We start from the raw sequence: 137379 nt of genomic DNA on the forward strand, positions 1-137379 counted from the left end.
GGGGAGATATCATGAGCTCAGTTTTTAAAAGGTTGAGTTTTAAGAAGTGTTGTAACATCCAGACTGGTATGTCAGTTAGCTTATTAGTGACAGGCAAGGACACTGAGGTGGTGAGTTGTGGAGTAGAAAGATATATTTGAGTGTAGTCCGCATAGAGATGGTATGGGAAACCATGTGAGGTTATTAACTGACCGAGAGAGAGGAGGAAGATAGTGAAGAGGAGGGGTCCAAGGACTGAGCCTTGGGGGACCCCTACAGGAAGAGGAGGGGAGGAGTTGATTTGTAGGTGACAACTAACGGATCGCTAAAGGTCCCCACACACCTTACAATAATCGTACGATAATCGCGGGAAATCCCGCGATCGTACGATTATCGTAAGGTGTGTGGAAGCCGTGCGACCTCTACTAGATGGTTGTAAGGTGTGTGCCCAGCCTTAGATAGGTAGGAGGAGAACCATGAGAGAGCAGAGACTTGTAGGCCAGTATGTCAAAGGTTAAGGCTGTATGATCATCTCCAAGCAGCTTGATCTCCTCAGACAAGTCTCTCCTTTGCTTTCTCTGGTCCATGTTAAGTGTAGTGCACACGATGATACCAAACAGCAGAGTAACTAATTTTCTCCATTTAAAGAAAAACTTCACGTAAAAAAAAAAGACAAAATTGTACAGAAATCTAGCATATACAGTATTATTACTACACAAGCCATTTAGCAGGTATTTAAATGTCAGTAAAAATTAATTTCCATTTAAAACTGCAGCCGCTGTAACCAGGGCCGGCCTTAGGGGTGTGCGAGCAGTGCGGCCGCACAGGGTGCCATGGCAACAAGGGCGCCGTGCGGCCGACACAGCTCGTCCTGGGGGCGGCTTCTCTCCCCCTCACCGCTGGCCATAGGTTACTGGGGGGTGTGGCCACTAAAGGGTGTGGCCACGGAGGGGTGTGGTCACTGAGGGGCGCTGTAAAGCTTTCTCGCACAGGGCGCCTAAAGGTCTAAGGCCGGCCCTGGCTGTAACGTTCTAAAACTTTCAAATAATTCAATGCAATATGGTGACCTGGAGGTGTTCTGTACACAGTTGGTGTCCTGAACGCTCCCAGAAATGCCATTTCCTGCTTCTGTGATTGGCTGTCTGATTTTGCAGACGTTTGCACTAAGATCAAAAAGTTTAGGCGTGGTTCACACTGAGCTTTCTATAGCCTTTTTCTACCCTAAAAAAAAGCTCAAAAAATATGCCCCCCCCAAAATAATCCCATTTATTTCTATGGCCCTGTTCACATCTGAGTGTTTTGTCGCAATAAGCAAAATGTCTGTTGCTGGAAAAAGTACATTAACTTTTTTTTTGGGCACATTACAGCTCGGTTTGGCCCTATAGACTCAATAGGAAACACTTGAAAACACGTTTGCTGTGTTTTTGAGCATGTTTTAGCTCAGTAACATTAATGTGCTACAATCTGCTCATAAAAATGCGTGACTTAATTAATTAAAAACGTGCAAAAAGTGCACAATAATTTGCCTATAAACGCGCAAAAACAATGTAGCCTAGATGTGAACGGGGGGCTAAAACTGGCCATGAACCTATAAACTATCTGCAGATTTTCTATGGTCAGATGGAAAAAGTGCACCAGATTTCTCCATCTACACTAAACTGTGTTGATGGAGGAATCTCCCACTGTGCCAAGCTTCAGTATCTTGCTAGTCGGCCCCGCTGGCTCTCAAATACCTGAACAATATCTGCATCCAATCCCTGGCATAGCAATTTAATTTTTGGTGACAATGGTGAGATACTCCCTCATGGTTAATTACTACTAGTGGGATGCAAACACTGCACCTTTCCTCATTAGAACACAGTCCACTAGCAGACTACAGGTGAAACTCGAATAATTAGAATATCGTGCAAAAGTAATTGCAGTAAGTGCTGCAAAAGGGGCCCAAACCAAGTACTGAGTACATATGCATGGTTGTACTTTTCAGAGGTCCGATATTGTTCTATGTACAATCCTTGTTTTATTGATTGCATGTAATAATCTACTTTTTTGAGGTTGTGGATTTGGGGTTCTTGGGGTTTTCATGAGCTGTAAGCCATAATCATCACAATTATGACAAATCACGGCTTGAATTATCTTGCTTTGCATGTAATGAGTCTATCTCATATTTTAGTTTCACCTTTTAAGTTGCATTAGTGAAATAAATGAACTTTGCACGATATTCTAATTATTCGAGTTTCACCTGTATAATGAACCCAGCCCCTACATTCAGGGATCAGTCTGGAATGGACATGGTGAGACAAACCACTAATTCAGAATATAACAGGTAGGAATCTGCAACAAAGTTTGTTAAAATCGTTACAATGTACATTGATCATCCAAAGGGGTGATTCGTTTTTTCTAAACAAAAGTGGACTAAAGGTGCCCATACACTGCACGATTCTCGTTCGAGAATCAAAGACATTCAGGTGTAGATGGCTCAGGAGGAATGAAGCATTGTTTCAATGAGCTGTAAGTGTACAAACACATTTGTCCATGACTTTAGGAAAGAACACATCACTGGCCTCTCTTTAGATGTACCTGCAACCAGTCAACCATTCAGCAGCTAAAGTCTGCAGCACCCAGTGGCCAGGTGGGAGAAGCAGACGCATCTAAAGGGATCCCGAGGATTTGTTCTTTCATCTAATACTTATGAACATGGTCCAAGGCAGAAAACTGTGACGTTTACACGAGCCCGCTTGTCCTTAGCCACCAAATTATTTTGTCTTGCGATGGTCGTAAGCTTATTGAAAGCTCGTACGATCTGTCCATCTTGGCAGATCGTACTTGCGATCATCGAAAGCCCGTCCCGCTGAGGGGCGGGCTTCCGATGACCGCAGTGAGGGGCGGGCTTCCGATCACTGCAAACGGGGAGTGTGCGTGTGCGCACACTGGCCCGTTCGGCAGTTGTCGAACAAGCAGGCCACTAACTTGCCGAGAATCGTACGATTCTCGGTGGGTTTTCAAGCCTGCTTGTTCGACGGAAGACGTGCGACCGTACATTAGAAAGAAATCGTACAGTGTATGGGCACCTTAAGATGCATTTCCTTTTTTGCAAATTGTTTGTGTTTTTAAAAAATAGGCAAGAGATGGAAATATGAACTGTATATTGCCACAGATTCTGTATTTTCTTCACAGATACCTCAAAAATGTAAATTTTTAGCGTGAGGCAGAACATTTAAAATGAATCCATCACAATGTACATTTTAATGGACATACATCATTTTTTTTTACAATACAACGCATGCAGGTGTTGTAAACACGAGCGTGTTGTGCTGTGATGCCTAGGTGCATTGGGGTGCCATTTAAATTGAATGCCCCTCACTGTGTTATGGTGCATGCTAAAAAAAAAAGTGTGTTTAACCACAGTGCATTAGTATGCCACCGTCACTTGTCCAATCAGACAACATCTTGTATTCATTGATAAAAATACTAGGTGACATCATCATCTCGCTTACTGATCCATTACAATCTTCAACAGCTGTACAAAAAGTTATTGGTGAATTTAATCGTGTCTCCTTTTACAAGATTAACTTTGCTAAATTCCAGATGCTGGGGATTAACGTTCACCCTCCTTTACGGCGCCAAATAACTGCTGCTGCCCCTTTCTCGTGGGCCCCCTCTAATGCCTAAAAGCAACACTTCTTTTTTTCAGATCTTCAGAGAGTTCTTTGCCATGAGGTGCCATGTTGAACTTCCAGTGACCAGTATGAGAGAGTGAGAGCGATAACACCTAACTTAACACACCTGCTCCCCATTCACACCTGAGACCTTGTAACACTAACGAGTCACATGACACCAGGGAGGGAAAATGGCTAATTGGGCCCAATTTGTACATTTTCAGTTAGGGGTGTACTCACTTTTGTTGCCAGCGGTTTAGACATTAATGGCTGTGTGTTGAGTTATTTTGAGGGGACAGCAAATGTACACTGATATACAAGCTGTACACTCACTACTTTACATTGTAGCAAAGTGTAATTTCTTCTGTTCGTCACATGAAATGATATAATAAAATATTTACAAAAATGTGAGGGGTGTACTCACTTTTGTTAGATACTGTATGCACTTTTTGAATTCAGGGCCCACTTTAAATAAATCCAAAGAAAAAATATTTACCAATCACTATTCAAACTGAACCATTTTATTTAGTCAAAGCAACATATATAACATAGCTACATATAGAAGTGACCACAGCTAATGGTAATAGCAGGCATGAAGGACCAGATGGTCTATCACTATACTGCCCGTACTTAAGCTGCTCCTTCACAACATGAACTTGTCGACATGTGAAAACTGAAACTTATAAAGTGTGTAGTCTTCACTACGATAACCATTGCTGTATATTTTCAGCAGGAAATGGTCTTATCTTGACTTTGGAAAATCTTCTCTTACAAGACTGCAGGAATGAAAGACCATTGTGTAACATTAGCCAGTGTATCCACATTAATACCTATGTGCAATACATTACGCTGGTCCTGCAGTCATTTACATACAATTCATAACATCTAACATTTCCAATTTTTAGCAGAAACAGGTTTTGTATTTTTTCCTATAATAGAACTCTTTTTTCCCCCTGTAAAACTGGAATAATGATCAGCACAAAGCGGCCTGCAAGAAAAAAAAACACAAAAAATAGTGTAAGGGAGGGGGGAGCTATTAACTAATTTCAGCAGCCATGCCAATTACTGTAAAATCACTGAAGTATGTAGACAGTTCATTATAGGATTATATAAAAACACTTAGTATCGAACAGACTCATATCATTTCATCTCACAGTTAACTCTTAGCTTTTAAGTGCAGAACTCTATTCATGTATGGCCCGTGTGAATCAATAGTTCTACCCAGAACATTTGCTGTAGAAGTACACTTGTATTTCTTTCTTATGCATTTATATACTCTGCATGTATAAAATATTAGGCACCTCTTCCGTGTCTTTTGTGGAACTACTGTAGGTACAATTGCGCATTGAGCCCACAATGCAGGATAAGGCCTGTTGTTACAGCACTACTTACACCCACCGTAGGTAGCTGGGGTTGCTGCATGTTAGCCTTGTGTGCAGATGGGCTTTCAATAACCCCTTTTTGCTACATTTTAGCACACAGGAGGAGTGTGTGAAGGCCTCCATTTCAGAGAATAAGTGACATTGTGTGTCACCATACCCAGCTAAATCTATTGTCATGTGATGCAGTAGATCCAAAGTCTTTTTTCTTCTGGACTACAAAGTAGGAGAGACCTCCTTTCCGTGTTGTCATCACTGCCTGGTGACTTGGACTCTTCCAATGGGCTGTCCATTGTTGGGGTCCACATAAGTCCTGCAAGTTCAGTAGCGGCATGATGATGTAATGGCAATCCTGTATCATCATTCTTCACTATTGAAAGACAAAACAGGTCTCTGTAGGGCTTTTCTTTTATTATATGAGTGGAGGGGGGGAGGGCTTCATTAGGGGGCTGGCTGTAAGAACCAGGAAGAGACAGCCCTGTACCAATGATGAAGAAAAGTAAGAAAATGAAGATGGCGGCACTGGATAGTATGTGTAGCATAAGAATGACAGCGGAAAGGATAACACATAATTCTCTGGGCTTGTGAGTATGTTTATCTTGGGTGCTCTTTAATACCCTCCCAACAATTAAAATTAACCTGCTAGACCCTTATAATATTCTTAGCATGCAAACTTTACCCCTTACCCCTGACCTTGACTCTAACACAAACCAAGCCTCTAAACTAATCTCTAATACTAAAGTAACCTCTGCATGACTGGTACTAAAGCCCAACAGTCTCTCAACAAAAACTTACAGAGCTAAAATGCCCGTTGACCTGATCTGCTAATAAGAATAAGAATTTGTGTGCGCCTTGTTTCTTCTTGTAGAAATACCTGTAGATTTCATGTACACAGGCTTTTGTTTGTGTCTGAGCTACTTTTCTTCCCAAGTCAATGTTAAAGCGGAAGGAAAGTGAAGTAAAAAAACTATGACAGCATATGAGCACATTATGGCAGACTTAGCTGCCAAAGCTTCCATCTTCATTCTGGTCTTCTTCTGGGTTCCGATTCCTCGCCCGCTTAACTGGCCAGGCCCCAAAGATGTAGCTCCCATGCAAGTTGGGAAGCTGTGTAGGGAAGGATTAAAATCCCTGCCAGTTTATTTTTTTACTGTCTGGAGATGCAGCAGAAAGTGAGAGACAATCTCTAGAGTGAGGTGAATTCCCCTCTTAGACAGTTGTCAGCAGGTATCCTCATTGGAAGATGTACCTTCACCTGTTCTGATGACAGCTTTAACATTTTGGATTTCCCATCACTTCCTCTCAGCGACAATAGTCATCAGGACAAATAGAGAGGAAGAAACTACATAGTGGGGACACAATAAAAACTTGACAGGGGTTCTAACTTTTCTCCACTTTATCCAAAACTAAAAAAATGGAAAAAGTTTTGGTATACAATTTTGTGCTAAGGCAACTAGAAGCTGCTTGATGTTCACAAGAAGCTTGAAGCCACTTCTTGAGCAACTGGAATGCAAATCCCAGAAACTCAGACATGGAATTTAAAGCGTTCGAGAAGCACCTGAACGCACACTGCATTTGACTTACTTCTTAGTCAGCAGCCCGTCTACACAAGCTTACTGAAGTTAAACCCAATTTACATTTTGCTGCGCTGTTGTGTTGTCTCTGGGCCACTGACATCAGGAAGTCAATGTATCATAAGCTATCTTCTATATTGATGTGCTACTTGCTCACATCATTTTCTGTCTTTCCTATCTTGCTGTATGCAACTGAAGCATCAGAAATACTTATAACTGAAATTCCCTTAAAGTAAATTATATAAAAAATCTTTATCATTATTCTTATTATTATTCATAAATATCTGGTAAATATGTGTAGCTCTTCTTTTTTATTAAACCCTTGGTGCCCACTATCTGTTTAATAATGTTCCCAAACATGATGTCGCATGCCAATTATATATTTAAGAAGAACTTCAGGCGAAACTTTTATTAACCCTTGCAGTGGGGCTACGCCCGCACTGCAAGGGTTAATTTCTTGCTTTTGTCTAGGTGCTGAAAAAAAAGAAAAGGGTTACGCTCACTCGAATCCCTGCTTCTCCGGTCACTGAAGCCTCTCTCCTCTTATGCTGCAGCAATGGACTGTTCCTCACGTCTATACACTGTGTACAGACAAAAACGAGCAGTTAACCCTTGCAGTGCGGGGTAGCCTCACTGCAAGGGTTAATAAAAGTTTTGCCTGTAGTCCTTCTTTAATAAACATCCTCCCTCCTAGGAGCAAGCAGCTGCCCGCTCCCAATCCTGGCTGGCCTAATCAGATTGGTTCCCGATCGTGTTACCAATATGTCAGCTCTGACAAAGTAATCACATGGAGGCTGGATGCTTCATTGACAAAAAAAATAATGAAAGTCTACAGCCTTCAGATGAACACCGCCACCTCCAGGCTGCAGTGTTCGTATGCAGCGCCATCTTCTAACAGTGTCAGGCTTACTTGAACTATTGGAAAAAATATGAATTAAAATATCTAGGCATCAATGACCCCTGGCCAGGAAACGGCTATAGAGCTTAACAGGACTACACATATTTTTGTGAACTATAAGAGGACCCCGTACCTATTTAAAAATGTATGAAAACTCTCCATAAACATTGCAAATATCCAACAAAATGAGCAGATGCTGATTTTTACCAAATAAAAAGAGCAATCTCTAACATACTGCATATGTTATAATAAAACGATTTCAATCATTTTAAATTAATTTCTTTTACTATACCATAACCCCGATTCCCAAAAAGTTGGGATGCTGTGTAAAATCTTCATAAAAATAGAATGCAATGATTTGCAAATCTCATAAACCCGTATTTTATTCACAATATAAAAAAGAAAATATATCAAATGTTTAAACTGAGAACATTTATGTATTTTAGGAGAAAAATAAGGCCCTTTTGAAATTGACCTCTCAAAAAAGTTGGGACAGGGACATGTTTACCACGGTGTAGCCTCCCCTCTTCTTTTAACAACACTCTGTTAACGTCTGGGAACTGAGGAGACCAGTTGCTGGAGTCAGGGCCGGCCTTAGGCCTTTAGGCGCCCTGTGCGAGAAAGCTTTACAGCGCCCCTCAGTGGCCACACCCTTTAGTGGCCACGCCCCCGTATTAAGGCCGGCCCTGGCTGGAGTTTTGGGAGAGGAATGTTGTCTCATTCTTGCCGATACAGGATTCTAACTGCTTAACATTCCTGGGTCTTCTTTGTCATATTTTTCCTTTCAAGATGCACCAAACATTTGGAATTGGTGAAAGGTCTGGACTGCAGGCAGGCCAGTACAGCACCTGGACTCTTCTACTATGAAGCCATGCTGTTGTCATAGATGCAGTATGCGGTATAGCATTGTCCTGCTGAAATATACAAGGCCTTCCCTGAAAAAGATGTGTCTGGATGGGAGCATATGCTGCTCTATAAAACCTGGATAGATCTTTAGGCATTGATGGTGCCTTTCCAGATGTGCAAGCTGCCCATTCCATACGCACTAATGCACCCCCATACCATCAAAGATACAGGCTTTAGAACTGAACACTGATAACAAGGATAAAAAGCAGGAAGCTCTCTAACCCTCTTTAGTCCGGAGGACACGGCACCCATGGTTGCCAAAAAGAAGGTCAAATTTCGATTCGTCTGACCCCAGAACAGTTTTCCACTTTGTGACAGACCATTTTAAATGAGCTTTGGCCCAGAGAAGACAGTGGCGTTTCTGGATCATGTTCAGATATGGATTCTTCTTTGCATGATAGAGCTTTAACTTGCATTTTTGGATGGCACGCCGAACTGTGTTTACAGTCAGGGATTTTTGGAAGTATTCCTAAAGCCCATGCAGCGATGTCCATCACAGAATCATGCCTGTTTTTAATGAAGTGACGTCTGAGGGCCCGAAGATCACGGGTATACAGTATTGCTTTTTGATCTTGTCCCTTGCGCACAGAGATTTCTCCAAATTCTCTGAATCTTTATATTTACAGTCTTTGCAATTTTACATTGAGGAACATTATTCTTATTCTTATTGTTTGACAATTTTTAGATGCAGCTTTTCACAGATTGGTGAACCTCTGTTCATCTTTACTTCTGAGACACTCTGACTCACTAAGATGCTCTTTTTATCAGATTTGCAAATCATTGTGTCCTGTTTTTATGTAGATTTTACACATCGTTCCAACGTTTTTGGAATTGAGGTTGTAGAACTTACTTTTAAACAGAAGGCTGTATTAACAGTTGAAAGTATTATGGAGATCCTGAAACAGATACATTTGATGGGGTTGTTAAGTTACTTCACTGCAAGCCATAATTACTTTCTGAAGAGCAAAGATTGCTTTAGGAAGCTGTAACAGTGTCCTCCGGGGTGGTTTTGGTAGAACGGAAGCGCACAATGGCAAGAACGGACAATAGAGCCTGAATGAAAAAAAATAAAACTGAAACAGCAGCTTATTTAGAGAACAACTATTGTAGTCCCGAAAACATTAGTATGGAAGGGTTCAAATAAAAGGGGGGGGGGGGGGATCTCAGAGAAAAGAACATACAAAATAAAATAAACCTACTTTTAAATCAGTAGTCTATAAATAATAATAAAAAAAATCTAAGAATTACAAGACAGTACATAAAAGACATAATATGGACATTGTGGTCTATGTCTTTTTAATACTTTTTTAATATATTACTGATTAAAAACTAGGTTTATTGTATTTATGTATTGTGCTTCAAGATCTACCCTTTTTTTCTATATCTCCATAGTGAGTTTTGAGTTAGCTCCCAGTTTCCTTCCTTCTTTTTGTAGTAGCTGGTTTATGTAGTAAACTATTCATCAAGGGATAAATGTATGTCAGGAAATATACCTACATATAACAACACCTATCTTCATTCCATATCTTTCCACATTTCCACTTATTGTCCTTCCTGCATATGGGTTCTTGCACCACCTGCTTCTTTGTGCTGGCCAATCAATGATGTCTGTGCCAAATCACATGCATGCACTGTACGAGATCTGATGCTGTTTATAAATCTGTATATGTTGCTATGGTTGCAAAAAAAACCAAAACAGATTTTTCCAAGATTTTATGAGAGTATGTGAAATCTAGCGAGATCTCGTAATTTGCCTAGAGATTTCCCTAGATTGCACTGGTGACATAGCCTATCCAGGGGGCATCTCTGAGGCCAGAGCTTTGTCACCAGTGCTTTGAGAAACTAGGAAGTGGATTTTTTTTGTTTTTCATAAACAAAATCCTATATTATTTTTTGATGCCTGTATCTCATTGGGGAGATTTCCCTGTCCTAGATGAGAGGAAGTTTCACCAATGTAAGGGAAATTCCCTTAGACAGTTGTTACCTGAAGAAATGTCCCCACTGGGACCTCACTCTCTCTCTGGGTCTTGAAGTTGGTGAAAATGGTCACCAAGACAAATAGTTATGGTGAATCTATCCAGTGGGGACATGGACAGCAATTCAAACTTGACGGAGGCTCTAATCCTTCCCTACTCTCTCTAAAACAATAAAAAAACCAAAAAAATATATTATATATATTTACCCTTCAAGGGACACTGTGGTTTTGGGTCAATTTTACTTTATTACTTCTATGCTTCTACATTTTAAACTATGTTTTTATATTTGTTATTTGTTATTTATTATGTATACAATCTGTGTAAACATTTAATACATTATTATACAGGATTTATATAGCGCCAATAGTTTGCACAGCGCTTTAAAATATAATACATGACAAAGAATTCTCAGAGCCCTATCATACAAGCAGGCCATACATGACAACCTGAATACATGACGGCTTCCTAAACTAGGAAAATCTTGTAGGTTGAAGCCTGAACATTTTGCCATCATGCTAAGCTTAGAAATATCCTGCAGTGGGGTTGAACATAACTCACCCAGCACAGAGTGGAGAAGAAGGAGGCAGTTATGCTAGTGATGGCGCTTTCAGATCCCATTAGATAAATATAACGTGTAGTTATAGACCACTGATGAGTCATAAAGCAGAATCCAAAAAACCACAGGATGGTACAAAGAACTGGTAACAGAAAAATGATTAGTCCGCATACAAATATCTTTCATTCAAACTATGAAGTACAATGTTCCAAGCAGAAAGAAAATCTAATTAAGATCTAATTTCATTAACAGCTTGATTACCATCTAAAATCCATTACCTTATAAATTACGTATGCTAGTATAACACAAATGATCAAACATATTTGCATGATGAAAATGTTCTAAAAAACACTTTGAGATCAACAAGACAAGTGTGCATGGAAAATGACGCAGACAGCTAGGAACTTTGGGTAGTTTATCTAAAAGTACAAAGAGTTATTCTTCAATGAAAAGTATAGTGTGTTTTCAGTAACACCATGACATAGTAAGTCAGCGCTCTCAGATCAATTATCTAACAATTCTGAATTATTATTTCAGAACTGTGAGATATTTTAGAGGAATTAAAAGGTATTGCCTGGTGTAATGATGCGGACTAGTTGTCTTTGTTTATAGCTACACATTCCATAAAGAAAGCCTAAATATGAAAAAGTGAACGGGCCCAGTTTTCCTATGGCTACTAAAATACACAATCACTTGTATGTGGAAATCCTGCAGTTCCAGAGACAAGCTTTTAGAGATATGCCTTTTTAAGGTCAGGTGCAGCTTAACTCGTGCGGCTTAACCCAGGGCCGTAGCCAGCTCCTTTTTCGCCCGAGGCAAGAACAGAAAATTGTCCCTTCCCCAACAGGTGTGTGACGTCGTGGCATCATGTGATGTCATGCACCCCACCTCCAGGATGGCGGCATGCATGAGCAGAATGTGCAGGTGGCCGAATCCGAAATAGCTTAAAAATTTGTTGTGTTTGACGAAACTAATGAAAACATTTTTTGTTTCCATTCATTTCGTCCAAAACAAATGTTTAGTCTTTGCACATGTCCAATAATATTTGTGTGTGTATGTGTGTGGTGTTGTGTTTTTTTTTCTTTTATTATTTCTTTATCATTATTGTTGTTTTTTTACTGTTGGAGGGCTTTGGGGAAATATCGGACCCCTGTCATTTCCCTTTTAAAATAGAAAAAGTGTCCTCAATCTCTTTTTCTGCAGCCTCAGCACTGTATGAATCTCTCCATCCTGACCCGATCGACCAAGCACAGAGCTGCACAGGAGAAATGGATCGCTGGCAAAGCGGCTCTCTCTCTCCTCAGCACAAGGCAATTCTGGATGACAGCTCCCCCCTCTTCCCCCACGCTGGCAGCAACACTCCATTTCTCCTCGGATTCCCGCTGCCTCTGCCCTGACAGGTGGGAGAGAGCATCGGAGATCCGAGGAGAAGCTGCAGGCTGTGTTGCCCCTCTACTCCCTGCTGCACCGAGACTGAGCTGTGTTGGCCACCTGGCCCCCCTTTGCCATGGTGTCTTGTGCAAGCACACCCCAAAGGCTGGCCCTGGTTTGCCTCACTCGTCTCAACCTTCGTACGGCACTGGTTTACCCTTTACAGTTATCCTTTACAGAAAACCATCAAAGCAAAGAACAATGATTTGGGACTGCAAACCTGGAGGTGCCATAGCAATGACCATAAAAGCCGGCCACTCTATGCACATTACAGCACCCCACCATTTAGGGAATATGGTGCACCTGGAGGTGTCTGCAAAAGAAAATAAAAAATGACCTTGTGCTACTTGTTTGCTTTATGAGAATAGAATGTTTGTCCTAAAAAATAAGCCAATGCAAAAAAGCAGAATACTGCAAGTCTTAACATTTTGAATTTTGTTGTAGCTTTAGTGTAAATGATTATTATTTTAAAAGTGATATACAGCAGCTTACCACAGCAGATGATGTCAGAAATAAGGATGATCTTTTGCATCAAGTCACAGCAGATGGCCAGCCCAAGGACTTCAAGCAGGAGAAACAGTACACAAATCAAACAAGCCATAATGCCAATTGCAATTCCATATCTACAAGCCACAATGTTGTCATTCAGAATGCAGGTCAGTTTAGAGCAAGTAGGAACATTTTTAAATCCTCCAGAAAAAAGGGACGTAAAAGTGACAATAGAGAGGACCTATAAACCAGAAGATAAAAAGCGTAGAAATTCAGTTGCTGCGTGGAAGATACATATATGCACATATAGGAGAACAATGTTCATAAATAAACAATAGCCACTACACAGAAGGAAATCACTCCAAACCTGACAGTTCAGTATATATCACTTTGCAAATGCATTTTTTTACTAATCAAACTTGCAATATTCTAGCCACTTAACACCTGGACACTACATAAAGGGTCAGACTGGCCCATTGGAGAACCCAATTTATATCTGAGTCTCTTGTCCCATGCCTTTTTAGTGACACTCGCCGATGTGCATGCCATCCTGGACAGAATGATCTTCTGCCCAAGGGTGCCTGCATAGTTTTAGCTCTGATATCATTCTCACTCTCATTGATAACAAGTCTGGCATATTCTTACTCCCACTGACCACCAATGGTGCAACATTTTTATTTCCACTGACCATCGGTGCTGGGGCAATATTCCTCCAAATGTCCACCAACGTAATAGGCATTCCTCCCACTGACCAACAGTGTAAGTGGGCATTTTTTTCTCTGATCACGAGTGTAAGAAGCCATGCATTGCCTACTCCTGTAGTTTATAACTGTGTGATGTATATTACATACTTCAAATTGCTGCACCTCAAACACAATGTTGTATGTTACATACTCCTGACCACTGCACTCTATACACTATGTTGTATGTTACATAGGGGTCTATTCACGAAGCTGCCGAAGGATCTGGCCGTAGCTTCGGCCGATCCTTCGGCTAGCTTCGGCCCCAGGACCCCTTTGGTTCAGTAGAACCGAAGGGGTGCTGTACGGGCTATTCACAATAGCCCGTACAGCTCCCGATCATGGCCGAGCGGCTCAGCCGAGCCGAACTCATATGCATCGGCTCGGCCTGCTTCTGACAGCTGGGCGGAGCCAGCCGTGATCTTATGGCTGGCTCCGGCCACTTGCAGTGAGATCAGCGTCCCTGGTTACCTGCTAACCAGGGACACTGATCTCCAAACAGCAAACTCTCCCTAGCGCCCCGGGAGTCTCCCGCTCCCGGCCGCTAAGGAGAGAAACACTGCTGTGTCTTTTTTTCTTTATTCTGACACGAGCATGTCAGAATAGAAAAAAAAAAAGATTTTTCCCATTGAAAAGCATTGGGACATTACTATTGGCTATTTCAATTTGCAATAGCCAATAGTAAACTAGCATTGTACCCGCCCTCTGCTGCAGTTCCCCATCAGGTCCATCAGCAGAGGGCGGGAACAATGCTAGTTTACTATTGGCTATTGCAAATTGAAATAGCCAATAGTAATGTCCCAATGCTTTTCAATGGGAATTTTCTTTTTTTCTATTCTGACATCGCTCGTGTTACAATAAGCTGAGCATGTTCGGCCGACCCGAAGCCACACGAAGAAAGCCGATGTACGGCTGATTTCAGCCGATGTACGGCTGAAATTAGCAGTACCAGCCTGAAGTGAATAGCCGAACAGTGTTCGGCTCACTTCACTTCAGATCGGTCATTCACTCGGCTGCCCTCGGCAGCTTCGTGAATAGACCCCATAGTGTTCACTGCTGCACTGCCTAAGCTGCTCTGCATTGATGTATTCCTGACAACTCCACTCTGTAAGCTGTGCTATACCATACATACCCCTGACCAAAATGTTCATTACCTTCCTAGTTGCTAAGCATTCCCCAACTAATGATATTAACGTTTTTTAAGGCAGGCTCAAAATGTTAACGCTATGCTTATATACTGTGTGAAAAAAATGTATATGTAATGGAAGAGTTTCACTTATGCTCCATTAATGCGCCATTCACTGTTTGCCATTACCCACTAATGGAGCATTTTTTGGTAAGTTTTTAGAGAGTCATTAATCACAAAGGAAAATGAAGGAGGTAAGTGTAATGAGCACATTGCACTTACCTCCTGTTGCCCTTTTCACATACACTAAGTGGCCAGATTATTATGACCACCCCATCAGTACTTCGTTGGGCCACAAGATGACTCCACGAGAAGACTTTGTTGGGCCGCCTTATGACTCCACAAGATGTTGAAAGGTGATGCGAGGAATCTGACACTGCACTGTTGCCCTTCGGTTGTCTTGTACCAGTCTTGCCACTCTCCGTTCTGCCCTAACATTGACTAGTCGCTGACGGCCACAATTCGCACGTTCAGACCCAGATTTTCGGCTGACAGTCCAGTCTTAAAACACTTTCACAACAGCTTCTCTTGAACATTTAACTAATTCTGCTGTTTTGCTGATACTCACTCCATGGCTCCGAGCACCAACAATCATCCCATGTTCAAAGGCTGTTAAATCGCGCTGTTTACCCATATCTTCAGAAGAAAATCACTTCTACTGTCGTGGTAAATAACCTGCTTCCCTATTTATAATGGTCTGGCCCTCTAGCAACTTCAGCGCGAAATTATAGCTAATTATAGCTAATTTGCCTACAAACGTCAGGTGGTCATAATAATCTGACCACTCAGTGTATAATTCCTGGAGATTTCCTTTAAGCATTAGAAAATAACTAATACAAATATTATTTGTCTTTTCTGTAGTTCTTGAATGGAAGTTCAGATTGCTTACCCAAGCAATTATCCGTATTATAATGCGTGGTTTTAATATAGCGATTACTATCGGGTGGCTCTTGAGCTGATGCAAGGAAGGGAAACCCATCACTATTCAAGCCTTTTCTTTTCTGTGGAATCATGAAATAAAGTTAAAAAAAAAGGAAATGTGAAGGGAATATGCTTCTGTGATCACTTTTTAAAAAAAGAGGACCCTGGATAGTGTCTTACAGGAATAATACAGCAAAAAAAATAATATGAGCCTATGCTATGTATGATCTTTTTACTAATGTTTATTAGTAATGCTGCGTTCAGTATACATTCCATTTTTAATGCATATTTTTCTAGTTGCTTTTTTCTGGTCAACATAGACAACTAAATAAGAACTTAAAGCTCCACTAAAGTATCACACCTTTTTATTTATCTATTTAAAGTCCTGTACCCCACCATGTTATAATCTGGGAATACTTTTTGCTAGGAAAGCCTTAAAATAACTCTTTCGGTCAGTTAAAATGCTGCTTCTTCCCCTCACACTCCAATGTGCTAAGCTGGCAGAGCTGAGTAACAGCCACACCCCTCTGCCCAAGTGTCACAAGTGTCACTCACATGGATTTTAGTTGCAGAGATGAAGATAAGGGGTGTGTCAGATCGATTATGTTATTAAGCTAATTACTAGGAGCACTGGTTTTAACTCTGGTGACTATTGGACTGACTTATCTTATTTTGGCATTCTGCACAACTGTTGGCACAGTCTAGGTAGGACATTATAAATGGAAGCTGTTAATACAACGTCTCTTTGGCTGCATATGGCATCTATTCTGAGACTTTAAATGAGCTTTAGGAATATGTGCAATTTTAGACAAAGTACACTAATTCTTTTTGCCTCCCTCCCCTGACCTAAACAATCCTACCCTAACCCTCCGCATGTCTATACTTATCAAGTTCCAAGGGATGCTGGTCCACTCTTTGTTTACATCTAGCACTGCTTGTGTCTATATTCTGGCCGTGTCTGTCTACCGGCTGGGAGACGGTCCCATAGAATTCTATGGGGCTGTAATGTGCAGTTGCTGCCAGCAAAGGGAATATTTTAGTGCTGGATGTAAACAAGAAAAAAAAAAAAACCTGTCCCTGTTGGATTCTGATTAGTATGAATCTGCAGAGGGGGAGGGTGGGATTGTTTATGCTAGGGGTGGGGGCAAAAAGGATAAGTGCACTTTGCTTTAAAATGCACTTATCCTTTGACGGTAGACCCTGTGTTTTCCATGTTAAAAAAAAGCAGCACTTTTTTTTACTGGGGGCAAAAGATAAAACTGCAATATGTGGTTTTAAAAATAGAAGAAAATAGAAAAAAAAGATACAGTGGAGATAAGGTAAAGTCAGCTCAGTGCACGGAGGCCAATATACTCAATGAATGTCTTTTTTTGTGAGTGCAATAGGTTGTGGAGAGACGGGCTGCTTGAGAGGTCTGCGGGTATTAATATTATTATTATTATTATTGTTAAGAATTTTTTTATAGTGCCAACAGTTTGCACAGTGCTTAACATTATTAAGAGAGACAGTACATTTACCATTCAATTCGCGATAAGAGGCTTAGGAAGGCCCTGCTCGTGAGGGCTTACAAAAGAAAGGCAAGTGATACAAAAGGTAATAATTTTGTGGGAATGAGTTGATGAAGAAAGTAAAGGTTCAGTTGGAGGACAGAGTGAGAGACAGGTAGAGAGATTGCAGCCAGAAGCAGTTCTGCAGGCAAGCATTGGAGGAGGTGATGAGGGAGGTCTAGCAGGAGCAAAATGGACATTAGGGTGATATTGTGAGATGAGGTTGGTGATGTGGTTCGGAGCAAAGTTGTGATTGACTTTGTATGTAATTTTTAGTGTTTTAGTTTATTCCTTGGTCTACAGAAAGCCAGTGAAGGGATTGGCAGAGAGGGGGGACAGACACTAAGAGGATAGTTTGGTGGATGGGTTTGGCAGCAGCATTCATAATAAACTGAAGGGAAGGGGGGGGGGGTTAGGAGATAGCTGGAAAGATTGGGGTAGGGAGTTTCAGAGAATGGAAGGGGATCTGGAGAAGTCTTGGAGGTGAGCATGGGATGGGAGGTGATAAAGGAGCTAGTGAGCAGTATCTATAGTTTGTAGGAGGAGCAGAATAATATGGGGTCTTTTTTTGTGAAAGTATGGTTATACTTTATTAGAATTCATTTATTACTAAAATAAAATGGAATAGTCACAGCACAATGATTCAAACTGCACAATGAATGTAATGTCAAAGGCAGTGTTTCATTGCAGCACTATATCGCAAAATGAATCAAAAGGCTATAATGAAAATAAGATAATAAGGTCATCAATTTAAAGATTTAATTCTTTCTACGACAATACAAAATCCACTGATGAATGTTTACTAATCAATTAGCAAGAAAGTATTAATTGGTTACTTTAACCTAAGCTTATATTTCAGTGATGGGTAGAGGCTTATGGATACTTTACATCTTTTTAAAGTGCAATTCCAGCCAAAACAGTGGGGAAGGATTAGAACATCCATCAGATTTTGATTGCTGCCTGTGTACCCACTGAAATATTCCTGTTCCTGTTATTGGGTTAGTAAATGAAGGGATACAGTAATAAAAACACAATTTAGCAGAGTGGAGAAAACGAAAATAGCCGAACCATCTATAATTTTATGTCTGTGTTCTGCTTGATGAGATTTCCGTTCACTTTCTATTCCAGATAGTACTGAAGTACAACTTCCCCAACAATAACACACAAGCAAAACAAAAAACAGCAGAGGTTGTAACCCTCCCCAGTATACCCCCCAAAAATAAAAATAAACAGTTTTCCAATATTTGAACATAGTACTGAGTTCCACTTTGCAAAAGCCAGGTTTTAATGGGAAAAAGCTCTAAAGAAAACCAAAGATAGGGGGACTCTGTCAGGAAGTAAACCACTGGCCCTGCAGATTTGCTGGGGGATGGGTAATGTTAACAAACCTTTCTTGTAAAATAAAAATGTCGGTAAGCTCTAAGGTGTTAGCTGGTTGGAAACAAAACAAAAACGAAGGCATGGAAATGGTTAGGATATTTGCGTTTGGTTAGAAAGCTTGAATACACGGAGTTTAAACAGAAATGTAATCCATAAAAAACTAAAGCTGCAGGACAAAATATAAGGCTGGAGTAACAGTTTTTCAAGAAGTGAGGTGGTGAGACAAAGGAGAGTTCCAAACTTGTGATTATAGCATACCGTACAGTTGTGGTAAAGCAAGGGATTTGTAACAAGCTTCCAGCTGTATAACAAACAGAAGCAGGCTGTGTTGGCCTAAATGTATTGCGGTTAAAAGGACGAATAAAGAATATTACTATTATTAGCAGTCATACACCTACCGAGGAGCATAGGGAGTAGGTATAGGACAATTTTTTTCAACCAGTTGGAAGCTGTGTATTTAAGAAGGCCGTATTGTGATATTAAAATAGTGGTAGGGAGCCGGAAAGCAAAGATAAGAAAAAATGGAACACAGACCAACAATAGAGAATTATAGCTTGCATGAAGAATTAAAAATTATGGTGAGAAAATGATTTCACAATGAAGATGGGATAGATAATCAGAAACACATATTTACCAGGGAAAGATATACATAAGAAATGGCTAGTAAGGAATTAGATGGATCACATGGTGATAGACAGTGGATAAAAGTCAACAATCTAGGATGTGCATAGCTGAAAGGGAGCAGATTGCAATTCTGATCATCACATTACACAAGTGCTGACTTAAATAGCAGTAATTACATATACAAAAAAAGAGAGGAGACTAAAATATGAGGTAGGAAAATTAAAAAAAAGATAATATAAGTGACAGTCGAAAAAGAAATAGAGGAGCAATTAAAAGGAGATGGAGCAATATATAAAAGGAACAAAGAAGAGGAAGATTGGAGTAGTAAAAGTTCAGTAGTAAGGAGTGCAAGAGAGATTGGGATGTGTAAAGGACAAAGGAAATAAATATAGTGGGCAGAAGAATGTAAGAAAGCAGTAGATAAAAGAAACAGATAAGGATGAGGATAATAGAACAACTAGATCAACAATTTTCAGACAGCTATATTATGTTTTGAAAGTAACCATTGGTGTCAGTATCAACATGTTTAATGGAGCAATGTATCTTAGGTAAAGCTATAGCAGAACATCTACCTCTATGTCCTCCACCCCCACTCCTCCCAGATCTGCCATCTCTCCATAAATGCCAACTTACAATAAGTCAGTGCAGTATGTAGACAAGTCAGAAGACAAAGATAATAGGTCTACCGGGGAATTGCAGAAACTTTGTGAATGGGACAGTAAATTCTTCAGGTTATCAGTCTGCAACCCAGTGAATGCACAAGGCTGACTTACTATATGTTGGTGTTTATAGAAAGAAGGCAATATTGGAAGGACAAAACCACATGTGAGGAAGCTGGAAACCACCTTTATAAAGTAAGTTACATGCAGGGCCGGATTTTCCACAAGGCCAAACGGCCTCGGGGTGACAGGGATTCATATCACCCAACACCCGGGACATGAAGTTCCGGGTGCCTGGCAGGTAGTTGTTTTCTACATGCTGCATGTTAGGAACTTAAAGTGAACCTATCAGCCACATTATACTTAAAGTAATAACTTGCCTTAGAGAAGGCTCACACATTGTTTGGAATAGTTTTGGTAATGTCAGAAAACCCTCTACTGTATACTCTACTAAGGGTCAAACAGTCTGAACCTTAGAGCTAAGTTCTGCCTACTTAGCTAAACCCCACCTACATGCTTTGTATGGCCTTTCCAATTAGAACATCCTTATTGTCACAGTTCAGCTGCAGACTAGCAGCTAAGCTGTTACTTATAGTTCTACAAGTATATGCATATCTCTTACCCCTGGTTCTGCAGGCATGCAGGGCTGTGCTGGTGGTTGTAGTCCTTCAGGCATGTGCTCTAAACCTGACTCACACTTTCACCTGTCTGCAAGCTTTAGGCGTCGGCCGACCTCTCCTGCTGTTTCTGATGCAGCTTCTCGGCCAATCAGTGCAGTCCGCTTGTGGCCAATCCTGTGGATCCTCCCTCTTCCTGTCTCTATTTAAACCCAGGTCAGCAAACGGCATGCTGCCCGAGCAACGCTTTCCTAAGCTAGTTGCCGAGTCCCCCAGTTGTGATTTACCCAGAATTCCTGGAAGTTTTCCCGTGTACCAAACCTTTTGGCTTGTCCTTGGAAATCCCTGTCTAATGGCTGTCCCTAACCTTTGATTCGTACCCTGTACCTGTTAGGCCCCGTTCACATTGAGCGGTTCGCAAATTGCGCGTTTGTTGCGCGATTTGCATTTTGCGTGATTTGTCGCGCGATATTGCGCAAATGCTTGCATTGAGCAAGCGAGAATCGTGGCAAAATCCGCTCCAAAAAGGGTCCTGCTGTAGCGACACACGACCCGCGACAGCAGGACCCTTTGCCCCATTGAGATGCATTGAAGAACGATATCGCACGGTAAATAGCCGCGATATCACGGGGAATTACCGCCCGATAAATCGCTCAATGTGAACGGGGCCTTAGGTGAGTTGGGTGGACCTAGGGATTGTGACCTGGGGTCAACACGCAGGCAAGCCCATCTCCACCATCAGGAGCACTGGCGAATAGCGGCTGGCTCCTAGACTCCACATACTGGGGGACCCCATGACACCTACTCAGCATCCCATGCCACCTACTCCACATTGCAGCACCCTGCCTTGTATTTGAACTTCCAGCTTTAGCTGACTTCCACTACCTCATTCAGTTCCCCTGCTCTGTTCCCCTGCTTATACTCCAGCTCTGGGAGTCGTCAGCCTACACTGCTTGGACCCTTTTCTTTGAGTGTCTTTGCCAGTGTAGTGGAAAGGGTCCACACAGGGGCGTAACTAGAAATCACAGGGCCCCATAGCAAAATTTTGTATGGGGCCCTGTGATTTCTGGTTACACCCCTTGAAGAGCCCACATAGCTCTGGAAGAAACAAAACACAGAGAGCGCCTCCATCGCGTAAAAACATTTTAATAAAGTGGATTTAAACAAATAAAAACATACCCACAAAGGTAGAGTTTTACAGGCATGAAATAGTAAAAACGTGAAATGCTTAGCCCACCGGCTACTCTTCCGACCTGAGGTTAACGTTTCCGAGGTCACGCCTCCTTCGTCAGATTGATGGAGGCGCTCTCTGTGTTTTGTTTCTTCCAGAGTTGAGGCTTCCCTAGAGCCTGTTCGGGAGCCTGCCCCATCTGCGGTTCACATTGAGATCACTGCAGATATTCTCCTTGTTTGGATACAAGCATATCATGAACAGGACATAGTTATAAGGACAGACTTAGCCACCAAAATCATATAGGCCGAAACAATAAAGGATTTTTTATTTTATTTTAGTATAGTGAGCCATGGAAATAACTAATTGTTTCCCCTGGCATAGATGCCAACTGTCCCGGACATGCCAGGACAGTCCTGCATGTTTGCCCTCTGTTCTGGTGATGCTGTGTGTGGCAGACTGATCAACTGGAGTAGCAACCGGTAGCGGACACACAGAACAATGCTGGTACTTATCAGCACCATCATAAACCCTTACTAAACCATGCACAGTTTAGACACACATTGTCAGCTCACATCTACTGGCAATGATCTAAAAATTTAGCTCATGCAGATGAACAGGCATGCCCATGGAGAAGTTCTAGCTTCTCTATATAAAAACTCTGCACTAGACTGCACGCAGCTCAGTTACTGATGTTACATTTTACTTCTGACAGCTGTGTATAGAAATAACAGTGAGAATGTTATTTCATCAGTCTGAGGATGCCCAGGGATGCTGGGATATTGACAAGACTGAGACAGGAAGGTGATTGTCCTACATAGACTTTTTTACAGAGGTGCATGCAGAGTGTCTGTCCTCTATAAGTGGATAGAAGCAAATGGTACCTCTCATTTCTCTACTTATTTTTATGACGCATATGAGAAAAGCACATGACATATAATGACAACTAAGACACCTCAGATTACCTATTGTAATCACAGCTCCCATTATCTGTGAAGGTTTTCATTTGTCCAGGTCAAAGTATACCTAGTAATAGTTACAAGGATGCATATTGGTTTAGACAGTGCCACATCCTAATATCAATGGATAAGAAAGAACAGAAAAAAATGACTTTTTAGGCACCACCATAACCACTTCAATCTATATATCAAAAATATATTTTATTGTGTACATTGTTAAAAATATATAGCAAGTTTAAAATCATCAGTACATATAGTCTTATTTACAAAACTGTGAAATTGTATGCCTATCATAATCCTGCACCTCCTCAACTGGTATACAATAAATAGTTAACCCAGTCATTTCCATGCGATATGATTAGTATGTAAACATGATAATTATAGATATTTTTCGAGGTGCTCAACTCTTGCTCTACGCGTTTCGTGGTACCGGCGCTTCTTCAGACATCTTCAGAAACGCGTAGAGAAAGAGTTGAGCACCTCCCCATGGAAAAATACCTATAATTATCATGGTTACATACTGCTGTCGCCAGTTTTAAACGATGCTTGCGTTCCAGGCACGAAAACTTTCCTTTAAATATATTCATCAATAGGATATAAATCAACCCACTTATTACCTTGCAAAAATATTGGTGGCATAATCACTGGGTTGCATATAGCCTGTGCAGAGAGCGGAGCTGTGGGAGGGGCCCAGTAGGCCCACACACTATGTGCTGCTTGCAATAAACTACAAGTCCAGTCACCCTGCACAAGCAGAAAGAATAGCAGTGACCGGTCTTAATACAGGCAGTTTCTGCAGAGAGGCAAAGTGTCACAGTGGATTACTGCACACATATGGCTTTTTATATTTAGACAATACTTTCTTTTTCTGAAGTTCTGCTTTAAGTTCACCTCACATTAATGTCTGGTTCTGCTTTCTCATTGGTTGATAAAGCTAGTAGGCACCTTACAGTTCATTCTATTGGGCAACGCATTGAAAAGTTTAAAATGGCCGTCAGGTTTGATTTACATGCAGAGATCACACAGCTACATTCTGCACGATATGTAAGCAACACGTGAATGATTCCAGCTGCCAGCATCTACCCAAAACTGAAATATCAATTTCAGGTGGCCTGACCCTTTAATTTTTTTCCTGAAGGATATGCGAGGGATAAAGGCTCAGTCTTGTATATTTGGTGGTAGGGCTTGTACTAAAGTATGCAGTGATTGATTCTGTTTTAAAACTTCACATTAGCACATAGCTCTCAGCAACTTCATTGAATAAACAAATCAATGTGATTTCTAGAGCCCAACACGCATTGATCTTGCCCATTTTCCTGGAGCAAAGTAAATATTTCATAATTCATTACCAAGCACCATATTGAAGAAAGCTACTGAAAAATAAATAAGGAAATAAGTCACATCAAATGGCAAAAGAAAAAAAATGACTTCCAAGATCAGAATGGTATTTCTAGTAAGACTCTTAATATGTTAGCGTTGTGCAGCTCTGGCCTAAATATGATCAGCACTTTATCACCCCTTACCCCCAGGTTTTTTGTCAAATTTTACCTATTAAACTCATACCCCTGCTGCAAAAGTATTATCCTCTAAAATGTCATGTTTACCATAATACTAGAATGGTACCACTGAGTGTACGTTTTATCGCATTTGGTCATATATTTAGGATATGTAAACCCTATATACTGTCTTTGCTTCCTGTTACTAGTGGAAAGCAACTCTGAATATGATGGCTGCTTGTGAAGGCAAACTTTAAGCTATGTCACAAAATGAAAACAAATACATTAAAATGTCATTATTAAGATGTGGTCTAAGTTTTTTCTTTCCAATTTTCACCATTTGTGCAATAAGGACCTCTGCCAGGACAACATTGGAATTTCCCAAACAATGGTAAGGGCTGCCATTTACGTACTCCTGCACCACAACATACGGTAAATATGTATTGTCATTCATTCTAAATGGCACCTCAATACACATACACATTGTATGGAAACAAACCTCCCTTCTGTGCAGATCTTAATATGCTGTGTGTTGTGGTGCACTGCATTGGATACAATTAGCGTAGGTAAGTCTTTTGTGTGTTGAGGCTCATTTAAGGGTCATTGCAAGTGAATTAGCTGCCAATGCACAAAAAACACCATAAGGCATGCATACAGTGAGGAAAATAATGATTTGATCCCCTGCAGATGTTGTAAGTTTGCCCACTTACAAAGAAATGAAAGGTCTATAATTTATCCTAGGTGTATTTTAAATTATAGAGACAGAATATCAACCAAAAATCCAGAAAAAAACACATGATACAAATGTTATAATTTTAGTTGCAGTTCAGTGAGTAAAATAAGTATTTGATCCCCAAGCAAAACATGACTTAGTACTTGGTGGAGAATCCCTTGTTGGCAAGCACATAGGTAAGACGTTTCTTGTAGTTGGTTACCAAGTTTGCACACATCTCAGGAGATATTTTGGTCCACTCTTCTTTACAGATCTTCTCTAAATCCTTAAGGTTTCTTGGCTGTTGCTTGGGAACTCGAAGTGTCAGCTCCGTCCATAAATATTCTATAGGGTGAAGGTCTGGAGACTGGCTAGGCCACTCCATGACCTTAATGTGCTTCTTCTTGAGCCACTGCTTTGTTGCCTTGGCGGTATGTTTCTGGTAATAGTCATGCTAAAACACCCATCCACGACCCATCTTCAGTGTTCCAAGATTTTACAATACATGGCCCTGTCCATTGGCCCCTCAATACGGCAAAGTCGGCCTGTACCTTTAGCAGAGAAACAGCCCCAAAGCATAATGTTTCCACCTCCGTGCTTGACTGCAGGGGGTGGTGTTCTTAGGTTCATAGTCAGCATTATTCTTCCTCCAAACACGGCAAGTCCAGTTAATGCCAAAGAGCTACATTTTGGTTTCATCTGACCGCAGCACTTTCTCCCAATCCTTTTTTGAATCATTTAGATGTTCATTGGCAAACTTCAGACGGGCCTGTACATGTGCCTTCTTGAGAAGGAGGACCTTGCGGGCGCTGCAGGATCTCAGTCCATGGCAGTGTATAGTGTTAAAAAACAAGTAGTTAACCCTTGCAGTGTGGGGGTACTGTAGTTGTTCTTTAACCATTCTGCTGATGCTTGTGCAACACCCCACATCTCTCATAACAATTATCTGAGCGTTTTAAAATTTGCATTGCATAACTAAGGAGGAGATCCAGCTTTGAGTCAAAATTTACATATTAAGAACTCCAGGTTCTGAGTTTCCTAAAACCATGTTAATGCCTGCTCTTCACCCTGTAGGTTAGCTTTTGCAATGTTCCCTAGGTATAGCTATACTTCAGATTTACACCTGGTAACACTGTCATCATTTAAACTGAGCATCACATGAAAAGTTACACTTGGTAAAAATCACTTGTCAAATGATCAGTAGATCTAGAGTTATAGGTAACAGACATTTTTTTTAAACTTCAACTTTTATGCAAAAATCAAGTTTGGCTCCATGCTCTCCTTGCTCCCAATAGGTAAGGGAAACAATCCATTACATTAAAGGACCAAGGAAGGAAGATTCAGATAGCAGGAAAGAGAAGGACCAGTGAACATGTACAGGAATAGCTTTGCTTTGACTTTCCTAAAGATGGCCATACACCATACATCCATTGTCCAATTTATTTTGTCCCGACGTCACACCCTCGTTCAATTTTCGTTCAAATAGCCCATCATGGACAGACCAATGCAGATTTCCATTATCGTTTGTCAGCAATACTAACTGGCTGAATTTCTTCAATTGACAGAACAGATTTTTTTGCATGTGCAGTGTTCATCTTGCAATTTTTACTGTTCCAAAATGCACCAAATCTATAAATTTTCGTTAGTTTCTAAAAGACTTTTCTAGCCGATAGACAAAACTCAGCCAGTTGTACAGTAATTGTGGTTGTGTACTTCCCATCAACTGGCCAATTATCGGAGGAAAGCGTGATTGGGGACGAGAATCGAACGATAATTGTAAGGTATATGGGCACCTTTAGTCTCAGGAGCTAATAATTTTTTTGATATGTGATTGTCACTGATAGCTTTACTTTAGGGGCTATTTACAAACAAAAGCAAAAAATAAAACTTGCATCACCATAAAAATAAAACCAGACAGCCATAAGACATTTTACATAGAAACACTAGAAATACATTATATGAGAAGTTAAAGAACACCATAATAAAAAGGGTGGTTAAGCACAACATGGTGTGTAAAGTAATTCCTCCCCCAGTCATGTACCCCTCCATTAATTTTATACCTCCGGGTCTGTCTTTAATGCAGCAGCGTTTAGTGGCGCAGGCAGTGGGACAGGTTAGTGTTAACTGCTTGCTTGCTTTGCCTGTTTTCCCTTTTAAAATATTAAAATAGTGAATCTGTACTTTCCCTATGCTGGGCAAAACAACAGGTTCACTTGAATCCCCCCCCCCCTCGGCACCACATACTCTCCTGTATGACCAAGTCACAGGTTTGCTTTAATATGAAAATATCAACCGCCATTGTAGGTTAACATGGCAATATACATTAGTTATTTATCAACTTTACTGGAGTTTGAAAATCATTTCAACATAAGGTTACCATTAGTCCCCATTTTGAGTGGCCTGTCCTGGGGAAAATAAATGTCCCCAGAGGTGTCTCCGGCGGCAGTGAACTGCAGTCATATACAACCAGTTTTCTACATGCTGTGATGACTGCCTCTAGGAATCTGCGTCACTTACTACTGACCCCTAAACACTGCATTATTACCTACTGACCCCTGAACTCTGCGTCACTACTGCACCCTGCGTTCCTTGCTACTGTCGCCTACTGATGACCTCTGTATTCCATGCATTACCTCCTGATGTTCCCTGTACTTCATGCAGTACCTATTGAGGTTTGCTTTTTATTTTTAGGTTTAAAGGAGAACTATGGGGTTAGGGCCTTTCCCCATAGTTCTCCGAAGGGTAACGGGAGGACACAAACTTGCGTCCTCCCGTTACCCAAAGCTCAATTATTTTTTTATTGTGGATAGAGTATGAAAGGATCTTTTGCTAGATTTTGTTGTATCTGTGTTCCCTTTGGGGAAATTTCACCAGACTTCCTATCCTGATAACACCTTAGACATTGCTGTGTTTATTTCATTTTAGCCTCTCTGAGGTGCATTATGATATTGCTATTATAATAATATTTATACAAATATTATTCAGATTATATATACACATGATATATGTTGCACTATATTGTAGCTTTACTGTGTTACATATTATGATTATATATACACATTGGGGGGAATTTATCAAAATCAGAGCAGAAAGAATCTGGAGCAGTTGCCCATAGTAACCAATCAGCTTCCCTCTTCAGTGTTAAGTTTTGAAAATGAAAGAGAGAAGCTGATTGGTTGCCATGGTCAACTGATCCAGTTTTGATAAATTCCCCCTATATATACTATATTATAATTCATATGTTTATTTGATTCATTATAATTATAAATTACAAATAATTATATACACAGGCTATCCCCCCTTCAGTCTATCATGAATGCAGCTGCTAGGCTCATCCACCTAACTAACACTGGTACAATACAGCTACTATACTGTCCTCCTTATTGTCCTGTGGAAGTCCTTTATAATACCCGTTGCTGCATTATTTGTTTTGTGTGGAGCACCAAGAAATTTAGGCCTGGTGCACACCTAAGGCCCCGTTCACATTGAGCGGTTCGCAAATCGCGCGTTTGTCGGCCGATTTGCATTTTGCGCGATATCACGCAAATGCTTGCATTGAGCAAAGCGCTTTTAAATGCCCAACACAAGAAACCTCATGATTCTCAATGGCCCGGGTTCACACCTGACTTTGCACTGTGAAGTTGGTATTGTTGACATTTCTCGCTTGCTAATATTTGAGTATTTTTAGGTTAGGTGCTCACAGGTGGGATATTAGTCCAGGGGTGGGCAACCTCGGCACTAGGGTTGCCATCTTTTCTTCAAGTGAAACCCGAACACTCTAGCGACACACGGACATTTTTTTCTGGAGAATGAATTAGTCATATGTAAATAGCACCAGCCATTCATATGTAAATATCACAGTTTAAACTATTTTTAGTGGGGGGCTATCTTAATGTTGGTTGCTCTTGTCTGCCTGACGTCTTGTGTCCGGGTTTCTGCTGCCATTGAAACCCGGACACACCATTCAAAACCCGGACTGTCCAGGTGAATCTTGGACAGGTGGTATCCCTATTCCGCACTCCAGCTGTGGTACAACTACCAATCCCATCGTCCATCTGCCTCTGGGAGTCATGCCTGTGGCTGTCAAGAGTCTTGCAATGTCTCATTGGGACTTGTAGTTCCACTACAGCTGGAGTGTCAAGGTTGCCTACCCCTGCATTAGACAATAAAGAGACTGTCAGTTTGCAGATTCCCCTGCTGTATATAGGCCTGTGATGTGATGATGGCGGGACAAGCCGACCTCTCTCTACAGGTCTCCTTACACAATTCCTGCCCACCCACCTCCATTGACTGAGATTCGGCTGTAACCCCTGTGCCCCCCTCATGTACCTCCTCAGCTCTTCTGTCCAGCACAGTTCTCTGAAGCCTCTCCTGTTACTAGGTTACCACTTCAAGCAGTTGCCCATGGCAACCAATCAGCTTCTATCTTTCATTTTCAAATCTTAACTGAACAAACTGAAGAGAGAAGCTGATTGGTTACTATGGGCAGCTGCTCCAGATTCTGTCTGCTCCAGTTTTGATAAATAGCTAAATACCCTATATATACATATTGTGGAGAGTCAAGGGCTGAGAGCAAAGAAGGGTATAACTTGGGAGGGCAGGTACTTCCCCTACAGCCCTTCATGTTTAAAAGGTAACACAGGTGAGAGAGGAGTGGGGAAGCTGAGAGTCAGACAGAAAGCTCTGTGTGTGGGGCTGCTCAGAAGCAAGTGGACTCTATAGGTAGCCATACACTTTACAACCATCGCAAGACCTTAGTCTAAGTGCTGCATTGATCTTACGATCATGCTAAAAACCAGCCGAAAATCGTACGATTCTCGGCTGGTTTTCTAGCATGCTCCTTAGACAAAAGACGTGCGACCGTACAGTAGAAACGGTCGCACGTCTTGATTCACACTGCACGATTCTCGTACGATCACGGGATTTCCCGCGATTCTCGTACGAGAATCGTGCAGTGTATGGGCACCTTATCTTGGTGAGATCACCTAAACGCACTACGCAGTGCAATCTTATTGAAATACTTTTTCTTTATGTTTGATGTTTCCCTGGGAAACCTTTTACTTTACCGTTTTGCTGAAGAAAGCTGTTTGTTCTGTTACTGCCTACTTACTGGATGAAATAAAAACTGCTTATTTATATCGGACTGTGTTGAAGACGCATGTGTTCCCCACAATATATATACTTTATATATGTAGTAGGTATTGTATATACATATTAGTGGGCAGACTCATTATATAATAACGTGTTAACTGCCCCTGTGCTTTAACCCTTTCACTGCTGAGCCCTACGCTCCATTTTTTACCTCAAGTGGCCAGTCCCCGGTGGCAAGTTTTCACTTTGTAATCATTTTTCACCCGCATGTTTTCAAAGTTTGCAAAAGTGCCCCCGAACCGTACCTCTTCTGAAATCACGTGGCCAGTAGAATATAAAATGGTGCTACTTATTTTGCAGGTCCCGTGATAGTTGTGTAAATGTTTATTAAATTGATATTGTCCATATAAATACAATAAAATAATTTTTTAGTGTGCACACAAACATAACTTACACAATTCCTACTAAATCTAATAATCCCTGCAGGGAGCCGTGAGTGACAGTCACGGCTCTCTGCAGGGATAGGATCGAGAAGTTAACGAGCGATAGTATGTGTTCGCTCACTTCCCGATCTGTTGAGCCAATGTGTGACAGTCTCATTGTCAAACGTCGGCACGAACTATCAGGTTGAGTGAAAACCACTCACCTCATAGTTCTCCTTTAATGCTGGACTCATTAGTAGTGGGTTGGGGGGCTCACAATCCACCCTCCTGAGTGAGCAAGCAGCGGAGAGCACGGAGGAGGAGGAGGGTGCATTGCAGGGTAGCAGTAGGGTTGCCACCTGTCCAGGATTCACCCGGACATTCCAGGTTTTGAATGCTGTGTCCACATTTCATGGCAGCAGAAACCCGGGCACAAGATGTCAGGCAGGCAAGGGCAACCAAAATTAATAGTCTCAACTGTGACATTTACATTTGAATGGGTGGCGCTATTTACATATGAATAAGCCGCAACTCATTCTCCCCCAAAAATGTAATTGCGTCGCTAGAGTGTTCGGGTTTCGCTTGAAAGAAAGGTGACGGTCACACTTTTTATGGATGGCTGGAATCACTGGCTTCTCAGCCGCTGATCGCAGCTATTTATCAAGTAATAGACTCTATGGGACCCTTCTCTAATAAGTGCATAGCTGCTTTATCAAACATGAGCATATAGCAGAAGGGAATGCAGCCGATGTAAAGATTACTGAACGTCCAGCTGTGAAAGGGTTAACGCTGCACCGGTGACCTCTACATGTACAAAGCCTTGGTGCATTGAGAATCACGCAGCTGTTCTCCTGTCTCTGCTTTACCACTTGGGTACCGGCCTGTAAATACTCCTTCATTTCCAGGCCATTAAATAGTTTGACTGACAATTGCTCGGTCTTGCAACTCTTTAATCAAATGATTTTAAGTACCTTTTTTTTTTTAGACAGAGCTTTTTTGTGTGTGTTTTTTAATAACCACTGGGGTTTTTAGTTTTATTTTTGCACAAGATCAAGTTAAAAGGAAACAATTTAAAGGTTAAACATGATTATGACTCCCTATTGTATTTGCAGAGGCCCCAAAATGCCAGGACAGTACAAACTACACCAAAATTGTTTTGTTTAGGTGAGGACATAGCGTATACAGTGCAGAAGGGGTCAGGACTTTTTAATACACAGACCAACATGCAGATTTCAGTGGTGGTTCCTGGTAAGTGTCCCTTTTAAATGTTAATGTTCAGTGGTAGGGATGTTGAGATACCAAGTACTGTACGCACACACTGCCCGTTCAGCATTGCAGTCATCGGAAGCCCGCCCCTCAGGGGGGCGGGCTTGCGATGATCAAGAGTACGATGTGCCTGTCCAAGATGGGCAGATCGTACATTTTTTTTATCACTTTACAACCATCGCAAGACTAAGGTCTTGCGCTGGTTGTACAGTGTATGGCCACCTTTATCAATGAAAGTGAAAAAAGACTTGTGCAGTTCACTTTCCATCGCAGCTGAGCTTAGCATTCTGTGAGTGAGAGCAAACTGCCCATGTATGGTTAACCCTAGCCAAGTTCTCCTAGTTGAGCACTCGTTCATGAGGGCCTGGGGCCACACATCCACAAAGAAGCTGAGCCCAGAGGAGCAGCATTATTAAATGTAAGCATCAGTTTTCAAAACGGAAGGCAGTATTTTATTATATATTTTATGCCTAATGTAATGTTAATGGCTAAAAAATAAAAGCGAACTAACCCTTTAAGGACACAGATACAGGGATGAAAAGGGTTAATAGTCAGGTATTTATGGGCGTCATTAGTCAGGAGAATTCTGATGAGGTTGAAAAACGAAATCATTGCGCTTTACTGCAGTGTACATTAGATTTATTGTACGTTCTATTCATGAACACAAGACTTTGCTCATTGTACATAAATATTCAGCATGACTTGTGCATTCCACTGCAGACCGGGCACAGAGGCGCTAACACGTACCGCACAACGTGCCCTTTTCTTTCCTCTTCCGCCGTCTGACGTAAGCACGCAGCAGACCCAGTGTCGGAGGTGCCGTACTGCGCATGCTCGGGATCTCAATGTCAGCTCTGTTCTCCCAGAGGTTAGCGTTTTGCTGTTCTGTCTGGGGAGGGGGGATTGTTACTATGGCAGCTGACAGCCTTGTGTGACGTATGGACAGGCGTCCGGGCTGTGGAATCAGTAGCCTGGGAGGGTGGCTTTATTTCCGTGTGTGTAAATGGGCATGGCTAAGAACCTACGAGATGAGATAGTCCCGGCTCAGCGGCCACTGATCTCTCTTTGGGAACTATAGGAGCTGGATATGCGAGGCAGCAGGACTGCAGACACTTGTAGTGCTGTAAGCAGAAAGGATTATCTTCCCTTTTGCTGGCCTCCCAATGCAAATGGCTGTAAAAAGCCAATTGTAAACAAACTGATCGCCCTGGCCTATGACGCTGGGCGAGGGATGGGTGATGTCACTGTAGAGCTGGACAATCCAACTCCCTGTAGAATACACTCCAGACCATTCATTGGAAGAGTGCGTTCTCATGGGACGTCCAGCCATCCCACGGTGAAATCACCCATGCCTTCCGCAAGGACCAAAGTGAAGCCGGGTATACTCGGGTCTATTTTCTTTATTCAACCTGCAGGCTGAACAAAGACAATATAACAGATTCCTCCATCACCGCTGTACAAATATGTCCCTGCTGTTCTGCATTGTATTCTGGCCACTGGCGGAATATCCAAAGGGAGCTTGGAGCTGATTGGCTGTAAGCTCCATTCGGCCGGGAATTTTCCAACCTGTTATTTTGATTAGCTGGTCGAGGGATGCCGACAGAAGGGTGCCCACAGGGACACCCACTGTGCAAATTATGTTGGGTTCATCAAGAACTGGTTGAAATTCACCCCATGTTTAGGCTACTTAAGTCATTTTTTCTTGGTGACAAAGATTTTTAAACCCATTTGTGTTGGGGGTATGAGCTTGCAAAATGCAGACTTTGTCATGGAAGGTTTCCTTTAAAGACTCTTCAGAAAAAAATCAATCCCCTTGCGGTGGGGCTACCCCGGCACTACAAGGATGAGCTGCATGTAATGTCTGGGGTACCTGTGTGAAGGTTTTTCACTTACCTGCAGAGTATTTTTGTCAATGAACCGCCCTCATGCATGCACAGTTGAGTTTACAATCCCAGAATCTGGTGGGTGCCTATTTGCATTAACTGCCATACAGGTGAGAATGTTAAAGGAGAATTATGAGGTGAGTGAAAATCACTCACCCTCATAGTTCGAGCCGACGTGTGACAATGAAACTGTCACACGTCGGCTCAATAGATCAGGAAGTGAGCGAACACATACCGTCACTCGCTCACTTCTCGATCATGTCCCTGCAGAGAGCCGTCCGTCACGGCTCCCTGAAAGGATTCCCCGCTCCGATCCTCCAGTGCTGACTGGCGGAAAGGACTGGGGAGGGGGCGGGTACAGCTAGCTCTACCTCTAGATAGGCAGAGCAGAGCCAGCTGTCACTCACACAGCTGGGTGGATCTGGACAGTAATGTCTGGATCCGTCCCGGCTGCGGTGGTCTCAGTATACCACGAGCTGTAGCTTGCGATATATTGAGCTTTGGGTCACGGGAGGACGCTAGTTTATGTCCTCCCGTAACCCTAAAGAGAACCATGGGGAAAAACACTGACCGCATACTTCCCCTTTACATAATTGTAGATCTGACCAGTCTCAATTATGGTCACTTTCAAGACCATAGGCAGCAATAACATACAATCCTCAGCTAAACTCATTGTTATCGCTGTATTTAACATGTACGCTACACTGAAGTAGATTTAGGGCTTTTGTGTTGTTTAAAGACAACAAGGTATAAATGTGATTTAAAAAAAAATAAAAAATATATATATATATATGTATGTGTATATACAGTTGTTGAAGGCCTGGTGCAGCATTGCATGGGTTCTGTAGTGCTAAAGGATAGGTGTAACACTAACATATAAATAAACCATGCTCCCTGCAGGCTTTCCTTATCAAATCAAAGTGGAAGTAACCAGATCCCAGATGCCGAGACCTCACACTGCCTTGGCTGGGCAGCAGTGGGGTATTTCTACTTTTAGATATAAGAAGGGCCTGTGGGGAACATGGTTTATGTCAATGCATGCTGTAATCAGATTCTGGTAATATAGATTTCTATGGCTTGTTTACCTTTTGTGAGATGTGTAAGAAGTGTACCTGCTTTGTTATAAACAGTCTCACACTTCCCATCCCATCCACACGTGCTAGACTGATATAAACGTCAACTCCAGGATAAGAAAAAATATTGTCTAAATACAAGAGGCATGTGTATTCTTACTTGAATCCTGGTTAGCGTTTTGTATTTCTTCCACATCTGTACAGGAGCTTCCTGTAATACAGACCAGTCACTGCTGCTCTCTCCTTGTGCAGGTTGACTGGTCTTGTATCCACACCTACTGTAGTTTTTTTGCAAGCAACATAATTTTACTGCAGAACCAGCAAAAAGAAACAAAAGTAAGTTATGTATGTCATCTGCGGGAGCTCTATAATACAGTTTATGCAGGAAATACAAGGTTTATATGCTTTGCTAGTGGCAGTGGCAACTCTGGTATATATTTCTAATAAGATACAATAGTGTAATATTTACATATACTGGGTTTTATGTGACTATAAAAAAGGTTTTCTTTTTAAAACAAACAGCAGAACCTTCAATTTCTCTGACTGCCTCCATTTTTGTGTTATTGATTTTCTTCAGTTTACAGGCTCTTGGATGTGATACATTCTTCAGTGTATAATTTGTTCATTAGTGTCTGTGTTTTTCTTTCTTACCCAGGGACATTGCTGGCCTTCAACATGCTGCTAACTGCCTTGGGGGCTCTCCGCACAGGGATTGGGATAGGCCATTCATTAACCCGCAATATGGGCTCACTTGCGACAAAAATGTCCGAATATAGAAAGATGTGGAAACCCAGTAAGCCCAAAGATTGGGGTGCACAATATCAGGAAAGATATATTCCCTTTTCTAAGAGTCAGCTAGTGGACTATTTGGTTCAGGTGAGTGGGAAGTCGTTGACTTGTAATCCTATACAGAGTCACTGTTATTGCTTTCATTCTCTGAACGTTTCAATTGTTTAATTTTAAAGTTGAGCACATCATAAAAAAAAACTAATAATATTGCATATAATTCCCCCAATATTGGAATCTTCTAAAAATGTATTGGATGATCCTATGGCAAATAAGACATGCATGTTAAAACCTGTTCTACATATCCCAGAGACCATAGTAAAATGGGGGCCGCTCAGACTATATATCCCAGAAACCATAGCTGTTTTGGCACAAGTGTGCATGAGTAAAATGTGGGTTGTTTAGACTATATATCCATAAGGACATAGATCCTTGGCTTAAGTGCGCATTAGTGGAATGTGGGCCACTCTGAATACATATCCCGACACCATAGTTTCTTGTCAGTAGGCATGAGTGAAATGTGGGCCGTTCAGACTACATATCCCAGCGACCATAGCTCCTTGGAACACATACACATGAGTGAGATGTGGGCATAAATGGCCAATCCTTCTGTCCCTCCTCTCACAGTTTTCCTTGTGGAGGATCTTCTCATACACAAGCAAGTAAGCACCTATAATGCTGTCATGCTGGTCACATGTGTGTTGGCACACTAAGTTGTTTACAAGCCGGGACAAGCAACCCCGGCTAACAAACATGCTCCTGTTAAACAGCTGGTGTCACCAAGGGACTATTGATGGGCCTTAGTATTGAAGAAGAACTCTGGGCATAATTATTTTTAGCCCTTGCGGTGAGGCTACCCCTTCACTCCAAGGGTTAAGTGCTTGTTTTTGTCTAGGGATGAAAATAAATGTTATACTCTCTTAACCTCAGAGCTGCCTGGCTACTACTCCGGACCATGCCGCTTGTCTCTTCCTCCACTCCAGCAATAGAATGCTCCCCTGCATCCTTGCATCGTATACACTGTATTGGACGTGATGACTTTACCTCGCTGGAGTGGATGGGGAGAGAGGTGGCAGGGACCGGTCTAACAGCCAGCTGTCTCAGAGGTTCAGGTGAGTACAACCTTTTTTTATTTTGGTCCCTAGATGAAAATGAGCACTTATCCCTTGCAGTGCAGGGGTTGCCCCACTGCAAGGGTATGGGATTATTATGCCCAGAGTTCTTCTTTAAGCCGGGATTTGAACTGAGCAGACAATTTTTACTGAAAGGGCGCATAAAAAAAAACAGCAACTGCAGCGAAACAAAAATAGCCGTTACATGCACTTTAAGGCAAGCAGATAAATACACAGGTTAACAAGTCCTGTGTCAACTAGCTTTAGGCTTGTGCTGATGGCATCAGTTTGAGATGCATGTGAGATCATTCAGAATTCATTGACAGATGACCTCCGTTTGACCTGCTCCAAGCAGGTTTTGCATTTCCATAAACTTGTATAAAGGTGCCCATACACTCTATAACCCTCGCAAGACTTTTGTCTTGCAAGGTCTGTAAAGTACTTTAAAAAAAACATACGATCTGCACATTCCTGACAGGTAGGTCGTACTTGCAATCATCGCAAGCCCGCCCCCTGAGGGGCGGGCTTGCGATGACTGCAATGAGTGGTGGGCTTCCAATGACTGCAAACTGGCAGTGTGCGCATGCGCACACCGGCCTGTTCGGCAGTTGTCGAACAAGCAGGCCACTAACTTGCCGAGAATCGTACGATTCCCGACGGGCTTTCCAGCCTGCTTGGTCGACGAAAGACGTGCGACCGTACAGTAGAAACGGTCACACAGCTTCCATACACTGCACGATTATCTACGATCGCGGGATTTCACGCGATTCTCGTACGAATCGTGCAGTGTCTGGGCACCTTTTAGACTGTAAAAGCCCATCAGCACAAGCCTGTGCTTATTTTGGGAACTGTTTAGCTTGTCATGGGATTTATAACTTTCAGTCAGTCTTGGGGCAGACAGCACAGCAAAGCCTTCATTACAGCCTCTGCTCAGCTTGGTTGGGAACACACTCCCAGTCTGCTAAATTGACAGTGAAGGAGCTGTACACTAACGAGTCATCACCCTTCTTTCTCATGTAAGCTTGTTCACTGCAGCAGGTAAGTTTGTATCTGATTGTTGGCTGTAATGAAGTGACTCATTTGAACCTGACATATGAACACTTTAGGTTTTCTGGATGTGAGGGAATGAGGAGCTTACTGTGGGAGTGTTTAGGAATACCTTTCTGGCATTACATTCAGGTAAGCAAAATAAGTCACTAAATTGCTGACCTAAGGGAGATTCGTGCACTTCATTTGTACCTGGAAATTTGCAAGGCTTGAGCTGGTAGACAGTGTTCCCTGTATGCATTCCAATTCTAAAAGTACATATCTAAATTAAATATGTCTGTATTGGGACATCCTAAAACATTTAATGTGAAAATGGCTTAAAAGAGAACTACGGGGTAAGTGTTTTTCCCCATAGTTCTCTTAGGGGTCACGGGGGGACATATAGTAACCTCCTCCCAAAGCTCAGTACATAGTGAGCTACAGCTCGCTGTATACTGAGACCACCGCAGCCGGGACGGATCCCGACAATGCTGTCGAGATCCACCCAGCTACGTGAATGACAGCTGGCTCTGCCCATGTAGAGGCAGAGCCAGCTGTACCCTCCCCCGTCTGTTCCTCCACTCAGTGCTGGAGGGTGGGAGTCCCTGCAGATGATGATCGAGAAGTGAGCGAGCGACGGTTTGTGTTTGCTCACTTCCCGATTTATATTGAGCCGATGTGTGATAGTTTCATTGTCGCATAACGGCTTGAACTTGATTTTCACTCACCTCATAGTTTTCCTTTTTAATGTGTGGAAAAACTGCCTAAAACTGGTCAACATCTAAGTTCTTTTTTGTATATTAAACTCCCTAAAACACAAACTTAATGTCACTCATTTGCCTTGTGGGAAACTGAAATCTGTGAAACTTCCAGAATAGGTTTGGGCAGTTGAAAGCTTAGGTTGTGGAAAGGCTCAAGGCAATTGATTGAGGTTTAGGCACTTTTGTACCCATTAAGCTATCTTAAGCCATTTTCACATTATATGTTTTAGGATGTCCCCTTTGTGTCACAGACCCAGAGCAAGCATGCAAAGAATGAAAGTCTGAGAAAGTCAGAGTTGGTGATTTGAAATATTGAAACCAGAGAATTGGCAATGTAGACCCTCTCCAATAGTTTTTTGGGTTGGCTACAGTACTTCTATATCACTTGACCTCAACACGCATACGACTGTTGAACTAAGAATTCCTGATCTACCTACCTATGGTCTGTGATGCAAAAAGTTTTGAAGCCACTGGATTATAAGAACCAGGAAAGTGTCATTTTCTAAAGGTTTACAATGGCAGCCTTCGTCTTTAATCGGTACATGATTCTTTAATCAAATGTATTCTTTAAAGCTGAACTTCAGACAGATGGAGAAAACATAAACTAGTGCATTTTTGTAATCAGTAACACAACATTGTATTTTTTTTTTTAAATTTAAAGCATGCAGTGTAAATACCTGAATTAAACTTGGTACCTGTACTGCCCAGCTCAGACTGGCTGAGGGAGAATTGGCAAATGGAAGATAATCAAGTGTGTTGCAGTGCAGAGAACATGCTAAAAGACTAGAGAAGAGTGACAGGAAAATGATGTCAGTGTTCTGCTTCTACTTTCACTGTCCAGTCACAGGGTGGGGAGGTGAAGTTCTGTAGTGCTTGATCTCAGAATTTAATAATCAGATCTTGAAGGGATCTACAGTAGCCTGGCACTGTAATCCTAAAATCATTTGCAATGACCCAGAGGAAACTGATTGATTATATATGCAATTAAGTCTCTTGACATAGTACTAGTGAAAAAACACACACACACGCACAATTCAAAAAAACAAAACATTTACTTAACATTAACTGATAATAGATGACAGGTTAAGGCTGTTTATGGTTGTTCGCCATCCAGATCAGTGGCCACTGAACCTGTACACATAAATGCCATGGAACGAATACCCACTTAGGGACAGATGAGCGTTCCTGGACGTAAACTGTCTACATACAGGGCCACTCATCTGTCCCTAGCCGCATGCAATCCTTGAGTGGTTACATGTGAACAGCCACGGACAGTGTCAGACTGTCATTGATTTGTACAGGCTTCCTGTGTTCAGCTAATCAAATGCCTCTGGACATATCTGCTGCAGATATACGCTGATGTGGGAAATGAATGGCCATGTGAAGGAGGTCTTACAGAAGTCTCAGGTCTCATTCTCAGTTTCTGTTCAATTGAGCAAGGGAGACCCATCTTGCAGATATCACTGCAAGCCTGCCGAGTTTCAGTAGTCATGTTGGCAGTTTTCCCATCATAATCGCCATGACCATGCAGGGTGTGAATTGGTTAAATGCTACAAAAGCTGACGACTCAACTCAAATTTGGGAGACAGTCCAGGAGCCTAATATAACAATGAACTGATTGGTCAGAGCGACTACTACTAATTTTGTTGCTCTGTAATAAGCGACACGGACGATTGATAGAATTAATTCTATTCCTAGCTTTAGTGTAATCCAAGATAATAACTTTATATGAAAATGATATATTAATCAAGCAATACAGGAGGAGACCTGTAAGAAAAAGGACATTGCAGTAGAGAAAGATCAGATCCCCTTCCCTGCCAGACAGGGCTGTGTGGGAGGACTGTGTAGAGGACTGCATGGACAGGTAAAACACCCTTGTATATGTTTTCATAATTATATTTGGCTGTTTGCCTGGAGTACAGCTTTAATTGGGAAGATCAGATAATTCCTCTGATAAACAGCATTCTTTTAATAAAGAAGCCCATCACATGTTTTATCCATTCACCAGCAAATTGTATTTCTTGTTATATAGAGCACAGATACTCAGGTCTGGCAGGAAATCCATTAATGAACAGTGACCTTTCTGTTTTTCAGAATAGCCAGCTGGTTATTGCACTCTCTCTCTGGAAATACCCCCTGAGATGGCACTATAAACTATGGCCAGGAGCACTTGTCATATTTTGCTGGTTTACCTCTTGATCAGCCGGGCTTGGTGAAAGCCATTACTGCTGAGCTCATTAATTAATAGGAATCTCCTGCCTTAGAGCAGTTCTTCCCCAACATGCAGGTTAAAGGCCAGATAGTCAGTTGTGTTAAATCCCTCAGGTCCATTTATTTATCTATATTAATTCCTGAGATAGCTACGTGTCCATCCACATCATTATTAATGATGTGAAGACCCATGATGGATTGTTTACAAAATGCATCTTTTTAGATTTGTTCACAGGTGTGTTTGGTGTGTGTGTGTGTATATGTATGTGTTTTGTATATGTTTGTGTGTGTATATATGTATATATATAATTACTGGTTTTAATTGCCTTTTTACTGTTCTCGAAAAATTATTGACTAGAAGATGCCGGTGGTCCATTCACTAGCTACAATGTGATTACTTGTCATTTTCTTCAGGTGACGTGAAAAAATAACAAAACCTCTGCAGGGAACAAACTTCTGGCTAAATTAAATTAAAGAACTACATTTAACGTACATTTAACGGTAGGTAGCTGGTGGCCTACGAATTAATTAAGCGACCCTGTTTCTTAAATCAGCAACTTCCTGAAAAAGATGTTACATTTCTCGCACTGATCAAATAGCTTGTTCCCTGCTGTGCGTTGCGGTTTCTCCCACTGGCTGTTACGTCAATACAGAACAGAGTAGTGATGTAGCAGCTGGCGGTTGAAACCACAGCACAAAAGAAGGGACATGCTATTTGACAAACACTGGAGTGTCGGAGAGCAGTGGGGCCAACAGCTCTGCTAGAGAGCGAAGAATGAACTTGCTGCTTGCCCAAAAGATAAGTATTCAGCATTATTATCAATGTGTACAAAGATAGGTCTGTCATGCAGAAAAAGGCAGATGAATGCATTGGCTTGGGGAGTAGTGAGAGAGATGATAAACACCTGCATACATGCACTAGAATGAAAAAAATAAATAAACCTAGTGTATGCAGGCATAGTCCATGCCCACTAGGGAGCATGGAGCCAGCTTCCCAGTCAATCAGGAGCCGGGCGGCGTGTAATTACTCGCTGCTTGGCTTCCTGATACTGTAAGTTCCAGTATCGGGAGCATTTGGCCGAGTGCGAGTACTTGCCCAAATACTCGGTATCGGCACCAACACTAGTATCGGTATCCGTGCATGCCTTATGATTATTATTATAGCTATTTATACGCTATACACAACACTTTACATACTGCACATTCAGTTCAGTCCCTGCCCTCAAGGATCTTATAATCTAAGGTCCCTATCTCACATGAAGACATACAGGACTGATTTAGGCAGAAGCCAATTAACCTTCCAGCATGTCTTTGGAGTGTGGGAGGAAACCGAAGTACCCAGGGGAAACCCACGCATGCACAGGGAGAACATGCAAATTCCTTGCCCAGGTCCCCAGATTTGAACCAGGGACCGAGCCACTGTGCTGCCCTTCCCCTGCACCACATACTCACCTTTTTTCACTCCCCTGCTAAGAGTGAGGAAAGGGAGAGCATTAGAATGCATCCAATCAAAATTAAAAACATTTTTGTGTATATTTTTTAAATCCTGTCAAAGTAAGTTGCTTTTGTACATATTCTGGTGTATTTGTACAGTGATATACTTTTTGTGTTAAGTTTATTACTAACAAGGATACAACACTTTGATATTTTTCAGGAATTTCACTCCTCTAGTGAATTGGAGAAGCAGACGTTTCTTTCCTTTGTCGAGCAATTAGAATATTCTCTCCTCCAGCCTTACCATGCAGTTCTCGGGGAGCTTCAGGTGAATGTTCTTTCTTTGGTTTCTTTCTAAAACTATTGAAGATTCATTTTAAAGAAAACTCCACTTTTACCATATTCTCATAACCCCCTTTTAGACTTTAGAAAATAATTTTGTCAGATTTGACATTTACTCACATGATGTTTGCCACATGCCACTATACCGCTTTCTTGTTAGAAGCCTTCATATCGGACATTAAAGTGTTCTGTAATCTGGAAGTTATCCTTCACATTCATGAGATTAGAGGATGCCTCCCTCCATTTTATCCACTGATCTCATTGTTCATGCCTGGCTCTTTTTGCTGCTGTCCAGTCCTGAGTATAGCAGCATTTGCATTACAGGCTGCACAGCCCATAAACTTATTAACAGTGTCACTTTGCCCATGTAGCGATCCCGCCCCCTGGTAGTATGTCATGCACCCATGCCTCCTCCATATGCCATCAGAGCCCTCCCATGGAGCAGTGCTTCCAGATATATCAAGTGTGTGTGTGTGTGTGGGGGGGGGTCATCATCCCCCTGTCTAAGATCCCACATTGGAGGCACTGAACATGTGTATAAATGTGTGGCATAGCCTATTGCTTGGTATTGGCTCCCAGATGAGAGGGCGTACCCAAGTGACAGTATTTTGTATTCCTCAAGGGATTACTGCACAGAGAGCTGTGTGTGAGATATCACTTCCATTTCTTCTGCTGTAATCTTAGACAGTCACCTCACCCACCCATTCAAGGCAAAGTGATGGTCTCTTTGCAAAGGGACCCCATCACCTACCCACTTATACTGACCTTTCTAGTTCTTCTCATCTACTCCTTCCTCCATCATAGTTGTTGGCAACACTCAGTGCTTTCTGTTATAGCAGAGCATGTGACCTCCTCCCATGTGACATTGCTCACGTCTAGGTGCCAATCACTAGGCCTGACCTCTGTTACATGAAAGAATAAGTGACATCACTGCTTCCCCTAGCGTATGACATGGTGGTTAATATTGCCAGCTGCAACAGAGGAAAAAGCAGCTGGGAAGCACTGGCAAGGTATCTGTATTCAAAAATGAAGGGGGTGGTGCATATGTTTGGGCAAGGTGACAGCGTCTCTTTAAAGCTGAATTCTGGGAAACAAATACCAAAATGACCCTTCCAGTGGTATCCCTCTGCAGTGTAAGGGTTAAATGTGCATTTACAAGCTTGATTCTTGAGCATATCCTCAGCACTAATTTGCTGTACTTTTCCCCATGAAATGTAATAGAAGAGGGAAATGACACAAGTCTATTGGAACATAATGAGCACTTGCAATGGATAGGATTGTTTGAGAATTTTTTTGATGCATTACACTTTGTCTCTTTTAGGCTTTGTATGATCCCATCAATCCTGACTGCGAGGCTGTGCTGGATTCTAGCAGCCTAACAGACACAGAAAAGCTATCCAGAGAAAAACAGGTGTTGGAGCATCTGCAGCCAGTTCTGGATCAGGCTAACTTTAATGTTTTGTCTGAGGATGCTTTAGCTTATGCACTAATTGTGCATCACCCTCAGGATGGAGTCCAGGTGATTGATGTACACCTTTACACATTACTATAGTATGCCTGATGTGTATACGTGGATGCTTAATCCTGGCTTACTTTGTAGTGGAATCTGTTTTGGCCCTCATGTGAAAGGTTTAGGTTGTGCAGCTTATGTTGGCCTTTTAAAGAGCAATTCGGAACACTTCACGAATGAATGAACTGTGCTATCACAATTCATGTTACAGTGCAGGCAGGAAATGTCAAAATCAGGTGATCTTTTATGAACGCTGAGCTCCGTGTATGAAAGGAAGATATAGAACTGACATTCACATTGACAAAAGCTCAGAATTTCAGATTTTGTATGTGTAAGAGTTTGAGCTGAACCTCCCAGTACATCAGGAATAGACCAGTATCCTCTGTAGCAGTGTGTAAGGTCACCTTAGGACAAGCAGTGTGTAAGGACTACAGCACATTTTCCTATCTAAGAGCCCGAGACTGTAAACAGTGACACCAGAAGGGATGTAATACACATCACGTCCGGGTCCAGTGATCAGAGGAGAGATCCGTGGCTAGAAGCTTGCTGATCTCCCTCAGATCAGTGTGGGGAGACAGGCCATGACTGTCCCAGGCCCGCATAGTGGACAGCAGAATCTGCGGTAACTGGCAGCGGAGAGGGGGGGAGCACACTCCACTGCTCGGTACAAATGATCAGGCGGCTATACAGCCACCAGATCGCTTGTACCTTAACAGCCATCGCTGGCTGTTTAAAATTATACCAAAAACACAGCTAAAGCAGCAGCTGGGTTCTTGATACAACCACTCCAGGCGAGGGGTGTACATATACATGAACCCGCCTGAAGTGTTTAAAGAGCTATAACAAACACTTTGAAATGTATATTTAACATATGACATATTCATTTTTAGAAGTCATATACACTTTCAGCAGAGATGTTACCATCAGTGCTGGATGCATGACTACATTCATCTTTTATGTGTTTTTATGCTCGAGGTGTTTTCTTGACATTGGTCAGCCATCTGCATTACATAGTATTTGAGGTTGAATAAAGACATTAGTCCATCAAGTCCAACCTATTAGGATCTCATTCTAGGAGTACCCGTACCCCTGTATATTACGGTCCCTTAAGAAATCGTCCAAAAGTTTCTTGAACAATTCCACATTATTTGCTGAAATCACCGCCTGTGGCAGTGAGTTCCAGACCCTAACTGATCTTACTGTGAAGAACCCCTTTCGCCCCTTGTGCTGGAATTTTTTTTCCACCAATTTTAGGTGATGGCCTCTAGTTTTTGTAACGGAGTTAATTTTAAACAGTTTATCGCTAATGTTGCTACCACCATTAAACATTTTGTACATGGAAATCATATCCCCCCTTAATCTCCTCACCTCTAATGTGAACATGTTTAAATTTAGTAGCCTCGTCTCGTAGCTCTGGTCCTCCATACCCCTAATTAGTTTGGTTGCCCTTCGCTGGACTTTTTCCAACTCAAGGACATCTTTTCTTAGTACTGGTGACCAGAACTGGACCGCGTACTCCATTAGTTTGTCTAAGACCATTATTACTGTCTTACAGCGACAGAGTTTAAAGCAGACCAGAGTAGAGTTGTAGTGTTTCCCCCGGTATGTGCTGCTACCTGGATTTCACACACATTTCAGTGATTCAACTCTTTCTTTTATCAGACTGATGGGATACTGTTATTCATATCACATGTGAGCTTGCTGTGGCTTTTTAGGTTTATGTGAATCTTGATAAATATGAATATATCCATTACTGGGCACTTGGACAGAGACTGGGACCCCTAACCTTCCAGATGACCTCCAAGCACAAGGAATCTCTCTTCTCCCGAAGTTGTCGCACCCTACCAGAAAGGCAAGACTTGTTTCTGGGTGCTCGTCATGTACAATGTAAATATAGAACATTGTGATAAACAGTATACACAACACATGATATGACTGTATGCACAGCATATACCCCTTCCCAGGTTCTGGGAATTGTGTATATAGTATATTGATGCACTGTGAGTTATGTTGGGTAAGGGCCACACAAGCTGCTTTCTAGCAAACATTTGTAGCTGCTACAAACATCTCATTATATTTACGATGTCTTGTGGCTACTGTTAGTATTTATAATACATAGGCTGCTTACCCTCTGGTGCGGCATAATCATCATCAGCGACTCTAGATATCATGCAGTGTGTCTGATCGCACTCCTGACCGGTACTATATTCCCAAAGATCTTGAGCGGGTGCAACAGTGTATGCGGATGGCGCCGCAAATGAATTCATGGAACAAAGAAGAGTTCGCTGGCACTCCGAGATCCTAAGGGCCAAATCCTTTTTATTGTCATGACAGGATAGGCATCACAATGTGAAGCAACGTTTCAAAACCCAATCTGGTTCCTTCCTCATGCAAACAAAGTGACTGCAAAAGCTCAGGAACTGATTGAGGAAGGAACCAAATTGGGTTCCCGAAACGCTGCTTCACATTGCGATACCTATCCTGTCATGCCAACTGTCATGCTTAACATCTCGGAGTGCCAGTGAACTTTTCTTTGTTTCATTTACAGCAATGACCCTTCCATTAAAGCAACTTTAAGAATAGTGAAAACTGCTAACCGGTATCCAGAGGAACACGCACCAGCAGATTTTAGTGTCTACTGGTTTGCCCAAATGCCAGGCTGTTTTGAGCACTAACTCATAGCCTCTTGCACATTCCTATTGACATCAGCTAGGCTTCCAATCATTGTGAACAAATAGGAATGCAGGGGAAGGAGGCTTAGCATCACTCTCCAACACTACTCGGAAGTGTGAACGTTTTGCCCAGAATTTGTGTGAACAATAGGACACTGGAAGCTGCTATCTGTGTGTGAAGGCATCTCTGGGTACCTGCACTTCATATCTGTCTGCAGCTTTTAGTATTTTTAAAGTAACAGTATTCTCTAAGTCAGTTATTTCCTGCCAACAGAAAGGCTTTCATGAGAGGTTTTGCAGCTGCTTCATACCACAGTTAAAATGTGCTCTTGTATAAATTTAGTCTACTAAATTTGAATTGTCAGGTCTGTCACAGATAGGAGCAGTTCAGGCTGAGAATATGATAAACGATGCATAACCAGGGTTTGCCTTCAGTGAAAACCCCATTTTACTTCAATCAGTAGATCCAGAGCTATAGGCCGCTTCAGGTAAATATGTTTTAGCTGCAAAAGTTATGTTTGGTCCTGTCTCTTACCACCTCTTAGTCATTGAGGTGACCCGTCACTAGGGTGAGCACTGTGGCAGCTTGGGGGATAGGAAGGGACAGGGCCAAGCTTGACTTTAATAAGAAAAATCTACATATTCAAATAACATATAAATCTTCCAATAAGGGCACTTATTCCTGTGACAACTGTCTAAGAGGGAATTTCCTTCACATTGGAAAGATATCTGCTCACTTACTGCTGAGTCCACAGGATGGGAAATGAAGTGAAATCTCCCTAACGGGATCCAAAACAAAGCTGATTTAGCGGTTTTAACCCCTCTGGACCCTATTCAGAATGAAAAAATGGCTTTACATATAATTTAAATTGTCCAGTTTTGTGACCGTTTGATAAAAATAGGTTAACACCATACACAATTCACTGTTCATCACCATCTACTACACTACCCTACAAGTTATGCACTTTGAACAACAATCTCTGTGCTGTGAGCAATATGTAAAGATTATAGATTGTATATCTTCTTTACTACACATAAGAAGGGGGCACATGATAAAAATGCCTAGTATTAGACTGCTATTATCTGTTTTTCATTTATTGTTTGCAGTTGTATCTTCTAATGCTTTGATTTCTCCTCCAACAGGCGATACTTTAAGCGGGTCCTACTAGCCGCTCGCCCTAAAAACTCCCATATGATTTTAAAATGCTTTAAGGATATACCCCTGGAGGGGTTAGAGCAGCTGCTCCCTGTGGTAAAAGTGAGAACGTCCATCTTTGATCGCGCTTTTTTGAACATTATGCTGCTGGTTAGTGGAGGCATTGTGTTTGTCAATGTGGGGATGGTGGTCCTTACAGATCTGAAGATTGGAACGTCCTTCCTCCTCTTCTTCTTTGCAGGGTTCATGACTTTCCGAGCTTGGCAGGTGAGTCAGACAAGTAGAGAATCCAAAAACAAGCAGAGATGGCCCTCACCAAGGCGACCAAAAAAAAAAAAAAACAGGCCAAAAGATTTTGCTAACTGTAAGTGGCTGTGTGATAAAATGTAGTGCACAGCAGGGAACCCAGGAATCTGACGCACGCAGAAGTGTCAATTGCAGGAGAAAGTGCTAAAGAGAGCAGTGCTAGAACTGAGGGGAGGGGGGAGAGAACACATGGGTGCCAGAGAGGTGAATATGCTATACCTCTTCAGCACCTGAGAAATGCATTTCTTTCGAGGCTTGACAGGGTCTCTATAAAATGTATGTTTTTCAGAGCTCTCGAGCACCCACTTAGATATACCATCTGACCTTCGGCCATTTGGTAAAAACTGAATAAGACCCCAGCCTTTTCTACATCTCATGAAACGGAATCTGAATGGGCAAAGTGACAGATTCTCTTGACATTTATACTCACTTTCACTGTATTCTGTTCTGTTGCTCTGTCAGGGACTCAGAAAACACAGGTTACTTCCAGTTACTATGGAAGCCATCTCCCAAGATGTAGTGATTGGGCCTGCGTGGTCGGAGAGGGGATGAGATCATCAGCCCCGTGTAAACTCTGGCAATACTGAACACAGAGCTTACACAGGGTATGGACTCCTGGCTCCGATGGAGGAATGGAGCAGTTGTGGAGTGTAGGGAAGGTTACTATCGGCGGTGATGGATGGGCAAAGTGACAGAGTCTCTTCACAGTATAATTACAATTCCCTAGACCCCCTCAATTTTAAACACATTTGCAAGCTAGATAGCAAAAATCAGATACTCGCACACAGATGTTTTAGCTTCCAAGCATACACAGTGTCAGGTCTGCCTTACTATCTTATTGCACTCAGTCTCCCTGCAACCTGTATTCCACCCGTAGCACATGCACTATAAATGGACATCCCTTAGTGTTATGTATGTGCAACCAAAGCTTTTTTTTCGTTTTCTGATATGTAAACCCCTGCCAGTTTTTCTTTTGCTGCCTGCTATGCCCTTCACTTCCTGTCTTGGGCGATGTAACAGGAAGTGAAAACCTCTCCAAGGCGTGAAGAAATCTCCTCTTGGACAGTTATCACAGAGCAATGTGTCCCTATTTAAAAGATGTACCCTTACCTCTTGTTCTGGTTTGAACTGATTTTCTCATCACATTCTGTCTCGGTGGTAGTGGTCACTGGGATAAAAAGAGCTGGTGAATCTTGCCAGGAGACAGCAATAAAAACTTGATAGAGGTACTAACCCTTTCCCACGTCACCCCAAAGAAATAAATACATTTTGGCTTTACGTACACATTAAAGAGTACATGATGTCCCTTGCTGGTCCCTCACTGCAGTGTATATATTGGGTACGCTGATCACTAACGGAGTGAGGCCCTTGGTAGGATTAATATGGTTAATGCTTATGGTTATCCTACTTTTTTTAATCTGCATTTAACCTCTTGAGTCTCGCATGTCATTTTAAAATGTTGGTAGGACAGCGGCTATTTGTCCCAGGAGTGTATAAAATTGCATTAGGACTGAGAGGTTCCTGATGGTCCCAACCAGCTTCTGCAGTGCAACTGCTGTCTGTGATGTCAGTAACAGCTGGGGTCCAGCAATAAGCCCAGGAATGAAATCGATCAGCTCCTGAGCTTTTGATCCTGCAACACAGCACTCCATAGAGGTGTTCTGTAGCAGACACTCCTCACTGCACATCCTGTGTGCTGTTAGCCCAAATTGATCTTTTCTTCATGTTATACCATCGGTTTATGCAAACATTATCTTCTGCTGCACGCTGAAATGTAGCATCAAAAGGGGAATCCTAAAATAAAAGTAAGCGTTACCATTCTGCTATGTTACATAAAAATCACATTTACGTATTATGCTTTCATGAACAGACTTTATCGGTTATATTTTACTAGGGGGTCTGTGCACTGCGTGAACAACAAGCTCATTTGGAAATTATTACAGAACAGTTTTTTTTTGTTTTTGTTTTTTTTTAATTTAAATTATGAAAACCTAGAAATAAAATGTCAAAATAATGTGCATCATTAAAGTAGTTTTAATGTTAGGGCGTTTTTTACCTTATTGCATTCTGTTCTGGTAAAAACCGCCCAGAACCTTTTTCTCCCGTCATTCCCAACACCACTGTCATCGACGCTCGTCCCCGCTGCCGATCCCGAAGTGATCCTCCGTTCCCCGTACTTCCTGGTTGCAGGAGGAGGATACTGATGGCAGAGGAGCCATCAATCAAAGAGAGAAGGGGAGTGGACAGGGCTGTGTGTGTCTATGGATGCACACAGCCACTGCGGGCACGGGTGCCTCCATTAGAACGATGGTGGCACCTGTACAGGGGAGCGGGCGGGGGGGAAGAACGCTGCGGGGACCCACTTGAAAACGAGGAATGGAAAGATTTTAAAGAACAACAGCCTCAGACAAAGGTAGGCATCCCTATAGCACATATTTTTTTTTAAAAGGAGGGTTTAATATCGATTTCTTAACTATCCCGAAAAGAAAACATGCGTATGTTGGGGTAACCTACAAAATGCATTAGGTGTGAAATTGAAACATCTTAAAAAAAAACCCGACTGAAACTCAAGGGGTTTATGGGGGAAAACGATTCGGGGGACTTAATTGGTTAACATGCCTGATATACTTTTACCAACCAACCTGCCTACAGCATTTAAGGATTTAAGTGATTGTGTTAAAATCAAGTCTATTGGCTTAGTACTCATTACACTGCGCTGCATAGTCAAGTTGTTTGTTTTATATTCCCATTATCAATATACTGTGTGAATAAAAGGTTTCTTCACTTCACTCATTTGTTTTTGTGTTCATACATTTGGTTATATTCTAGGTGTTTGCTCAGAGGAGAAAAGCCCATTCACTGGAACTGGCTCATATGTTGTACTACAGGAGCACTTCCAACAATGCCGAGCTGCTGGCTGCCTTGACCCTCAGAGCACAAGAAGAACATACAAAAGAGCTCATCTTGGCCCACAGCTTTCTAAAGCAACTTAACATACCCAGCCATGAGGATATCACAGGTGTGTTAGAAAAATACAATCCTGATTATTTTGCTAAACATTCATTTTGGCCTCTTGGTGTTTTAGTGGTCACTGTAAGTCTTGGAGCACTAGAGTCATTGGTGCAATTCCTAATAAGCAAGTACATTTGCTATAAATTTCACGCAGGACTCTAGCGTTATGGAGCTGGTATGTTTTCCATGGGAGTTTGCAGGTTTCCCCTAGGCAAGTAAAACTGGTGCTAGATTGTGTATGATTGTAGTAGAGGGAAGGAATCTGTGTTCCCCGTAAAGTACACTAACCAGCAATCCAATCTAGACCAACAATTGACTGCATACCGAGGAAAAGAGGGTTTTAGTTCTGTGTAAAGGTACCCATACACTGCACGACTCTCGTACGAGAATCGCGGGAAATCCCGCGATCGTACGAGAATCGTGCAGTGTGAATGAAGGCGTGCGACCGTTTCCACTGTATGGTCGCACGTCTTTTGTCTAAGGAGCACGCTAGAAAACCAGCCGAAGATCTTACGATATTCGGCTGGTTTGAACGGTGCTCGGGAGACAAATGCCGAACGCGCACACTGCCCGTTCAGCATTGCGATCATCGCAAGTACGATCTGCCTGTCCAAGATGGGCAGATCGTACATTTTTTTTAAAATTACGTTACAACCATCGCAAGACTAAGGTCTTGCGATGGTTGTAAAGTGTATGGCCACCTTTTAAGCTACAGTTATTGGTTGCTGATATCCACAAGTTCAGTCTTCGTGCATACAGGACACAATGGGGGGAATTATTCATAGCAATTGCGAGTGTTTGAACTTGCACAAAATATATTTGACGCACTTTGCGCCAGATTAATGATGCTAGTGTAATGTTGATAAATGAGGTTTAATCTACTCCAGGAAAGAAGACTCATAACTCCAGGCAAAAAGCTTAATGGTCGCTTCTTGAAGTGGTCATGGGGACTTTTTGTCTGATTGTTTTCTTAGGTGATGCTCCAGTTTCAGACAGCCCAGAACAAGTGCAGATGAAAACGGGTGCAAAAAATGTGCAATTTAAAATAGTAGTGCAAGCTCAGTTCAAAACAGGGGCACATGTTAAAAGGCAGATTTGCACATAAAAAAAATGATGTGAGAGGCTAAAATTCACAATTCCTTTGATAAATTCCCCCCAAAGTGTTTCACCAAAGACTGTGAGTGGAGTTTACTAAGACCGCCGCAGACTGTGCATGCCAACCAGACCATTTCTACTGAGCAAGCTGATGACAGACGCTGATTGGTTACTTTTGTACAGCTGCTCCAGATTCTGTCTGCTCCAATTTTAGTAAATTCCCCCCTGTGTATTTTCAGACTGACCCAAAGGGCGCGTGCTATCAAGATAGATACATGTATAGATAGTTTTTAGAACTTTTTATTACCTGTTAATTGTGTTCAGCCAATCTTGAGATCCAGCCAACCTTAATCCTCGACCTTTACTGCTGCACTGCTTATGTGAAAATGTATTACATTTCGATGATTTGACAGTGAAGGAGCAGCAGAGAACTGATGAGGCATCACTCTGCTCTTTGTTCCTAACAGCAAGTTTAGTGGCTGTTCATATGTGCTGAATCAAAACGTTATTGGCCCCTAGTGTAATCCCTCCTCCTCCCATCCTTAGTCATGCTGTGCAATGGATTACAGGCGGTTAATATCAAGTCATATTCAGGAACTTCCACCCAACATGCAGATTCCAGTTTTCATTAAATACCTCAGTTGTACCACCTGACAATTTTCTATATATTGCAAATCTATTGTCATCTCTAGAGTTTTTGGATCATGAAACCTGTGGCTTCAGTTTTACTCTTGTGTTCGAGTTATTTATTTATACTATATTATAGTGATGCACTGAAATGAAAATTTTGAAACCAAAAATAAACAAATGTCAGGCCAAAACCGAAACAAAAAATTATAATTTTTTAAAATTAATATTTAATTAATAACGTTTTATTTTTTTAATATTCATGTTTAACTATTTGTTTACTGCTAGGGGCTTCGGTGAAAAATTAGGGGTCTAAACAGACACCTGATAGTTCAGCTTTAAAATAGAAAAAGAGATTGAGTCCACAGAGTCCACAATCTCTTTTTCTGCAGCCCGTGTTATAAATGTACAGGAATTCTCTATGCCGAGTGTTGCTGTTCATCAATAAATTGTGGATATAGTATGTTTACCATGTACACAATCGTGAATAAACAGGAAGTGATGTAATTTGCTTCCTATTCATTCATAACTGGTACATAGTAACTCATACTATGTCCATTTATTTACAGTCAGCAATCAGTGATCGCAGAATGTTTGTATAGCGCTCTGCATCCTGACTCGCTGTCACAGCTGAGTCAGCAGTGCGGGGAGGAGAGCTCGGTCTCATTTGACAGCCGACTCCTCCCCCTCACCGCTGGCTCGGTCTCCAGTGACAGCTGTCTCCGCCTCCACACCACTCTCCTGATCTGTGCAGGAAGCTGGGCGATGCGGGAGGGGAGCTCAGCCTCCTGTGACACGCTCACAGCGCTGTCCTCCTCTCGCCTCCTGACAGTTTCTCTTCTTCCCGCTGGATGCTGCACTTTGTCAGAGGGGACACAGAGCAGCACACAGCACGGAGGAGAGAAACTGGGGATGCACCACAATTTTGACCGAAAAGATGGCACTTTGGACATTTTGTCAAAAGTGCTATTTTCAGCCGATATGTGACGAGGGCCTAAATTTCAGTGCATCACTACTATATTATAAGGAATGTAACAAGAGATGCCGGAGCGTGCAGTACTGTGTGGGAATACCCAACATTCCCGAATGGACAGGAACGGAGTCAGGGAGATCTGGGTGTTTGGAGTATTTCAGATGGGGTAGGCAACCTTGGCATTCCAGCTGTTGTGGCATTGTCCCATGTGGCATTGCAAGACTCTGATAGCCACAGGCATATAGTAAAGGAATAGGAAGGAAGCCGTGGAGGAGCGATGTTTTATTTCTATGCCTTAGCCACAGGCATGTAGTTTCAGCTCAGTTGGAGTGCCGAGGTTGCCATCCCCTGATCTGAGACATTGAACTAAAATGCTCCATTTTTAAGTAAAATATCACTTTGGGATATGACGGCCCCTAAATCCCTTCACTGCCTGAAAAGTTTTTCCATTTTTTTTTTCCTGCCACAAATTGCTCAAATTTCTCCCACAAAATAAAGAAATGTTTTCTGCAGACAAGAGGACCTATAAATCAATAGTAATTGTCTCCGTTTTGTATGTTGCATGTTTGCTGAAGCGTTTACAAAACATACATTTTCTGTACACAGACACAATATAAGTTCCAAATTGTCCACTAAATGGAAAGGTGAGACTGTATTGAGTTAATTATAAACAAATATATACAGCTTTAAAACTGGACATGCTTGAAAAACTACAAAATTGTAACTAGAGAACACATTTAAAATGTTTACAGCTCACCAGTTTAGAGTTCAACCTAAATGCTGGATCTAATAATTTCCTTTTATTTTTGGCTCAGGTAGAAAAGGCACTAGGGCAGCCCCGGGACTGGGGGCGGCGTTTTGCCGGTCTGTAGAAGTGAACAGGTGGTTTTATAGGCTTCTGAATCACTTCTTCTAAAAAGAGGAAGGCAAGAAGAATATTTTTAGAATAAGCTTAGGGAAGCTATTGCTTAACCTTTTGGATTTAATGACATGTCCATCCTTGGTAGCCAAGGGGTTATTTGTTTTTTATCATTTAACTTCATTCATTTTCCTAACATGTCTGGATTTCAGCTTTAACATTTTATAGTTAACATTTACCAAACTCTTACCTTGCTGGACGGTTACCAGGTTCTGCGTGCCTGCAGGTAACATTTGCTTCTTTTCAGAGCATCCTAGAAACCCAGGGGGGCACTGTTAATCAAATGTCAGCGTTAGCCAGGAAGGTTTGACTGCTTTTTTGTTTGTTGATGTTGGCTTATTAGGACCTTCTGGGGCTCTGAATTAAGCTGATGTTAATTGCAGGCATCTAGAGGAGCCTGCTGTCCATTCAAATGTCAGCTTATGAAGGAAAGAATTAACACGGATACATTTAAATTGTATTTCAGATTTTCAGATTAAGGTTTTAGGACATACAAGTGCTGGTTTCTACCCTGCACCTGACAGTTCTTCAACCTAGTCTTCAGCACTCTAACCTTGGTGGACATTATAGATTACCATTCCAAAGCATTGAGGTGCAATATTAATGCGAATAGAGGTCTTGATCTGTGTTAATTTCAGTGCAGCACAAAGCTATGAATGATAAGCTGGGTGTTCATGCATATTCCAACATTGGTAGTATTGACAGCGACATTAAGGCGTTCTTAGTATTCATCAAAAACATGCATTAGGTGCCAATGTATATAGGATGTTATAACTGACGAGTCTGAATCCTGATTTCACAATACCCCATTTAGTCAATTATTTCAATTCATTTTGTAAACAAAGCATTTGTATAATTTTGATATGGTTTTAGTCTGAATCCTCCCTCCAGCCTTTGTATTGTCAAGGAGCTCATCCTAACACTTTTGTAGTGTGTAGCCCAGCATACATGATATATTACTCAAGTGCTGCATACATTCATGACTATAGATGAGTGCCAAAGTTTGTTGCATTTGAAGTTGTACAGTACATTATTAACAATTTTTTTTTATTTATTTTTTTTATTCGTCAAGATTCTGAAACTGTTCTACAGATGAAAAAGCAGGTTGAGTCATGGCTTCATGAAAAATCTGGACTGGAGATAACATTCTTTGTAGATCGAGCACTTGAAAACCTGAAGAATATAAGTAGCAAAGAAGAGAAAGATTCAAAAGAACAGACTGTACAGATGCACAGCTGAAGATAGAAGGATGTCTTCTATGGACAAACATTTGTCTTTTTAATGCAAAACAGATTGCACTCCATGTCTCTGGGTTATTGTGCTTGTTCTGTGTGTGTGTGTATAATGACAGAGACAAGTTACTACTGTGTTCAAAGGCTTGTCTTGAGCTTGAAAATATTGATTATATATATATATATATATCTGCTGCATTTTCAGAGGCTGATGTTATCATTGTCTTTCTCCTTGAAGTATTTATTATTTGGTGGCAAAGCTTTCACTACAAGAAAGTCTAAAGATTTTTCACCTCAGTGTTAGAAGCACTGCATGCTATGCGCTGAGAGCCTTAAAGTGTCTGAAAAAACTGTGCTGCTTTATAGACACCTTTTAGGTGCCATCTGCCCTGAAATGTGTAAATTGGAGAATTAAAGAGAGAATCTGATTGGGTGCTGTGGTACTACACATGTCATTCTTATTTCAGCTGATTTGGGAGACAACACCAAGTAATGAAAATTAAGGAAAAGGGAAAGTAGAATGTTTACAACAACCAGATTCCAATGATCTATTCTAGTGCACAGTATTTTTGTTCAATTCAATAAACTGTGAATGACGGTTGTTTAAATAACTTTCAAAAACGATAAAGTGTTACAAGGTGAGTTGTCAATTACATCAGAAGTTGCTAAGTACATCTTCATTTGCTTTTAACACTTTAATCCCATTGTCTGAAGTATTCTTACATCATGTTTTAATATCAATAAACATGATATAATATTGGAGTGTAATTCTTGTTAATTGTGTGTGTGTGTGTGTGTGTGTGTGTGTTTTAAAAGATCTCTCTTGGTGTATATAGGAATTGCCTTTCTACCATGGTCTTCCCTTCTCTTGGGAGCTCTCAACCACTATCGGTCTCCCTTTCAATGTTTGGACTTCAAGGAGAGGCATCCAGATGATGATTTAAAACAAGAGGTCTCAGGTGCCATTTCAGTCTCTCCCTTGGGATGCCTTCATGCCACCCTGGGGAGGCTTCTTTGTGTGGTGTCCACAGTTGAGACGTTTATCTGTTTCACCAGTACAGGCAAATTCTAATTCTTTGAGGTATCCTTCAGTGAATCATTGGAAAACTCCTGAATGCTATGGGACATTCTCCTCCTGGGAAGGTTTGGGAACTTTGCTCGTCACTATTGGCCACGCTGCTTCTCCTGCTGTCAATTCTTTGAATTCTGGTTCTCCGTTGCTGAGGGTTAGGCTTTAGAACCTGCGTGCTCCCCCTTTTCCTGTTAAGCAGGAAATATCCTTTGTGGGGATGGCCCTGTATTACAATGCACAGTTAGCAAGTGGATTGCGCTAGGATACTGCTACAACTATCCCCTGTGGTGGATAGTGTATATCCGGACCTTTTGTAGGACCTGATCACCAGGAGCTGGGTCATTCATCTACAGATGCTCTTAAGGAAATACCTTCTATTTCCTTCCTTCTTGCTCCCAATCAGGAGAGTGCTCCTAGTAAACAGAGTTCCTCAGTAAAGCATGAGGCAGGGGTTCAGGGCAGGTTTGCTGATTCCTAGAATCATGTGTTGCGGCACTAGTTACACAGGTGTGCAATGTTCTCTTTCTATCCTTGGGTACAGTCTACATGTCAGGTGGAAAAATCTATTCATCCTTCTGATCGGATGCTTATATGCAACACTCGAGTTATGAGGGAGCCTCAGCCCTGGCTATCTCCTTTCTTTTAACGGTTCTGCTTGTCTGCTTTACCTTCCACTTCAGAATGCATCAGACTGGTTCCTCCAGGCTTAGGAAGTTCTCTTTGGGATATCCATTGGGATTGTATATTATGCGGGCTCCCACAACTTTGCTATCTTATTATAATATGAGTTGATACGCTGCACAGTCCTTTCCTCATGTTGGAACCTCTCACTCTGCTTCTATGGTTAAGAATACAGGGCTTGACCCATCGTCCTTATTTTTTACTGGCTGGTCTTTTCTGTGGACTTACCTTTAGCGATTTGTTTTCTCTCCTGGGTCTGGAACCAGTAAATTATTCCCCTCTGTTGGTCTGTTTTGCTCACCTTTTAGGTCAGGCAGTGTTTTTTTTCACCTGTGATCTTGGTGGATTTGCTGGTTAGCTCTCCAGTCTCATTGGAAGGGGTCCATTGCTACTTCAGTCAGGAGTTACCTTTTGGCAGTGTTTTTTCTCCTTTCCCGCTGAGAAACATCAGGTTGATCATCTGTCATCCTCCTGGTCATAGCAGTTCCTCTGCCTTTTTGAAGATTTTCTCCCCATTTAGCTTGATTCAAGAGCTGATTCTTTTTAAATACTGTAATAGAATTCCTAAATTCCTTTGTCCCTCTATGCACAATAAAAAAAATAACATTTGTGTACTTGCCATAAAATATTTTTGTTCAAGTCCATTAAAAGATACAGGTCCCACCCCTCTGTGTTTGTTGTTCCTATGTACTGCTTGTCCAAAAAAATGAGGCATGCTGGCTTGAGGAGGGGTTATAGAGAAGTTGGCTTGTAATGTTTTTTTGTTTGCCAGTGTCCCAACCACATGTAGGTGGCAGTATAACCCAACTGTAATTAAATACCTAAATTCCTGTATCCCTCAATATACTTGGAAAAAATGTTTTTACCGTAAGTGCAAACATATTTTAATTTTTTTGCACTTATCAACCAGATATAACAAAACACTTTCAATGGTATATTTAACAGACTTGAATTGTGCAGAGTAACGTATAAATTATTCTTCTGATTGCTTAAGCAGGCCATATTTTTGTGGCTCCTTGTAAGATATATAAATGAAAGTAGTCACTAGCACACCATGATATTAAAGTCAATGCTGTTTATTGACTGAGATAACACACATCTCCTTAGCAAAGGAGATGTGTGTTATCTCAGTCAATAAACAGCATTGACTTTAATATCATGGAGTGCGAGTGACTACTTTCATCTATCTACATTTCACGGAGGCACCCACCCAGTTGGATTTGGGTTTTTGTCCGGTCAGGAGTGCGATGGGACGGGAGGATTAAGTTCCTTGTAAGATAGGACCCTTCAGTTAGTGGACTTTCCAATGGCTACAGATGGCGCATTGATAGTGAAGTATGTTTCAATAGCTTTTGCAAGTGTAAGACACACTAATGGGGCCACTCAACAGTGAATCCCATGAACCAATAATAATCTCCATGTATTTAATCCCCCAGTATTATAGTGATACAGTGACCTTGTCCAGGCCTGACCAAGCGTAGGAAAGAATCAGAATGGTAGGAAAAAGTGTTGTAAGCATAAAAGGTTTTAAATTGTATAAAATGAATAAGCGCTAAACAAGCTGTTTTGTAATATATTTTTGTTAAAGCACAACTGAAGCCCAAGCTTTTTTTTTTTTTATCATTTATGTCTAAAGTAGGGGAGGGGTTAGAGTGGTGAGGTTGTTATAACTTTCTTCTGACACCATGGGGTTGATTTACTAACCTTATAAACACGCCACGAACAAGTATACACCTCTGTAGTGTGTTCCCTCCCAGCATGATCTATTGGGGGAATCTAGACACCTTTGTAGTGTGTACACACCCAGCAGGTGAGTTGTGCAAAGCCCTGCATGAATTGCAAGGTGATGTTGTGTAAATTAGCTCTACATTGTGTTGCTTGCGCTGATGAATGCAGGAATGTAAATGCATGAGCTAACCATTTTTGTCTAAACTGTGAAGCAGCATTATATATGCATCATGTGCATGATTTTTCTATATATGGCATTAGTGGAAATATGCTTTTAGTGACTTGCATGCCGCTATTAGAGCGGCGTGTAGCCTATGGCGCATGCTACATGACGCGCACGTACGTAAATACATAAAAACGCGCCATAACGGCATGAAAATGTGACACGTTGCTCGTGTTTGGTTGATAAATATGTTTTGCTGTGTAAAAATGCACACGCACCTCGTGCGTGTGTTTAGGTTAGTAAATCACCCCCCATGTCACAGGCACAGGAAGTGAGGGTGAATCTTCCCATTGGAAACAACCATAAAACCTGACAGATATTGGACCCCATTCCCCACTCTAGTTTAAATTAGTAGTGCTTATCCAGCACTTTTACCCACTTTCAAAACCTTTTTCCTTTTGTACCTAATAAATACATTTTTGTGTATGAATTTTTTGATATTTGCGTGTTAACTTTATAATATGTGACAATTTCCTATAATGGTTGCCCTGTAGTTTTGCTCTGTCTTTCTTTATGGATTCATACTTTCTGTTTTTTTTTCTTCCTACTTTCCTCTCAAAAAATGTTTTCCTGCTGGGCCTTCCACCACTAACTAGTGTTTTAAATGTACCCCCTTAGTATTTTCCCCAACATGTTTCTGCACAAGAGTCATGGCTTCACCAGGGGATAATGCTTAAAGTGCTCGGTGCCAGTGCTTCAAACAAAGTGCGGCTCAACTCCTATTTATAGCCCCGCATCCAAGTGGTTTTTGCATCAGTGACGTCACCGCATCTCATGTAACTGATGCTCAATTGCGTTAGTTACTAGTGCGATTCTTCACTTCAAATAACGGCATGCCCCCATAATTTAACCCTTTCTTGATCTCCTTTCTGCTGGGGCAGATTCTAATACTGCAAATATATTATTTCTACCTTTTTATTACAATCTATTTATTCCTATTATTGATATTTATTTGCTGCCATTTTTCATTCAGACCTCCATCGAATTTAAACTAATCTATGTTCTCTAAATTTCCTCCACCACAATTTTTAACTTTTTTTAAATATGTTTAACAATAATATTTAATATATTGGCATCAAATCTCTAATACTGCATTGGAATTGAGTGTTTACATGAATCTCATCAATTTGCTTACTTATTTTAATTGTTTTTTTTCAAATTCACATCACTATTCCCTCATTTTATTCCCCTTCCCCACTCAACACAAAAAAGGTTTTGCCCGGAGTTTGGCTTGAAAATGTCCCCATTTGTTAAAATGACAACCGTTTTCCGTAACTGCTTAATAAAATTAATATTTAAATGTACTGCATTAGAGCAGCTGACAGTTCCTAGTTAGGATGCATTCATGGTACTACTCACAGAGCCTCAGGATGAAATGTATTCAATCTAGCATGAAATCTGCATCTTCAACATGTCTTTAGATGAAAACTTGTTTGAATGTCCAAGTACAGTAAAATGTCATAAAGTTCTGAGATTTAGCATTTGGTTATGCAGAACCTCCCATATGGCACTTATTATTAAAAATGTAAGCAACGGAAATAAGTAATAAGCTACAGAACAGAGATCTGTAGCAATATGCCAAGTATTTGTGACATGAGGCTGTTTTTTTATGAAGAAGCGGGATATTTTTTTTAATAAGGATATACATATTTATAAAGCGGTTACTGTCACCGAACATTTACTGGCGAATCAATGTTATTAAAACATGCACCTGGAAGATTCACTTGCAGTGAATTTTGAATATCAGATTCCCTGCTTTGTAAATATGCCCATAACATGCCTTTGGTAATGTGGAACACCTTCAGATTTTACTTTCATATAAAAAGCTTTATTAATCCCTCTCTCTCTTTTTATATATATATTTTATTTTAATATGTGCCTGTAAATTTACATTGTTACTTGTATATCACCTTTTTGGCAGTATACACAAAATAAATAAACTGCTTGGAGCAAGAAGAAAACTTTGTTGCCTCTAGAGACTTTGCATCTTCCTCCTAGCAGATTTTTTTTTCTTAACTTCAGTTCTGCTTAAAAGTGTTTCTAAACCCAAGAACAAAAATGGTTTACTACAACTTACCAGTCCTTAGATGCAGCGACTGCATCACTTTCCATTTGTCAGGCTTTTTTTCCCCTTTATTTTCACCTGGTAATTCTGCCACTAACACACTTTTCGTAGGTGACAACACCCACTCAATGTACTGTAACTATGGACTAAAGTTGTCACTCTGGGACAGGGAGTGAATTAGGACTTCCTATCCATCTATTGGTTGAACTCAATGTACTGACAAATTATATAGAACACTTCTCCATCTTGTCTTGCAATAATGTACATGATAACATAAGTGCCGGCACAGAGCAGGGGAAATGATCAGCTCAGTAGATTTAACAAGAGATATAACAAAAAAATCTTCAATGGTATATTTAAAAGACTAGTTTACACTATACCCATGTAAATGTTTGTATTAACATTAAAATGCGTACAGCTTACAAATTAAGTGCACTTTATTGGAGCTGCCTGTGTTCTACAACAAAGGATGCTAGGAGGTAGGAGCCGACTAATGTCTTTTGTTGCTAGCTTGCTGTGGTTTCAGCCATCTAGCGTTCTTCTTAACTAGGATGCACACGCAAGCCGCCTAGAGACCTAGTAATCAATAGTGCGCCTTTGCACTGTACGCTGTTTCAGATGGCAAGGTGCATAAGCCCTAAAACTTCCTCTCACTCTATGTCTAAGCCCTATTGCGGGTGAAAAACAGAAGGAGGAGCTCAGACCAGTGAATGTGACTTTTATCTGCAATAAATGTATATGTATCTACGATTCAGGCTGGTGGTGGTGTAATGGTGGTGGGGATATTTTCTAGGGCCCCTTAGTACCAACTAAGTATCATTTAAATGCCACAGCCTACTTGAGTATTGATGCTGACCATGTCCATCCCTTTATGACCCCAGTGTACTCATCTAATGGCTACTTCCAGCAGGATAGCGCTCCATGTCACAAAGCAAAAATCGCAAACTGGTTTATTGAACATTATAATGGGACCACTGTACTCAAACGACCTCCACAGTCACCAGATCTCAATCCAACAGAGCACCTTTGGGATGTGGTGGAACAGAAGATTTGCATTATGGATGTTTGCAGTCGACAAATCTGCAGCATCTGCAGATGTCATCATCTACTTTTTTCCATCTTTTGCCATTACCGCTCTCCACAATGATGCAGACCCCCTAAAATATTTATTATATATATTTTTTGTTAACCACCTCCCGTCCATGGCCGTTCCTGAACGACCGGACAGGAGCCTTATAGGAGCGGGAGGGCGTCTTAAGACGTCCTTCCCCTCCCCTCGCTCGTGTGCGGCGCGCACACGAGTGGGGAAACTGTCAGACATGTAAACAGATAGCAATGTTTACATTCAAGCGATCGCTTGTGTTTGGTGCGTCGACGCAAACGTCCGAGTGAGAGCAATAACTTTAGGGCCATTAATCACTGATAACACTCATCTGAGTGCGGTAAAAAGCGGTAAAAGCTTTTAAAGCATCGCCTATGGCCAATTTTGGGTATGGTCATTTTCTGCGATTTTGCATTTTTGCATTTTTAGGCTTGACATGTTTGGTGTCTATTTACCCAATGTGACCCCGTCTTTTATATTTTACCAAACAATTGGGGTGATAATAAATGTTTCATAACATTTCATAGGGAAACAGATTTTTTTTCAAAATTTAGGATACTTTTTTTGTTATATAGTAAAAAAATTAAGATTCCAGTGGTGATTAAATACGACCAAAAGAAAGCTCTATCTATCTGTGCCCAAAAAATGGTATAAAATTAATTTCAGTACAGCGTTGTATGACGGAATAAATATCAAAGTATCGCAGCGCTGAACACTGAAAAATGGCCTGGACAGGAAGAGGTTTTACAGGGGCGGAACTTCTGCGGCTGCACCAGTGCCGTAGGTTGTGGGGGGCCCCAGTGAGGTGCGGTCCTGGGCACTTCCCTTGGTGGAATATGGCACAGTATACTGCAGGGTCCCTGTGGCCCTGCACTGCCGACGGGCTTCTCAGCAAGGGGGCGGGGTCCTGTGACTAACAGCTCCATCTCACGGTCGCTGTTCTATCAAAGGTTGTGACTACGTGGGTTGTTGACGTGGTCACACATTTTAACGTAATCCCGCCCAGTTTTTTGGCGGTGGAATGTGTGATCGCCAGTCGGTGAAGCATTCCAACGCTTTGTCAGCTGTTCCAGCAATACTGGATTTTAAGAAGCTTATTGGGCCATGGGAAGGTTTCTTTTGGCGCTGGTCGGTGCTTTTTTTGGAGCACACAATTTTGAACCTGGGCAAGTTAGGGATCTATTTACTAGTTATAACCTCGTCTTTTATATTTTACAAAAAATGGGTATTATATTGTGTTTTGGTGCACTAAATTTAAATGAGGTGCTTTTTTCTCAACATTTTTGGGTTTGACAAAGAGTTGCACTAATATGCAACATAAAAATTTGCCACCATTTTGTTCATTTTGGCTTTCAGAAAATATATAATGTTTTAGGGGGGTGTAAAGTAATTTTCAGGCCTAAAATGTGGATTATATCATGTGTGCAAAAAAATGGAAAAAGGCCTTGGCAGCGAAAGGGTTAAGAACCTCACTTACAATCTTTTGTAGCATGCAGTAACTGCAATCCAATAAAATAATACACAGTAAAGGAATTTGTTTTTTATATTTATTAGGATTTTTTTTTACTATTTAATTACTCTCTGACACACAGTGCATACTCTCCATTCTTTTCTTTTTTTACTGGGATCTGAAGAGTGCTGGCCACACACGGATAGCTGACTTTGGTCTGGCAGAAATGGGCATCTCAGGATTCTTTGAGATTAAAGAACACACAGGCACTTTATCTTATATGGTAAGCAGGGCCGTAGATAATTTTTTTTGCTGGGGGGGGTTCAGCTTCCTCAAATTATAAGATTTTATCTAGCAGACACACCAAGGTTTGAAAAAAATATACCAGCCATATCATTCCTAAACCAATCCTTTACCCTGAGCAATACCGATTTTGTTGTTCGACACCATATGGATAAAAACCATGTTTTCAAAAGACTTATAATTGGTACCAATTCACACAAACCACTTAGTATACACTTATTGGGATTTTTTTTTTTTACCAAAAACATTTAGCAGAATAAATGTTGGCCTAATTTTATGAAGAAATTTGATTTTATTTGATATTTTGTATAACAAAAAGTTGAAAATATTTATTTCCCACAATTTTTTTTATTCATTTATATAAAAAAATGAAATAAATAAAAACCAGCGGCGATCAAATAGCACCAAAAGAAAGCTCTATTTGGGTAAAAAATTAGGCGCCTGTGGGAAAGTCTTTCATTAGCGCCCCCCACAAATAAATCCATAGTTCAATGCTCTAGACAAACTGTTCCCTTGCCTATGTTTTCCCTTACTGATCCACCTTCAAATCCCCTCATTCTCCAGTGCTGCTTTGTTAATTTAGGAGCCTAGGCTTGTTTCAATTTTCAAGACATTGCCCCTTCTAATCTGTCATGGAGGAGAGACTTGAGTGATTTCAAGCCTACACTCCATGGTGGTTTAGGAGGGGTGCTGCCGCACCAAGAGAAAGGAGAACAGAAGCGAGTCTAAAGCCACTGATCCACCATGGAGGCCCAACACATAGCAATATATTATAAAGCAATACAGAATACCAACAACTATAGAGGACTACAAATCTCAGGAATACATTATATACCAACGCAGAATAATATGAATAATATATAATAATATGAAGTTACATACATTACTGAAAGGAAGGAACCCCCCAACACCACCACCATGGGGAGAATCTAAAACTTTTTAATGTTCCTGTTTGAAAATATATATATATAACTGGTCGTGGTATTCTGCATTGTGCCGCTGTATTATATAGCGCCACACTGCAGAACACCAGCAGCTATAGAGGAACAACAAATGACAGCAATAATACATTAAACAGCCTGTATAATGTACTAATGCTATGATTTGGTGTTCCTCTATAACTGGTCAGTGGTATTCTGTATTGTGCCGTATAATCATTATACAGCGCAAAGCAGAATACCACCAGCTATAGAGGACTACAAATCCCAGCAATAATAAATTATACAGTGCAATGCAGAATACCACCAGCTACAGAGGACTACAAATCCCAGCAATAGTACATTATTGTATAATGTGCTATTGCTGGGATTTGTTGTATTCCTATATAGCTGCTGGTATTCTGTATTGTGCAGTATAATCCTTATACAGCGCACTGCAGAATACGACCAGCTATAGAGGACTACAAATCCCAGCAATAATAAATTATACAGCACAATTCAGAATAACGCCAGCTACATAGGACTACAAATCCCAGCAATAGTACATTATAGTATAATGTACTAATTCTGCAATTTGTTGTATTCCTCTATAGCTGCTGGTATTCTGCATTGCGGCGCTGTATAATGTACTATATTGCACATTTCTACTTCCACCGCTCCAAGCTTGCCCCCGTGATGGACTACAATCTCAATACAAACTAGTAGTCCATCACTGGAGCTTTTTTTTAAATCCGATTAATCAAACTTAATAATCAGCTAACTAATTTATTTGAAAATAATCGTTAGCTGCAACCCTACTCAGGAGGGCTGTGGAGAGTCTCAGGTGGGCTATAGCGGAATCGTGCGGTGATGTGTCGTCTAGGTGTGCGCATACACTTAGGAACACACTAGACTTGGAGCATAGGAAAGCACTAGACTCTGGACTTTGCAACAAAGTGGACTTAAGACTAAAAACAGATAATACAAACCCCCCTCCTCCCCTGCTACCTGATTGCAGGGGGGGGACCCCCCTATCCCCCCCTTATCTACGCCCCTGATGGTAAGTAATGCGCCTACTGTAGTGTTACACACATCTTCATTAAAGAAAGGAGTCATGGTGGAGCTTAAGTCACATTTTAAATAATTACTGGATTGTTTTATACTGGATCTGCTTGTGGACATTGAGCCATTAGGGTAGACAGTCTCTGACTACTTTAAAGGAATAAATAAACTTCACCTACAGTGTTCAAAAGCTCCACCCCAACTCAATTAAACAGACCCATTTTTATCAAGTTAGGCACAATTTAATGGATAAAAATGGTAACAGTAAGATTGGGAGTCCTAGGAGGTGTCATACATGACATCTGCCGATATGCCACCATCTCTGTACTCTGCCTGGCATAGCAATGTTCTAATTCTTCTTCTTTCCTAAATATTTCTACAGGTCATAAGTGAATAAGTAGTACAATACTACAATCAATTATTTCTCCCTGGGGGAAATAGTATTTGTAGTGGCAGTCGGTAAACATTCATTCTGCATTGCAGACCAGGAGACCAAGAGACCGTGGTGTTAACCACTGAACCTGTTTATTCTCAGGGGTGGACCTTGATCTCCATGACTTCTTGGAGAGGATAAGTAAACAAAGAATGTTATATTTTCTTAAGGATGAAAATACTATCCAAGTGAGCTATAATGCATAGTTAAAATTGAAGTAAAACAATAGTGCAGATTTTAACCTATATACAGTACATTTTGCTGCCACAATAGTTGTATAAAATATGACCATTCATAATCATAGTTAATATTTATACAAATGTGAGATGATAATTTATATACAGGGCTATTCACGAAAGGGTGAAGAGTTTGGGGAAGGCAGGAGAAGTGAACAATCTAGGTTAACATAGCTGAACTGGAAATGTTTCTAAATCAGCTATTGTGTCCTAGATTGTTCACTTCTCCTGTCTTCCCCAAACTCTTCACCCATTGTGAATAACGCTGATAGTTTATTTTCCTTAAGCCATTTTCTCATTGATATTGTATGGCTAATTCATGTGCTGCCATCTTGTGGTCATTCTGGTTATAGCACTATATTGTTCTGTGTTCCCTACCAGCTATGACGTATTGTGTGTAATGTACCACCCTTCTCCTCCACAACCTACGAGTGTCATGGCTGACAGTAACATGACCACATGTTAATCTACATTGCATGCTTGGAAACATTACTATCTTAGACCTTCAAATATAGTCTATTCATTCATCTGGTGCAGGGCAGCCATCAGAAATTTTGGGGCCCCTTACACGGCTTTAGGCCGGGCCCCCCGCCTCTGTACACGGGGCTTAGTGACGTGCTGGACGCAGGGCTTAGTGACGAACTGGACACAGGACCCACCTGAGACTGACCCTGCAGAGCCCACCATAGATGCTGCTAGCCCATCTGAGACTGTCTATGGTGGGCTCTGAACAGGTCTCAGGTGGGCTGGTAAGGGCTGCATCCCCCCTCCTCCTTTCCTTCCTTCCTTCCTAGCTCCTCTTACCTGCACACATGGCCTCTTCTGCCACCGGACAGGCCAGAAGTGACGCCAGCAGTTAAAGCAAACTGACTGCTAGGCGGAAGGCACTGCATTCACTATATCTACCTAATCAGTGGTTTCATAAGGAAAACAGTAGCCCTTGAATTCCTTGAGAAGTAAAAGAGCATTAGAAATTATCTAATTTGTGCTTGTTTGTACTCGTTTGTGTCTAGGTGCGAAAAAAAAAGTTATGCTCACCCGATCCTGAGAGCCAGCTTACTCTTAGACCAGTCCCTGGAGCCTCTGTCATCACATTCTATATATTGTATAGGACATGACAAAAGGCTTCAGGGACCAGAGTAGCTGCCAGCTGGCTCCACGGTTCGGGTGAGTATAACTTTTCATTTTAGCACCTAGACTCAAATGAGCACTTAACCTTTTCAGTGCAAAGGTATCCCCACTGCAATGGTTGAGAAAGTAGTGCTTGAAGGATATGTTAATCTTGTGTAATGCTTCTACTAACCATAAAGGTGGCCATACACTGTACAACCATCGTGATGGTTGTAAAGTGATTAAAAAAACGTACGATCTGCCCATCTTGGACAGGCAGATCGTACTCTCGATCATCGCAAGCCCGCCCCCCCGAGGGGCGGGCTTCCGATGACCGCAATGCTGAACGGGCAGTGTGCGCGTGCGCACACTGGCCCGTTCGGCATTTGTCTCCCAAACACCGTTCAAACCAGCCGAAAATCGTACGATTTTCGGCTGGTTTTCTAGCGTGCTCCTTAGACAAAAGACGTGCGACCGTACAGTAGAAACGGTTGCACGTCTTCGTTCACACTGCTCGATTCTCGTACGATCGCGGGATTTCCCGCGATTCTCGTACGAGAATCGAGCAGTGTATGGGCACCTTTAGAGGGGTCAGGGATTCCTGATTGGTGAAATCTGCTGCACATTAGGGGTAGGAATTCACTAAGATGGACAAATTTTCAGCATTATTTAGACACAGTGACAAATGTCTTTCTCTTCACAGCTTCCCAGTCTACCAGCATCAGAAAGAACAAAAGTGGCCAATTTGATGTGTTTTGAAGCCGTCAATATTGCAAATGGACCAGCGGCTGTTCTGTACGTTTTATTACGTGAATGATGTAAATCATTGAGAGGCAGAAACATCTAATCAGCTATCTGAGAGGACTTCCATTTTTTAGGGAAATCAACTATTAACCATAGACGGTAGAGCCAGAGAGATTGCCGATCACCTTTTTTCTAATTTAAACATTAAACATTTAAACGTTGTCCATTGAAACAGTCCTTTGGATTAGCCAAGGAAAATTATGCAATGGTTGCATCTTGTGTCTACATGCGTTTGCATGCATTTTGGTGCTTTGGAGGTTCGGATTGATGCCTGGATGCATCATGCTTCTATTTTTTCTATTTATTTTTAAATCAAATGACATTTTGAGCAATTTTCTTCAAGTCTCTGATGCCATTATTGAATGTTCCAATTAGATTTTTTTTTTTTTTGTATCAACCAAAAAATCTAGTTCATACCCAGGTTTACAGACCCAGTTATAAGATCAAAACCCACAGCTCTTCCTCCTTCTGCTATAAATTGAGAATTGACCTCTTGAGAGTTGGCAACTGAAGGCAATCTTTTGATTGGAGTCAGGAGGTCGATTCTTTAGGGCTAATCTGTAGATGCCTTGCCTGACAACTCACTAGCCAATTTTAATACATTGGGACATAGCTAGATTGCAGGACTGAGCAGGTACAAGTAGTGTGAGGTAAGTTAAGATTTTCTTCTGAGGTTGTCTTGGAGATTGTTTCTGTAATACTTACATGTGCATGTTGCATGTTGCAATCGCAAAAGCATTAATCCCCAGGCACTCGTCTGCACCAGAGATCCCATGAACAATTACCTGGTGTCATCTTGGCAGCCTTCCTTTCCATCCAGCCAAATGCATTCTGCTGTCCTATGGTAGCATGTGCAACAATGCAAGTTATTGTTGTTATCCATTACATAACGCATGCTAACGCATGTCTATTGACATGGCACGCAGATGCAGATGGGCCCACCAGCTTTATATACAATAGTCATGGCAACAATATCAAAAGCACTTCGATCTACTCCATCATTTTCTGGACTGCATATTGGATGAGAGGGTTGCCCTGTATGCAGAAGGCCATTCCATTTCCCTTTCATTTATTTTTTTTGAGCAATGCAAAGTATTCTTTGATGCCCGGTTCACACCTATGCGATTGAGCTGATAAGCTGTTTTTGTGCGATTTTGCTTTGGAAACACGCTGTTTTCAATGCATAGAGATGTTTATGGGACCAAAACTGCACAAAAACCACCCGAAAATAGGTCCTGCACCTTTTTGCGCGACAGGCAATGTCGCCCGCATGACAAAACGCAAAGGTGTGAACAGCCTCCATTGACTTTAATGTAAATAATTGTTTTGTGAGATAAATCGCCTAGGTGTGCACCAACCTTGAAGCTTCACTTCAGGCCCTACACATCTTCCCTGCGACCTCTGCATGTGGTTGCTCCTGCAGCAAGCCAGAAATGGAGTGTTCAAACAGTTTTGCTGTCCTAGTTGTAACCAGTTTCCAGGAATAGAGTGCATCATGCCAGCCTTTTTCTGACAAAATGAACAGCACTGACTACTTCAGCAGGTTTAGTGAGGAATTTTAATATGCTGCCAAAGTACACTGTGACCGGGAATGTCCCTTGAATTCATTGCTGCTTTTGATATACCATTTACAGCTTTAAGGCTAAACCTGTTGTTTGAAAGTATTTTCTACTTCACCTTTCACCTTCTTTGGGGGCTGTTTGGCATTGGCATTGAACCCCATAGCAGTTCTCAGTTTTTTCCCTTTTTTAAAATAGCTTTCCAGGTAAAGGTGATATGACCTGAAAACATCAATATTCTGGTCTATAGTCTATTCTGGTCTTACAGCCTACTCTAAAGTGCAGGTTTATTATGGCTGGTGGATGATTATGTGCATCAGGAACTCTGAAAGGGCTTTGCCTAGATTGCTGCTATATTAAGCGAGGAAACCTATAGCCAGGAAATGGAAGCCACAGGAACTTCTATGTTTGCAATTTTGGAAGAAATTCATGAATATCAATTTGCATTTATATAAGGTGGCAAATAACAGCAGCTTGCCCAGCTAGATTTCTGAAGTATGGTCAGCCTGGATCCTCTCACCACCACAGAAATAACAATAGATTCATATTACATTTTCTACACCCTTCTCTCCAGTTATGACAATGACTTGCTGACACAACTTTAAATCCTTTCAAACTCATATCCTCTGGCACCAGAACGTATACCTCTTCCCTGGGCCAATCCAATGTGTTCATAGCTTCTTTTTGAAGCGTGAATTCTAAACTGTAATGACCCAGAGTCATTTGGATATAATTTTCTCTGTGGAAAAATAAACTACATTTATGTGGATCATTGCTAATTTAAAAGTTACATAGTTACATAGTATTTGCGGTTGAATAAAGACATACGTCCATCAAGTCCAATCCATATAGGTCCAACAGTAATCAGTGATGTAAGCAAAGGGATAACTGACCCACTAGCTTTTGATATCCCTCGGGAAAAGACAGTATGTGTGCACTTAATTATCCAGCTACACTCATTCGTCATGACTATTATGAGTCGCCTTATTCTTGTTGCAGACTTTTTCTTTACAATTTTACAAAATATACAAATTACAAATATTTGGAAGAGTATGACTTCATTGGTTTGTAAATGTCTACAGCCAGTACAACCAGACACTTGGTGGGGTATCCCCAAAAGATATAGAGAGGGGCACGTTACTAGCTTTTACTTATAACTGAAGCAATAGATTAGGTTGGTTTATCCTGTAAAAGCAACAGGCTCCATTTTATAGATTGGACAGAGACGATCACACATGTTTAAACTTTCTCTATAATGTCCCTGTATTTGCAGTGTTATTACACCGCTGCTGTCTTAGTGCTGTGTATGTATCATATCTTCAGATGCCCCATCTGCTAGACATTTCATGGTCCAACTACTGTTACTAAATGTTGCAGCTGAAATACTCCATTACCTCCACTTCTCTCTTTCAAGCTTTGCAGAACAAATTTCTAACCTATTACTTCACAGAAAAAAAATATTTATTTCTTAAAAGATGAACCTATCAATCATGCCGCGGGCAAGCCTGTGATGGCAACTGAACCACTACATGCAGCAGACTAGATATCATGAGGTGTTTTTATTCATGCTTCAAAGATGGAGTCAGTCTTGCATGTAATCTACAGTGACTAAAAGAAATTAAAACTGCTTCTTTACTCTATGAATTATTTTTCTGTGTAATGCAATATAATTTGACTTAGTTTATGTGGTTACGGATTAGGCATCATCACACTCGTTATATTTCTGTTTATGAGAATACATTGATGCTTGCTTATTTTGAAAACATAAAAACAGCAGCAACGTCCAGGGTTAGTCTTAATGATATGATGCCCTGTCCGAAATGTTTGTACGGCACCCCATACTTACTCAATAGATAGCACTCCATTTTCCTGGAACTTAAAGAGAACCTGTAGTATGTAATGTAGCCTTTTTAGGGCTCATAAACGTTGCTGCAAAGGGCTGTATGCTTATATTACGAATGTATTTTTTGTCCCAGGAGTTATAGGCATAGTCCTGTACAAGGAGAGAGTTAGAGAGCAGCAGTGACTGGTCTTTACTAGAGAAAGCTCAAGTACAGAGGCAAAGTGCCACTCAGGATTACTGCAGAGATCTGGAAGAAATAATGCTGACCAATGGTTATGCTGACCATATAAAGTCCTATTGACTACTGATGGGAAGTATGAGTGTTTCTATGATAGGACCTCTTGCACTGCTGGAACGGGGAAGTGGCAGTTTTTCAAAAACATCGTCCATTACTACAGGGTAAAGCAGTTCATACAAAACAAAATCTGCACTGTATGGTTGCAGCTTTTGATTCACCAATACCAACTGTTACTTAGAAGCTAGCAGCACTAAAGTGGAAAAGGTATTGACAGTGATTGCCAGCCATCTGCCATTCTGTCCCTCATTTGGAAGCAAATCCCTCTGTCCCTCTATTCCTCCTCAGTTCTCCCTTTTTTGGGGTCTGATGTTCAGATATCTATGAAAATGTACGATTTATTTGCCAACTATAACTACGAAAAGTGTTATTCTGCACTAAAACCCTTATCTTATCTTTTAAATATCATGTTTACTATTTTGAAAAGCTGGTATAAGGGTCCATTAACACCACATCCAGATCATCTCCAGACTAGACCAGATTGTTTCCAGACCCAAAATGCATCCTATTGTATCCCTATGCTATTTTTGGCCTCTGTTCACACGAGCGCAGTCCGTTCCAGACCAGACCAGAAAAATACTGAATGTCTCATTTTGTCTGGCCTGGAATGCACTGGAACTGCAGGCAGGTTCACAGCATTTTCCGGACCAGATCTGGTCCGAAAAATGGTGTGAATCTGCCCTTAGGGAACAGTAATTTTAAAAAATCTAGGTTTAAGCAATTGTTTTTTGCATATAAATTCTTAATGGCCCACATAACTAGGGGCATGGCATGGGTGTTTTTATTACTTAAATACCTTGGGCTGGAAGATGTCCCTCATTCTCATCTAAGAAAGAAAGTTAGGGGGGTATCCACATAACAAAGGTGAAATATTATTATGGCATTAAAACTTTTCACCCAAAACACTCGTAGATATTGGTGTACATATTTTACCATACTGGCAGATACCCAGTGCTATAAAAAGTGGACATTTCTAGAGAAATATACCTTAAGCATATGCCTTTTACTTTATTTTCCACACGTCCCACATAACCATCCAAACAGAGTATGATTTATTAAAAGAAAATTACTCACATAAAAGCAGTGGTGACATAGCATGGACTCTCTCTTAAGAGTATGTGCAAGAGTTTCAAATGACTGCTGCCGTCAGTCGTAGAGATCAATGTAACGTCAAATGCTCCGCCCTATGCGCATTACGTCCAGCGTGACTTCATCAGGGATCAGGAGCATCTGACGTTCTAGATCAGATATATATAGTCACATCTATAGTCAGGAAACACTCCCACTTACCACCATTCACTGTTTAATCCCCAACCTATCTAAGAGCCTGTATTTAGTTACTGCAGCCATGAGTCATCTCTTCTTTTGTTTACATGCATCAAGTGGCACCTTCTTCCTGGGGTGCTCTCAGGATCCAGAAGAGAACCAACACTAGCAGAGGGAAGTAAAGTGGACTGGCAAACTCAGATGCCACAACAACACTGGCTTTGCGGTCCCCTACACCCAGCAACAGCGGCAGCAAGGTACCTTAAGTAGTAGAGGGATAAGGCACTCTATGTATGAGGCACTGTGTGTAGTCCTATAGGAGAGGGCAGAAGTGACATTGGTGACATGAATATCAGGCAGTGGACTGTAAACACCACACTGAAGATCTCAGTATGAATACTGGGGAAGATTCTGTGGATGCTAGATTTCGTTAGTGGTATAAATACTGGGGAATGCAATGTGTGTGTTGGAGGGTAAATAACAATGATTATGTGGACACTGAGCAGTGGCAATGGTGTGCTGGGGTACAGGTCTCACTGGTGATGTGTGTGTGCTGGGTGCAGATCTCACTGGTCATGTGTGTGTGCTGGGTGCAGATCTCACTGGCCATGTGTGTGCTGGGGTGCAGATATCACTGGAGATGTGGATGAAGTAGAAGGAGCTATGTGCTGGGGTGAAGATCACTTGGTGATGTAAATGAAGAAGAGGGGGCTGGGTGCTGGGATGCAGATTTCACTGGTGATGTGGATGCAGGAGAGGCATCTATAGGTGCTGGGAGTGAGATGTTTCTGGTGATGTAAATGCAGGATAAGCAGCTATAGGTTCTGGGGTCAGATCTTTCTGGTGTTTCTGGTGATGTGAATGCAGGAGAGGCAGCGATGGGTGCTGGCGGTCAGATCTTTCTGATGTTTCTAGTGATGTGATTGCAGGAGAGGCAGCTATAGGTGCTGGGGTTCAGATATTTCTAGTGATGTGGATGTGGGGAGGGAGCTGCGTGTGCTGGATGCAGATCTGTCTGGTGTTGTGTGTTCTGAGGTGCACATCTCTTTGGTGAAGTGTATGTTGGGCGCAGATCTCAGTGGAGGGCGCTGTGCATGATGGGCCGCAGGATTTTTTGATGATGTGGCAGTAGGGGGGAAGCTGTGTGTGCTGGGGTGCTGATCTCACTAGTGATAGGTATTCTGAGGTGCATATCTGTTTGGTGATGTGTGAGCTGGGTGCAGATTCCCCCAAACATGCCAGTGACAAGCAGTCACAACAAGGACACAAATGGGTGGAGATATGGTGCTTTTCTTCTGCCGTCCTCCTACCTGATATTGACATTTCGGTTTGTAGTAGCTGCTGGGAGTTAAACCAGTTGAAGTCTTTGTACATTTCTCAGGAACTCTGTAGGTTTAACCTTTGCATGTCAGTGTCTCAGTCTGCACATATTCTGTGACCTTTGTGGGGGGTTCCCACTCTCCCTGAAGGATTTTCTGTTTATATTATATTTTAGAGCTAGTACCTACCAGGTGAGCATAAACATAGCCATGAATTATGACATAGAGCCCTTACTGTGGAAATATGGAAGAATAAGAAGAAGCCAGGAGCTGAGTCAGCCCAGTGTGCCCCAAGTTTTTCGCAATCCTAGAAAATACCCTTGTGAGCTGCAAAAGTTAATTCTTGGATCAGACTGCACTGTATGATCATTGGAGTTCCACTATACCCAGTGATGATTGGTTTTAATGCAGGCTCAAACTTATGTAGAACAGCATTTTGTCTGCCAAACAGTGCTTCCAAACACAAAACATGGAAACACAGGGATCTATTCACATAGCTTGTATGTTGCTCAAGGGCATAACTGTAAACACAATTCCCAAATAAGGCAATCAGAGTACAATGATCTAAGTTGCATGGTCTTTTATGGATTTGGAGGATTCTATCCATTAAGCTTTACGGTGGCTTGATTTTCCAAAGAGACAACAAAACAGTTGTTATGTCCTTTGAGACACAGCTGTCTCCCATGTCTCTTATGGAAGTCTCATACCGAGCCATCCAATAAGGGACTGGCCTGCCTTGTTGTGTGTAAATTTCACATCGAGCCCTGTAAACAACAGGTGTTTCTCAATGAAGCAGATAAAAAAAACAAGGAAACGTGTTAAAAGCTCCTGCTGACACACACATAGAGAGTAACAAATATAAAATGACACACACACACAGATATATATATATATCTGTAATAAGACTATACACATTAGGGGTATATTTAAAGCAGTAGTCATTGTGTCTTTCACCAAACATTCACTAGTAGTAAATCAATCACTGATATTTAAAATGCAAGCACCTACAAGATTCACATGAAGTGAATGTTTATTTAATTTCAGTTGCATTGCTTTATAAATATGTACCTAAATTTTGTTACTGATCAAATTATACTCAGTGGCATGCAAACATATCTAGACATAAAACAACATAGAATGCAACTCCACTCAACACCAAGGGCTCGCTGCTCTCTTTGACTCCCCATCACTCTATGTGCAACTGGCATTGGATGCATTAGCAATAATGTTGGTAATGTTTGCTATACAATACAGCTGTGCAATGCACAGCTGCTCCAGATTTTTTCTGCTCGAGTTTTGATAAATTCCCCTCATTGTACCTAGGCCAGGAATTGTATTTACTATCAATGGCTTTGTTTTACTATACAAGGGTTTCTCAACCTTTCCAGTCATGGCACCCTTTTAACGTATACAGACTCACATGGCACCCCAGTCTAAAATGTAACAATGTAAATGTAAAAAAGGACACATGGTTTCCCTCACAATGTAGCCCCTTATCCTAGATAGCCAATAAACTGAGTGACACTGAGTGTGGAATTAGGCTTTAGGGCCTGTTCACATGATATCAGGTGCGGATCTGCAGAGGCGGTGCTACTGATGCAGTGCGTTTTTTGTGCGTTTTCGGTCCGGATGCTGACAGTTCTTTTTTTTTTTTTTTTTAGCCAAGGGGCGGTCAGTATGCAGACCCTTCCTCTGAGGTCACTTTTGCCCTCTCGGAACATCTACTTCCCTTTGTGTATGTAAAGCTGGTGATCAGACATGCATCACATGTTTGTTGATGGTGCTGGCTACAACAATCTGCAGAGAACGAGCCCGCAGGAGACGTCGTTATTGGGTACACCCGATCTTGAGGCTCCGGGACCCCAAGGGTTAGTTCTGGAGTTTATATGAGGATTTGCAAGCTCGCCCGGATAAATGTTTTTCCTTTACTCGTATATCCATGGAAAGGTAATGGGCATGTTTAAAATGTTTGCAGTTCATGTCTTTACCTCTACCCCAACCTGTCTGTCTATCTCCCACTCTGACTGCCTCTGACATCATAAAAAGTGGAGCAAGAATATTTTTTTTTTTGCTTAGCTGCATTGTGTTCCGTTTCTGTTGCGTTTTCGTTGCGTTTTTGTCGCGTTCGTGCGTTTCCGGACCGAACAAAATGTGACATGCAGTATTTTTAAGAGCTGATGCTGCAGGGAAAATGTTGCCACTGAGGGAAATGGTAATTTCTTGGTAAAATCAATTTTTCCAAAACCACTCCACTTATCCCTATTGACTAGTATGGCCTAGCTTGGTATATATTGTCATCAGCTACCCATATCTGAGAATGTTGAGAAGTAGGAGAGTACATTTGCTCCTGTTAGTGGACAGTACAATGACTTTATCAAAAATGCAAGGACCTGATGTCATAATGTTATCTTGTGGTGAAATCTTCACACATGTGATTGTGAATTCTGCATTGATATCAGCAGTTCAACAACAAGGATTTAATTAAAGTATTGGCTGCTAAACAGTGACTCTTTGTCAGAAATTGCAGCTTAAAGGCAATAATGTAGGACAGGAAGTAACAGCTTTAGCTCAACTTATAAACAAGCTTTATATGGGTAAGAGTGCAGTATAACTTAGATCTATCCAGAACTCCAAAATATAAAACAAATCCTTCATTCAAATGCTGTGAGTGTTCTGTTGTTGGGGGGGTTAATGTTGCAAAAAAAAAGACAGAGCAGTGATAATTTTGCGCCCATATAAATATGAACTAATGCCACTTTAGTTACACCTGATCCATGCAAGCATTATATTGCTAATTTGATCTGCAACAGATCCAATCAAGTGAGTGATATATTGCATGCTTTTCCAAATTTAGACATATTTTAATAAAGCATTTATTGATTGTAGTATATAGAGAGCAGTGGCGTAACAATCACCATAGCGACCCAGGCGGCCGCTATGGGGCCCGGGGGGCCCAGCCAGGACATCCCACTAATGCCGTGTGGGCCACCTGGGTCGCTATGGCATTTCAGGCTGCTGGCTGTCACTGGCAGCTTTGAGGAGAAACACGCAGCCATTCACATGTGCAGCGGCGCGTACCTCCTCACAGCTGCTGAGTAGATGACAACCAGCAGCTTCGAGGGGGGTGGCTGGGCCCGTCCTCGACAGCGATGGAGGAGGCAGGCCCATCAATCGAGGAGGCAGGTCTTAGCGATGGTGAGGCGGGCCCGGCGATCGAGGAGGTGGGGCCCAGTGACGGAAGAGGCAGGGCCCACAAGCGATCGTGGAGGAGAAGGAGGCGGACAGAGGATCGGCCAGACAGGTAAGAGGGCTTGACCGCCCACCTGAGACCCACCAGCAGAGCCCACTATAGAGATTCTATGGTGGGCTCTGGAGGGTCACCCTTAGGTGGGCTGTTTGGGTTATCAGGTGGACTTATCTAGAAATGACAGGTCCCCATACAAAATTTTGCTATGGGGCCCTGTGATTTCTAGTTACGCCCCTGATAGAGAGTATATTGCAGTTTGCACCGTAATGTTTGATTGCTACATTTTAAACTTCTTATACTTATTCTCATATGGTTTTATTCATTGATGTATTTCTAATCCTAAATGCTATTTCTTACGAACAATATCCCACAGCAACCAATCAGAATTCACACCGCTGTGTCAGATCAGTACAAGATGGTTTCTGATTGGCTGCCTTGGATTACCGTGTTTAAAGTAAAAAGAATTCAGGCAATCACTGAACCTGAGGCCAATATGCACTTTGAATTCAGAGGTCTGATCTTGGTTTTCGTGTCTGAAAAGGGGAAAAGCCAAATATTTATGATTTTGCAAAGTCTGATACAATGTGTTCTCAAGAGCACTGGGTTTAAATGGTTACATTCTAAATGTAAATTTTTTTCCAAGTTTATCTGTGGATGTAGGCAACAGTTTCTGCTTGTTCATTAACATATAAAAGTCTACATTATACAGAACGTAACAGATGCTGCAATATCTTTATCCAGCATACATTCTTCCTACATGTAAGAGGGTGGCCGGCTCAATCTAATCCCTATCTTTTTTGTTTCAAACAACTTGTTGGGCATGTCTTATGCAGCGACATTACTCAGTTTAATATTGTAACACTTCTTGCTTTAGAGGGTCTTGTACAGATGGGTGGAGCTAGATTATTATAGTAGGCAAAAATAAAATTTGGGCACTTGCTGTGTAATTTACCTTGTTTCACTTTTTTCATAAAGACGATGTAAGACAATTGTTAGACGATTTAATCTTCCTGCTGCTGGTTCTTGTTACATTTCAGCAGGAGCGATAAGAATGCCAGGGTGCTGTTGCAAAAGATTGTATATGCACTTGAACAGGCACAATCCTACTGCCTTAAGCCAACTTCCTTAAACGTACCTAAAAAAGCCAATGTTAAGGACACCAATGGCTCTGGCTTACGGTGCAGAAAGTAGTGATCAGACACCGTCAGCTAGGTGGTCAGCCTGTTTGACCACCCCCTTTCCCCAAATAAGCTCCAACCCAAAGATTTAAAACCTGGGATGCTCTATCCAGGGGCGTCCCCATAATAAGGTAGCCTGATCTCATTGGGGGGAGGGTGGCAGCATGGTCAACTAACAGCACCCCTGCCCCCTCCATCTTAGTCGGCCACCACCTCCCGCCCGGCTGATGGCTCAACCAGCAGCCGCTCCCCCTTCTCCTGGCTGGCTCAGGCATCAAATAGGATAGGAACGGCCCTGGCTCTGTTTGTCATCCCTCCCAGCTCACTGACATCACTGGTTGCCTAGAGCTGAGTGGAACGCCTGGTTTGTGTCCCGAGAGCTCCTGGCAACCAGTGAGCAGGGAGGGACGCTAGACAGAGTCACTGATAGAGCAGTCCGGCGTGTGCCGCTGCCCTACAACACCCCCCCACCCCTCCTTCCCTCCCCTTACTGGACGACAAGTGTGAGTGAGTGAACAATCCCTGTAAGCACATCCTCACCCTCCGAAACGAAATCATCTCAGGCACCAGATTACCATCAGGCCGGCCCTATGTACAGTATACATGATTGGCTCAGAACACTGCCTCTCCCTCTACTAGTCCTGTTGAATGATATCAAGACATATTCCATTACTTACATAAGTTGAATTTAATATACATTTGTTTTTCTTTAATGAATACATCACTACATTAAATTGCATTTTTTTCATCTGCTTGGAGTTCAGCTTTCATGTGACTTAAATGAGAAAAGGGCTAAAGATTTCTTTAACACTACATAAGGACTGATGCCACTCCATAAACATTATGCCTCCACAGAGAACATTACCTGCACTGAGATAATGAAAACATTACCCACAATACACAAATGTAAGCTTTAGAGGTATGATACAACAAGGTTATTTTTAGTCATAGCCCGCTGCTGCTGAAGTGACCTGATGAGCAGCAGAACAATAAGTAGTGTTTGTAATAAAAATATATGAAATAATATAAAAACTAGGCAATTATTATTATTAGAGATTTTCAGATTTTCCTCTTCATTTGTACAGCTTGCATTGGAAAAATGACACCAAGAACCTGGCTGTTTGTTTTTTTTTTAACATGAGCCCAACATTGCTAATACAATATACATACAAGCAAATCTTGTGAGTTGTACTGGAAATTTAGAACTGTAGTCAGGCTATGGACATTCATATATTTTTGAAGCATCACTAAAGTCATAAAACAAAAAATATCATATATGCTTCAGCATGCCATTTTAACATCTGTATCTTTAAATGTCTATGTCAATTTAGTCCTGATAAATACCTGTGAATATATTCAGGGAACAACGGTTACCTACACCTCTTGTATGACTTTGTACACATTTCATTCTGCCTTCCTGATATGTCCTATTGTAGTCACACTTGCAGAAGCACTATGCTTAAAAACTATTAGGCAGTTTTTCACTACTCCCTCATAGCTCTATTCCCTCCTCCATAATGTCCCGACTACATCCCTGCCCACCTCTCCACTTTGCCAACCTCTACTACAGCATGGAGCCTATCTGAATGTGGCATGTGGTACAAGGCATTGTAGGGGGTGACCCGGACTGAGATGATCCAGAAGCACAAAAAATGGAAGAGACATGGATATGCAGTGTTTTTAAAAGTAAGAATGTATTTTGGAGCATAATACCCTTTTAAAGCCTTTTTTTAAAATTTATTTTGCAATGCTTGTTCTGAATATCTAATGTGATACTTGTGCCTTTAGATCTCCTTTAAACTTTTTTGTGTGCGGATAGAGTAGAAAGGGTTAAACCTGTAATGTAGACCTGAAATTGCACTAAACTCGGGAGTTAAATCTTAAAAAATACATTCAAGTACCTTAACTATTAACACAAATGTATCTTATTTGTGTATCGCTTAGCTATAGATCTTTAAATCATCTCTGAATTGGTGCTGACACGCTATCTACAGCGGAGTGATAAACAGCTAAGCTATGTTTTTTTGTTAATTGTAAGGCCCCGTTCACATTGAGCGATTTATCGCGCGGTAATTCCCGCGATATCGCGGCAATTTACAGCGCGGTATCGCTCTCCAATGCTTCTCAATGGGGCAAAGGGTCCTGCTGTCGCGGGTCGTGTGTCGCTACAGCAGGACCCTTTTTGGAGCGGATTACAAAGTTTTAATTTAGAACCCTTTGAAATAATAGTGATTCTGTAAACGTTTTTTCCTTCAGAACCGCATTTTCTAACAGTACTAAAACATTTTACATGACTGCAGATTTAAAATCAGGTATATACAAAATATAAAAGGAATGAACTAAAAATATTCTCATTATTAAAGCAAAGTGGACATGTGTACATCCATTTTTTATAAATGAAGTAAAACCTAACTAAAATATTGTTTTGAATATGAAATAATACTTCTATTTTCACTTATGTATAAAAATGTTCTTAATCTGACATTATTAAGAATATTCAGATTTACATTAGCTCAATTCAAGATCAAGCAATTCCTTTTGCACTTTTTTTCTGCTGTTGTTGGCATGCTTAAACATTTTAATTTACTATTTTATATGACTTCTGTAGCATGGGGCGGTTCCCTGAGGGTATGCAGGAGCAGAAATGTATATTGCTCTGCATACAATAGCTGTGCATATATGATTTAATAAGATGGGTTGTCTTTGTGTGGAATGTTGATACAAATCCATTCTGAATCCAGCTGTAAATTAGCCATAAAGTTTTGCAGTATCCAGGACCATAGCAAACAATGGAATGGAGATTGAAAAGGATAAAAATAGTGCATTTGATCATGATGATTCTGATGCTTAAAATTTGATGGGCCACAGAAATCGAAGGCAGGCTGATCGAGATGTAACTCAGAGGCAGTGTTCCATTCCACACAGTCTTGGTAAAGATCTCGTAATATATGAACAGGAAGATGATTTTCTGGTGTTACTCCCGTTTCCGCAGGTGGATGTACATGATTCCACTTGCCAAACTGAGAGGAAAGACCACCCACGCCAGCACAAAGCAGTGACCAAAATGTCCTCCTTGAGGCTTGTCTTCATTAAACTCTGTCACATGGCTTGCGTAGATTACTGCTCCTGAAAACACTGCAAGACCTGCATAAAGAGTTGGATCAGTCAGTTAAACGTGGAACATAAAAAATTGCAGACAGACCAAACACAAACATGTTGGGGAAACAAGTCTGAACCCTAAAACCAGTTAATTAGGCAGAGATTGACCATTTGTCACCTATGGCACACTTTCAGTAAGAGAGCTCAGGATTACCAGTGGGGGTGCTGAGGAGACCAGTTTCCATCTGCATTGGGACACTGGCACTTTGGGTGGGGGAACCCCAATTTTTGGGCTTTGCAGACTGGTATTAAAGCAGGGGAGCTCTACAACCACTGCCCCTTGGTATGTGGATACCAGACCACCTAACTGGTATGTGCCCCCTCCCTATCAATTTACTTACCTTAGTTAATTTGTGGCCCCCTCCTTTGTTTGCTGCCTATAGGGCAAAAAATCCACTGAGTCTCCATTGACTTGAATGGGTAATATACAGAGACAAGAGATCTTGCTGAAGAGATTTTTGTCCAACAGGATGGAAATATCAAAGGAGGTCATAGCTCTGGAACTAAGTAAGCAGTTGGGGAGGTTAGTACAGTTTAGCTTGGGAGTGGCAGGTTTAGTTATTGTAGTAGTAAAGGTACTTCTGCCTTTAAAGTGACACTAAACTCAGGAGTTAAATCTTAAAAATGCATTTAGCTACCTTAACAATTAACAAAAATATATTTTATTTGTGTGTCACTCAGCTGTAGATCCTCCAATTATCTCTGAATTGGTGTTGACCTTGTCCTTCCTTCTGGAGGGTGGCTACTTTTGTTCCCCATGGTCAATGTGTGTGTTGTATAGTAGCCACCACTCCAAGCTTTCTCCCGTGATGGACTACAATCTCATGTTTAGTTTACTTGTGTATTGAGATTGTCGTCCATCATGGGAGTGAGCTTGGAGCGGTGGCTACGTTACAACACACACAGTGACCATGGGGAAAAAAGTAGCCACCCTCCAGAAGGAAGGACAGTGTCAGCACCGATTCAGAGATGATTTATAGTTCTACAGCCCAGTGATGCACAAATAATTTTTGTTAATAGTTAAGGTACTTGAATTTATTTTTAAGATTTAACTCCAAGGTTAAGTGTCACTTTAATGACCTTATGCAGTGCACTGTAATAATCATAATTATCACTATAAACTACAGATGGAGTGTAATAGACATGAAAACAATATTACTTAAATGTCTTACTTGCAAGTATCTGGAAGACGCCCGTAGCATAAAACAGTCTACCTTTCTCCATGGTGTAAAGCTGACACATGAACAGCATAAAGGAAAAGCTGGAGAATAGGACTGAGAGGACCATCAGAGCTTGAACAGCACGGAACCATTCTGAAGAAGAAAAGACAAAAGGTACATGCTTTTACAGTTTACCTAGTGCACGCAGTCCAACTCTAACCATTATAACTAAAGTTCTTTACAGTGGTAGGTTGACTATGAAGGTGCTTTAACATAAAGTGAACCTAAGGTGGACCAATTCATTTCTAAAAATAACAACAGTGCTAAAGAACAGGCACAGTCACCTTGTAGAATCTACCATTACCTCTGTCAGCCTTTATATACATATGTTTCTTTGGACCCCTTTGGATCCTAGGCCCAGACTGCACAAAGAGCCTCAAATTCTGCCCACACTGAGATGAAGCACTGTGCCCTCATGACATTAAGGCCTGTCCACTATGATATAAGTGCAAAATTATAGAATTTCAGCAAGAGAGGCTCTGGTATTTGATAGTTGAATGACAGGAGTTGGTGAGGGCTTAATCACAACCTGGGTAGATGTTAAGATCCCATGTAGAGCCTGGGCCTTTAAACCAAGGGTGCTCTGCAGAGATAAAAAGATCATGTTGAACTACAGGCTCCGCAAGGTACCTGCATGTTAGCACCGTTGCGACCATAGAAACATCTACCTCAGAATCACTTTAATAAACTTGTACACTTAATCTAGTGACAATAGTAATTTAGTAATTTATACTTTATCCTTAATATCAGCGCACATAGGTTTTTTTTGTTTCTGTACTTTCCTCTTAACACATTTGGCTGTGTGTAATGGAGATACTGTACGTGCTAAAACCAGCTTAGCAGGGGGCTATGCACTTGGCAGACGTTTAACTATGGAGAATACTAGCCTGTACACTTGGGGTACTGGTCTGGTATTTCAAGGGAGCGAGCGTGGAGTGGTGACAACTTTTGAACACACAGCAGAAATGCGCGGTCAGGGGAGGCAGGTGAGGCAACTAGTATTATGGAGGCAAAAGCAGTCAGCTTCAAGTCTGAAGCTGACATATTTTTCTCTATTCAGACCGGCTTCTAACAGGTTACACAGCAGGGAAAGCCTCCCCGCTGTGTAACCTGTCATGGATGGAGTGCTGCCTTTTTATTACAGGCGGCACTGCATCTGGCTTTTGACAGCTAAGTTAAGTTACACAACCATCCCCACTCCTTTGTGTAACCTAACAGAGTGAGGCAAGAGCTGCAACAGCCTCTACTTTGTGTTAGAGGCTTGAGCTTTGTGGATGGTTTGGACAAAAACTGAGGACATTGATCTCGATGCCTCACCAGTGAGGAGCAAGTGAGGGACAGGGTGGCTCCTCCCTCCCTCCTCCACACATAGCTCTGTGACCGGGTTGGGGGTGGTGCGTCGGCAGGCTGGGGGCGGGGTGGGGCAGGCTGAGGGAATGCCTCACCGAGCACGGACATTACTGCACGTCACTGACACACAGGGACCATGGGGAACAAAAGTAGCCCCCCTCCAAAAGGAAGGACAGTGTCAGCACCAATTCAGAGATGATTTGAGGATCTACAGCTCAATGATACACAAATAAGATACATTTTTTTAATAGTTAAGGTACTGGAATGCACTTTTAAGATTAAGCTCCTGAGTTTACTGTCACCTTAAACTATAGACTAAACGGGTGAAAAGCTAAAACAGAGTTTGCACAATTGCATACATTATCATCAGGATCACATGTTAGGATCGTAGACCAATCTTAGGAAGCTATTTAAAGTTAATTGATTTTGAAACCCGGACATTTTGAATGATTCAGTCATAAATTAAACTGAAATATTTTTTTGAAGAAAACATAAGTAATGAAAACAAAAGCTTTTTCCTCAACATTAATCATCTTTTAAAGCTTTTCTAAACAGTACATCTGCTTTGCAGGTCCACATGGAATTCACTACGTGTGCAACTAAAAATAAAACCACAATAGAAAATATTGGAAAACAATTCCTAAACTGAACATACCAAGTGGGAGCAAGAGTGTTGTCCTGAACGAGGGAAGGTTAGAAGCTTTGTCAGGGTTTTATTATATGGAATGTATATTATTAGTATAAAAGTACAGGATTTATATAGCACCAACAGTTTGTGCAGCACTTAACAACATAAAAAGAGACCATGAATTACAATACAATGCCATACAAGAGGGTTAGGAGGGCCGTGCTCATGAGAGCTTGTAATCTAATGGTGGGGCAAGTAATACAAAAGGTTATAACTGTGAGGGATGAGCTGACTGAAGGAATAAAAGTGCATTTTTTAGGAGGAGGTGGTATAGGCTTCCCTAAAGAGACAAGGGCAGACATAGTAGGAGATGGAAAGACAGTTTGGGGTAGGGAGTTCCAGAGAATGGGAGAGGCACTGGAGAAATCTTGAAGCTGAGCATGAGAGGAGGTGGCAAGGGATCTAGAGAGCAGGAGATCTTGGGAGGAGCGGAAAATATGGTTAGGGTGATATTTTGAGATGAGGTCAGTGATGTATTTGGGGTCAGAGTTGTGGATGGCTTTGTATGTTGTGTTAGTATTTTGAATTTTCTACTTTGGGCCATTTGATGCCAGTGAATGGACTGGCCGAGAGAGATTGTGGCCACTGGATATTAGTAAGGTGAATGAGACTAGCAGCAGCAATTATGTTAGACTGAAGTAGGGATAGGCCGTGTAAAGGTAGACCAAGGAGAAGGGAGTTGCAATAGCCTATGTAAAGGTAGACCAAGGAGAAGGGAGTTGCAATAGCCCGTGTAAAGGTAGACCAAGGAGAAGGGAGTTGCAATAGCCCGTGTAAAGGTAGACCAAGGAGAAGGGAGTTACAATAGCCTGTATAAAGGAAGACCAAGGAGAAAGGAGTTGCAATAGCCTGTGTAAAGGTAGACCAAGGATAAGGGAGTTGCAATAGCCTGTGTAAAGGTAGACCAAGGTGAAGGGAGTTGCAATATCCTGTGTAAAGGTAGACCAAGGAGAAGGGAGTTGCAATAGCCTGTGTAAAGGTAGACCAATGAGAAGGGAGTTGCAATAGCCTCTATAAAGGTAGACCAATGAGAAGGGAGTTGCAATAGCCTGTATAAAGGTAGACCAAGGTGAAGGGAGTTCCAATAGCCTGTGTAAAGGTAGACCAAGGAGAAGGGATTTGCAAAAGCCTGTGTAAAGGTAGACCAAGAAGGGAGTTGCAATAGCCTGTGTAAAGGTAGACCAATGAGAAGGGAGTTGCAATAGCCTGTGTAAAGGTAGACCAAGGAGAAGGGAGTTTCAATAGCCTGTGTAAAGGTAGACCAATGAGAAAGGAGTTGCAATAGCCCTTGTAAAGGTAGACTAATGAGAAGGGAGTTGCAATAGCCTGTATAAAAGGTAGACCAAGGTGAAGGGAGTTGCAATAGCCTGTGTAAAGGTAGACCAAGGAGAAGGGAGTTGCAATAGCCTGTGTAAAGGTAGACCAAGGAGAAGGGAGTTACAATAGCCTGTGTAAAGGTAGACTAAGGAGAAGGGAGTTTCAATAGTCGAGTCAAAAAATGATTAGAGAGAGTAAATTAGTAGCTTTGTGGTGTCATTTGTTAATGGCAATTCTTGGAAATATTACGGAGGCTAAGATAGTAAAATTTGGTCAGTGATTGTATGTGAGCCGTGAAGGAGAGGTCCAGGATTACACCTAGCGCCCTTGCATGTGTTGAGGAACTGATAAATGTTCTATTTCAAGGTTGCTCCTATGAAAGGAATAAGGTAACTCACAGGTAGCCTTGCCCTCAATACATTTAATGCTTAAACACGTATTGTTAATGCTATCTTTGAATAAAGTAGAACAGCACAATACAGTGGCACCTTGATTGGTCATGCAGCTTCCACATATATTTGAGAATGTATGCATCAAAATGTCTGTTTTTAAACTGAAGTGTGTTTCACTACTTTATATGGTAACCCACTAGCACAACAGGTATAAACAGTGAGAAAACCCAGCATGTGCAGAGTTGTTAGGCTTTGCAGAGTGCCGATTTGTTAAGACTCCTTTAACTTCTTCAGATGTTTTTAATAGATTATATTGCAAACAACTTCCTTTATGCTCAGGTAGCCTATGAAAAACGTCCTCTGGCACAGTTTACTGAGTCTCATATATGAAAGTTTTGTAATAAAAAGTGTTCTTATTGCCTGGAGCAAACAATCAAATTTCAGCTGTCATATTCCTAGCATGTTCAATAGGGAAGGTCTGGGAACCTTTGGCCTAGGGGACAAACACAAACAATTTGTTCTGGCATAGTAGGAACATATTTTTGAGGGTTAAAGAAAGTGTACCATGCAAAGTGTGTTACTGTGCATCATTAATTGGTGGGCATGGTGAAGGATGGATGTTCATAAAGGATATTGTTTATTTTTACACAGCTTTTCACACCTTTCAGTATCAGCTTCCTTTGCATTGCATGTCACTTGGTCATGTGACATCTCATGCCTGCAACAGAAGTTGGTTTTGGAAGATTTTCCTATGCCAGATGCTGTTGTCATAGGTCTGAATGGGAAACAGGTAGCTATATAATATCCAGCATGTTTCACGGGCTGCAAGACCTGCTCAGATCATTGTCTGAATGGAGAAGTATCTTGACTCAGGGTCACCAGCCTGATACAGTATATCCTATTAGTACTTGTCTGGCGGGAAAATGTCACCCTGCCTCCCCACCTCCCGTGTTTGAAAATATTTCGAGAATTAAAGAAAGAATCTGGTTGTTTCATTATTTCCATGGTATAGATACTGTCATTCACTAAAGAAGCCATATTACTAAAGTGACTGTCATATGACAAATATAACTGAACTTGTCATTAGCATGGCAAGATGATAGTGCTGGTGTTCCATGTGGTATCTCAGATTTTAAAGTATCCTCTTTCACTGGACCTGCGATTGTCTCTACTTGAGCTTCATGGAATGCATGGAATGAAATGGAATGGAATGCCATGGAATGAAATGTGCCACTGCAGTCAGACTGGGTATGAAATCATATGAAAATTCAAATAGAAGGTCACTCGCACTCCAAAACGATGTCACGTCAATCTCTTTATTGACTATGATAGTGTAACATCTCAGAGCGATGTTTCGGAACCTAGTGGTCCCTTCAGGCAAAATGTTTCTGTTTCCCTGTAGAAGGGACCACTAGGTTCCGAAACATCGCTCTGAGATGTTACACTAGCATAGTCAATAAAGAGATTAACTTGGCATTGCTTTGGAGTGCGAGTGACCTTCTATTTGAATTTTCATATGGTCTGCGGAGGCATTTGCGGTCACTGCCGCACCCATCCTGCTTTTGGGTTTGCTTCCGGTCAGGAGTGCAATGGGACATACTTTGTCTTTGGGTATGAAACCAGTCACTTTACTGCAAGCAAGTTGAAGTTAAGCTGACATTATCATATTGTAAATATAAAAAGTATCCCGTCACATCTACATCTACTTTAAAGGAGAACTATGGGGTCAGTGTTTTTCCCCATAGTTCTCATTGGGGTAACGGGAGGACACAAACTAGCGTCCTCCCGTTACCCTAAGCTCAGTATACCGCGAGCTACAGCTCGCGGTATACTGAGAAGCCGCAGCCGGAGCGGATCCCGACGTAGATGACGGGATCCGCCCAGCTGTGTAAGAGGCAGAGCCAGCTGTACCCGCCCCCTCCCCCGTCCGTTCCACCAGTCAGCGCTGGCAGATCGGAGCGGGGAGAGGGGAATCCAGCCCCTCCCCCCAATATGTGTTCGCTCACCTCCCGATCTACTGAGCCGACCTGTGACAGTCTCATTGTCACAGGTCAGCTAGAACTATGAGGTGAGTGAAAAACACTCACCTCATAGTTCTCCTTTAATGTATATTTTAACATCCTTGTACAGTTGAAGCAAAACACAGTGCAAACGGCAAACTCACAAAATGTAGTTATTCAAACAAAAATACATTACATACCATTGGCCACTCTGGTTAAAGGTAAAGCCATCCTATGAACTCTCTAATGCAAATTTACTGGTTATGATTGTAAAAATACCAGCACCGTGGCAGACATATTTGCACAGAAAAATTACAGCTGAATTCTGATTGGTTACTACAGTACAACACTTTTTATGGCACATTTTATGAATGAGACTCTTCCTTATAGCCACAAATATAAAGAAGGAAACATTGGTGGCCTTTATATATATATATTGATTCAGCTTACCATTTGTTGACACAGAAGAGCACATCCAACTTTCTGAGCTGTTGTTATAAATACAGTCATGCCAGAGGTTCAGTGTTTCATCCTCTGAAAGTACCCACCACGACTAGATTGGTGACAAGGGGGAAAAAAAAGAACAAAGAGTGTGATAGACAATTACGATAAACTGGTAATACACAATATACAGAGAGAGAGAGATATACATAGATATCTATATATAGATATCTATACATTATATATATATATATATACTGTAGATATATAAATATATATAAAAGGTTTTTTTTTCACTTTCTCAACACAAAACAAGGCCCCCTTCCAGTTCTAGTGCCTGTTCTTATTCCTGTAAGAGCGTGCCCCCTTCCTCTGCATTCCTGTGACCTTGATTGTGTCTGGAAAGTGCAGGGACAGTGAGATAAAAACTGTCAATCAAGAGTCCATCTCTTTTGCAGAGCATGGATAGTAATGTTGAGGAGTGAACTGTCAAAGTCTGTATCTCAGTTTCTGCTCTACACAGAAGCATGGGATGAAAATCAACATACACTGTGGGAGTTAGTTGACTGAGCTGTGAATATATATTTTGGTTATATCACACCTGACATATCTGTGTAGCCTGTAAAAAATACCATTTTAATTGGGCAGTGTTCCCCATCAGAACCCAGTCTGAATTTACAGATATTTGTCTTCGCTGTACAGCTATGTCTTTTAATGGATAGGCTCATTCATTATAATGATCATTGGAGTAATGTTATTGTCAACCAGCAAACAGGCACTTAACTCTGATTGACATTAATGCAATTTTTCATTGAAGGCAACATCTCATATCAGTGATTTTTTACATTAGCTATTATCTTACTAATATTTCTTCAATCTTATCAAGATATGGCAGAACATTAATTTTTTAAAGGCCAGGAAATGACTGTGTGGTGCAGTAATCCATAGCAACTAAAGTGGGTTAGGAACTCAATCAGGCTTTTATTGCTCTAGGAAATGAGGGGAAATCTCCAAATATAAATACAAGCTAGACAAGGCTTCCAGGTCTTCTCCTCTCTATATGTGTGGTCACATTGGTTAGAAAATAAAATGCAGTTTGTGTCAAAGCTGCACTCCTTGTAATACTTGGCCAGCATTGTAGATCGGCACTTGAAATGACAGCAATTAATGATTTTGTGTGGAGTCCAGATCAAGTTTAAAGTCACCAGCCCTCCTGTGGAGTTCCCTTTACTCATTTATTGTGAGAGCTAAGATAAGCCTAACATAAGGCTTATTTGACCTATGTGACACTGCTTTTACAATAAATGGTTGGAAAAAATACCACTGGAGGGCTGATGGTTTCTCAAAATTCTCAAGCAGTATGTGGCCCCCTCAGAACTTCACTGTTCAACATAACGTTTGTCAAAGGTGCTGGTATGCAAATGTTGGGACAAATAGTGACTGAAGCTAATCAGCTGCAGTTACTTTTGCAGTATTCTGACAGCAGAACAATCACCACTGTGAGAATGCAATAGCCCGGCAGGAAGGAGAGAGGATTCCCACATCTGTTTAGTGTGGATGGGGGGAATTAGGCATCTTTTTTCGTTCAGCCTAGCTCAACCCAAAGACAAAACTACATTTCATAAAACCCTTGCATTCTAAAAACTGTAAGAACCATAGAAAAAACAATTATAAAGTGTTGTCTGATTTCCTCAGGGAAAAATCCCATTCTTCACTGTTCTTTATTATAAATATTAAGAGCCGGTTATATTTAGTGCATTTACACGCACATTCAGCCTTTTTTCATGACAGGACTGTTGGTTGTTAATGATCTATCGTACATTATACGTCAGCTTGTGTCTAAGCCAGATTTATTGAATAAAACCACATCATATCCTTGCTTACATTGTCAAGGGTGGCAACGAAAAGGATGATCAATATGACGACGTGTAGGGCAGTTACTCCAAACAGCAAATAACTCATCTTCAAATCTGTAAAGGATGGATCAAAAAAGAACAGTTATCATCCAGTGATATTGTCATGACTAAACATAATGGTTTGTTTGCTGCTTCTGCTGCATATATAAAGCGAGCCTTCCATGAGGATCTTGTGATGAGCTGGTGGATTCCAATTATCACTACATGGGCTATATAAACCCATGAGGCAGATCTTAGTTTTATTTCTCATTCTACTGTTCAACCTTATCTCCACATGTAGTGGTTGCTGGTAATTTTTAGTTCTCCTAACGGTTTTTCAGTTACCGGCCCAGTCTCCAGTTCCAGCAACACAAGCAACTTCTGTAATGATCAGGCTCCAGTCTCAGGGTCTTTTTTATATGTCCCTGTGTGTGTTGTAGAGTAGCCAGTGCTCCAAGCTCACTCCTGTGATGGACTACAGTCTCACTTTTAGTTTACTAATTTGTATTGACATTGTAGTCCATCAGGGGAGCGAGCTTGGAAGAAATGCACTTCTTTTTAGCACGTTCAGGACCCCATTGAAAGCAATGGGGACGCATGGCAAACAGAATAGAAACTCACACATGAATGCATACAAATGCAACATGCGTTCGCGCTGCACTCAGGTGTGAATGGAGCCTTAGTGTCACTTTAAGCTCTGTTTTTAAAGATTCAACAAAGGCCTTTTTTATTGTACATATACGGTTGATTGGTTGCAACTTTGTCACATTTACATGTAGGTTAGTCTTGAAATTTATTAAGGTGATTACACTTGTGCATATATTTTATTGGTGCTGTGGTAGCCACAAAAGGAGATTTGTTTCTGTTTTGGGATTTAAGTGATGCCCGGGAACTCAATCGCTTTTTTTTTTTGTATATCAAGCTCTTTATATATTGATCTAGGGTTAAACCTTGAACCATAGCACAGGTTGGCATTTATTTAAAACACAATGCAGCTCCCACGTTCTCTAGCAGTGTGACATGCCCTGTGCTCCAATCAGTACTGATTATGCTCTCTGAGTGAGTGATTGATTGATTGATTGATTGAAAAACTGGGCAGGGGGCATATCAGACTGTTGGAGACCCAGACTGCTACACTCTGTGTTGAGTAGCTATCCAACTCTCTTAAGGTGACCATACACCTTAAAATTATCATTCAATTTATTTTGTCCCATCATTGCACCCTCGTTCAATTACCACTCAGATACCCCATCATGCACAGACCAAAGTAGATTTCGATAATCGTTTGTCAGCAATACTAACTGGCCAAATTTCGTAGATCGACAAAACAGATTTTCGTTTGCGCATGTGCAGTGTTCATGTTGCGATTTTTGTTTTAAGAAAATATTACTAATCTATCAATTTTTCATCCGTTTTGACAAAAGTTTTCTAGTCTGCCCATTCTAAGAAATTCAGCCAGTTGTACAGTAATTGCGATCCTGCACTTCCCATCAACCGGCTGATTATAAATGGATAGCATTCATTTTTCGAAGGAAAATTGTATGGGATAAGGGCACCTTTAACCCATGCTGCAGTATAAAGTAAAGGAAAAAGTTAATAAATATTAATATATAGTAAAAATGAACATATTTATTACGACATATTCAATCTGACTGCTTAACAAAAATCAATTCAGAAACTTCAGCTGGACTTTGAAACACAGGTAAAACACATTTATGTAATCTGTTTTACCTATCAAAGGATTTTCACTCTGCCAGACACCACAGGCAGGTTTGAGACCTGAATGCAAACTACACATCAGTAAATTGTTCAATAAGACTTTATCAACAGCACACTGTAAGGTCATACAATTAACATATATTTACATGCAATGTACCACCCAAGCCCTGTGATCTTTAAAAGGAGAACTATGGGGTTAAGGCTTTTCCCCATAGTTCTCCTTAGGGTAACAGGAGAACACAAACTAGCGTCCTCCCGTCACCCTAGGCTCAGTATACCGCAAGCTGTAGCTCGCGGTATACTGAGACGCCGCAGCTGAAGTGGATCCCGACAATTGTGCCGGGATCCGCCCAGCTGCCTGACTGACAGCTGGCTCTCCCTATCTAGAGGCAGAGCCAGCTGTACCCACCCCCTGCCCCGTCCGTTTCGCCAGTCAGCTCTGGCAGATCGGAGTGGGGAGGGGGGAATCCAGCAGAGAGCCGTGACAGGATCGAGAGGTGAGTGAACGCCGGTATGTGTTCGCTCACCTCCCGATCAACTGAGCCGACCTGTGACAGTCTCATTGTCACAGGTCGGCTAGAACTATGAGGTGAGTGAAAAGCACTCACCTCATAGTTCTCCTTTAACCTTTTGTTAGGACAGAAAATGTTACAACTGATACTGAGATCAGATACGTATATTGTTTGCATTTCAACATGCATTTAATGATGTATTAAAGATTATATTATATCTGCCTGAAGTTCAGCTTAATGTTTTTTTTTTAATTCTACAATAGCATTTAGGGACATAAGCAATAGGGCCCCTTCACATCTATCCATTGTGCTTTGTCCATTCCGGTGTGTTGACAGCCCATTAAAGTAAATTGGCTGTCCTATTGCAATGCAATGTAACGCATGTCATAATGCGCATTATTGCAGTACACCTGAGTGGAAAGTTGTCAAGGGGAGTATTTTTTTCTAAAAAATTGTTGCTGGTTTTCTTAAAATACAATTATTATTATTATTATTTTCATGTTTATCCAGGATTTATATGATGTCAACAGTTTATCTTATCTTAGTTTATCTTATATTGCTTATGGTTTAAATGTAAATAGTGCACAAGCAGAGGGCTCAGGGAAAAAAAAATCACAAAATAAAAAAAACAAAAAACAATTAATACTTGTCATAAAATACACTAACATATCCCAAGGACATAATAAAACAAATACAGATAGATCATGTCATCTCGTAAATAACTTTCAAAGCATTTTCTACTGTAAAGCGTAATGTATGCGGATTTAAAATTGCCAGGCTCAAAAGTGTCATTACCTAGTCTACTGCATAAATTTGAGCTTTATGGAGTGCACTGCTAAAATGCAGCAGAGACAATTAATCTTGTATAGTTTATGAACAGGATGTAGGAACTTGGGCAAAGTCTGCCGCCTATGGAAATAATAAATTATTATGCACATGTAGTGGCCACAACTAGTTCCTGGAGTTTTGCAGCCAAATTGTGCAGCTGACCAGAACGATATAATATTATACAAGAAACTGTATATTTCCACCTTAGCTGGTACACTGCAGCTAGAAAAATGGGACTTTGTGTTTCCGTTCTTTGTGAGGTTTTAATCATCCGTTATTTGAAACTTTATGAGAAACTGTATGAAGTTATATTAAAATCCAGCACTAGCCAGGGCTCAGTAAAGAATGAAAAAAAATAATGCTATGTTAAAATAAAAACAATTTAGAAGTTGGCTTCGGGGGTGATCTACCAAATGCTCAAAGGAACACCAACCCAAAAAAATGATTTGATTAGATATTTCATTTGAAGAGACCCTGTTATGTAGGTAAGTATTGGCAATTTCTCTCCATTGGGATTATTTTTGCAATTCCAAAGTGTGAATTTTAACACCTCTTGGCCCACTCTGTTGTGTTTAAAGACGATTTGGAGGAAGTACATTGTATGTGGGGTAACTTAGTATAAAGTGTTAAGTTACCCTCATTGTTATTTAATACATAACCTGCTTTACAACTTATTCTCTTCCCACTACCCTGCACCCAGTGCCAGATTTCCCACAAAGCCAACCAAGGCCCGCCCTTGGGGCAGCAGGGAGTAGAGGGGCAGCAGAGGTGTGGAATTCCTATCTCCCGATGCTCAGGACATGCAGTTCCGGGCACCGAGCAGGTAGTTGTTTTCTACATTTAGCCCTGCTTTGGGCAAACAGGACTGAATGTACATCGGGGAAGCCGCAGCTTGTTTTGTACAAGTGTTCTCGGTGATGTCGTCGAGATCACTTGTATGCAGCCTGCATATAGGGGGGCGCATTGAGGAACCAGGCATTGGGGCAGCAGAAAGAGTAAATCCGGCCCTAGCTGCACCCTTCTGGCCCGTGCAGCTTTGATGCAACTAATATGCCCCATAGAAGTCTATAAGGATTTACCAACTTTATACGTTGCTTTAGAGTGGAGCACGGGGACCAGAAGTATGACAGAAAACAGGTTATCTTCTTAAAGTACAACTATCGGCTCCTGTTTGACAGGCCAAACTAGTACCAAATCCAGTTTCTTATTGATGAACAAGCCTTAAAAATTAAACTCTTCCTTTACCTTCCCTGACTGACTATACACGGTGTGAATTTCGACTGGTTCTTGATGAACCGGGCAAAATTTACACAGTGGGTGCCGCTGTCAGCACCCTTCCCCTGACATCCCTCAATCAGCTGATTAAAGGAACAGGTTAAAAAATTATTGGCCGGACATAGCCTGCAGTCAATCAGCTGCAGGCTCCATTCAAGTATTCCAGTGACCGCTGTCAAAATACAAAGGAAACAGCGGGGCATTCATCCATCAATGCTCATAAGAGTTGATAGAGGAATCTGTTTTATGTTTTTCCTGTGCCTGTGGTTTGAACGAAGAAAATAGACCAGTATATACCCAACTTAAGCCAAGATCTCCTTCATTTGTATCTCACACGCTCCCCCTTCTAGACACAGCAGCTCACAGTGGGAGGACTTCAGAAGCAAAGGCAGTTCTGTCAATCCAGAAAGCAGTGAGTAGGACTAGGTGCAACATTTTTTCATGCCACCGTATTGTAAACAGGCAAAGCCTACATGAAAGTGGCAACTCTGCTCTGAATTCAGGAGCAGTGCATCATTGTTACTGCACCATGACAGGAAGCTGTATTAGGTGGACTTCACTGGTGGGATCAGAGGGTCTAAAAGAAAACTGTAAGGGCAGATGTACTTATAGGTAACGTAACATGTTACATTTTTTTCATGGGAGGCCAGGGATCTGCTTTAAAGTGTAACTAAACCCATAGATTAAAAATGAAGATAAGTTGCAGTACCTTATCCTGCTCACACATACAGTATACTGTATATGTGTGTGTATATACTGTATGTACAGTATGTGCTTAATTTCAAGGTCAAGGTATGTGAAGCTGTAACATTTGTTTTATGCAGTTGTTTTATGTGAAGGGAGAACTACTGATTTTGTAATTTTTTTTTTGTGTGTGGTTTTTCCTTTGGGGCAACATGATTTTTTTTCTTTGGGTTGCTGGGTACTGCCCAGCATTTCCAGGCTGTCTTGTGGGCCTCTCACTGTTGGTGACAGTAATAGAAGGTCATCCGCATACAGCAGGAACTTCACCTCGATGTCATGTAAAGATAGTCCTGGTTCAGAGGAGAATTTTAGAGCTACAACCATATCATTGATATATATGTTAAACATAGTTTGACTTTGACTGAAGCCCTGTCTAAAGGTGCCCATACACTGCTCGATTCTCGTACGAGAATCACGGGAAATCCGGCGATCGTACGAGAATCGAGCAATGTGAACGAAGACGTACGACCGTTTCTACTGTACGGTCACACGTCTTTTGTCTAAAGAGCACGCTAGAAAACCAGCCGAAAATCGTACGATTTTCCGCTGGTTTGAATAGTGCTCAGGAGACAAATGCCGAACGGGCCGGTGTGCGCACGCGCACACTGCCCGTTCAGCATTGCGGTCATCGCAAGCCCGCCCCTCAGGGGGGCGGGCTTGCGATGATCGAGAGTACGATCTGCCTGTCCAAGATGGCCAGATCGTACGTTTTTTTTATTACTTTACAACCATCGCAAGACTAAGGCCACCTTAACTCTATGGGCCTGCCAGAAGTGCCAATTCCACTCTCCAGTAGTTTGAGGAACAGACCTTGGTGCCACACTGAAAGGAAGGCCAGTGTCAAGGTCCGCAAAACAGGCAAATATTGTGGACATGGTTCTTAATGAAAACAAAAGGGAACAGAGCGCCACCTCCGTGTGTAAAATCGTTTATTACAATAAATAAAACAAGGGATAAAAGTACTCACAAACAAACCTTTTGAACATCAAACGAGAGGCCACACTGTCTGTTAACCCAACATGGTATCCCCCCGACTATGTAACACGGTAGTCTCCGGTCACATCACCGTCCACAGTCAGCCAAGATTGACGCGTATCATGCGCAAGCCCCCTTCCTCAGAATCCTGATTCTGAGGAAGTGGGCTTGCCCCTGAAACGCGTCAATCTTAGCTGATTCTGAGCTAATAGCGTATCTTCTCAGAAGCTGCACACAGTGTGCCGGTTTAAATAGTTACCGATACGCTCTGTATGCATATTCTGACAGCGTGAGAGGCGGGACGTTGCGCTTGTCAGTGGATCGGATCAGGCGAGTATTAAAAGAGAAAAAAAAGTTTTATTTTATGTTCCCGGGAACATAGAATAATAAAACATTTTAAAATGTCCCGGGATTTTATTTAAAAAATGTCACCTTCTCATAGGTGATACATTCCATCATTAAATAAGTCTATCCAGTGAAACACTGCATACATTTATGTATTTAAAGGGAATTGTAAAATAAAAAAAATACCTCCCGAAGGTGGTTTCGAGTCAGAGATAAGCTTTTAAGGTTTGTGGCAAAAACCACTTCCAGGCCGCAATACGTCTATAGACAGCAGTCCGCAGAAGCTTTTACCTCGGAATTCTTCTTTAAGTAGCATGCCTTACTCACCTTTTCTGTCTTTTCCTCTTATATTTCTATATTCAATATGTTCAATATTCTATTATACTTCTCTTTCACTTTTATATTGTAAGCTTTGTTGTCATTTCTAGTATTTCAAGTAATTATGCACATCGCTCCTTGTGGAAAATTACTCTGCACTATTGGAGGCAGCATGCTGTCTGCTCTTTCTGGTTAGGGTCTGTTTTATATGCAGAGCTACTTTTGAACTGTACAGAACCCCAAACACAAAAGAAGATAAGAAGGAGTGATGGTTTATATTTCCTAAGCTATCTTTCACTCTACTGAACCACTCCAGCACCCCTTCTTCTACAGTTCTCTTGCTGAACTGTCCATAGGTGGCCCCGAATAGTTGTTTGTATATTTAGAGGCTTAGTGCTGCCTGAATCAAGTTCCCATAGGCTCTGGTGCACTAATGTCACCATAGTTACTTTGGTAAATCTTGCCTGTATGCACTTTTTGTACTACGGCAAACTGAGATCTTTCACCAGTATTCTGGATGCTCTTAGTTAGTACTCCTTAACAGCAACAGATGAGTACCACACATTCCTAGACCATACTCTCCCTTTGAGTGCATCCCTCTCAGAATGCTTGCTCAGTCTACAAACCCCTTTAGACTACAGGCTTATCATTGCTCCCCTAGTGCCTCTCCAGGTCACATAGCAAATTACCTTCACTGGGCCACAAATCTGGTTGATCTTAACCCTAAGTTTTCTTCTCCAGTGACGAACCTAGCATATCTAGTGACTGGGGTGGATAATTTGTTAAACACCCCCAACCATATAACAAAAATAGTTTCAGTATCAATTATACAATGTAATGTCATGGATGTTAGGGGTGGGGGCAACAGCTATGAGTAAAGTTGCAACTTTATGCAACTGAGATACTAAACTTAGCATATCAGTCCACCTGACGTGTATGAGTTCAGAGATGCTATCACCTGCATAGTTGCCAACATGTAAAAATAGTTGGGATCAAAAGTATGAGAAGAAAATGGAGCAGTGGCCAATAAAGAGGATGTTACTTTATGGGGTACGGCTAGGTGTGTGGAAGTTAAAAAAGCTTCATCATGGGTATCAGTTTTAGTAACTCCCGGCATTGGTGTAATTGGCCATAATAATTCCCGCTTTATTGGTGGTCATTGGAGATAATGTTAAACCCCCCAGCATTGGTGGTCAGTGGCAGGCTGTAATAAGGACCCCCTAGTATTAGTTATCAGTGGGAGGCTTAGTCTGTAATTATACCCCCCTTCTCCCACCATTGGTGTTCAGTGGTTTACTAGCGTATGCATACACTCCCACACTGCTGGCTCTACCCTTCAACCAGGACTATACTCCTACTCTCCAGCAGAGGTCACTCTGCCACTCTGCATGATGCAAGCAGCCTCACCAGGACACCTTTCAAGTGGTACCAGGTGCAGACTGTGCCCCCACCTCAAGATATGCCACTGCTCCTGTGCTTGATGTCTCTTCCCAGAACTTGACCGACTCTGCACTCTGGATCCCTCCTTTTACCCACGTTACCTTTAGGCAAGCTATCTTTATGGTGTGACCAAAGTAAGTGGCATTTATCAGCTTTACCGAAAAAGTCTTTGCATTTCAACTCCCTTTGGTCCCAAGGTGACAAAAAATTATTAATTTTTGCTCCAAGAAAGGCCAAACAGCTTCCAGTGCTAATCACACAGCTATCAGTAGGCCATTGCTGGGGCATGTTGGGCATCAAATCCAGGGGTTTCCCACTTTATTGCTTAAACTGAAAAACAATTTAATCTATAAGATATCACTATTAAAATAATGAATTCATAACAGAGAACAGGCACGTGAGCATTTGCAATCTTATATGGTAATACCATGTTGTTGATTCAGATCACTGTATTCTTGCCAAAGTACAGTCACAAAGGAATTTTTACCCTTAAGGGAAGTTTTTACGGTACTTTGTTTATTTTGTCATTATCAATTAAGTTTTGTTCTGTAGATGAAGAATGCAGGACTTATGCCAGATAACTGTGCTTTACTGTGGCTTTCTGTGCCAACTTCTACTCATGTAATATAGATTTTTGGTTTAAAATGTAAAATGCACATGTGTTTTAAAAATGACAGATTATATCCCTTGTGATGGAAGTAAGGATGCAAATTAGAAATGTTAGAAAATCAAACATTGTCATGGCAGACACTGAAGGCCTTCATGCCATGTCAGTCTGGATGAGTAATGGTTCAAATATTAATGTAATTAGCGTAGTTCCATGATCTGTGAGTCTACTTTTAATCACCCTCATTCAGGCCATACTTTTCTAATCAACCAACATTTCAATTGTGATACAGATGATTGTGTTTATCTCTTGAAGTGCCCCACCAACACGTTTTGTCTGATAGACTTTTTCAAGAGCGAATTACTTTTTTTCCTTCCAAGGAAAAGGGTGGTATGGTCGGCGCCAATCTCGAAAAAGTCCTGTGCTGAAAGAGAGTTGCTTGTCTGATGGTAGCAGGAATCATCTACACTATGTATACCTGTGCTGAGAAAGTGCTACTTTGTTTTTATTTAAGTTATTTTAACAAACGCAGTTTTATACTATGTGGCGATTTTATCTTTCTGAGAATAACACTGCTGCATAAACTGGAGCACTAATATCGGTGGAACCAGTTGAAGTCAAATTGGAGGAGCTGCTACATAAGGCTAGTGGTGGAGTTACATCAAGTGGGAAGAAGGAAGTATTTTGGGTGAAATAATGTCTACTGACCCTTCTACAAATAAGTTTAACTGGAGAGTCTCCTATGTGGAAGGGGAGCACAGAGGTGGCTGTATCTGGAAGTGAGAGGATTTATCACATGGAATACACACAGAAATACTTTTGGATTTATTTATTTATTTATCAGTTTAACATGTTTTGTGTGATGGAGAGTTTATATAAAGTGATTTATGGGTGGCTGTATGCATGTATATGAAAGTGAATTCTACTAGCACGTAGCACGTTTATTTGTATGGTATATAGTGCTGTGATTATTTGGCTTTCACTCACGTGTGCAAGACTGAAAGTAAGGCTGGAGTTCATCTTTAAGTATATGCTCTCACAAGGCAGATCTGCACAAAATTCTTGAGCCCCACCAAGTCCCTCCTACAGTAAGGATAGGAAAATGTCCCACATGTTTATAAACACTGTTCCAAGGAATCTTTTACATGCCAACAACATCTAAAGCCCTTAGCCAGTTTGGGATCACAGTTTTTTCTGTTCACCCAACTTTTTTTCACTCACTCGGTATTCTTTAATGTGAAACCACACCTATGATCATGGCAATTACTCAGAATATTCTCTGTGTCTTAAATATTATTGTAGCAGATTTTTGTTTTTTTTGTTTTTTCAAAGAATTGGTGGTAGATAGAAAATATCTGAAAAAGTTGTTTATTTATTTGTCTGTAATGCATTAAAACTTGCAACTTGCCATCCTACTAGTGCAGCTTGAGCTGCAGAAGAGTCTCCTGTGCCAGCTCAGCAGTCTCATTTCAACAAGATTTATGTGGCTAACCTAAGAAATCAATGGGGCCACTAAACATATATCAAAAGTTAGTTTAGAAAAAAAAAGGTACATGAAGCTTTCAGGAACTTAATAGAACTATGGATGCACTGATGCCGACTTCAGAAGAGTTATTGTATGTATGTATGTAGGCATTCAAAGGAGTCTGTATTCTGTAAAATGGGTGAATTCCTCTCTTTTTTTGGTGGTGTGTTATATGATGTAGCCCAAGCTGAACAAGGTGGCCTATGAATCATGGCATTTCTTATTAGGGATGCACCAATACCGATACTAGTATCGGTGCCAATGCCAAGTATTTGGGCGAGTACTCGTACTCGCCCAAATGCTCCGATGCCTCGCCCGATACCCGAGCTTCTGGTATTAGGAAGTCGGGCAGCGAGTCATTACACTTTACAGTGTATTACATTTCACTTGTGATGAGGGAGCATGGAGCCGGCTTCCCGGCCAATCAGGAAGCAGGCAAGCCTGTAATGACACGTTGCCCGGTTTCCTGATTAGTCAGGAAGCTGGCCAATCAGGAAGCCAGGCACAGTGTAATGACGGGACACCCAGCTCTCTGATCTCGGCTTCATGCTCCCTCGTCACCTCGTGAGTCGTGACCAGAAAGCCGGCATGGAGTGACGATAAGCATGGAGACGGCTTCCCTGCTAATCGTGAAGCCGGGTGGTGAGTCTTTACACGCCACCTGGCTTCCCGGCTAATTGGGAAGCCAGGTGGCAAGTCATTACATGCCACCTGGCTTCCCTAATGGGACCGCCGGTATTGGTATTCGGTATCGGCGAGTACCGGAAAAAAATATCGGTACTCGTTACCGAAAAAACATTATCAGTGCATCCCTAATCAGAACCTACTATATTGAAAAGAAGATGATATAGTGGGAGGGCACAAATTCCTGACTTCCAGTCCAGTAATACCAAAGCAGGTTACTGCCAACTGCAATTGTAATGCTGTGTATGCATAGATTTTAAAGGGCAGTGCGATGTGGAGGGATAAGCTAACCTTATTTAGAGCAGCAGATCTTTGAAGAACCCTGCAGTGATGCAGACATGTCTTTGACAACCTTACAAGTTAATGTCAATGAAGAGAGAAAGGAGGGAGCAGGAGAGTGGTGCAGGCACTGGTGGAACTACCAGGGTCGCAATTGCGACCGGGCCCTGGCATTCTGCCACTTGGGGGGGGGGCCAACGAGGAAGAAGAGGCCCCCCCACCCGAGCATGGGCAGACTGACCATTTGGGCCCGGTGGCATAGTGTGGGGGGCGTCACCCAGTGGCATAGCGTGGGGGGGCCGTCACCCAGTGGCATAACGTGGGGGGGCCCGTGGCCCAGTGAGATTTGGTCTGGCGCCAGCAATGACCCCCTCCGTCCTTCCCCCCTCTCCCATTGCAGGTGGACTTGGCTGCCGGAAGGTCTTCTTCATACCATATGCTTGGCCGCCCTGCAAGTGAGGGAGAGAGCCGCACACCGGGTGTAATTGTACCACAAGCAGCGCTGGGGCCTTGGCTGGGAGCACCCAGAGAGCTGCTTGCTGAATACACAGCCCGTTGCCTCTCCCTGCTGCATGGTGTTCCAGCCTGGAGGACAGTTAGATAAGGTAAGTGCTTTAATCTCTGTGCCTGTATGTTCTGTGAGTTGTTTATAGTCCTGTATAGCTGATGGAACTAATCTGCATTTCTGTATAAATGATTACTGGGAGTTGTAGTCCTCTATAGCTGGTGCCATTCTGCATTGCAGCAGTGCAGAATGGCATCAGCTATAGAGGACTACAAGTCCCAGCAATGCATTATAGTGTGGGGGTGGGGGGTGCTGGGGGTATTCTGCATAGCTGACTTATTACAATGTATTGCTGGGGGTATTCTGCATTGTATGACGATCATGTGGGACTACAAGTCCCAGCAATGGATTATATTTTTAAGTAGGGATACACCAGTGCCAATACTGGGCATTTTCACAAATACTCACACTTGTGAAAATGACCCAATACTAAACGCAGATACAGGTGTTCTGTCGAGAATGCAGATGTAGTCGAATTTGCCGACCTCAGCATCTACGCTTGCGCACAGACCAGTATTATGGAGAAAACCGGGATTTATTCACAAAGTATTCTGTTTAAATCGTTAATTGTGACCGTTAATAATATTCCATCCATCATTTACTGCCATGGATGGCATATTATTAACGGTCACAATTAACCATTATAAACAAATACTTTGTAAATAAATGTCGGTTTCCTCGTTAATCCCGTCTGTACGTAAGCGCAGATACTGGGTCAGCGTTCTTGACAGAACACCTGCACTAAAATTTTAAACAAGCGGCTGCCTGAGGTCCAACGCTTGCCGGGGACCTCGGCAGCCTTCCTGTTAACCATGCGGTGCCATGGCGGCCCTTCATGGTTTCTTGCACCGGGGCCCTGATGGTTCTAGTTACGCCTCTGGGTGCAGACAGGAGCTGTTGGTGCCGTGTCTTTTGAGACAACTGACATTTATCTGCCTACTAGGACAGACATGAGATTGTCACTCATTACACCCAAAGAAAGTGCATGGGATATGATATTGTTAGAGCTACAGGTAGGATAGAATGCATATATGATTTAATGACTCCTTGTGTGTTGTAAAGTAGCCACTGCTCCAAGCTCACTCCCTTGATGGATTACAATCTCAATACAAATTAGTAAAATAAATGTGAGATTGTAGTCCATCATTGGAGTAAGCTTGGAGCAGTGACTACTTTACAACACACACAAGGACCATGGGGAACAAATGCAGTCACCCTCCAGAAGGTAGGACAGTGTCATGAATTTAGAGATGGTTTGAGGATCTAAGGCTGAGTGATACACAAATAAGCTAAATTTTTGTTGATATTTAAGGTACTTAAATGCATTTTTAAATGTCTAAATTTAGTGTCACTTTAAGGTGTGTAATTAAGTGAAGCTGTGGATGGAGAAATCTATTAGACCTCTCTTGTACAAGAGAAATCTATGCGTGTACAGTTTTCTGTGTGAGGCTGTGTTTAATTCACTCTTCCAATCGTGTGCAAGCAAAAATCCTTTTCTTTTCAATTTTACTTTCTCATGATTGGGTATTCAAAGTGAACATAGCTTCACCTTATTACATACCTTACATACAAGTTTTAAAGTGAACATTCACTTTCCAAAGTGGACAGTCTATCTCAGGGGCGGACTGGGCCGGGGGGCAGGGTGGCAATTGCCCCCCGGGCCTCTCTGCTGCCTTTTAAAAACGGCCTCTGCCCGCGGCCGTCAGGGGGCCCGTCACCCCCCCCTGGCTAAAAGAATCCCCACTGACCACCAAGGTAAGGTGACACATATAAAAAAAAAATCCGGGGACATTTTTAAATGTCCCCAGGAACATAAAATAAAAAAAAAATTTTAAATACTCACCTGATCCACCGCCAAGTGCAGCCTCCCGTCTCCTACACTGTCAGAAGCTTGCGCGCGCTAGGTGCAGCTTCTGAGAAGATACGCTATTAGCGTAGCAAATTTATCTACCGCATCTCTTCCAGGTGCACATGCCATGAAGAAAGGGGGTCATGAAAACAGCTGATTCGGATGACTCGGCCCCAGTGGAAGTGACACAGCCGAGAAAATGTATAGGATCGAGAAAAATTATAGAACACTGACTTTGACACTGTCCGGCCCCTCCCACTAACCTCCCACAGCTCACAGCCCAGAAGCATGGACAGCCAGCGGCGGCCTACAGTGGGCGAGAGTGCCTAAGTAGTAGACATGGAGCGGAGTAAGGCCAGAACTATGTAGGGAGCCCAGTGGGAGGAGAGCACCATCCCCCAGCCAATCACCCCTTTCATGAACTTACTAGGAGTCCTCACATCTCCCGACCATTCACACTACTGTTACATGGATCGCAAAAGTGGCAGACAGGGGCGGGGAGAAGGCGGGGAAGAGGCAGAGCGGGAGGGGGGCCAAGTTGCTGCACCATGGGCCTCTGGGTTGTACTTGCCCCCTGGGCTAAAAGTTGCCAGTCAGCCCCTGGTATATCTATATTCCTTTAGTAAATCAACCCCATTGCTTTCCCCACTGCCATCTCCTCGAAACCAAAGTATTTGTTTTTGGTGGATGGATCTATTAACTGGTAATATGTAATAACTCTGTCCACTTGCAGCAAATTACAGTGCTATGAAGGTGCGGGTTATATATATCTTATCACTTTGTCTCCGGCAGTACCCACATTAAAAAGATGTATGGGAACGACCATCCTATATAGTTGTGTCAAATTACCATTGCTCTCCAGCAGTCCTCCTCATGTCATTCTGGGGTTACAACAGTGCAGTTGTTGTTACTATATCCAGTGTTTTTTCTCTCAAACCAGCAAGAATGTGTGCAGGGTCAACGGGGTCTTCAGAGAAGCACACCCAAATCCTACACAGCAGCCTTTTTATGGCCACCCAACAGTGAATGACCATGGGATTATTTTCAGTCGCACTAATTTAGAGTTTGAAAGCTCTAATGGAGGATTCAACGTGAGCACTCACGCACTCAGTTAAGGAAAGGAACAAATGATCTTATTTTCTGGCTTCCTGTGACTTAAACAAAAATGTCCTTGTGTTTTTATGAAAAGCAGATGGGAGTCATCTGACCACAGAAAGTATTCCCTCCCTTGCCATGTGCTTTCTAAAGTTCTGCTCTGAAAATTTCCCATTTGTATATTTTATAACTGTATAGAATAATAAAAATTTCCACTTCTTTCTTCCATCCGTTACAGACAGCAACGCAGCTGTTCTTTGAACCTTCCAGACTATAAAGAATCTACTGATGCTATTCACAAAACATACACATTGTTTACCAACATTCGCAAATGGGAATTAAGGACAACATAGGTCACACCCATATAATTGTGTTTCTTTTGACACAGGCAGAAAACTGTGCTGCAAGGCATTTCTCTGAATCCAGATGAGAATACATTACAGTCTGTGAACAGGTTACAGAGTGCCTATTCATAAGAAGGATGGAGATTAGAAGAAGATGTGACAGCAGACTTCCTTAGCAGTAATCCAACAGAAGGAAACTACCAACGAACATTTTAGTCTCTTCTTTGGCCTAACACGACAGCTAACACAGAGTAATAGGTGGCACAGTAACGTTATATGAGTGCCAATTGCCTGCACAGGTGTATTTGGGCATGGTATTTGTATCTCTTTTATATTACATATCATGCAACTTTTTTGTTTAGGGTTTGATTGACCTTTAGCAAGACTTTCAGGGCCCGTTCACATATACAGTGGTGACCTTGTCACAGGTCACCGCTGTATGCATAAACGGGCCCTGAAAGTTTTTCTAAAGGTCAACCAAAACCTAAAACAATAAAAGCTACAATATAGATATTATCTGAAAAGGCCAATGTTTTCTACGTGTGTGCCCTATTCACACCACAACACTAGTGACACTAAATTTAGAAATTTAAATTTAAAAATGCATTTAAGTACCTTAAATATGAACAAAAATGTAGCTTATTTGTGTATCACTCCGCCTTAGATCCTCAAACCATCTCTAAATTCATGACACTGTCCTACCTTCTGGAGGGTGGCTGCATTTGTTCCCCATGGTCCTTGTGTGTGTTGTAAAGTAGCCACTGCTCCGAGCTCACTCCAATGCTGGACTACAATCTCACATTTAATTGAATAATTTGTATTGAGATTGTAGTCCATCAAGGGAGTGAGCTTGGAGTGGTGACTACTTTACAATACACACAGGGACCATGGGGAACAAAAGTAGCCACCCTACACAGGATGGACAGCATCAGCATGAATTCAGAGATGATTTGAGGATCTACATCCGAGTGATACACAAATAAGGCCCAGTATTGTTAATAGTTAATGTACATGAATGCATTTTTAAGATTTATATCCTGAGTTTAGTGTCACTTTAATACAAGTTCTGAAGTAAACATTCACTTTCCTAAGTGAACAGTCTATATTGCTTTAATAAATCAAGCCCATTGTCTTACCCATTGGCATCTGCTCAAAACTGACGTATTTGATTTTGGTGGCTGGACCTTTTATGCATAATAATTATGTCCACTTGCAGCAAATTGCAGAGCTATGAAGATAAGGGTTATATATACCATTGATGGAGGAATCTCTTTGCTAAATACAATAGCTGGCAGTGACGTGTGGTGCCTTCCGTGCTGGGTGAGGCATTCTCCATCCCCATCCCCAGCATGCCCCTCCCCCAGCAAACCAAAGCCCCAGCTCGACAAAACCCTGCCCCCCAACCCGGTCACCAAGCAAGTGTGAAGGAGGGAGGGAGAAGCCTCCCTGTCACTCACTTGCTTGTCACTGGTGAGGAATTGAGATCGATGTCCTCAGTGGTTTTTTTTTTTTTTTTTGATTGGACAGCTTGCACCAATGGCGCTATGCCATTGGTCCAACAGAGCTCAAGCCTTTAACATAGAGTAGAGGCTGTTGCAGCTCCTGCCTCACTATGTTAGGTTACACAGCATCAGATGGGGGCAGATGGACTAGTGCATTGTGGCAGCTCCATTAGTGTGCATTGTATCAACACTGTTGGAGCTGTCACTGTTTGAATTTTTTATTTTAACTTTATTGGTAGTGTGCAATGTGTACACTCCATTCAGGTCCCTGCACTGCAGGATTGTGCTCTGTGCAAAAACACAGCACACTGCCTATCACACCAGTGTTGCGGAGTGAACAGGGCACATAGAAAACAATGATTTTCTGTGTCCCAGGGTTGACATGCCTTGACACACAAGCTGCCAGAGAGGTGGATATACAGTGTCAGGCGGACAGGGACAACCAAAATTAAGATAGGGGCTACTGGCCCCCCACTGAATATAGTCTCGACTGTGATATTTACATATTAAAGGGTGGCGCTATTTATATATGAATAAACTGCGACTCATTCTCCCAAAAACATTTCCACACGTCGCTAGAGTGTTCGGGTTTCGATAACAAAAAAAGGTGGCAACCCTATCTCCAGCCAACAACGTTTTTTCATATTTCAACAGAGTAGGAAAGAGTCAGAATCTCTGTCAAGTTTTCAATGCTTTCTTGTGTTCTCAAAGGGAGCATTTCCACTCACTCTAGACGTGGCGAACCAGCACAGGAAAAGAGGGTGTGAGGGTGTCACCACGACAGGAAGACATAAAGAACCATAAAACCTTACAGATGTGTCTAATCTTTTCACATTCTGTTACATAAACGTGCTTTTATTGCTGTCTCTATCCCCTTCACAGAGTTGGCAGTTGCTGTCCTAGTGACAACCTTGGGGGAAGTAAGGGCAAATCTCTCCAATGGGAAAACAATTAAAACACGGCAGAGATTTCAACCTTCCACCCGCTCAAAACTATAACACAACGGTTTTGGCTGGCATCACTTTAAAGAGATCCCGGCCAATCTCTAAACATATTAAAATGCCAATACCCTGCAAAAGAAGGCAAAGTTTGGCTGGTGTATTATTGCAGCTAAGAATCTTCATTCAAAAAATTGCATGAACATTTTCTTCAATTATCCAATCATGTGAGAAGCAACTGTCTGTTTGCTTTCAATACCCAATCATGTGCAGAAGATGTTCACATGATTTAATAATTGATGTGAATATTTACATAATTTTGTGAATAAAAACTCTACACTCCTTTAGTAAATCAGCCCAATGGTGTTTGCATTTTCCACATAAATGCACAAACGGTAACATACGGGCGGATTTTGTGCATTTGCGGCTATAGCAATAGCCGCAAATGCGCGGAATCCGCCCATAAAGAGTCGTGCTTGGACTACTTCGCAGGATGCTCTGTTTCGTATACGAAACCACGCGTTTGCCGCTATAGTCTGAACAATGCACATTGGAATGCATTGTTTTTTATGTTTACCGCTCGTGTGAATGGAGCCTTAAGGTGTAGGTTTATTTATGTACAGATGTTCCTACTCTGTCATAAACACAGGAATGAAAAGAAAATATACAGAATATTTCTCTTCACTTTCTTCACTGGTCTATAAACAAAATGTCCTCCAGATATTCCATAATGAAGAAACTTCTGCACTTTTCAGCAACATCAGCATGCATAGTTTAGGCAGCAGGGGTTCTGCAGACTGTGTTCGTTGTCCGGCCTATTGCTATTCTGTTTCCTGGATCCCGAGGAAATGTATATCTTTACTTGGCTGTCTGCCGTGAAGTCCTCATCATGCTTGGCCTGCTGAGAAGGCAACATGTGTAGAACACTTGCTACATCTGCTTACGATCCAATTCCCCTAAACCTTTGTGAATCTGAGTACTGAGTGATGGGTGGTGCCCATCTCTTCTCCTTCAGAATATACACACATTCCCTCAGTATGACTGGAATGCCAAAATGAGGTTATGTAACCAAAAATAATCTCCCGTGCTGCAAGCTCGGCTCAGTGAATGTCTTCCGTCTAACTGAAATACAGCATATTGAGGGCGATTCAAAATACTGTCCTGGCGTTATGGCTATCTTAGGAAGTCCTGCACCAAATTCATAAAAGCAATGTAAGAGTTCAAGTGCTATTATCGACATGTGACAAATCCAGGTAGTGCATTAGTGATACCTTAACATTACACCAGAATAGCTGTGACAAATCTACAAACTGCCGTTTTGGAGATAGGGAAACTGTCTGTCTCTCTCACTGGCCCCCATGTGTCTCAGCTCAGTGCCCTCCCTCAGTGTCTTGACCGAGTGCCCCCTACCTGCACAGCACCATCGGTTGCAAGGATGCAGGCTGAGCCACCTGAGTCCTAGCCACCAATGACGCTATGCAGCAAGGCTGCCAGTGTCCTAACAACCAATGAGCCTACATCCTGGCAAGGCAGACAACATCCTAGCAACTGATGACACTGTGCGGCTTTGGTTGCTAGGGTGGTTTTGGCTACAGAGCATTATTGGTCGCTAGGATGCAGGCCGGGCCACTAGTCTCCAAGCAAAGATGCAACCAAATCGGCACAAATCAATCAGAGAGTGTTGTGTGTTCTGGTGAATCTTTGCAACAGAGTCATGTACATGAAACTGTCACACTTACCGACATTTGTTATTCAGTGTGCAGACACTCTTCTAAAAAGGAACTGCATCACTCTATGAATTCCACAGACTGTTTAAAAGTAATCAGCTGCTGACGTCACCAAGTACAACTACATAACCCTTGACTTCAGGCATGACAAAATTGTGTTTTTTGGGCCATATGCAGACTTCTATGTCACTTTTTTTGTGTCTCTCAATCAGTTTAAGGATCTAAACTGTACATGGCCCCAGCTGTTCTCCAGTTGATAAAGGCTTCACTTCCTTAGATAATTCTGCAGCTGAATACTTCAGGAAATGATGGGAATTACCAACTTGCTTTGCATGTTTTTTTTGGAACTATGTAGTTGTATCCCTTAGACATAATGTGGCCCCTTGAAGATTTATGTGACATGTTTCCTTTATGTTTCATTGCACTGGGAAAGCAGCTTAAATGAAATGCAGAACCTGACATCTTAACTATGTAGGAAATGTATCGAAACCAGAGGAGACAGAATCTGGAGCAGTTGGCCATGGTAACCAATCAGCTTATTTCCTCAGTTTGTTCAGTTAAGCTTTGAAAATTATAGATAGAAGCCGATTGGTTGTAATGTGCAGCTGCTCCAGGTTCTGTAAATTTCCTCCATAGTTAAGATGCCAGGTTCTGCATTGCATTTAAGCTGCTTTCTCATTGCAAGGAAACATAAAGCAAACATGTCACATGAATCTCAAGGGGCCACATTATGTTCCCCTCAGTGGGGGTAATCTATAAAAACTGTAGCAGACAGTTTTCTTATGGAAACTAATCAGCTTCTCTATTCAGTTTATTCAGTTAAGCTTTGAAAGATTGGTTCTTATGGGCAGCTGCTCCAGATTTTGTCTGCTCCAGTTTTTATGAATTCATCCCCAATGTGTTTTTACCGTACAGTACATTGCAATGACAAAACATCTGCTTTTTCTTCCACTGCGTACTCTTTTTTGAGTATGAAACCTTTTTTTAATTCTGCACTCTACCCACATTTTACCCGACTACAGGTCAATATCAGTAACTTTTTGTTTGTGGAAACCAGCTTCTTGATACTTACAAACATCCCAACTCTCCCAGACGCTCCAGGAGTCTCCCGCTATTAGATATCGGCTCCCGGCCACCCAGGAGAGAAACATTTTGAAATAAATCCACTGACTGCTATTTGTATTTTACACAGCCACATGTCCTTGTACCCTATAAAATTAGGAGGTGCTCTTCTCAATTCAGGGAGAGAGCACCTCCCTGAAATGATGGCAGATAGTAAACCTTTCCCTGTGATCTGTTTTTTTTTTCTGCCATTGGGTCCGCCGTCAGTCAGTGGGTTCCCCTCCGGATCCGCAATTTGGTCAGCTGATCTATTTAATGTTTTTTATACTTGTATATAATCTCCCTTTTACAAGTAAACATTTAATACAGAGTGCTTCCATGACACCTTGTTTGCAAAACATAACAAGCTTTCTAAAATAGAAGCTTAGCACTGCCTGCCCACTTGTTGACTACATCTGTCTAACTGGAAATCCCACTGGAGGGAGGTGTGTACTTCAATCTCCTGCCTATTCACATCAGGGTATTCAGAGCACAGTAGATGACAATGAGCTGCAGAAGAGATGCAGAATAGCCTGAAGAATAACCTACTGGCTGTAAGTGTTAAATGTGACATATGTGAAATATTTTAGATTTGAGATTTACCTGATTAAAATGAATGTCAAGCAAACATAAAAGAATATAAGAAAAACATATTCAGTACATCTCTTTAATACTTGCACATATCCTCATGTTTTGTCTCTTTAAAGCAGGGGTGGGGAACCTCCGGCCCTCTAGCTGTGGTGAAAAGGTTAGTTCACCTTTTCCCAAAAAAAGGAAAGGGGAACTAACTCACAACACCTTCCTCCACCCCCTGCTCTCTGCACCAATTATATATAATGATGACCCTCGCCCGCCACCCACCCTAGCTGGTATAATGGTATGGAAAGTTAAAAAATGTACTACACAGCCCCGGAGGCTTTATAGCATCATAATATTTGCAATGGGGAGCAGTGATTGGTCGGCACAGCCACTTGACCAAGGAGAATCTCTTCTTTCTTCTGCAACGACATCCCAGAAGAAAGAAGGCTTAGAAGAGATTCTCATTAGAAACGTGGTCATGTGGCCCCACTGGCCAATTACCGCAGTGAAAATTAAAAGTTGTTTCTCACTACAGGAATGAGGTAAAAGAAAAACGAATGCTGAGACATGCATAGAGGTAGTTAGAGAGTCAATATGGACAATGATTGGGCAATTAAAGGCTTGAATTTAGAGAACATGGTGATTCCTTAAAGGGTCATAGTCCATTAACTGCTATTGTATACAGTAGGTTTTGGACAGAAATGGAACTGTGCGCAGCTATCAACCTTTACTATCCTAGGGCTACCAACCTTTTGAGGAAATGTTAGCTGGGTGGTTAGTAGGGATGCACCGATACCACTTTTTTAAGACCGAGTACGAGTACCGATACTTTTGATCAAGTACTCGCAGATACCAATTACCGATACTGTTTCTTAAAGGGACAGGTCACATTTTTTCTAAAGCAATACAAACTAATGACTTAAGGTCACTTTCTTAATATTATGATTTATGAGATGACGAGGCAGCATGACACCAGCTTCCCGGCCAATCAGAATGCTGGGCGCTGCGTCATTACACGGTGCCCGGCTTCCAGATTTGCTAGCTTCCTGACCAATCGGGAAACCGGGCAGCGCGTCATTGCACGCTACCCGGCTTCCTGATTGGCCGGGAAGTCGGCTCCATGCTCTCTCATCACAAGTGACGAGAGAGCATGGAGCCGTTTCCTAGCCAATCAGGAAACCGGGCAGCTGCCTGGCTGCCTGGCTTCCTGATATAGGAAGAACTCGTGCTAGGTATCGGAGCATTTGAGCGAGTACGAGTACTCACCCAAATACTCGGTATCGGCACCGATACCGATACTAGTATCGGTATCGGTGCATCCCTAGTGGTTAGTAAGCTTTAGAGAAGCAGAGACGTGTAGAACCTGAGTATACATCGTTTGACTTAGAGATTTTTGGATCTCTGTGTGGCCCCCTTTAATTAAGCAATATGAGTGGTAAAGAATCTGTTCTATGAGAGACAGAGAGGGTGAGTTTGTAGTGATCAAAGAAACAAACAAATGAATCATTTTATAATTACATAGGTTTTTTTACCCTGATAAACAGTGTCTTCTGTAGGTATTGCTGCAATTTTCATATGACAAAATACTTTATCTTTCAGGATGCATTCTGTGGTTTTTATAGAACTTTATGTAAGGAGGGTCTGTTTATTTTTGTCGCCCTGGGTTAACAATAAAAAGTTCCTGAGTATATCTAGTATTCTAAGCTCAGCATAGAAAAATGCAATATCCCTGGGCCAGCAATTCTAACCAATCTTTTACAAGACTATCTGAAAAGTTCATAAGAAAGCCATAAGCAGAAAAATTACAATCGCAATGCATTCCACTTTCAGTCTAAACTTTTATTATAGTTTTCCATAAATTAGGATAGGGTTAGATCCTAAACATTTGTTTTACTGCGGTGTCCGTGTTGGAAAAAGTCCAATGTCACCATTAGGGAAACTGCCATTGCTGGCTTGTTCTGCTTTAGAGATTCAAAAGTAGTGAAGCCAGATACAGCCAGGCTTTTAGGTTTTTCAGAAGAAGGCCAGCAATTGCAGCCCACATGTTTCTCTTATGAAAGTTGTACTTTAAATTCACCTGCCACTGTGAAAGGAAATTAGCGGAGATCATAGGGGAGATCATCAACAGGAACATTTAATTTCCGGTAGTATGGGTAAAATTTAGATCTGTATCCTCAATGGGGAAATTTACCATCACTTCCTGTTTCAGTGGCAGGTGTAACAGGAAATGGTCCCAATAGAGACACAGACAATGGTAAATACCTGACAGGTTCTAACCTTTACCAACACTGTTAGCAATAAAAAGTATGGCTTTAAATTTGTAAATTATCTGTATGGTTTTTAGCATCCCTTGATGCTTTACTATTTTTTTTTTTCTGACCGCTACCAACAAGGCATTTTCCCACGCACAGACGCTGGGGCGACTTTTCTTCTCACTAACTACTGATGCAGGGTCATTCTTCCTCACACTGACGCCAATGGCCAGGCAGTTTTTTCTTCCTCTAACCTTTAAAATGCCTTGCACCAAACATAGAAAGGCCCTGACCTCGAACATGTTCCACAGGGGGGGGGGATGTCAAAATACCTGAACAATGCCTGCATCCAATCAGATTGTTCAGGTATTTTGAGAGCCAGCGGGGCCGGCTAGCAAGATACTGAAGCTTGGCCCAGTGGGAAATTCCTCCATCCACACAGTTTAGCCTAGATGGAGGAATCTGTTGCACTTTTTCTATCTGACCATTGAAAATCTGCAAATAATCTATAGGTGTATGGCCAGCTTTAGACAGGGATGACTTAATTGCTTCTCTTGTGAAATTTAAAGATGAATTGTTTCACAGATCATGCAGCTACTAAGCTTATTTGCCATTTGTTAGTATCATGTATATATTTTAATATCCATAGCTTGTCCACAGTTATACTTTAAATAGTATAGTACTAATATTGCAATGTCCAATTGAAAAAAGGGTAAGGGGGGGGGGTAGGAGGGGGATAATTTACGCTGTAACTATTATGTCTGGAGTGTGCTCTATCCCATGTTGCATAATATAATTTGGCTTGAGCACTGCTCTGGGCAAAGGGCATATATTTACGCTGTGGGCTTTCAGGTATTACAAAGGCACGTCCTTCTCAGCCACTTGAATTGATCACCTTATACAGAGTGAAGTACCCATAATCCATCAGTTGTTTTGCATTGAAGGCAAGTATGCATGCAACACCTGGACAGTGGTAAGTGTCTAATAGATGCAACATCTATGCAATGCCATATTTTTGTGGGAGCTTTCCAGGAGCTCTGACATTCATCAGTGATCTCATTGTGCATTATCTGCTATATCATCTCCTTAACCTCCAGCTGCGGAAGTGGGTAATGCGGTGGTTGTGTTCCCAATAGGAGATGCAACACCTGTGGCAATCTTGTTTTTACGCTATTATTTTAGTGAAGATATGGGCATAAGGATCCAGTAGTGCAATCCAGGCATTCTTATCCTCTTTGGAGAAACCCCCTATATCTCTGGTTTACCATAAATATTTCAGTTGTTTCAGTCTTTGATTGCTTTGTTCCAAAGCTATCTGTCCCATTCATGACAATCTGTTGGTGACGCGCTGCCTTTGCAAGCAGTGTGTCATGTAATTTTCTGCTCGGCAGCTCAGCTTGCGAGAGCTCGCAGAGCTGAGCGTGCCGAGATGAACAATTTCAACTTCAGCCAATCGGCTCACGCGTATAAACCGGCGCGACGGGATGCGACGTCTGGCCGGTTGTTACAGACGAGCCGATTGGCTGAAGGTGCAGTCAATCATCTGACTGCACTCAGCTCACACACTGCACGCGAAGCTCCGTGCCGGAGAGCTTTGCTTCGCTCTGCACGGCTTCGCGTGCAGTGTGTCACGGCCTTTACACCGGAGCCCGCAACTTCCCCACAGGGTCACCGCTGCCGCCCGTCGGCACTCTGCCGCCCCGAGGCCGGGCCTCGGTGGCCTTGTGGGAAATCCGGGCCTGACCCTCACAACTCACAAACAGTTCTTAGACAACCTGCCAATGGTTATTCAGCAAACCTCCCTTTTGTCGCTCTGCACCCCACTTGTCAGCAGCGCCCTTCTCAACTAGCCTCTGAGGAGTTCAAAATAATTGCCCCCTTGTGCATGCAGTCAGAGCAGCTAAAGGAAGAAAGCATACATTCGACTTTACTTCTCTCATCCCTGCATCCCCCTTCTAAAATGAACTGACATAGTGGATCACACTATTATGAAATCTATAATCCAGCATTCTCCTACAGCGATACCCCAAAGCAAAACAACACAAGAAGGCCTAATTAGGTTCCCATTTGAGCCTTTTTGCACCCTAAACAAATTTGGCATTCAAAATTTACATTTCAGATCTGACATACAGATTATCTATTTACAGTCTCCTAGACCCAAAGATATACGCCTCCAACATGAAGAACAAAATGTAGGATTTAACCTAACAGGAGACAAGGGAATATCTAGTCCACCCACATTTATCCCCATTACATTACCAAGATAGGTAGGTTCTGTTTTTTGCTTAAGTGAGATGTGCTTGTTACTAAGTTACCATGGAGATAATAATCAATTTACTGTACACACAGCATCACTTTGGTTACTGGAGTTAAGCAGCAGTAAATAAATGCATTATACATCTTCTCGCTAAGAAAAAAAGGAACCATATTTTCCATTACTAATAAGAAATGTTATCTCACCGTTAAATACCAACCACATGTATCTGTACTCATAGTGCCATATACCCAGCAATAATTTTTACTGAATTATACACCAGAGTCCCCATTTCACAATTTTGGAAAACCCCTAGATGGCCAGCAAAATCACATTCTATATAACTGATCCTTTTCTGGTCTATGGAAAATTCCTGCATACTTCTACAAGCAGGTATTTTAGTTTAGCCGTTCTTTGTACACAAAGGCACTTTCACCACTGGAAAGAATTTATGTAGATGGAACACAACCATCAGAAGTGTTAATGAATGAGAGTATTTTTCATCTTAAATGTGAGCCACGTGCAGACCTACATCTGTAAATGGTAGAGCCTATTTCATGTATCCCCATACATACCAGGGCCCCTCATCCTAAACTATGTTCAACATCTGTCTCTTTTTACTCTTCAAAGAAGAAACATTAAAACTAGAGCAAACCAGATCATAGACCAGCATTTGACCCTGATATTTCTTATATGCAATTCGGAATAGGTTTGATTTTTAAAAATTCACTCATTGCTGCTAATAAATTGTAAAGGAAAGGACCGAGACTCAGGATCAAGATACACTAGTATTCAACATAGATATAATCTATAATTCCTTATTCTATACTAGTTACATGGAGACTGCAAGATAAATACAAATCATGTGGTCCTGAATGAAGATACAGTGTGGGCGTATGTAGACTGACGTTGTGCCTTTAGGAATGTGTGAATATGTGCACATCATGCAATCCTCATATAATAAAACATTGTCGTAAATGTAGTTGTAATGCATTCAAAAGCGGTCCATTTAATGAGGATGAAGTATTAAAGGAGTTGAGAATGTTCACCCAATTTCCTAAAGTAGAGTAGAGATTTATTTCTATTATCCAATCTTGTAAAAAGCTTATTCCTATTTATCTACTTAATCTTCACATGAATAGATATAAGTGAAGATTCTGAAACTCTTTAGCAAATCGACCCCAATACTTTAAAGTGCATGCACCTCTATAGCTGCTTTATAAATACAATAATTCAAATTCTCCATTCTATCAAATATATGTTTCTGTAGCTTGAAATAGCTTGCTAAGGTTAACTTGCATTTGTAGTTCCCCGGCAAGCTGTCTATACCTAGTTTACACTAGTAAAAAAACAGAGTGTTCTACAGCGTAGTAAGAATGAAATAACTCACCGTTAATAAGTACAATTTGAATAAATAGTACTCTTGAAGGAGATGGTGTTCTTGCACTCCTTGTCTGAGTCTGCAGTCCTCTGTTCACTTACAAGTGATGCCTGGAAGAGAGTTTACACAAAGTTGTTTGCACTAAGGCACTCCTCCCTTCTCCAAAACTTGAGGAGACCTATTCCCTCCCTCCCTCCCCACACCCATCTCAACCACACGTCAAAGAGAGCTTTGCTGAACATATTAACCACACACCCCCCCTCATCACCACCACCCTTCCCCTTTCTAAAACTGGGCAGTTCTCCAGAACTCACTTTCTGCAACTGTCTTTGCAGACAGATGTTTTCAGTTAACTTTGAATTGCATGCAGTTAAGGCAGCACATCGTTCTAAGCAATAAACCATGTGGTTTTGTAATGTTTGCATGCCTACATTAAACATACTAACATGATTACAATTGTTAAATGGATGCAGCCCGTCCATCCATCGAACCCATGGTGAATTCTGGAAATTGCAAACTTTAATCTGAACCCTCATGAAGTCAATACGAGGTGGGGGTAGGGGGCCTGAAAATCAGTTCTGACTATCTTCAAGGCTAATAGGCAAAGGAAATGTCAAGAAAAGGGTGTGGGGAGCTGGGCACTGCTCTGACATGCAAAACAAATCAAAAAGTACCGTTCAGAAGGGAGCCCTCCTTGTGAATTCGATGGCAAGATTTATCAGCAACATCTCAATCTGATTCATAGTTATAACTAGGAATTTTTTATTTTTTTTCTGATGCAACACCTGATTTCTTTAACCAGCTGTAAGTGGCATGAATTGACTGGTGTAGTAGTCTGCCACACCACCTCTAAAAGCTAGAGGGAATTGTACTCTTCATCTTCACAAAAATATAGCATACGGCCTCAGCTTCATATAAAAGTGGCCAATGGCACAACAGTTTCATAGTACAGTTGCTGTGCTTCTTTTTTTATCAGAGTAGCACACTGCATTTAAAAAAAAAAGTTTAATGTCAAAATAAAGTGCACCAAAACACTTCAAAATCACAACTCCTCATTCTCCAAATCCCCTCCCATCCCCATATCCCTAATTATTCCCCAAATATTCAAATGACTTCAGGTATATTTTTAGTAGAACCTGGCTAGCATTAGGACAGTAGCCAAGTTCTTGAATAGGCAGCAAATTTAAAGAGTGCTACAGCGTGGACCTTTTTTTGATGTATCAGCTGCCAACAGCACCATTGTGGTCTCCATCCTCTGCATGCAGTGTATCAGCCGTGGTAAAAGTACCAGCCCTTTGGGTACCACATGCATGAGGAAACATAGGACTGTGCACTAAAGAGCTGAGTGGGAGCAGTACCTCAATGAGAAAAGTAGGGAGCAAAATGCCAACACTTCTTGACTGAACAAGGTCTTTGAGCAGCCAAGGTGGAAAGGCCAAAGCATGCCCCACTTTCCTACATTAGCTGTTAACTAGTTCAGCAGCATAAACATAAACCCCCCCTCTATGCTAGTTTGTGGCCTGTGTTGCATCCCAGAGGTATTTGGACACCATTTTCTGCACAGAAGGTCATGGTTGCCCTACAGCAGCATGTGAAGTAGTAATTGCTTTGATTTGCTAAACTGGGAAGGATGCAGGATAGGGCATAATTCTGCAGTTGGTGTGCCACCATGTTTCTTGCACCCTGGTAACAGTGAGAACGTGTTTACCTCTTCCTCCTTCTCCTCAGTGAATTCAGGTGGTAACTCCTTAGAACCACAGTCCTCCCAAACACCCCAAAGAATATGTAAGTATGTTCTCTTGGAAATTGCAGAGTCAACACAAGCTGGCTGCCCACTGCCTGAAGCACGATACCTCCATGGATCAGAATTTCACATTAACCTTGCTGCAGTGGCGGCACCTGCATCACCAGACCATCATCACTTCAGTGGCTCCTGTTTCATCTATGTTAGCATTCAAGAAGAAGCACAAAGTGCCCCACTCTAAGACCCCGTTCACATTGAGCGATTTATCGCGCGGTAATTCCCGCGATATCGCGGCAAATTACCGCGCGATATCGCGCTCCAATGCAATCCAATGGGGCAAAGGGTCCTGCTGTCGCGGGTCGTGTGTCGCTACCCTTTTTGGAGCGGATTTAGCCGCGATTCAAGCTTGCTCAATGCAAGCTTGAACGCGACATTGCGTGGCAAATCTTGCGATGTCGCGCAATATGCAAATCGCGCAACAAACGCGCGATTTGCATATCGTGCAGTGGGAACGGGGCCTAAGGTAGAGTGGCAAAGCTCCTCACATCCCTTAATAGCGCCTGTATCCACGGGCCATTAGGCTTAGGTGAAGGAAACACCCAATGGAAACAGGCTATTCGACCTCCCAAGAAGGTGACCTTTGTGTCAAACATGTTGCTTAAGCAGGTAAAGCTGCCCTTTGTGTGTGAGATATCACCACATACTCCTGCACAATAGAGGGTGGCCCCCAAGCAGCCACCTATTTCGACCCCCTGTTTGCTAAAGCTGCCATTACATTTCTTTAATCCTGTGGCTTTAGTCCAATGCACTGGAGGTATAGTTGCAGAGGAAAACCAAAGCACATAGGCTGGCTGCCCTCGCACACGTTGGCTTTGGTTGTGTCACTTTTTCCTGGCACGGGCAAAGCTGCCCTTTTACATGCTATGCTTTTTTAATGTTCATATCTTTACACTGTTCTTATTCAAGGAATGAGAAGTCCACAGTATCTGAAAAAAGAAAGAGCAGAAACATGACCTTTGATAGTGCTGAGAGTCAAAGACTGGTCCAGACCCAGCCATTTTACTTCCCGCCAACAGTATATTTTAATGTTACATTATTTCTTTGGAACAGTATTTCAGGTTTAGTTTTTGTTTATGTTTTTCGGTTGTTATCATGAAAAATTGTTTTGGCCAATCTTTTCTTTTATTGGGTTGTCCCTGGCCAGCTTAAGCAAAGTAGCAGGCAGTAAAGGTTGTAAATAAATCATTTTCAAGTGATAACTTTCAATAACTTTTGGGCATTAGTGCTGTACCATTGGTGGGGGATGCTAGCTACATGCGCTTGAGATACTAGCCTGCCCTGCTGTCATGTCAGAGAGGTCCTTCACCGCAGCAGGTTACATATATATCTGAGTAGCTGTATGTTAATAACCTGGGGTGACGTTATGTGGTGTCTTGGGTGAACAGTCTTTTTATCATTTGGGGGGGGTTCAAAGCATGCAGAGAAGTGCTGGGGCAATACAGACAGCTCTGGAACAGACTGTCAGCAACAACTCGCAAGTTCTACAAGTACTCGCCCAAATACTCGGTATCGGCACCGATACCGATACTCGTATCGGTGCATCCATATTTGTAAGTGATTTCATCAGCATCCAAAATCGTTAAAACCTTTTGAATTTATTATAAACCTTTTAACTGTATTATCACTTTAAAGCAACACTATTATTAACCCTTACAGTGAGGCTACCCCCAAACTGCAAGGGTTAACTGCTCATTTTGGTCTAGGGAGGAAAATAACAAAGTTATACTCACCTGATCCTGCAAGCTGACCGGCTATGACAGCGCTCCCTCTTGCCTGTCTCCTCCACTGCTCCAGTGATGGTGTATCCCTTGCCATCCTCACGTTCTATACACTGTGTATAGAACATGATGATTTACGGGATCTTAGACTGCAGCATCGGAGGGGAAGCAAGGCTGACAGGACTGGTCCAAGAGCAAGACAGCTCAGAAAATTGGGTAAGCATAACTTTCTCATTCACCTCCCTAGACCAAACTTAGCAGGGCTACCCCATACTGCAAGGGTTAATAAAAGTTTTGCCTGGAGTTTTTCTTTAAAGGTCACACTACTCTTGTTCTTATACATGTGTATATATATGGGATGTGGTGTCCTAATCTTGATAAGGTTTTCAAAATCAGGGAGGACACGTGAATATAGGAGTTTTGGGTGGTGCTTGAGAGATTAGATAAGTTAAAGGATAACTGGACTAAAAGTACACTTATCTTTTAGTGCTTCAACTACAAGACCATATTTAGGCAAAAAAATTAGTTTTCATGTTAAGTTTTAAGTCATGTTTTCCCCAGCGATGAGCTTTGATTAGAAGTCAATAATTTAAAAAAATGCTACTTGTGTTAAAAAAAAAACAATAATAACTGCAATGAAAAGTTTATCTCTTAAACAGTGTTTGGCACGTTTCACTGAAGCATGTAAGCTAATAGTGTTATCACCCAAAAACAGAAATATTTCATCTGCATACAGCACCACTCTTCATTTGCTATATTAATTCCTACAACCAACTGCTGCCCTCAAAAGGATATTTTTAAACTTCTGCAGCTTAGGATTTATGGTGCATTGCTGTGTTAGAGTTGACTTATTGGCAAGACCTACATTCTCCCTGGATCATGGGTTACATGGACACATGCCATAGGCTATAAATTCTTTTAGCCAAGAAGCATTAACTGTGTTTCCTCGAACACAGACCCAACTAGGTTTTTCCAAATGTCAGTATTATAATTCAGCATTTTGGGAATTGATAAAATTACATTTTAAGAATCTCATGCTGAATGCTAGGCAGATATAAAATAAAATGTATGCAGTTATGTATTTATTTAAAAACATCAAATGTATATTTGAATGCAACCAGTAGAGCTCACACTAGTGGGGGGCCTTTTGGGATCCAGGAAACACTCCTATCACTTTCAAGTGAGGAGATCTATAGGCATGTAGTGGAGTTAATAGAGAGAGTTTGGCCCGGAGGATTTGGTTTTTGGATTTAGTAATTGGTACTGAGCCACAGCCTGTAGGTACACTCTTGGGAAAGGATGCCCTTCCTATGGGAGAGAGAGCTAGATGGAGAAGACATGGTGGCAGTTTCTTCTCTAAGAGAAGTGAAGATGTTGCTTTATTGCATCAACTTTGTAATGCTACATTGCTGGAAAAAGAATTTGTTTAAATCTGAGAAGATAGTTGAATGTATTCCCTTTTGGATGGTGAAGTGAGGGAGAGAGGTGTTCAGCATCCAACAGCGGGAACTGAGCTGCCTGGTGTCCCCTCTGTCCTAAGAAAAGGTAAAGAGAGTGCCGAAGATTACACTCACAGGCTATGCCTGGGTTAATTGGCACAAGGGATATAGTGTTTGTCAGAAGTCGTAATAGTGGGCCTTTGGCCATTTACAACTGGTCAAATCTCTGCAACCACTGAAATGGTGCTTCACATCCCAGACATAAGGGAAAGCTGGCCCCCACTTGGCGACATGTTTTTCCATGTATATGTAGCACCTTGGTAAAAAGGAGGGCTAGATCATAATATATATATATATTCTATGTTCAGTTCGATTATGACAAAACAATCTGTGAAGCTGTGTCTGCCTGCTGCTGGGTGTGGTACCACACAGAGCAGAACAGCCAATGAAGAGTGCTATGTGCATTTGTGTCTCCCAGCCAATCACTGAAGTACAGTAGCAGTGATGCATGCTGGGAGAGGCTATAAATGCTGAGTGTGGCTGATGCAACTGTTTCTTTCCTTCCCCGGGGCCCTCCTGGCCTGGGGGCAGGATGCCTGCTGCTAAAGAGACAGAATGGACTAGGCCTGGACACTGGGGCATGAGCCTGGAGGCCCAGTGGTCAGTCACTCATGTCTGAAGTTGAACCTGAACAAGACCCTTGACAGTACTGCTTGCCAGAAGTTCTCCACACAGATTGCCGGTACGGCTTAAAGGTCCAAGTCTGTGGTGGCAGCAGTTACTTTGCTCTATTTCAAGTACAAAGAGTCTACCTTCATGCTGGATGTGCCTGACCCTCTTCCCTCTCTCCCTGGAGTTCAGAAATAAAAGAGAATCATCTTGGAGTTATTGTCTGGACTTCAATCTGTCGGTAACCACTGGAGGTGGTAAGTGCTATTGGGGCAGCCATGTGTTTTAATAATCCCTAGACTGGCTATGGAAGACCCGATCATTCAGCGGCTCATTCGGGGGTGAGCGCTACATATACTTCAGATTTTGTAAACAGTGTAGGGTCCGATAGAAAAAGCCCCAAAAACAGATGATAATAGTTGTTTGCATAGCCAAACAACAGAAGAGCATCAATGCCACAGTTTTTGACAAAAGCAGAACTACGTAATTGATAATGGTCTTCAGGGGTAGTGCTAATCTAGGAGCTCCCGGCTTCTGTGTACCTGAGCAGGAGGATAAAATGATAGATTTGTGAAAATAATAATTGATGGCGATATGGGCATGCTTACTGTACTTGTTACCCTCAGGGCTGAAAAATAGACATGTTTCTATATAACCACTTTGCCATGCAAGTCCTCCAAATCAGAAAAAAACAACTGTTTTTGGAGCTGGTGAATTTCTTCAGGGACATCTCTGCTAAGTTTTAACAAAGCATATTTTCCTACTGGGTCATAGTGTAATGTCATGCCTCTTGAGCTTGCTTTATTAGCCGAGACTGTGCTAAATCAGGTTAACTTATAATAAACATGAAGCTCTGGTTCAGCTGTGAGCCATGTACATGGACCATTTAGGCCAAATACTTGCAAGTGCTGGATGCAGTGCCTGTATAACAAAATAATGGTGTTGAGTCCCATCAATCCCTGTATTAGGTACTTTTTCTGAATATTCTTGGGAGTGATGATAAGGGTATGAGGAAATACAAATGAATACTATGGCAGATTCTGTCAAAGGCAGATGCTGTATTAATAAGGAACTAAGCCAGGCTGGTGCCTCCCTCGGTGCTCATGTGTTCTCTGCTATAACTCAATATATGTTTTCTATACAAACTGTAATTCATGATGTCCACCAAATGCTCTCCTTTAAAAACATGTGCAACATATGCCTTGCAGCAGTGGGGTCCTGTTCAAATCCCAACCAGAACACTTATCTGCATTGAGTTTGCATGTTCTCCATGTTCTGGTGTAGGTTTCAACTCACACTCCAAAGAGAAGCTGGTCGGCTAATTGGTTGCTGTCTAAATTGGCCCTAGTAAGTATGTGAGATAGGGACCCTAAATTGTAAGTTTCTTGATGGCAGGGACTGATGAGAATGAATAGTATGTAAAGTGCTGCGTAATTTGATGGTGTTATATAAATGCCAGTAATAATAATACATTTAATCACATTTAAGCTTTGACATGTTAATGTAATTTCAAAAGTAATTTGTTTGTTTTCCGGTCCAATCCGAGTTATATAATGTATTTTAAAATGTGTGTTATAACACACATTAACACATGTACAGAGGTTTGCCATCGTTTTTAATTGTTCTAGTTCACATCTGTGCACATCTGATCTGTCGACACCTGTAATAAGGGTATTTGATAGGAATATAAATGCCAATGCATGGCAGTGTACCATCCCAAAGCAATACACAAAAATGGGTAAATGCAGATGCATTCAGCGCTAATCTTTTTGCCATAGAGGAACCACTGAAATAATTTTCAGGTCTCAGAGAACCTATGCTAAAATTGATTATAGCTACAGTGTAAGGTACATTGGAGGGATCAATAGATGTAAGGGATATAATAACAAATAAGAGGATACATACCTTTCATATTTGGTATTACGACTGGATAGTTGTAAACACCCCCTGCTCTATATGACAGAATTATTTTTTGTAGTAATAATAATGAAAGACATAATAACAATGGCCAGAAAATAAACCCAAGTGGTAAAAAGTGTAGTGCCTCTTGGGAAAAAAAGCATTAATATTTAGCATTAAAGAAGAACTCCGGGTAGAAGAAAATATTACCCTTGCAGTGGGCCAACCCCTCCACTGCAAGATTTAAGTGCTCGTTTTTGTCTAGGGTCTAAAATATCAAAGAAATACTCACCTAAACCTCAAACCCGCCTGACTGCTAGACCAGTCTTTGCAGCCTATCTCCCTCTCCGCTCCGCCCTCGGCATCCTCATGACAAATACACTATACAACCCAAGCAATTGCAGATCCATTGATCCACTGATCAATGGATTTGTGAACAAATATCAATATTATAAGCTTTTGGTCTCCCAGATCTACAGTATGTTTGGTGCTCTCATTGGACTACATTAGTGGTCTTTGTAGTAATCCTTTACATTGGTGGTCAGTAGAAAAGTATTCCACCAAATTAGTGGTCAGTGGGAGAGATGTCCCTTACATTAGTGGTCAATGAGAAAAGGGCCCCTTCATTGAGAAGAATGCTCTCCTTATAGGCAGGTAAAAAGATAATCGGTGTCAATAGTTACTTACCTAAGGGATAACATAGGCTCACTTGGACCATGTGATATCAGTGTCAGAACTATGCAGACCCTATCGGATGGGAGATCAATCCTCCATTGATCATTACTCAAGAAAATCCCTAGAAACCTCAACAGCCTACAATTCTACAAAACCCTGATTGAGAAGGGCTGCTTTAAATGAATTAGCATGAAAATGCCCCTTTCATGCAGTGGAAGGCTCCCATGGTAAAAAATAATGTGTTTGGTGGGGATAGGTAACTATGAACTATAATGGAGATACAGGTGAAACTCGAATAATTAGAATATCGTGCAAAGTTCATTTATTTCACTAAGGCAACTTAAAAGGTGAAACTAATATATGAGATAGACTCATTACATGCAAAGCAAGATAATTCAAGCCGTGATTTGTCATAATTGTGATGATTATGGCTTACAGCTCATGAAAACCCCAAGAACCCCAAATCCACAACCTCAAAAAAGTAGATTATTACATGCAATCAATAAAACAAGGATTGTACATAGAACAATATCGGACCTCTGAAAAGTACAAGCATGCATATGTACTCAGTACTTGGTTTGGGCCCCTTTTGCAGCACTTACTGCAATTACTTTTGCACAATATTCTAATTATTTGAGTTTCACCTGTATGCCACCACCAGCATCTATAAAAGACAAAATCTGATTTAGCCCTTTAGCATCCCCCTATAGCTGGCATTGCCAACCTACATGCTATGGCTTATTAAAGGAAAATTACGGGCTGAGTGAAAAACACTTATCCCCATAATTCAAGCCCACCTGTGACGCTGAAGCTGTCACAGGTTGGCTCTATTGATCGGGAAGTCAGCGAGCACATACCACTGATCGCTGACTTCCCGATCATCTCCCTGCAGAGTGCAGTGACTGTCAGTCACCGCTCCACACAGGGATTCCCCCCCCCCCTCTCTTAATTTCTCCAGCGCTGAATGGAGAAATGGACAGGTGAGGGGGCGGACACAGCTGTCAATCAGCCAGCCGGGTGGATCACGACAGTATTGTCTGGATCCTTCCTGGCTGCGGCGCGGCTCTGTGCTCTCAGCATAACACATACCGTGATGTATGCTAAGTTTTGGGTCACCCGAGGACATTGGTATATGTCCTTCCATGACCCTGAAGAGAACTATGGCCAAAAATGTTTGCCCCTTAGTTCTCCTATAAGGCAGAAGTAAACCCTGCTTTAAGCCCCCCAGGAGCTATTAGCCACAATGTGCTAGTATGCACAGAATATTAGCACATTATGGCAGACTTACCTGCCAACCAATCCCCCCAGCATAGCGCTCCTCCCTCTCTGGTGCTCCAATCATCAGGAAAAAATAAAAGCCTACTGATCGGCAATTTTTCCCCATTACTTCTACTTTAAGTAAAACAACGGCATTTTCTCAGATACTATAACAGCAGCTGGCAAGGTTTCTTTCATTTGACTTGCTAAGATCACTTTGCAGGTTAGTGTGACATTTAGTCTTCAATACAACAGGCTAGTGCAGAATTCTCCACTTTATGATGCATGTTCATCTTACCGTACGTGTAATGTGGGTTTATATCTGTCATTTTAAGTTACATGTCGTTGATGTCGCCATTAAAACTCACTGTTTTTAAAAGCAACCATCCATAGGCATTAGTATACAGCGATCATCATGATTTATCACACCAACAGCATTTATCTGGGGCACTGTAATAGAGACATTCAGTCATTTAGAAATAATGGATGAGTGTTTTATTGCATCAATCGCAACATAAAACTATACTCTCACAACTGTGCAGCATTAAATATTAGTGAAAGACTGCAGGCAATCTTCAAACTGCACTGTTTACAAGCAGAGCTGTAGACAAGTGTTCAGGACAGATTACTTGGCAAATCTTAGATTTACACCAGCTGAATATATACAGGGGAGACATCGATCTAGGCCACCACCATGATGCCCTGACAATTCTTCCCCATACCATAATGGGGACATAACGTACCTCATACCTAGAGGAATCCAGGCACAACTATCTCTATATATCTGTAAGAAATCAGCATCAAAGATGAACTCTAGTCAAATATAAAAGACCAAAAATAATGCAGAACTGTAATTATTAATGTTTTGTTAAAGTGTATTAGCCTCTTAAAATCCCTGTACAGTAGGGATGCAAGGATCCAGTCAGTTTATGTACTGACAAGAAGCATGCAGATCGGAGAAAAACAGAGCGAAAGAGAGTGATGCGCTCATCATTGTGCTGCATCTCTTTTTATTGTCCAATCACAGGCTGAGGTTGGTCCAGGAGGTTCTGGGCTCAGAGGAAGTGAGTTGAATAATGCTGGCTATCAGACTGAGGACATCTAGCAGCAGAAAAAAGTACTGCATGGGAAATATCTGGATTGGAGATGAATTTTGCAGCAAAAGCTGGTTTGTTTTATCTTTTATTAGACTGTCATTTTTATATTGTTTTTTTAGGCTAGAATTCTGCTTTAAAGCTCAATAGAACTTTCAGTTCAAATTAGTTAAAAAACTTGAAACAACAGGTGCAATAAAACAAAAGGTGTGTAAAATCATACAGAAAAAAAAAAAGAATAGTCACGGCCTGAGTAGGAAAGCCTGTCCCCAGCCAGCCTGCTGCTAAGTGGGAACTTTACTCTCTGTTGGGAAGCTGACATCTCTCTGCATAGGTCCAACACCATCTGCTGAGTCAAAACCAGAGCTCTCCAGTCAGAGAAGGGCATGAACTTTGCTGATTGCAAAGCTATACAGGGCAGCCATCAGGGGGGTACGGTCGATACTCATGTAAGGGGCCCGGGCAGCCTGGGGGGCCCATCCGGGTCCCTTACATGACTATCGGCCACCGGTGAAGGGCGAGGAGACGGAGGCCTGGCCCTAGCAGCGCAGGACCCAAGCATTGGCGCTCCAGCGGCTTTGAGACAAGCTAGGGCCCCATTAGCGACGCTGCTCGTCTGATGTTGGACTGGCCGGACGTGACGTCACTTCTGGCTGGTCCGGCGGCCGGTCCTGCCGGATGGCTGCCCTGGAGCTATAGGTCTGACTCAGTAGGGGGCATGTCAGACCAAGAACAAGGATCCTACTCTTCAGCTGCTGAAAGGGAACACATTTTTCTAATAAGCTTGTGGCTGCTGTACAAAGAAAACTGTAGGACATAGAACACCATTTGTTTGATGCACCTGAAATATATTTAGCTGCTTTAAATTGAAGGTTGAACTTGCCTTTAAAAAAAATCAAAACACTAGACTCCAATAAGATTGCAGGCAGTTAAATAAATAGACGCCAAGGCATATACTGCATGCCTGCCATAAATCAGTGAGACCGAAAGGTTGTCTTGCTATACAATGAACACATAATAGGAAACAAATAAACCAATGATTGGACCGACAGGAAAGAAGAAAATGCCAACATGATCCTCAGATATATTAAACCAATCCTTCCCTTTGCTACTGGTCAATAAACTTTGCTTATAAAGAATTCACCAGTGCATAATCAATAAACAAAAACTTTACAGCAAGTCCTCAGAGACTCAACTACAGTACTTCCCCATTAGATGTTAGCATTTTGCCTCTTAAACTGAATAGTGGTGAATCCAGACTGTTAGTTACAGCCCACATGTTAGTCTTGTGTCACTCCTAGGGGCAAGAAGGAGTGGTTATTGGTGAAAATGACAGCTAGCTGTTGACCATTGGAAAATAAGTCAACATTTGCATTGCACTAGTAGCACTGATGTGCCTGCAAAAGCTGATCATACAATACCAATAGTAGATTTTTGTTACAAACTTTCATATATGAAAACTCATGAGGACATTCGATAATGCCATCAATGACCCATAGAATGTGGTTTAAAATGTATTTTGGTTTCAACATTCAATTTGGAATAATCGGAGTTTCCTCAATGAAAACCAATTTCACTGTTAGAATTTAATTTGTTCATAGCATTGACCCCATTAGCTATTAGAAAATCAAAGGAACACTCAGAACAAAAAAATGTATCGAATGAAATGAGACTGTGTATTCACAGCTTTAAACTGCACAATCTGTAGATAGGACAAGTACATCAGAGACAGCCAATGGATTGGATTATGAAGGTACCACAAAGTGTACATGTGTGCAAAATGGAAAGGTTCCCTTCATGTGGCAACAAGAAGCAGAATGAGACATATTGTCAGGTGGATACAGATCTTGCTCAGCATATTTCTTGATGTCCCATACTGTTTCGTCAGCTTTTTTTGTAGATTACTATGTGGTGATTTATTGTGTTGATAATATTACTGGTCTATGTCTTATTGTGAGGACCATGGAAATATTAAGCTGGTTGTTAAATTCTAAACAGAGGATTGATTTTTGCCACGTCATGCCTAAGTAGTAAATAGTTGTGCGCTGGTTTAAAAGATGTTTCAGTGTACATGGTATGTTAAATATGCTTGGATACTTGAATGCACGGGATATATTTTTTTCTTCTTCTCTGCATGCTACGTATGTCTGTGTATTGACTCTTATTTCCTGAAAGAGTTGAGAGTCTTCCTTCAAGAAGATCTGTAATTGTTCACTTCAATTATCCAACCATGTGAAAAGAATCCGCATTAGACTGAGTATTCAAACAGGAATTTGCTTTTCACACGATTGAATAACTGAAGCGAATATTGACACAATTTTATTTGTGAAGATTCCCAACTCCTGTAATATATCAGGCACCACTTTGTATATTTATGTATGAGCTCAGGTTTGGACCAAATCTGTTCTGAATCTGATCTCATCCAAGCATGGAAGCTACATGGGCCTTCCACCCAATCAGTTATGGGGTTTGGGGCATTCCTCACCATAAACAAAGGGGCGGGAAGCGCGTGCTGAGATCATTTACCCAATATAGCCATGTAGCCGTATAAGGTCCATGACAACACTGCTCCTTTCCTTACATCAAGCTGTGTTGGGGGAATTCCCTGCCCACAACTTATGGGGTGGCATGGAAGGAACTTAATTTTGTGTTCGGGAGGAGCTCCTTCTGGGTTCTGAGGAGCTCAGGTTTGGACCCGGTTCGGTTATATTAGTTATCGGTTACTAGTTATATTCTCTGATAAATTAAGGGACTTTTGAAAGCCCTTTCATTCTCTCTTTACATGTTTTGCATATAACTGGATGCTGGTACCTATATACTTATACAACAAATAACATTAGAAACATATACACCCCTTATTGTAATCTGTTATAATCTCTACCCATCATTATAGCCCTGGTACTTTTCTTTTTTTTTTGGTTCCACCACTACAGATTTGAAAAAATAATATCATCATGCATGGATAATCATGGTTTAAACTCAATAACTAGTGTACATGTACAGTATAATTATAATCAAATAAAGTTTTATATTATGTTTTTTCTGTCGATTTTCTTTTATTTTCACTGTTCTTTTTTTTCCTGATTTTGAGGAAAGTACTTCAAGTACTTTCAGGTACTTTCTTGACAATGTTCCTATTTTTAGTGAAAAGCACTGTCCAAAAAAATGTGGGGTGTTTTTCCTGTCAATCTTCTTTCATTTTCACTGTTCTATTTGTTTCTAATTTTGAGGCAACTCCCAAGTTTCACAAGTGCTTTATTGACAATGTTCCTATTTTCAACTGTCCAAAAAACGTGGGGTGTATGGAAAGTATGAATGTAATGACTGAGTTAAAAATGACACTGTGTAGCGCTGACTTCTGTGGCCTGTACATAAATCAAATATCTGTAGGGTTGCCATCCATTAAGCTTTGAATTGATTCTTTCATCGCTATGCAGAGTGTCCAGTGTCTGCATTTCAGAAACGCTGGCAACAGCTACTGTGTGTTGGCAAGCTTTATTCATAAATACATTGTTACCATGTAACTTTTCTTTATGATTATGTGCACACCAATGAACTGTCTTTTGATTTGCTCATTATGCCAGTTCCAGCAAGACCTGCAATTGTGAAGAAAAAGGCTTAATTCACACTTGCCACTTGCATTTTTATGCAGAGATCTGTCTACAAAATCTGCCCAACTAGATGCTTTGTTTATGCTTGTAGATGCTTAAGATGATGTGTGTTTATATGTGTTTACACACATCTGTTCTTTGTCCATTGAAACAGCTTATTAGTCTATTGGAATAGCCAATGAGATTTCTGCAAATTAACATGTCTTGTGTTGGCATGCATTTTGGTGCGTTGAGAAGTTCAAATCGATTCCTGGATATACCTGACTTCTATTCTTTCAAACGCAGCTAAACTTCAGATAGAAGCATCAGCTGCAATGATTTCTATTTTTTTAATATATATATAAACTTTTTTTATGTTTTCTTACAGTTGTTTGTTTATTTTGTCGCACCGAATTACAAAAAATACACCTCTTTTTAAAAGCCTCTTTTTAATTTATAAATTATTTCACAATGCTTTGTACAAGACACACACTGTAAGTATAGTGTTGGTGTAAACCATACAAATCATTTTGCAAAAAGAGGCTGAAGAGTTATAAACTATCTTAGTTCTGAAACTATAGATCACATTTTGTTTATCAATATAATAATTAATACCCAACTCTACTCTGGTTTGACAAATCTAATGAGTTTTCAGGGATTGCCTAACGACAGAGTAGGAGATAGCTGGTTAGGCTGTGGTAGGGAGTTCCAAAGAATAGGAGAGGCTCTGGAGAAGTCCTAGAGGCGAGCCTGGAAGAAGGTGAAGAGAGAGCTAGACAGCAGGAGGTCTTGGGAGGAGCGGAGAGGATGGTTTGGGTGATATATTGGGACAAGACAGCATTCATGATAGACTGAAGGGGGATAGCCTGTGTAGAGGTGGCCAACATTAAGGGAGTTGCAGTAGTTGAGGCAAGAGATGGCTTTAAAAAGGAGATTACGAAGGTAAAATTTGGTCATCTGGGTGAGCTGAGGAGTAGAGAAACAGGAGTGAGTTGAGGAGTAGAGAAACAGATTTGAATGTTATCAGCATAGAGGTGGTATTGGAAGCCATGGAAGGTTATCAGCTGACCAAGGGAGGATGTTTAGATAGAGAATAGAAGGGGCCAGAGCCCTGGGGGACCCCTACCGAGAGAGGGAGAGGAGAAGGTGGAGTTGTAGGGGCCAGAGCCCTGGGGGACCCCTAACGAGAGAGGGAGAGGAGGAGGTGGAGTTGTAGGTGAGAGTGAAGGTGTGCTGACATAGATCGGAGGACAAGCAGAAAAAGGGCAGAGTCTTTTGAGTAGGAGTAGATGGTCGACTGTATCAAAGGCAGCAGAAATGTCTAGGAGTATGAGTACAGTGTAGTGTCCATTGTTATTAGCATTTAGTAAGTCATTAGTGAGTTTTAGGAGGGCAGGACTTCTTTTCATTGGACAACACTCAATACACCCATATGCAGAAACACGTCCAAAACGCACATCTATTTAGGGGAAACGCGCATAAACGCGCAAAAAGCACATAAAAACATTCGTAAAACGCACGGAAACGCTGATGCCTAGGTGTGAATGGGGACTAACAGTGTCCGTATAGGTGTGCTTCTCTGCATCCGACGTGTGCTGCATACCAATAGTTCACTAAAGCAGCCGAACTGCGTTGAGGAATGAAGGGCTCCTGAGGCATGCTGGAGGGGCAGAATTAAAGGGTATACACTAGCTAGAACCTTAAAGCACTTGTACTTGCATGGGGTAATGGTAATGGTTTTTACATCATGCAAGGTTAGCTTTAAATTCTTTGACATACCTACAAGTGACAACATGTCCATGGAGTGACCAAAAAACCACCAGGTCTTTCTTTCACTACCAGTGGGTGAACCCCACCAAATACAATGAATTAACAAGGTTGCCTCTGTCCTACCACCCCATTGGGCCCAGCTTATGGCCCAAGGTGACTACATGTAGGATTATTTACTTGGAAAAAGTGCAGTAACTCATAGCAATCAGCTAGAATAATCACTCTAGTCTAGTTGATTGTACAGGTAAACAAGACCCTCTAAAAAGTACTTAGAAATTACTATTTGCTCAGCTGGAAAAACCTTTTACAAATTGTCAAAATGTTTTAGTAGAATGCAATATTATTGTAACAATTAGGGCTTAGAAGGGTATTTTACATTAAACGCCAGAGAATTGCAGATGCACATTAATTAAAGTCAGGATTGATTGATGTGGGCAATTTAATGCAGAATTTGTTCAAAAGGAAACCTTAAGAAATAAATTAAAAAATACACTCCAGTGTGAGACTAATATAGCAGGGACAATGAATTGAGTAATATGCAGTACATATCTCATGACATTGAAAGCATCTTTTTTGTTAGATCATAAGTTATTAAAGCACACTAGTCACATTAGACTAAAAAGCATTGTACGCTTTGCAGCTGAGTATCGGGCACCTTCCAATACCACATCTTACTAATGCATGCCTGCCTCCTCTGTCTTCCAATTATATAGAAAACAGGCTTGCTCCCTCCCCCATTTACAATGCAGTTTTTAGTACCTGACCTATCCCTGGGTCCCAGCACTGTTTCTTGGAGGGGACATGTTAAATGTAAGATGTGGCATGTGTGCTTTAATGACATTTAATCTGCTTATAGTTTGCCTTCAATGGTTCTTCCTTTCTCCCCTTATTAACATGGTAGTGACATTTTAAAATGCCTTTCTGTTATCGTTTCAAATGAGGTCCCAGTGGCATCATCACTGGGTCTCTGTACTTCAGTAAGCAATGCATGCTGATCATGGCTGGTTGGAGGGGCCATTAGGGTGCTGTCATAGCATCCTGAGAACATCACAGCACCATTCCTCAGTACTGCTCTTAAGAGCCCTCAGTCCTGATGCATGCACTGGGCTGGCTCTTTGAAGGGCCTTGATGGGTGGATATCAGTCTGGAGGAGAGGGTGTTAATAGGCAGGCTCTATGCACATGCACATAAAAAGGAAAGGAAAGAGTGCAACTCACTGGCGCCTGCTGTGTGGAAGGGAAAATGATCAGGGAGTGGGAATAAACGGTGATGTTTGGCACTCACGTGTGATAGAATTGATTGGGGCAAAGGTGGAAATTCCTGGTGATGTTGTCATAAGGTCTGGTCTAAGTGGCAGATGGGTATTCGGTGGTCAGATGTGGATCCTCGGGGGAGGAGGTGGTTGGTGATGCGCGTATTCGCCGTAGATGAGGAAAAATAAATTAAAAGGTGGTCAGAATCTAGGCAATTGTAGGACAAGGGAGTTTATTCTTAACTCACCATTGGGTTAGGTGTGTGGTGATATCAACGATGGAGAACATGTGGTGATAAATGAAATGGAGTTTGTCCAGATGAGGAGTTTTTCCCTCTTGTTGGTGGTTGACGTTCTTTGGGTCCTGGTTGGTTTGAGACAGGTGCTATTTACCCTGTTTCCCCGAAAATAAGACCTACCCCGAAAATAAGACCTAGTACTATTTTTGGGAATTGCTAAAATATAAGACCTACCCCGAAAATAAGACCTAGTTGTGTCATAAGGGGGAACTTGAAGAGCCGCGGGAGAGAATCAGCAGTGCAAACAAAGCCAGTGCTAGAGGAAGCGAGGCGGCAGCGGAGGGAGCAGAGCCGCATAAACAGATGCCTCCTCTATGGCGCCGGCTCCTGTCACAGGCGGAGTGATTCCAAATGCACCCCGCCTGTGAGGAATCTATAGTGAAAGCGTGCTTCGTCCATTCTGGTGATCAAATAGCTCTTAGGAAAGGTACGGCACCCCTGATTGTCCTGATCACCCTATTCTTAACTTTGCCAGTTTTGATTATTTAATTTGGATTTGCATTAACTTTAGATTGTTGTACATTGAAAAAAAATAAGACCTACCCCAAAAATAAGACTTAGTGTGTTTTTTTGAGCCGAAAAAAATATAAGACAGTGTCTTATTTTCGGGGAAACACGGTAGAATGCTGTGGTGCCAGAGGGTCCTGGATGTGGGCGTGATGTAGGATGGTGAGGAGGGAGCTTTGGTTGTGATGTCACGGCCAGCTCCACCCAGTTGTTATTCATTGGACGGGACCAGCTAGAAGACTCTAGCAGCTGCCGGCCAATAGGAAACAGTTGGGTGGGGCTATCTGTCACTGCTAGCTCCGCCAAATAGTTTTTTTTTATTTTTCTTTCTTTTTTAAAATATCTTTATTTATTTTTAAATGTCACTATTTATTTACGTTAAAATATTTTTTGTAATCTTTTTTTTTTCTACTATTTTGACTATTGTCTGTTCTGCTCGGTACCACGG

General features: G+C 41.6%; 3 protein-coding genes and 1 long non-coding RNA gene across 4 annotated transcripts; 1 reads left to right on the forward strand and 3 right to left on the reverse strand.

Moving 5' to 3' along the window:
* Positions 1–9367: 9367 nt before the first annotated feature.
* LOC108784207 (synaptogyrin-2-like) lies at positions 9368–13583 on the reverse strand. The gene is made up of 4 exons (XM_018552952.1): positions 13533–13583; positions 12848–13085; positions 10927–11066; positions 9368–9445 (listed from the first exon to the last, which is right to left on the reverse strand). Exons 1-4 carry the CDS (start codon positions 13581–13583, stop codon positions 9368–9370), a joined length of 507 nt encoding a protein of 168 aa, XP_018408454.1.
* Positions 13584–32423: 18840 nt separating this feature from the next.
* On the forward strand, positions 32424–56118 carry TMEM143 (transmembrane protein 143). The gene is made up of 8 exons (XM_018552956.1): positions 32424–32503; positions 35247–35467; positions 42142–42249; positions 43585–43782; positions 45489–45625; positions 47589–47868; positions 50737–50926; positions 55606–56118. Exons 2-8 carry the CDS (start codon positions 35267–35269, stop codon positions 55770–55772), a joined length of 1281 nt encoding a protein of 426 aa, XP_018408458.1. The 5' UTR covers positions 32424–32503; positions 35247–35266; the 3' UTR covers positions 55773–56118.
* A 2210-nt stretch (positions 56119–58328) lies between these two features.
* On the reverse strand, positions 58329–80947 carry LOC108784222. Its single transcript, XR_001941056.1, has 3 exons — positions 80818–80947; positions 65201–65204; positions 58329–58339 (listed from the first exon to the last, which is right to left on the reverse strand). It is a non-coding gene; the product is annotated as an uncharacterized LOC108784222 (long non-coding RNA).
* A 982-nt stretch (positions 80948–81929) lies between these two features.
* On the reverse strand, positions 81930–119076 carry EMP3 (epithelial membrane protein 3). The gene is made up of 5 exons (XM_018552961.1): positions 118968–119076; positions 92110–92195; positions 90235–90337; positions 83990–84130; positions 81930–82802 (listed from the first exon to the last, which is right to left on the reverse strand). Exons 2-5 carry the CDS (start codon positions 92185–92187, stop codon positions 82633–82635), a joined length of 492 nt encoding a protein of 163 aa, XP_018408463.1. The 5' UTR covers positions 92188–92195; positions 118968–119076; the 3' UTR covers positions 81930–82632.
* Positions 119077–137379: the final 18303 nt, after the last annotated feature.

The sequence above is a fragment of the Nanorana parkeri genome, unplaced genomic scaffold (assembly GCF_000935625.1).
Source record: "Nanorana parkeri isolate BGI_ZX_2015 unplaced genomic scaffold, ASM93562v1 scaffold103, whole genome shotgun sequence".
NCBI lineage: Eukaryota > Metazoa > Chordata > Amphibia > Anura > Dicroglossidae > Nanorana > Nanorana parkeri.

Bases quoted from the DNA above. Each gene is read 5' to 3' on its own strand.
- LOC108784207 (XM_018552952.1), bottom strand. From the start codon at position 13,583: ATGCCTATTACGTTGGTGGACATTTGGAGGAATATTGCCCCAGCACCG. The intron at 13,086-13,532 runs GTCAGTGGAAAT...TCTGGTTTATAG, and splicing joins ATATTGCCCCAGCACCGATG to GTCCTCTCTATTGTCACTTT. The intron at 11,067-12,847 runs GTAAGCTGCTGT...TTCTGTTACCAG, and splicing joins TTCTGACATCATCTGCTGTG to TTCTTTGTACCATCCTGTGG.
- TMEM143 (XM_018552956.1), top strand. From the start codon at position 35,267: ATGCTGCTAACTGCCTTGGGGGCTCTCCGCACAGGGATTGGGATAGGC. The intron at 47,869-50,736 runs GTGAGTCAGACA...GTTATATTCTAG, and splicing joins TGACTTTCCGAGCTTGGCAG to GTGTTTGCTCAGAGGAGAAA. The intron at 50,927-55,605 runs GTGTGTTAGAAA...TTATTCGTCAAG, and splicing joins CAGCCATGAGGATATCACAG to ATTCTGAAACTGTTCTACAG.
- EMP3 (XM_018552961.1), bottom strand. From the start codon at position 92,187: ATGAGTTATTTGCTGTTTGGAGTAACTGCCCTACACGTCGTCATATTG. The intron at 90,338-92,109 runs GTAAGCAAGGAT...TCACCAATCTAG, and splicing joins TCGTTGCCACCCTTGACAAT to TCGTGGTGGGTACTTTCAGA. The intron at 82,803-83,989 runs GTAAGACATTTA...CTCTTTATGCAG, and splicing joins CGTCTTCCAGATACTTGCAA to GTCTTGCAGTGTTTTCAGGA.